General features: G+C 32.7%; 8 protein-coding genes and 1 pseudogene across 26 annotated transcripts; 4 read left to right on the forward strand and 5 right to left on the reverse strand.

Annotated features, from left to right (window-relative positions):
- Positions 1-21,558: 21,558 nt before the first annotated feature.
- Positions 21,559-24,168, reverse strand: LOC130983852 (pectinesterase-like). Its single transcript, XM_057907587.1, has 2 exons — positions 23,265-24,168; positions 21,559-22,381 (listed from the first exon to the last, which is right to left on the reverse strand). Exons 1-2 carry the CDS (start codon positions 24,166-24,168, stop codon positions 21,690-21,692), a joined length of 1,596 nt encoding a protein of 531 aa, XP_057763570.1. The 3' UTR covers positions 21,559-21,689.
- An 11,720-nt stretch (positions 24,169-35,888) lies between these two features.
- On the reverse strand, positions 35,889-39,703 carry LOC130941476 (BTB/POZ domain-containing protein At3g50780-like). Of its 2 annotated transcripts, XM_057870009.1 has the most exons (3): positions 39,578-39,703; positions 38,608-39,468; positions 35,889-36,919 (listed from the first exon to the last, which is right to left on the reverse strand). In XM_057870009.1, the coding sequence occupies exons 2-3, from the start codon at positions 39,235-39,237 to the stop codon at positions 35,960-35,962; spliced, it is 1,590 nt and encodes a 529-aa protein (XP_057725992.1). In that variant the 5' UTR covers positions 39,238-39,468; positions 39,578-39,703; the 3' UTR covers positions 35,889-35,959. The 2 variants fall into 2 exon arrangements, with proteins under 2 accessions (XP_057725992.1, XP_057725985.1); XM_057870002.1 differs by having other exon boundaries at positions 38,608-39,703.
- Positions 39,704-48,388: 8,685 nt separating this feature from the next.
- On the forward strand, positions 48,389-53,314 carry LOC130966330 (protein NUCLEAR FUSION DEFECTIVE 4-like). Its single transcript, XM_057891121.1, has 3 exons — positions 48,389-48,940; positions 50,939-51,870; positions 51,967-53,314. Exons 1-3 carry the CDS (start codon positions 48,599-48,601, stop codon positions 52,481-52,483), a joined length of 1,791 nt encoding a protein of 596 aa, XP_057747104.1. The 5' UTR covers positions 48,389-48,598; the 3' UTR covers positions 52,484-53,314.
- Positions 53,315-57,817: 4,503 nt separating this feature from the next.
- Positions 57,818-61,555, reverse strand: LOC130962145 (imidazoleglycerol-phosphate dehydratase, chloroplastic-like). Its single transcript, XM_057888251.1, has 10 exons — positions 61,321-61,555; positions 60,859-61,026; positions 60,487-60,769; positions 60,265-60,389; positions 59,920-60,024; positions 59,550-59,642; positions 59,032-59,106; positions 58,766-58,828; positions 58,351-58,460; positions 57,818-58,070 (listed from the first exon to the last, which is right to left on the reverse strand). The coding sequence occupies exons 3-10, from the start codon at positions 60,719-60,721 to the stop codon at positions 58,043-58,045; spliced, it is 834 nt and encodes a 277-aa protein (XP_057744234.1). The 5' UTR covers positions 60,722-60,769; positions 60,859-61,026; positions 61,321-61,555; the 3' UTR covers positions 57,818-58,042.
- Positions 61,556-61,903: 348 nt separating this feature from the next.
- Positions 61,904-67,968, forward strand: LOC130962152 (DNA-directed RNA polymerases II and IV subunit 5A-like). 7 transcript variants are annotated; one of them, XM_057888273.1, is made up of 7 exons: positions 61,905-62,168; positions 62,415-62,474; positions 62,875-62,941; positions 65,731-65,815; positions 65,960-66,356; positions 67,375-67,488; positions 67,597-67,968. In XM_057888273.1, the coding sequence occupies exons 5-7, from the start codon at positions 65,976-65,978 to the stop codon at positions 67,720-67,722; spliced, it is 621 nt and encodes a 206-aa protein (XP_057744256.1). In that variant the 5' UTR covers positions 61,905-62,168; positions 62,415-62,474; positions 62,875-62,941; positions 65,731-65,815; positions 65,960-65,975; the 3' UTR covers positions 67,723-67,968. The 7 variants fall into 7 exon arrangements, with proteins under 7 accessions (XP_057744291.1, XP_057744280.1, XP_057744256.1 ...); XM_057888303.1 differs by having other exon boundaries at positions 65,734-65,815; XM_057888264.1 differs by having other exon boundaries at positions 62,422-62,474.
- A 227-nt stretch (positions 67,969-68,195) lies between these two features.
- LOC130964934 (xanthine dehydrogenase 1-like) lies at positions 68,196-70,058 on the forward strand (annotated as a pseudogene).
- Positions 70,059-72,927: 2,869 nt separating this feature from the next.
- On the forward strand, positions 72,928-74,676 carry LOC130965751 (uncharacterized). Of its 4 annotated transcripts, none has more exons than XM_057890514.1 (3): positions 72,928-73,161; positions 73,251-73,574; positions 74,268-74,676. In XM_057890514.1, the coding sequence occupies exons 1-3, from the start codon at positions 73,065-73,067 to the stop codon at positions 74,348-74,350; spliced, it is 504 nt and encodes a 167-aa protein (XP_057746497.1). In that variant the 5' UTR covers positions 72,928-73,064; the 3' UTR covers positions 74,351-74,676. The 4 variants fall into 4 exon arrangements, with proteins under 4 accessions (XP_057746497.1, XP_057746510.1, XP_057746503.1 ...); XM_057890527.1 differs by having other exon boundaries at positions 72,956-73,161; positions 74,263-74,676; XM_057890520.1 differs by having other exon boundaries at positions 72,956-73,161; positions 73,251-73,564; positions 74,263-74,676.
- On the reverse strand, positions 74,644-84,115 carry LOC130965704 (histone-lysine N-methyltransferase SUVR5-like). Of its 9 annotated transcripts, none has more exons than XR_009081235.1 (12): positions 83,742-83,924; positions 82,482-82,965; positions 81,911-82,213; positions 81,684-81,794; positions 80,921-81,031; positions 77,067-79,835; positions 76,639-76,800; positions 76,364-76,480; positions 76,236-76,284; positions 75,960-76,097; positions 75,636-75,694; positions 74,644-75,153 (listed from the first exon to the last, which is right to left on the reverse strand). XR_009081235.1 is itself a non-coding variant. In XM_057890498.1 (12 exons), the coding sequence occupies exons 2-11, from the start codon at positions 82,893-82,895 to the stop codon at positions 75,670-75,672; spliced, it is 4,254 nt and encodes a 1,417-aa protein (XP_057746481.1). In that variant the 5' UTR covers positions 82,896-82,965; positions 83,742-83,924; the 3' UTR covers positions 74,644-75,153; positions 75,636-75,669. The 9 variants fall into 9 exon arrangements, 7 of the variants coding, with proteins under 7 accessions (XP_057746481.1, XP_057746477.1, XP_057746446.1 ...); XM_057890498.1 differs by having other exon boundaries at positions 76,181-76,284; XM_057890494.1 differs by lacking the exon at positions 83,742-83,924 and adding an exon at positions 84,086-84,115 and having other exon boundaries at positions 74,678-75,153; positions 75,636-75,723; positions 76,181-76,284.
- Positions 84,116-88,012: 3,897 nt separating this feature from the next.
- LOC130961032 (barwin-like) lies at positions 88,013-96,930 on the reverse strand. The gene is made up of 2 exons (XM_057886650.1): positions 96,462-96,930; positions 88,013-88,426 (listed from the first exon to the last, which is right to left on the reverse strand). The coding sequence occupies exons 1-2, from the start codon at positions 96,873-96,875 to the stop codon at positions 88,217-88,219; spliced, it is 624 nt and encodes a 207-aa protein (XP_057742633.1). The 5' UTR covers positions 96,876-96,930; the 3' UTR covers positions 88,013-88,216.
- Positions 96,931-121,286: the final 24,356 nt, after the last annotated feature.

A 121,286-nucleotide genomic window follows, 5' to 3' on the forward strand; every position in this document is an offset into this window, starting at 1 on the left:
TTGCAGTCCGAGTTTCGTATCTCAAATCAAACTCGGAGAGCTCTATCGCCCATTGAACCATTCTCCCTGCAACATCCGTCTTTTGAAGGATTTGCTTCATGGGCTGGTTCGTACGGACTCTTATTGTGTGAGCCTGGAAGTAAGGTCGTAGCCTTCGTGAGGCTATCACTAAGGAGTAAGCAAACTTCTCTAGTTTGTGGTACCTTAGCTCAGGACCTTGTAGAACCTTACTGGTGAAATAGATCGGGTGTTGCCCGACCTCGTCTTCTCTGATTAGGGCTGATGAGACAGCCCTGTTTGCGACGGATAGGTATAGGACGAGGTCTTTCCCCGGTATTGGTCGAGTTAATATGGGAGGTTGGCTTAAGAATTTTTTGAACTCTTGGAACGCCTCCTCATATTCCGGAGTCCATTCAAACCGGCATCCCTTCCTTAACAGGGAGAATAATGGAAGGGATTTTAGTGCCGATCCTGCCAAAAACCTGGAGAGGGCTGCAAGTCGGCCATTAAGCTGTTGAACCTCTCTCAAGCAAGTCGGACTTTTCATTTCTAGGATGGCTCTGCATTTGTCGGGATTGGCCTCAATCCCTCTTTGTGTTAGCATGAAGCCTAGAAATTTCCCTGCTTCTACTGCGAAGGCGCATTTTGCGGGATTTAGTCTCATCCCATGCAACCTTATAGTATTGAAGACTTGTGAGAGGTCGGTTAAGAGGTCGTTTTCTTGCTTGGTTTTTACTAACATGTCGTCGACGTATACCTCCATTAGGCTCCCAATATGGGGGGAAAACACTTTGTTCATCAGCCTTTGATACGTAGCTCCTGCATTCTTTAGTTCGAATGGCATAACCACGTAGCAATAGTTGGCTTTTGGTGTGATGAACGATGTTTTCTCCTGATCGGGTTCATGCATCGGGATTTGGTTATATCCCGAGTAGGCATCCATGAATGATAGGTATTGGTACCCCGAGCTGGAGTCCACCAGGGTATCAATACTTGGTGGAGGATAAGGGTCCTTAGGACATGCCTTATTCAAGTCGGTGTAGTCGACGCACATTCTCCATTTACCATTTTGTTTCTTGACTAGCACTACATTGGCTAGCCACGTTGGGTATTTGACCTCTCTAATAAAGCCGGCTTCCAGGAGCGCCTGTACTTGTTCTTCTACTATTGAGGCTCGTTCTGGGCCGAGCTTGCGTCTTCTTTGCTGTACAGGTCGGGACCCTGGGAAAACCGAGAGCTTGTGGGACATGAGCTCGGGATTAATCCCGGGCATGTCGGAAGCCTTCCATGCGAAGAGGTCGGAATTAGTTCTTAGGAGCTCTCCCAACCTTTGTTTTAGGGTTTCCCCTAGGTTGGCTCCTATGTAAGTGTTTTTTCCTTCCTCCTCACCGACTTGTATCTCCTCGGTTTTTCCTCCCGGTTGGGGTCGTAGTTCTTCTCTGGTTCTTGCTCCACCCAACTCTATGGTGTGGACTTCTTTGCCCTTTCCTCTCAGATTTAGGCTTTCGTTATAGCACTTCCTCGCCAATTTCTGATCTCCCCTCACCGTTGCTATTCCTCCTGGAGTTGGGAATTTCATGCAAAGGTGAGGAGTTGATACCACTGCTCCAAGGCGATTAAGGGTAGTTCTGCCGATTAAGGCATTGTAGGCTGACCCTTCATCGATGACTATAAAGTCTATGCTCAGAGTCCTTGATTTTTCCTCTTTTCCAAAGGTGGTGTGAAGGGGTAAAAATCCCAGTGGCTTTATTGGCGTATCCCCTAACCCGTATAGGGTGTCGGGGTAAGCTCTCAACTCTTTTTCGTCTAACCCTAGCTTGTCGAAGGCGGGCTTGAAAAGGATGTCCGCCGAGCTTCCTTGATCTACTAGGGTTCTGTGGAGATGGGCATTAGCTAGGATCATAGTTATTACCACGGGATCATCATGCCCGGGTACTATCCCTTGCCCATCTTCTTTTGTAAATGAGATAGTGGGGAAGTCGGGCGTCTCTTCCTCGACTTGGTAGACTCTTTTGAGATGTCTTTTGCGAGAAGATTTGGTGATCCCACCTCCCGCAAATCCTCCTGAGATCATGTGAATGTGTCTCTCAGGGGTCTGTGGTGGAGGATCTCTTCTGTCCATGTCATCTCGCTTTCTCTTTCCATGGGTGTCCGACCTCTCCATGAGATATCTGTCAAGCCGACCTTCTCTAGCCAGCTTTTCAATCACATTTTTAAGGTCGTAACAGTCGTTGGTGGAGTGACCATATATTTTATGGTACTCGCAATACTCGCTGCGACTTCCCCCTTTTTTATTTTTAATAGGTCTTGGGGGTGGCAGCCTTTCAGTGTTGCAAATCTCTCTGTATACGTCCACTATAGAAGTCTTTAGAGGAGTATAAGAGTGGTACTTCCTGGGCCTCTCGAGACCGAGCTCTTCCTTCTTCTTGACTTCCCTTTCTCTCTCCCTAGAGGAGGAAGTGGGTCCAGGTCGCGAACTCAGGTCTCTTAGCTTTGCATTCTCTTCCATGTTGATGTACTTCTCGGCCCTTTCTTGTACATCACTTAGAGAAACGGGGTGTCTCTTAGATATGGACTGTGAAAAGGGGCCTTCTCTAAGTCCGTTGACTAACCCCATTATTACTGCCTCTGTGGGCAGGTCTTGGATCTCTAAACATGCCTTGTTGAACCTTTCCATGTAGGCTCGTAAAGACTCTCCGACCTCCTGTTTTATTCCCAGGAGGCTCGGTGCATGTTTTACCTTATCTTTTTGGATTGAGAACCTCATCAAGAATTTCCTTGAGAGGTCTTCAAAACTAGTGATGGATCTTGGGGGGCTATCGAACCACTTCATCGCTGCTTTTGATAAAGTGGTCGAGAAAGCCTTGCATCTCGTAGCGTCGGAGGCGTCAGCTAGATACATCCGACTTTTGAAGTTGCTAAGATGATGCTTTGGATCCGTAGTTCCATCGTAGAGGTCCATATCAGGGCTTTTGAAGTTCCTTGGAACTTTTGCCCTCATTATGTCCTCGCTGAAAGGGTCTTCTCCGCCTGGGAGTTGGTCTTCTCCTTCATCGCAGGAGTTCTTGAGGGAGGATTCTAGCTGTAAGAGTTTTCTTTCTAACTCTTTTCGCCGTTCCATCTCTTCTTTAAGGTACCTTTCGGTTTCCTTTTGCCTCTCCCGCTCTTGTTCCAATTGCTCCAGGCGGCTATGGACCAATCCCATTAGTTCAGCTACGTGAGCTGGTCCGCCTTTTTCTGATTCACGCCCATCTGAGGAATTTACCTTCGGATTCTTTACTCCGGAGGTACCCTCTCTGTGTTGATCATTGTCTTGATGTTGGGCTGTGTCTTCATTGTCATTGCCCATGTCTAGATTCTCTTGCTCAAAATCCGTTTCGACATGGCCTTCTTTATGGGATCTTTCTGCCATCGAGGGATGATCTCGCGGGTCCCCGGCAACGGCGCCAATGTTACGGTAGGTAACCGGAGATTAGTCCAATGGATGGCGTTCGGCGGCCCAAGTGTACAATGGAGGAGGACCCCAGGTAGGTCCGCAACTCGGGAGGCTCCGTCCGACTTGTGCTCGCGCGTGAATGTGGGGTGGTACCTGCAAGGACACTCCGATGCCTAAGTTAGCAAGGGTGTAAGCAGGTCTTAGAGAGTATTGGACTTAGGAATACCTGAGGCGTGTCAGTGTACTTATAGTGGTGAACCAATAACCACCGTTGGAGTAGTGCCGTATCTTTAGGATAATAACCGTCCCATTATCTTAGGGAGGTTAAGATATGGCTTTATGAAGTGGTTAGAGAGATTTCAGGGGCGGTTACTCATTTGAATGAGTATTTATCTGCCAGCTAATCTCATAACCGACTTCTTCGTACTAAGTCGTGGTTGACACCGACTTCTTGAGTGGTGGTGGGTGCTTTGCTAGGCTTAATCTATTTGGATCAGGCCTTTCGATTGGACCTGGGCCCTTAACATTGGGCCAGGGTATGAACAGGACTAATATAAAGGGTTAAAAAGAGAATAAAATATATTTTATGAAGATGTGATAATCTTTTTTTTTTGGACAAATTTTTTGAGTAAATGTGAAAGATTTTATTATCATCCCTACTATAATTTGTTAGAAAATTTGTTACAAAATTATTTATCCAACAAATATGTTAAAAATTTGATTCAAAATTATAGAGGAATCAATTTGTCTAGTGTGAATAATTCTTAAAAACTTTTAGCGAATAAAAATTTATTTAAAAAAAACCAAAATTTTTTTTTATATAAAATTCACTGCAAATGAATTTGGATGATTACTCTAATTTTTATTTTACTCTTGCTCATTTCCTTTCGATCGGATTATTATAAAATATATTTTGAGAGATAACATATATGTATATATAATTTATAAAAAAAAAAAACAAAATTTCTTATATGAAATTCACTGGGGATGAATTTGGATGATTACTCTAATTTTACTTTATTCTTGCTTATTTTCTTTTGTTCGGATTATCATAAAATATATTTTGAAATAACAATATATATAATTCCTGCTTTTAAGGATGAATCTAAGAATTTTAATATGAAAAATGTTGAATTTTAGACAAATATTTTAATTATTCTTTTGTCATATTTTTTAATTTTATAAAAACAATTTAAACATATATATAATTTATAGTTATTGAGTTAGTTTTTCAAAAGGTTTATTAATATATATTAAACAAAATTATAAATTCTTTTTCACAATTTTATTTTTAGTATGACAGCTATATAAAAAAATATCAATAGTACATTATGAAATTATAAAATATCAATAATTTATATTGTGTTTAGTTAAAAAATTATCATATATTTTATTAATTAAAATGAATTCTTTTAAAAATATTTAAAAATTTTAAAATAAATTAAAAACTATTAGTTATGTAAAATACACCGTACTTTTATAGAATATCTTTATAAATTTTTTTTAGCAATATAAATTTAAAAAAAAATATTTTTTATAAAAAAAATATTTAAAGTATATAATGTGATTATCAAAATATAACTACGTAAGTTATTATTAATATTTTATAATAATATAAATATTAAATATGTTAAATATTAAAAAACAAATATTGTTTTTTAAAAATAGATATAGAAATTATTATATAAAGACTAATTTAAAAGGTACAAAAATTTAAGAGTATGATATTAAATTGATTAAATAAAAAATATTAATAAATTAAATAATTGAAACAAATTCATCGTATAATAAAAAATAATATATATAAAATTATTGAATTACATAATATTTTTTATTTTTTTAAATATATATCTTATCTATAGTTTCTTAAAATTTTGCAAAGATTAAGATTTCTCTCTAAATCCATCATGCTTGCTTCAAACATTAACGGGTGAGCACTAGGAAACAACATATGAATCCTTGTTAGTTACCCAAATAACACTACAAGCACAACATATACCATAGCCGCAATGAATACTAAGGTCCAGTTTGGGTAACTAACTTAATTAAACTTTTTTTGATAAAATAACTTAAACAATAAATGATTCTGTTAAAAATAACTTATAAATAAGTTATTTTGTATTTGAATTTTTAACTCTAAAAATATTTATTTTATAGAAATGTGATGAAAAGTAAAAGTATTATGAGAGAAGTCATTTTTTTAACTTTTCTATAAACTTTTAAATAGCTTCTTAGAAAATTACAATTTAGTTTTAAAAATTGTACTAGACATTAATACTATTATTTTTTATAACTCAAAAATTAAAAAAAAATTACTTCTAAAGTTTTTTAAACGGACCCTAAAAATTAAATTCACAAAACGACTCCAAAAACAAACTCACAAACGATCCAATAATTACTAAATCTGTGATATCGAAAAAAACCAAACACGAAGGGAAGTGAAACACGATGAGCAAATACGCCTCATCGCCCTCTACCATGCTTGGAGCATCAAAAAGACATCTACACTTTGAAAAGATAAATTACTACCTTAATCTCTCACCTCATCCCATAAGATATATATGGGTTATTTTAATTTAATTTAAATTATTTTTGATAAATAATTTATAAATTAAATACTAATACAACCACTTAATTATTGTATACAAAGACATGTCCTGATTTTAATATATCAAGAAATACTTGACTACTTACCTAAATATTGAGTCACACAAAACTAAATAGATAAAATCATTAGGTATAATGAGCTATTGAGCTAGTGATGATTCATGACCATCAATCTTAGTGGTATTTTAGAGGTAATAATATTACAGTAAAAGGTAAATGGTCCTTAATAACTAGCCATCACATATATTTACTAATAACTTAAATTTTATGAACACGATGACACATATTTGTTGTTTGGTTTGGTGAGATATAAATTTTTAAAAGATAAAAAAAGACACAAAAATACTAAATTTATATACTTTTAATTTGATGAGACACTGAAACACAATTTATAAGACACTAATTTTTTATACTTTTATTCTTATTAAATTTTTAAAAATTGTCCTCTTATCTCTTTAAATCTTTTTTTTTCTCTTTTTCTTTTAATTCTACAATCAAATTTATTCTTCTATTTTTTTCAAAAAAAAGTTATACATTTAATTTTTTTTATTTATTTGAATTTTGATTAATCTTTAATAAATGATGAGCTTTAATTTTTTATTTTTTTAAAAAAATTATATATTTAATATTTGAATGATAATTTAAGATAATATTAGAAGAAATATAAAATATTAGAAGAAATAAAAATTTAATAATAATGACATGCAGTATTTGAAATAATAAGTGTATAATAATAATAATAAAACTTGTGGTTAAATAAAGAATAATTCAATTTTTTTTTTTAAATATGTATATCGTGTCTTTTATTTTTACTAAACACAATACATAAATATAAATATTTTATGTTTTTTAATGTCTATATCTTTATGTTTATATCTTATCATATGCATCAACTTAGCGCAGCCTATCCTATCATATACGAGTTCCCTAATGCCTTACGATGTGGGCCCTAAACTCCTAATCCCCTTGCCTATGTGGGAGAGGGGTTGTACCGTCTTCGTACGTTAAAATCATCACGTTACTAATTCAGTGTGACGACATAAATATATAGGCACAGAGAATTAGATAGGTCCCCATCCTTAACAACAAGATTAATTAAAACCCCAACAATATATATACATATTCAGATATTCTAGTTGCAACTAATTAGTAAATCTATTATAATAAAACTCTAATCATAGAGGTTCATATATCACTTCATATACATACATATATTACCTTTCATGTAATATATTGTGTCAAACCAAGTGATGTTAAGTGCTTTTCCCTATCACGTTCAGTTAATTTACAGTTTAGCTTAATAATGCATGTATAACCTTTAACTTTTCTTGATGTAATGTCCACTCTGTAGCAATCAATAGCACAAGTGATTTTCCACCACGTGAAAATGGCGAGGGAGAAGTGGGGTTTCTGTAGTAGCAAATTGGTATGGGTAGCAAGTAGTGAGTAGTGACGAATCATGTAAAATTGAGGAGCACTATACACATTGCGAAGGGTTCATGCATTTATATGTAAGAGTGAAAGTGACTTGGTTAGGACTTATGAGCTAGTTTGTTGGAAGTCTCTCAAATTTATTTTTTTTTAGAGAAATTGGTCCCTTCTTCATTGTTTTCCATAAAATTTTTATTATGTGTTTTGTGTGAAAAAATTTCAAATAAATTTTATTATTGATAATTAAATTAAAAAAATATATGGTGAAAACTCAAGTGAAGTCGACTTTACGTGAAATTAATATCTGAGAGCCATTAAATGAAAATTTAGTCAAATCAGTCAAATTATCTAACGGCTCTCAGATATCAACTTCACGTGAAGTCGACTTCACCTAAGTTTTCACCAAAATATATTATTATAAAACAATTAATTTCTATTAGTCTCTGTTATTTACAAAGAGATTAATTTGTTTCTATGACCTCTAGAATAATCAAAAACAAAATTTGTTGGGATCAAAGTGTCCAATTTAAATTTTCTTAAAAAACAATTTAGGTGTTTACCGATTTTTGAATTCATTTGATCCTAATAGTTTCTTGATGTGAAACATATTAATTTTTAAGAGCACTTCTGACATCGGAATGTTGATTGGTGAGATTAATAACCTCACTATAGTGAAAGTAATCAAATATCTATCTTAGTTAGTTAAGCTAATGATGCACTTCTTACTCTAGAGCCTAAAAGAAAATAAGTACACAGCTTATTTCATATTCAAACTAACTTTAACTCTATTTCATAAGTAAAAGGTGCATGAATTATTTATACTAACTCTACTTGCTCTCGCATCATTCTCTCTAGGTTGAAAAAAATTCTTGCGTGAAAAAACTTGTGACGGCAGATGATCTTATTGATGAATCCATACCAAAAGATCTTATTGGTGATTCTACACCAAAGACCCGCACTCACAAATCAAATAAATTTTATAAAATTCATGACGGCAAACGACCTAATCCACACCAAAAAATTCCATTGGCAAATCAACGCAAAAAATATGCACCCACAAATCAAATAAAATTCTACTAAAACAAAATGAAGATCGTAAGGACTGACTTTGCTTTGATACATAACATATTTAAATTATTTTAAGTCCAGTAGCGGAACTTGAAACAAATTTTTGGGGGGCCATGATAGAAAATAATTGTCAAAAAACTTTTGATATGAACCCCATTTAAGATAAACTCGTCTAATTTCATCTCTCTGATTTGGATGATATTGTCAAATTTAAAGCCGTTTTCAAGGTTTCGTTCTAAAAAAATTAAGGTCAAACTCATCATATGTAACTTTTGAACTTTTGAAGGTTGTATCTCACTTTCTTCGTGATTCATTAAAGTAGAAGAACTATCTACAGGTGTTGATATTGTAAAAGTTATATGTTCTCCTTTTTAAATATTAGCCTTCTTAAAAAATGTATCAATTCTTTGATTTTTTATTATTATTTTATATAAAAATTAGAATATATATCCTATAAAATATGTAAAGAAGAAGTTAAAAGGACAAATATTAAAATTTATAATATTTATTGAATTTTTTTATCAATTTATACAAATACAATAATATTAATACTTATTGAATATTCTATTATTTTTTATCATATAAAAAATTAAATTAAATAAATAGTAAAATATAAAATAATATTAAATTAAATAAATAAAAATATCTAATTTTTTATATTTGAACTTAAAGATAGAGATAGTGCTGCTTATTGAATTTATTGGATACTTTAAGTCATAGTAAAGTATGTAAACCAATTGAACTATTTTTTATCTTTTAAAAAAAATATTACTAATTTTTTTATAAAAAATTTGGGAGAACCATAGTTCCCTTTGTCTGAACTAAGCTCCACCACTGATTTTAACCACCCTATATAAAAAAGTACATATTTATATTTTGCAGTGAGAAGACATACAAAGAATTTTTGTGAGATTTTATATGAAGAGCAAAACGATGTTATTTTGTTTAAATGCAACCCTACCACTATTAATAGAAGTTTTCTCATAGATTAATTTGATTCATGAAAAAATTAGCTTACAATTTAGTTTAAAAACTATATAGGGACTAACTTAAGGTGAATTTTCGCGAACTAACTTGAACATTTACCCTTGATTTTATTTGTTTAGTTATTTGTCTTGTCACTATATACATGCTCATAATGGACACGTGTCCTTTTTGTCCTCCACTATTTTGTTGGAGCAAATTAAATTGCAAGTCTAGATGGCGACTTAGAGGGCCCAACCAACTTGCCCTCAGATCTAGCATCACAACTAAGTGAACTAACTATTATACAATAATCAATTTGGGTTGGTCGAGTGTCAAGAGTTCGAACTCCATCTTGTGTATGCATCAATTCATTGGCCAACGGCAAACCTTTAAATAGAGCTCAGATCCGCGACGGATTAGTCCTTAACCTGTCGAGTTGGGAGATACCGTTTGGGTAAACAAAAAAAAACTATTATACAATTAATGTCTTGATGTTATCTCATGCAATATTTTGATCTAGCCATCTTGTAGCTTATGACGTTGCTCAGATAAAATCTATAACTTTTAATTCTAAACCTAATCATTTTTGTACTGTTACTTGAAAAACTTGAACTCATAATCATGTAATTCTGGTATCACCAACATGAAATTCTAAAAGTAACTGATAGTGTTTGAGCTAAGAACAGAATTTGAACTCATGAGAAAGAGTTCAAGTATTTGACAGAAAAGAAAAGATTCTGAAAAAGAAAGTATTAGAAAATTGTGTTGTATATTCATTGTTATCTATCACACAAGTATATAGAAGAGCTCTTTATATATACTCCTCAAGTAAACAAAAATAACAAAAAGTAGTTTCTAATAATAGATAACTACTCTAACTATTATAACTAACTCTGTTCACTCATATCTCTTCTCAAACTTGTGAAATAGAGATACTATATAGAACTTTGGTAAAAATGTCACCAATTTGATTTGAGGAAGGAATGTGAACAGCATATAATTTCTTCTTGTTTTCCATTTTTCAAAGACAATGAAGATCTATCTCCATATACTTGCATCTAGTTTGAAGGATAGAATTGGCAGCCAATAAACATGCACTTTAGTTGTCACAATAGATAGTAGGTGCAATCATTTGTTTCACTCGAAGTTCTTTGAGAAGTTGTTGAATTCAGACTGTGCCATACTTTGTTGAATTGGGAGACTCTAGAGTGCTTCCACAATTTCTGGTGTAGTGCTTTAGATTCTCAAAATATTCAGCACCATTGGATGTTAACTTTAAACTGAAGATCATAGGAGTAGGCATGGAGCTGGTATAGTATCCATTTTTGCCTTTTTTTTAGTAACTCTTTAGCATATTTTTGCTGAGACTAAGATTGAACCATATATAAGATAAGAAAATTCTAAACCAAGAAAATAACTAAGTTTGCCAAGATCTTTTAAAGAAAAAATTTGATTAAGGTCTAATATAAGCATATCAATTTCTTTGCTCTCACTGCCAGTGATAACTATATCATCTATAGAAGCCAAAAGAAAAGTAGTAGAATGATTAGTATGTTTAACAAATAGAGAGATATCAGATTTAGTTCTAGTGAAATCAAACTTAACAAGGGTTAGTCAATGTGTTGAACCAAGCTCTTAGAGCTTGTTTCAATCCATAGCTTTTTTTTTTTTTTTGAGTATATATTCATTTTGGTTCTCAAAGAATTTCGGACTAAACACTTTAGTCTCTAACTAAAATTAATTACTCGATTGGTCTCTAACAATTAATTCCGTTAGTCACTTAGGTCCTTGGCTTCGTCAACTCTAACGGAAGACAAAATGGTCCCTGACAACTCTAACAGGTGATAAAATGATCACTGACAACTCTAACAGGGACAAAATGATCCTTGACCCCTTTATTCGAAAACGACACTATTCTTCCCCAATTTTTATCATATCTCGCATAACCCTAACATTCATACTCTCCTTCTTCACCTTCACAGTCTTCTTTTCCATCTTTTCCTTCCTCTTCTTTAGCTCCAAGATTAAGCGATGGTGTAATTGCCACACGTGTCGCACCTATCTCAACATGTCATGGACCATACACTTCCTAAATCTCAATGACTGGTACATTCACTTTCTCTGCACTTCACCCACCAGAAGCATCCATTTCCACGTCGTCGATAACATCACCTCCAACCTCGACAACGTCCACGACATTCTCAAGACTAAGTTCCACAACTACCCCAAGGGCATGCCTTTCTCCACTTTTCGGCAAGCAATATAGATTGTTGGACATTAGGGCATCATGAGAAGATTATCCTTCGACATACATCATATGCAAATTCTCATTTGAAATAGACATTGATTGCTTCATTCCTTCTTTTCCGGAGTCCAAGTTGGCAGACAGCTTCGACCTTGCATCCAAGTTATCAGTACAATGAGCAATGTTGTCGTTGCCGCTCATATGGAAACTGAAACGATTACTGAACATTGGTTCGGAGAAGAAGCTGAAGGAAGTGATCAGAATGGTGGACAATGTAGTCATGGAGATGATAGGGCAGAGATGGAGGGAGATGGCAACGACGATGACGGGTTTTGACAAATCAGATTTGCTGTCTAGATTAATAGGATCCATTGAAGACGACAAGTAGTTAAGAGACATAGTCATTAGTTTTCTGAGTATGAATTGGTTGAGAACAAGTTGAGGATTTTTTTTTCTTGTGAACATTGAAGTTTTAGAGTGTGCATTGTGTAGCTTAAAGTTACAGTGTTAGACTGTTAGTGTTATGTGAGATATGATGAAAATTGGGAGAGAATAGTGTCATTTTCGAATAGAGGAGATCAGAGACTATTTTGTCCTCTATTAAAGTTGTTAGGGACTATTTTGTCCTCCGTTAGAGTAGACGGAGTAAAGGACCTAAGTGATTGATGGAGTTAATTGTTAGGAACCAATCGAGTAATTAATTTTAGTTGGGGAGTAAAGTGTCTAATTTAAAAATTTTTAAGGACTAAAATGGGTATATACTCTTTTTTTTTTTTTACAAACCTGTGATAAAGTACCAATTTGATAACCAGGAGGTGGAGACATAAATACCTCTTCTTCTAAGCTTTCATTTAAGAAGGCATTGTCAAAATCAAATTACCTCAAAAGGCTATCCAAGAGACAATACAATAGTTAATTCTTACAGTTGTAAGCCTCACAATTGGACTGTAAATTTGACTGTAGTCTATCCATTCAATCTGTAAGAAATCTTTGGGAACAAGCCTGACTTTGTATTTAACAATGCTGCCTAAAAGATCCCTTTTGATAGCAAAGATTCACTTAGAGCCTATAACAGTCTTATTGGATTTCAACTAATCCCATGTCTTACTCCTAGTGAAAGCTTGAATTTTAGCATCCATAGCCTTTTTCTAATGAGGACACTGAATGGTTTGTTTGACAGTTTTTGGTAAATTCTGTATTAGATCATAAGGTTCTGAGGCAGTCACCAAATGAGCTTGGGGTTTGCAATTTCTAGTTTTAGATGTAGTCATCATATTGTGAGTGTATGTCTATTGATGATATAAACTGCAGAAATAAAGGAATCTTCCCAAAATGAAAAAGTTAAACCTGCTGTTGCTAAAAGAGATAGACCAACCTCAGTTATATGTCTCTGTCTTCTCTCCACACTACCTAGTTGTTATGTGTGTAAGGGCATGATTTCCTATGCATTATACCATATTCAGTTAGTAATTTGTGTAAAGGAATGTGATATAAACTTCATTTCCTTGTCAGTTTGCACAACTTTTGAGTTTTAAACCAGTTTGTGTTTCTATGAATGCCTTGTAATTTTTCAAAGCTTCTAGAGATTGTGATTTATGTGTTAGAAGAAAAATGGTAATGAATTTTGTGTGAGAATCAACAAAGGAGATATAATGTCCATATCCATTTCTAGATAACATATGGGACGGTCCCTAAATATCAATATAAATAAGATCTAAGGGAGCATTATAAGTTGCTTTTTTTTCATTGTGCAATACATGAGCAAGAGAAGACTAAAATTGAATAGAAACACCACACTTTTTTAATATAGAGAGAATTGTTTGCATTGAACTATGACCTAATCGTTTATGCCAAAGATCAATGGTTACATCTTTATTGCTTTGAGCTACAAAAACTGTTTTATCTGTTAATGTTGCAAGCGTGAGGAGTGTATGAAGTTAATCTCACATCAAAGAAAGCAAGGAAAAGTGAAGAATTTATAAGATGAGAGACTCATTAATTGTCAATTATAAGACCAAAACTCAAAATAAATATGATCATCTAATGCCAATTAAAAGGTAAAAATTAATTTGCTATTTTTATCACAAAGAATAAAGGAACCTTGAGCAAGATTTTTTGTACTTTGGCCATTACCTACAAACAACTTATCAGAATCATGAGGAGAAGGAGTTGCACTCAGCAAGTTTAGAGAATCTGGTGTCACATGGTGACTTACACCAAAATCTAGATATCACACTGATTCTTGATAATTCCGTGGATTAGAAAAATAAGCACGTAGTTGATTAAATTGAGAAGGTGGTGGTTGATTAAACCATCAAGAATTTCAATCATCTTGTCGAACTGGATAACCAATTGAATGTAGTGAATTCAGCAATTATTGAATTTTGAGAAGGTAATATGCGATAGTACCTTTTTTTTTTTAACTAATTTTAGTTGAGCTTTCAAGCTCTGAGTTCTTGTAGCAAAGGATTCAACAAAGTAATCATTAAGAATATTTCAGATTCAGCTAAACTGATCGACATGATTTGATCTTTACTGGGAGAAAAATTAGGATCGAAAAGGAGGAAAAAAGGAAGAAATTGAATGAGATTTTGAAGAAAGAAGAATTAGGTTCTTGATATCATGATAGTATTTGAGCTAAGAATAGAATCTGAACTCATGAAAAAGAGTTCAAACATTTGACAGAGAAGAAAGAAAAGATTTTTTTTAGACGAATTTTTTAATTATTTTTTTATTTTATAAAAACAATTTAGAAGTTATTGAGTTAGTTTTTTAAAAGGTTTATATATATATATATATATATATATATATATATATATATATATTTAAAAAAATTATAAATTATTTTTTACAATTTTATTTTTAGCATGACAGTTATATAAAAGAAACATAATATCAATAGTACATTATGAAATTATAAAATATCAATAATTTATAGTGTATTTAGTTAAAAATATCATATATTTTATTAATTTAAATTAATTCTTTTAAAAATTTTGAAAAATTTAAAACCAAATTATAAATTATTAATTATGTGAAAGACACTATATTCTTATAGAATATCTTTACAAATTTTTTTTAATAACATAAATTTAAAAAAAATAAATATTTTTTATAAAAAAAGAATATCTAAAATAATATACGATATGATTATCAAAACATAATTAAGTAAGTCATTATTAATATTTTATATAATAATATAAATGTTAAATATGTTAATTTTAAAAAACAATTTTTAAAAACATAAATATAGAGATCATTATTATATAAAAACTAATTTAAAAGATACAAATACTTGAGGGTATATTATTAAATTTATGTTAAATAAAAAATATTAATAAATTAAATAATTAAGACATAAATTTATCACAAAATAAAAGTAATACATATAAAATTATTAAATTATATAATTTTTTATTTCTTTAAAGATATATTTTATATATAAGTATAATTCCTTTAAATTTTGTGGTATCGAAGCCACTACTCGTCTCTTTTTAAATCCGTCCCTGCATAGAAGAGCTCTTTATATATACTCCTCAAGCTAACAGAAATAACAGAGAGAGATGCATGGGTAATAGAGGTCATATAATGCGTGGTGCATATCATGATGGGTTCACAACTTATGTAATATATATATATATATATATATATATATATATATATATAGTAGGTTACAAGTTAAAAAAATACAGACCAAAAACTTATGAAGCATAGTGATGATTGCACGTTATCATCCGAATGCTACACAACGTAAGACAGATTTGGAGATACATCTGTTAGAATTCAAAATGGAGAAACGAAAACTGAGAAATTGTGATCTATATATTTACTGTATGTGTGTATATGATACAGGAATACAGTCACTGTATTTGAAATCAAACTGTTGGCCAAAAATATGCCGAAGTACCCTTGGACAAGCAGGAATTTCGATATCGAGTTGAAGGATGATTATGAATGAGTTGGGACCTTGATATCCATGCAAAGTAAAGGTGGTGCCAAACAATCTCCTAGGAAATTTTGTATTCTCCTCTGCTTCAAGGAGGTCGAAAGAACCAAGAGCTTTGTTGTTCACACATGGATAAATTATATTGCGACATATTGCAGAATTGTCCATGTCAATATGCCATGTGTGACATATATCATCATGACTCCTTTGACGTGGCTTGACATGTGGCACTAATTGATACATTAATATGCAATATCAGCAAATCTTTAATAAAGACATTAGAAAGAGTAACATGAAGTTGCCAAGTAAAAATTTAAAAATCTTTTTTATTTAATTCGAAATTTAGGGATTGTTTTGAACTAATTGAGAATTTAGAAACCTTAACTACAAGCTACGTACTGGATCGTATGTTCTAAAGGATGAGCTGAGTGTAAAAAAGTTCTTAATAAATTTTATATAATTTTATACCACATTACTATAATAAATGTCTTTTTATTAGATAAAGTATATTTAAATGTTTGGAGTTTCATAAACGGTATAACTCTTAATTTCAATTAATTTGTATAGAAGATTCGTACCTAAAACCACCTTAAAAAAAGTAGGAGTGTATGGCATGTTAATAAACAATTTCGAAATCACCTTCAAGTTTACAGTGCAACAGTTCACTCTTGTCCCAAAAAAAAAAAAAAACATTATATATAACACAGACTCGCTCAAAAAATCATATCATTTAATATAACTCTTAAAATCCATGTTAAATCGAAAAGGAATAAAACGGCACTCCTTAGTTGTTGAACACTAACGCTGTTTGAAAATGGATGAATGGTCCCTTATATATCCCTCCCTTCCTTCTCTTATTTTTTTTGGATGTTCCCCTTTTCCCATTGCTTTTGAGCACGTACTTACACAAGTTCAAATCGGTTTTAGGGTCGTGACTTGTGACCACAATCTCACTTCATTTCACTATACTTGTGCTTTATGTTTTTTGAGTTTTTCGAATTTTGACCAAATAATGTGTAATGTAGTACTAAATTCTAGTGCCAACTTTTGCCACTGCTCTACATGCCCTTTTTTTCCTGGGGTAATGCTAGGAAAACAAAAAAAAACGGCCAGAACTTACCTGTATTTATTAATTATTTCGATAATTAATAAATGCTAAATAAAACAAATTCTAACTATTTTTTATTGATTTTTTTTTTGTTACCAAACATTTTCGTTTTTCTCTATATCTAGGACCTACATATATACCCTTTCTTTTAATGTTGGTTACTTTGCATGTATTGTAATAATAAACAATCAAGTAGCTTTTGCTCTTTTTATTTTTTGGTACGTAGTGTAACACTCTTACCACTAAAATGTTACGTTTTTGGTAGCGTCATTTTAATAACGAGAATATTACTACGACTTCTATAAATATATTAATAAATAAGAGTCTTTATCTAAAAACTTTATCAACTTTTATTTGAAAAATCAAAAATACATTTTTCATTTTATACAAGCATACATACATATATATACACACAAATACATCTCAATCCACTTTACATTCACAAATAACTTATACAAATAACATATAATTATTACATACATATATAATTATAACTCCTATCCCTCTTTACAAATATAATAATAATAGTTAGGAAAACAATAACTACATAAACAAATTCAAAATCTACAAATAACAATATACGTTCGAGAGCTTAGTAATCTTCTTATAGACTTCCTCATCCATTTTTTGAAATATATAAGGCTATAAGGAGTGAGAACCTAACTATATGATTCTCCTTAGAAGAAGAGAATGTCGTAAAAGTAATAAAAATACATACACCTGATCAACTCATATCTCAAAAAAGTTTATTTTTGTCAAAACTTACCGTCTTTATTTCTTTATTTTCAAGAAAACCATTTTTACTAACTTATATACAATTGCATTTTTAGGTAATTCTTAGTCATTATATATTTTGAAAGAAATCAAATCACGACAAATCTTTAATCTTTTTTAGTATATATATGTTTTAGAAACCCAAACTAATTCTTTAAAATTTTTTCCTAGGAGCCAAAGGCATGCTTAAGGGATTTCTATCCTAACAAACTACCATCACTCATTTCTATCCATTCGACACATAAACTAGAGTCTCAAGACAATACCAAGTCCAATCTGCCTCAATCTCCATCACCTCCGTACATCAGCAAACACAATCAAATCAAACAATAAAATCACACAAAAACAAACACATATAAAACACGTATCATGTAGCACATAATCTGATAAATCACATAAACATCACACAACAAAATACACACCCAAATAAATCAAACAAATGCATATGATGCATTCCTGTCCTACTGGTCATGAGCTCACATGTCGGTTATACTGCCAGACCAGACATATCTGGTAGCTAACCCGAATATCGCGTCTTTCTGTCGCGCATCCCCAAGAGGTAATTATCTTATGCATGTATGATGTATATATAAAATAGTATCACAGAAGAGTGCTTGTCCACCATCTCTTGAAGACTAGCTAATTCAGAAATTGCGTGTCCGACCACATTTACGAACAAAAAGAATGTAGACGGGACAAAACTACCATCCCCACATCTACACCGTAACATTAAACAAGCAGGACAAAATCACCATGCTTGTGATACGTGGTTAGGAGGATATTTTTGTCATTTTAGAGTTAAGGGGCAGAATGGTAATCTCGTCGCGTTCAAAGATTTGAATACTAGAAGTAGAAGAATTGTACCATGCCGGTCTTGGACATCAAGAAGACCACTAGTCCGTCTCAAAAACAGTAGTGTGGAAATGACAACAACTCATAAGGCCTATTGGGTTGAGGCAGGACAACAAGAAGCCCAAGAAAGCTTTTCAAATGTAATAGGAAGCATAATTTATTATTAATTTCAAAATTTTAGGCATTTATTTTAATTTGTTTTGTTGTTAGAGTTTGTTGGAAGATTTGATTTATTTCTGATTTGCTTAGTAGTAATTTTAGGAATTTTAAATTTAAATCAAACTTGATCTAATCTAATAAGATCAAATCTGATTTAAATTAGTTATCATATCTTTAGGATGTTAAAATTTAAATCAAGTCTGATATAATCCAATAAGATCAAATCTGATTTAAATTAGTTATCTTATCTTTAGGAGATTTAAATTAAGTTATCTTATCTTATCTTTTAGTTAGTTTGTTAGGGGCCTATTTAAACACCTTTGGTGAGATAATTTGGACAACTTTTGATGAATACAATTTTTTTAGTGCTTTATGCACATTTTTTTAGTGTGATTAAGTGAGGTGAGTGATTTGTTTCACTTGTTACATGAAAAATATTGAAGGATCCAACAGGTGATCTACGTGGTGGTTGCTTTCAGTTTTCATCTCTCTGATCTAGGTTGTCAAAAACAGGTTCTTTGAAAGTCTAGTAGGGAGCCCCTTCCGATGACCTAAGTTGCTAAGAACATGTTTCTTAGAGGTCTAGTAGAAAATATTCCATTTATCTATTTTTTTATGTTTCCGTTGTGTCCTTTTGGGTATGCCCTTTACTGAAATAATTCTTATCTATTGTGATAAAATCCCTAAGCCCTAATCAATTCCTTATCAGCTTGCATCTACCAGGTGCTGGTGTAACATCAATAATGCGAGCGGGACTATGTCACTGTCCTCGTCGTAAGCAGGACAAACTACCATCCCCACAATATCAATCATAATCTCATATTCAATAACAATCCTTCATCAACAATCATAATCTCTTATATATCACTCGACTTAATCATCATTCTCATCATGAACTTTATATTAATCTCACTTCTCATCAATGATCTCGTAGCAAATATAAATCTCGACATATTTATCAATAATTCAATGTCAATTTCTACTTTTCATATAGAATTATCCCTTATATTCTCGTCGACTTTTCATCTATTTTGTCTTTTAAGTCCATGAAAAAAACTAAGCTGAAATTATGAATTTTTTATTTATAAAAAAATATTAAATAATTAATATATATATATATTAATTTTTTGCCTTATATTCAAATTAACACTAACTAATTTTTTAAATTTATCATTTAAAATTGTTCTTATTTATTTAATGATTTAATAAACTTTTATATCCAAATCATTTAACTAACCAAATTTAATCAAGTTGTTATAACTTAATTCAACTACACGCACCACTACCTTTAACAATCATTTGACTTAATGCACGACTATATATAACTGCTTTTTCTATGCGAATTTTGTATTTTTTTTAAATTTTCAGCATTTTCTGTATTTTATGCGTTATCTTCCTTCTTTGTGTTTTCTGTGTTCACTTCGTTTTCTGCATTCTTTTTATTCACGATCAATGCTCTTTGACTTGATTTGAAAATTTAGATCATTTTTTCTAAATTTAAACTATGAAATTAGGTTTAAACAGGTATTTTATATTTGAAGATAATGAATGATGTAAGTTCACACTGTTGAACAAGGACGAATTGGATTATTATTTTGAAACGAATCAAGTGGATGAAGTTTGGTTCGAATCTTCTTAATATATATAGTTTGTTTGTATTTAATGCTCTTGTAGTTGAATAATTTCGTTTTTGTTTGTGAAAATTGGTGTTCATGATTGAAGGTTTGAATTTGAATGTAATGTAATTTTTTTCATTGAATATATTTTTGTTTCTAATTTTGGTGCATTTGAAAAGACATTTTGGTTTAATCAAGAATAATTTTCGGTATTTTTTTAGTTTTTCTGTGATGTTGATGAACTGTTTGTGCCAAAAGGTTGGAATGATTTATAACACACTTGAAAAAGAAGCTGTTGCTGCTTTTTTTTTCTCCTCTTTTTTCCTCATTTTTCTCTTTCATTATTGTTATTATCATCATCGTTGTTTTATTTTTATATATATGTATAACAGTTCAAATTCAAAATGCACCAAAATTCTTTAATGATGACAACACAAACAAACTGGATTTAAAACAAGTTCACACTAAAAGTACACCTTATTTAAATCTATAATGTACCACAATTAATTAATGATGATGACATACATACAAACTCAGTTCAAAATAAGTTAAGACAAAAAATACACCTTATTTAAATCCAAAATGCACCGAAATTCAAATTTAAAATGCACTGAAATGACTTAATGATGAGGACATACAAACAAACTTAATTCAAAATAAATACAGACCAAAAGTTAACCTTATTTAAATCTAGAATGTACCAAAATTACTTAATGATAACTCAAACTCCTCATCTTCCTTCTTTTTTTTCTTCATCATTATTATCTTCTTCTTTTTTCTTGTTAATTTTTTTCGTATTTTACCTTCTCATTTACTCTATTAACAAGAATAAAAACAAGAAAAAATCAAATAAAGAAGAAAAAGAAACACAGTGATGCAAAATCACTAGAAAGAAGAGGAGGAAAAGTAAAAAATGCAGCAATAATAATAAAAGAACGACGATGAGAAGGAAATACGAGAAGAAGAAGAAGAAAAAGGAAGATGAACGCAAAGAAGAAGGATGAGAAGAAGAAAGAGAAGAAACGCAAAGAAAAAAAAGAAGAAGAAGGAGGAGAAAGAGGAAAGAAATGAAACTGTTTCACATTGTTAGAACTTGTATTCAAGGTCCACTAATAAAACTGATTTTTGGTAGGATTTGACCAATTTGATTGGATTGGATTATAAAAAAGATTTGGATAACTGTTATTGATTACCATAATTATCTTTCTCAATTGAATTTGGTTAATCTCTAATCAATCTGAATTATCAAAATAATCAGAATCAAATATTCATCATGGAGATATAAAATTTCTTTCGATAAGTATATAATTACAAATTTAGTGAAATTAAATTGAAGACTTTCAACCTACAACATATTAATCCTATACACATTTTCCCAATCACTCCCCTGTCCTCGAGGGAACACAAATTTGAACTAGCACTATAGACAGAGAGACACCCAACACACACCCACAACTAATGAAATTAAAGTATTGACAAGTTCAAAGGCCAGTTTCAAAGGGAACACCAGTTCCAGGAATCCAGGATCCACCATCCAAGAAATTAGCAACAGTAAATTTCAAAGCCTCAGAAGGGTTGGTAATAACATGAAAGCCAGGCCATTTAACCCTCCCTGCAGTGTTAGCACCAGCTCCAATATTCATATACTCTCCATAATACAATGTATTCAAGGCAAAGCTTCCCGCCCATGGCATCCACCCTGCCGCTTCAATCAAACCGTCCAGGCTACTCTTCACCACCACCGTTCTTGAGTACTTCTGCCACGGCCGGCCCAGGAAGCACTTCACAGATCCCTGAACTGGCTTCAGATCTGAAGCCGCCATGATGCGGCAGTTGTGGATGACAATGCCGGTGTTCTCGTTGGGGTCGGTTCTCCCTTGTGCTGTGACTGCGTTCTGTTGCTTAGTCATTGGTTTTCTCAAGAAGATGTTGCAGTTTTGGAAGAGGGCGACGGCGTCACCGAAGATGAAGTCAATGGTGCCGTAGATGTCACAGTCGCGGTAGAATTGGCGTTGGGAAAGGACGTATAAGGTGTCTTGGTAGCCTCTGAAGCTACAGCGGTAGAAGACGGAGTGATCGGAGCTGGAAAGAAGTGCCACCGCTTGGTGCTTCTGTGCCCCAGCACTGTTTTCAATTGTTAGGTCCCTGGCTATGAACCCATCACTCGACACCGCTGAATCAAAGTCAAGCCACAAAGTAACGTTACTTCAATGCATCAACTTACTCTAAATTACTCTGAACTGAAAATGCTAGTAATGTTTAATAAAATTTACAAAAAATTCTATTTGTACGTCAAAATTAATTATTAAAATTAGTTATGAATATATTTGTATATAAATATATATGTAATTTAATTTATTTTCAATGTGTATTTATATTTTAATCTGTATTTTATATTGATAGCTAACTTTAATGATTGATTTTAGTATACATATAGTATTACTCTAAACTTTACCTATAATAAAATTTAGTGAAAACTCACCTAAAATATTTTTTTTACAAATTTAATAATTAAAAATAATTAAATAATTTTATTTATTTAATTAAATTATTATCTAATAATTTTTAATTATTAATATATTTTTTTATATAAAATTATAAATTTAATAATAATTATATATATATTTAATCACCTAACATTATATCAATTACATTTTTATATGAACTATGTAATCATTCCAAAAAATAAATATAATTAGATAATTATTATAAAACTATCAATTATTTTTCGACTTGAATAATATATATATTTCTTACTTTATGTATAAAAGAAAGAAGTTAGTAAGCCTATTGTGATAAGTTATAGCGGCTTTCTCAAAGGAAATTAACATTATTTATTAAAAATAATAATAATTTAGTACAATAATTAATAATATATATAATAAGTATAGAAAACTAAATTTTTTATTATAAAATTATTTTTTAATTTTTATTCTTTTAAAAAAATTAAAATTTAAGATTTAAAAGTTAAAAATAATCAGAAAAATGGTGTGAACTACTGTATAAGAATGAATGAAATAATAAGAAGATGATATTGATATAAGGTATGTACTTACTAAAAGTAGCTGAACCAACAGTGGTGGAGCCATCTTCATAATTCTTGCTACCCGTAATAATGGTAACTCCAATACCATCCCCAAACATCATTAAATTCTTTATACCTCCTTTTATGTTCACACTCTCCCGGTAAACACCAGCTTTCACGTACACAACCACTCGACCATTCTTATTCACCCTACCGGCCGCCGCCACGCCCTCCGAAACACTCTTGTAATTCCCACTCCCGTCCTGTGCCACCACAATGTCTGCCTTCGGTGCCGCCGTTCCCGGCAAAGCCTGAAGAAGCCTCCTGTCGGAAGGAGATAGCCAGTCTGGGAAGCCATTAAAGGAAAGCAATTTTCGACCGCCGCGAACAACCGGGTGTTTTGGTAACGAAGTGAAGGACGTTAATGTATTGGTAATGGACAAAGAGTTGCTGAGCAAGTTGGATAAGTTGGTTGAAATGGATGGAAAGTAGTTTAGGTAGTGAGATGAAAGGTTAGAATCAAGAAAACCGTTTTGGCATGTTTGTTGATTGGCAATAGAAGCACTTTGCCATGTTAACCTGTCGTTTAGATTGTTTGAGCTCATTGAACGGTTGAGCTGATAGATTGTATTCTCATAGAGTTCCAAACAATCTTGCCATGCGGACTTGGCTCTCTTGTCTTTGAAATGGTTGGATTCCATGGTTGATGAGACAAGTTTGTGTGCTACTATTGCTTGGTCCATGGTGACCTTAAGGGCCATGTCATGGAAGGAATAATAAGAAGATGAAATTGAATAATTGGTAGTGCCAATGTAATGGTTACAAAGAGTGGGATATGGAGTTTGATTGCATGATAACTTATTATCAGTGCCATGCACAATAATGAAGAGAGAATAAAAGCCTAAAATAATGTATGCAATGACCAACTTGCCCATTATGACCAATAGGTTCTATTTGTATAATAATAAGGCAACCTAGATAGGTAGCAATGAGAGAATTATATTCTTAGCTTGTATATATATTTGGATTATTGTTGAATGCTGATGAATGAAAAGTGGCAGTGAAGATGTGCTATTTATAGGCCAAAAAGGTATGGATAATTCTTATTTGTGAGTGATACAATACAGTTGAGGTATTAATGTGGGTTTTAATTTGTACTTTCTAAAGTTGCTGACTAATAACCTATTTAAGGGCAATGTGGTTTATGTTCTATCTACGTGTCAATTAAAATATAAAAAAGTATAGTAGTTCATCTGCAAAATAATAAAAATTAAATAAAGCATGGTTTAATTTGGTTTTTCAAAACCTAATTGTCTGCTATAACTAAGGACCATTATTTGATAATTTATTCTATATTCATATGATACTTTTATTTATAACTAAAATGTGGCACTTATTTAAATTCAAAAATATTATTTTATATACTAAGAGTAGTCATTATGTATTTATATATAAATATATATAGTTTAATTTATTTATAATGTATATTTTATACTAATAATTAATTTTGGTATTAATTTTAGTATATATCTAACATAGCTAATTTAAATTATAGTGTCCACTGCACGTTTTATTTTTGAATATGAGAACAACTATTTTTAAATAGCATTTTTGTTTTACATATTAGAATGTATAGATTAAAATAGTAGCTAGACAAATATTTAGTTGAATTCATAATGGGAGGACTTCTTATTATTGATTATCCATAGTAATGTCATGCTAGGAGTTTAAACATTAATTATAAATATATAATTAATTAGTAGTTAGAAAAAGATAATTAATTATAATCTAACTTAATTTTGACAGGTGCAAACTAAGCTAATGCTAAACAAATTAAAAATAATTATATTTTAAATTTATTTGAAGCGTACGTGCAGTGCAAGCTAGGCCACCAGAAAATATGTTATTGTATGTCGAGAATTTTCTTGGACGTCATATTTCAAAACAAAGTTGACGTGATGCATGCATTTATTAAGAATGATAATAGCCCATCCACAAAGATTAGTTTTCTATTTTATAGTTGTTATTATCAGTTTTGGAGGATAGACAACAAACTTTAATGGGTATGCAAATCAGTTTTTTCGGGTTGGAGTCACTTTGGTTATTTATTTGCAGTTAGAATCTCTTATAATTGATAGCGTTCTTGAGTTGAATAATGATATGCCAAATTATATATAGCTCTTATCCGGCAAGATGAGATGAGTTCTAACCTCTTTGTTAGGGAAACGGAGAGACATTGCAACAAACAGATCCAGAAATGTTGAAAAATTAAAGGAGAGTCGTACTAGAAAAAAATATTATATAATTAAATAAGCATTATTAAAACATGTAAAAATATAAAGAATTCAAAGGCTCCAAAGACTAACTCCCACCATATTTACATGGGTATATTACTAATGTATATGCGTATGTGTATGTATGGATTTTCAAATCCTCTATTTTTTGGTAAAAATACACAATTCAAACCCAAGATCAATTGGTTAATATTATTATGATTCTGCATATTAGAAATCAAAATAAGTATTTGGGAATACTATTAACTCTTTAGAGGTCAAAGAAAATTATTTTTAACTATATTAAAAATAAAGTTAGTCAAAAACTTTAACAATAAAAATAAATACTACTTTCTCCTAGTAGTAGAGAGATTTTAATAAATATATAATTATAACAATTCTCATTTATATATTAAGTTTTTTTTTTATTGCGTGATATTTTACTGGAGGAGTTACATCATATTATTTTATAGTTTTAGTGAGGATAAAAAAATAAAAAACGCAAAATGTAATAGACAAGTTGACAAATTACATATAGACCCATAAATTAATGAAGATAAAATTTTAAAGACCTAAAAGCCTTCAACTTTGCAATACTTGCAAAATAAGCCTGAAAACTATTTACTAAACCAAATTTACTGTTTAATAAAGTTAACAGAAATAAATGCTATAGGTTCACAAGTTTTTTGAGAACAGAGACAGGGAATAACCCATTATGTGGTTGGAGGAGTGTTATGGAGGACAAAAAATTCCTGAAAAAAAATTGATCTAAAAAATTGATAGAAAAACGGTGAATATTTAGATAGACTCATGTGTCAAAGAATACAATGCAAATATGTCTATTCTCTACCCAAAACAGTGACAAAATTCTTTAATAGATCTCAAACTAATTTTGCTTAACAAAACTTAGGACCAGGTAAAAATAAAAATAGAATTTTTTTCAACCAGAAATCGCTGAAGCAATCCTCAATACTCCGATAAGTGAAGACGAAGATAAACTAACCTAGATGTGGACTAACAACAGTAAATATTCTATAACGTTAGAATACTAAGTAGCTTTCCTCTTCTACTACCCTCGAACAAAGTTCTTTCCTTAATCGATGCAAGCAGAAGGAGATTTGGAGAATATATGAAAAATAAAAGGCCAACCTTTGAAAGATGGTTCATGAAGGCTTAACAGTAAACAAAAAGGTGCACTTTAGAACTACTTCTTCTAACGAGATATTCATAATTACATTATTTACACTATAAACAAGACATTTTTTTGGAATTAGGATACCCGAATATTCTCATTGCAATATAAATAAATCCCTACAAAATTCTATTCAATGTTCAGAAGAACATCCTTTATCAAAACAACAATATAAAATTCAGAACAACTAAAAATCTGAACAACAAAATTATCCTTCCATGCCAACGCAAGTCTACCCGATTATTAAATCATTAAATATTAAAAATATATAATTTCACAAATATTTCAATTAATTTATAATTTTTAAAAATATAAAAAAATTATAATTTCTAATTTACAAACAGTAAAGTCTTTATAATTCTAAATATCTAATAAGTATAATCATCAACTAAGTTTTTTGAAACAAAATAATAAAACTAAGGATAAAGTACTAAATTGGTCTCCTATATTTGGGCGTAATCCTGTTTTAGTTCTTAAGGTTTAAAGTGTCATATTTGAATCCAAAAAAGTTTCAATTAGCTTCAATAATGTAATCCTACCGTGAGGTCAAAGTTAAATAATTAATAGAATATCTTACATAACAGTAATACAAGAACATTATAAAAAATCTGGAGAATAAATACAAGCTCCAAAAGCACAAAATCAACCATGGATGCATCAATACATTTATTTATCATTCTCTTTAGTTTTATAGAAAATATTTCATTTAAATTGTAAGAAAAATGATAAATAAATGTATTGATGTATTCACGGTTGATTTTGTGTTTTTTGAGCTTGTACTTATTCTCTAAATTATCAATCTTGTTCTTATACTGCTGTTATGTAGAATATTTTATTAATTATTTAACTTTGACCTCACGGTGGGATTACATTAAAGTTAAATGAATTTTTTTAATTCAAATGAAACACTTTAAACCTTAAGGACCAAAATAGGAAACGTAGGAGACCAGTTTAGTATTTTATCCTAACACTAATATTATCCAAAATAAAATAAATATTGTCAAAAATATATAATTAAACATTGGTCAAATCTTTAATCAATTAAATATAATCCAAATTATAACTTAAAGTAAAATGAACAAACATTCTAAATATAAACATAAAAATAACGTTCTAAATTCAATTATCATTTTAAAATTAAAAGTTTGCGGTACAAACTCGTTTCATTATGCCAAAATTCACCAAAATTTATGAATTAATTTCAAATTTTTAATCCAACCAATTTTTTTTTTGACAAATTAGACAAATTCACCCAACAAATTATGGCCATTTACCGTCTCTAATCACAAAAAGCTTTCATCTTTAAAAAGCCAGATCTGTATTTATTTCTGTGAGAAGTTAATTTCTAGCTTCATAATAATCTTATTTAGAGACAAAATAAAATGTTTATAGGTGCAAAATATGTTATCATGGACGATGTTCAAGTAATACGTTTACGTTAATTCGAATCATGGATATGGTTACCGACGAAAAATGCTTTAATTATTTGATAATGCCAAGCCGTATGGTTGTTAGTAAGTCGTATAAGACATCTGAGTCTCAAGCTGGTCCCAACAAGAATTGTTCCTTTAATTTTTCGACACACTCAAATATGTGATTTCCAGGTGTCAGTTCATTGGCCTCTCGTTTCCTTTGACTCGTCATATTATAGGCAAATTGTGTAAAGGGTATATTCACGTATATAGCATTGTTGACTTATAGCACTGTTGTAGGGAAAAATAGAAAAAGTAAAAGCTGAGCATAATCTTATATAAATTAATAAAAAAGAGAAATCAAATGAAGAAATTGGAGAAAATATATTTTTAAAGAGCGAGAATAAATAGATATAACATTTGGGGTGTATAAATAGAGTTTTTTGTGGGCTAAAAAATTTTAATATGAAAGTAAAATGAGTAATATATTTTAATATTATAATTTTTGGTGTTTTTTAAAATTATGTACTCTAATTTGTGTTTAAAAAATTAAAACAATTCAGAATACACAAATAAGACTATTCGATTTGTGATTAAAAAATTTAAAAAATTCAGAATACACAAATTGGATCCTCCAATTACTGTAATCGGACTGTTCGATTATTCTCCTTCTCATCGGACCGTCTGATTTATTTGACACAGTCATCACAGCCTGATAAAACACCTTATATTCTCATAACTATGTCATACATCATTACTTACTCCATATCAAAATATAAAAAAAAAGTGTTTTTGGTGCTACATTATTCCGTGGAGGATGGAGGGACCAAGGAGGGAGGTATTATATTTGTGTTTAATGTATATTAGTAATCCACAACTAATAATGTTAAAGGTAATGCTGTTTTTCCTAATCACATTCATTAGGACCATGACTACCCTAAGTATAAAGTACCCAATGCAACCACCATGGAAAAGGAACAATGAGAAGCTGACTACCACGCCCAAAGAAATAAATTAAATTAAAAGCTAAGTACCTAAGTACAAATTAAAGCAATCCTGCCCACAAGTTCTTCTTTTCCTACCAAATCATATTAATGCTGCTAATGCATGCGGCTTTTCAATCGATATCAACTTAAAGGGGACACTTTACTATATCGATTGGAGTGATATAAAAAAAATATAAATTTTTTTTATAATTATTTTTTATTATTTTATTGTTATTCAAAATATAAGTCCTACCTTAATTAATTTCTCATTCATCCTATTAAAAAAACATTTAAAAACTTACATCTATACCTTATAATTCACCCAATTTAAATTATCAAAGTATTTAAAAATTTAAAAATATTTATACACAAAAATCACTCACTTATATTTAATATTCATCTTTTTTTTAAGTAAATTTTTTTTGCTGACGATCAAAAATGACAAATTTATTGGTAATATAACCTTGCTATTCGACAAACTTGTATTGTTGTATATCAAAGTCGTCTTAGTGAAAGTATATTTGACTCAGCATAATTTTGCTAAAGTTGATGGATACTCCCAAATAGTTTGAATATAATTAAGATTCTAAAAAATTGAACCGAACACCGATCCATAAACTTAAAAATTTAAAAGTTAAATCGAAGTTTTATTGGAATTGAATTTAATATAATAAAATAAAAGATGTATAAAATATATATTTTTAAATTCTTTTGTATTCTATTATTTTATACTGTCTAATAACTAAATACATGTCAGTTTGACTGATTTTTCATACCTTTACCGTTTTACTGAGCATCGATCTTTTTTTTAAATCAATAACTGGTTCTCGATTGAATCAGTTGGTTGGGTTTGATTATCAGCCGAAAACGGATTTGTTGCATTACTTTCAAATTAAAATGAGGTGAATGCTATGATACTTTTGATATTGTGTCTAACTTATTAAAAAAAGTAAATTCATAATATTTAATAAATTTTAAATATTTTATTTTTTACTTTAAACATTTTATTTTTTATCTTTAAAAGCAAGTTAGGTAATTTAGGCACCATAGTAAAAGACACTATAGAACTCACCTTAAAATGAATAGATGTGTTTACCTGAAAAAAAAAATACTGGGTACAATTGAATTTAGCGTCGCAAAATAGAGGTGGATTTACTGGCAGTAAAGGCATCGAATTCGTCAGGTTAAATTATTATTGACGGATTACGTTTCTGACGGTAAATTCGCCGGTAATAATTGGAGGGAAACAAAAACAAAAGGCACACAAGTTAGTATTGAATTTACTGTCAGATAAATCTGCCATTAAATCCATTTAGTAAAAATGTTGTGTTTTGATGACCTGCAATGGTTACCGTTAAACTTTTTCAACAGTAAATCTTCATTTCGAATCCGTCTCTCTCTCTCTCTCTCTCTCTCTCTCTACCCTTTCTTCTCCCTCTCTCTCGCTAACCCTCTCCCTCCCCTCGTGCCGTCAGCCCTGCAGTCAGCCATTGTCAGCCCCGTCGTCTGCCTCCTCAATCCGTCTCTCTCTCTCTCTCTCTCTCTCTCCCTCTCTCCTTTCTTCTTCCACTCTCCCTCTCTACTGCTCCATCAGCCCCGCTGCGTGTCAGGCTAGCCGCCTTATCCTCTTTGGCAGCCCCTCTCCCTCTCGACACTATCCAATTCTGCCAACCGCCACCAATAGCGTCGGTCATCACCAACATTTTTCCGTCCACCTCTGTGTTTACATTCTCTGGTAAATAAATTTTATTTTTGTTTTTTTAAATTTAAGATTAGTTTAAGTTTTAGTTGTTAATTAGTATAATGATTTAGTTAGAAATAATTTTTCTATTTAGTAAATTTACGTGGTTAAGATATGATTAAATTAGGTTATTAGACTTTTGTGAGTTCTAATGCTATAATGATGTGATATTGTTATTATTGTGTTGTTGATTTTGAATTGGAATTGAATTTAGTAAATTGGTTATGCTCAAACTTAAAAACATATACTTCACATAGTTCAAGTTATTTAGTGCAATTAATTATATTATATTATTCGTTATAATGTATATTATATTTTATTATGTCAAGGTATTATTATTATTATTATTATTATTATTATTATTATTATTATTATTATTTCTTGCATGAGTCAATAATCAATAAATTTATTAGTAACCTCGATAATAAGTCATATTAATTTTCAATATGTTTTAAGAGTAAAAATGATAGTAAATTTAAAAAAAATCAAATATGAGATCATTTTAAATAATTTATGGATGACTTCTTATTTGCAGACAGATAAAATTATACATATAGTAATATATATTGTTAAATGTTTGTGAAGTCAGAATGTGCACTTACCTCTTTTGTTTTATTTGATTTTAATGAATAATATATTTCTTTAACTAAGTTTAACGTAGTGTATTTTGATTAAGTATTTTGAATGATGTTGTGAATATGTTTAGCACATTTTTAATTGGTATGCTCTTTGCAGACATGACGACAGGTAGAGGTGTTGTGAATCAGCCTAATATCGTGGTTGTGGTCGTGGTAGAGGGAGGGTTTTTGCCAGTACCCTTGAGAATTCTAGATCCTCTCTCTCTAATCCCGGTGACGTCACAGATTGCAAGTGTATCGGAACAGCCGTTCATCATAGTGTCTAATGCCAACTACATTCCTGCGTCTACGGCGACGCCACCGCCTCTATCCGCTAAGTAGACTACTGTCTTGGCGACGCTGTCTCCAGCGACGGACACCGCGGTGCTGGAATCCTTTCACGGCATCTAGCCATATGATACCCCTCCACCATCTCCCACGTACGGTTGACGATTTGGCCTGATGGCAGAACGACGTGAGTACTACTTTAAGTCTTTTATATGTTGAAAGTGTTTGATATATCCTAATTATTGATTCTTGATTATTAATTCTAGTTTTAGTGGATTTAGAGTTGTAGGTTTGAACTGCTGAAAATATTTGATATATCCTGATTATTGATTCTTGATTATTGATCCTAGTTTTGGTGGATTTAGGGTTGTAAGTTTGAATAGTTGAAAGTGTTTGATATATCTTGATTATTGATTCTAGTTTAGTGGATTTAGTGAATTTATGGATGTTTCTTCCTAATTATTGACCATTGTTTATTGATTGTTGACAATTGGTGCTGTTTAAGTTAATTGTTGATGGATAGAGTTTGTGGTGCATTTCAGTTATAGATAAAAACTCTGCCGAAATTTTTAAAAAATCTATATATATTATGATTATTTGCTTCTGAAGTTTTAATTTATAGTGTCATATTAGTTTGTTTGTGAATTTTTGATAGGTTTGCGCCATACAACAACGCATGTACTCAGGAGATGACCAACGTTATTAAACTGATGTACGATCATCCATAGCCGAGCTACAAGAAAATCCCCTCTGAGACCAGAGAACAATTGTTTCAGAAGTGGGCAGTAAAAACTTAATATAGTCAAACCTTATTAGCTATTTTATATCTTCTATTGTGTTTAATACGATATATTTTGATTAACTAATTTTAAAGTTTCTTTGTGCAGCTTCTCTTTATATGGGATAAGGAGCACAATGCCCTCATTAGGAAGATATATGACCATCGAATGAGTAGGCGGCTGCAACAGATGCTGGCGGATGTACGTGAGAGGCGTGACCGTCTCACTATCTGGCTTTGCCCGAAAATCAAGAAGGCTTTGTACGTTCAGTAGGAGACCGATGAAGGGTTCATATATCAACGTCTCACAAACAGAGTTAACAGGGCATCGGTCAGGTGGTCCAAGTATACCACCGGCTTAGTGACATTCATGAAGACTAAGGCCAGAGTGGTATGTAACTTCTCTAATTTTGTTATTAACTTAGTTAAATTCTTTGACATATCATTAGTAGACATCCTAACATATTGTTTCAATGCAACATGTGTAGTTGAAGTTGTTGGATTGCGACGCGACATTGGCGGAGACCTTCAAATATACCCACACTTTGAAGGAGAACAAAGAAAGATTTGTTGATCAGCGATTTGCAGATCATTGTGTGAGTAAACATTTGATCTTGTGATATAAAGTTTTCAAATAACTGTACAGTTGTCGTCCTAATCATAATAACATGTGTTCTATAGGAGTCCTACACGTAGAGACTGGAGGCCACAACTCAGCAATCTCAACAAAGCGAGGAGGACGCCAATGGCTCTACAGCTTCAGTCGTCGATCCCGATGGCACGAGACCGCCTCAACGTCATACAAGAACCACATATATGGACTGGGGTCATTCTTTACCAGCAGTTGCTGCACGTCCTGGTTGAGGCCATCATTTTTCTCTGCCACCAGTTGAGCCATTGATCTCAAGGAAGGCATTGATTTGAGGCTGCAGGTGCAGGAGCTCATTCAGAGCCTTCATGAATAGGCTCAGGAGCTGACCGAGACTCGGGATAGGTATCAGGATATCCTCACACGCGTGACGAACACGGATGACCTCAGGCTAGAGTTGAAGGAGCAACTGGAGAGGCTTCAACGGATAGAGCAATAGATGGCGATGTACCAGGCTCAGATGCGTGCCGATGGCAGCGGCGCTGCTGCTGGGACACTGACATCATCGCCTTCTCTGCCTCCTCAGCAGGACCACGGGAATGATGACGACGACGACTACTAGGATCTTTAGTGATTAGAAATTTTTTTTACTGTTTCATTGTATTTGATGTATTTGACTTTTAATTTATTTGAACATTTGATATTTAATATTACATAGTTAGTTTCTATTATTTATAATTTAACCACTAATTTGTGTAAAAATTATATTTAAATAAAATTTTAAAATTCAAAAGCAAAACTTTTAAAAAAAATTGTCACAATATTTAAAAAAATGACATTACCATCGGATTTACTGAGGGCATAATCTGACGGTAATAGGGCGGGAAACAAGATATTGTTGTACCGACGTTACCGTTGGAAAAATTCGCCGGTAATCAAATGATTTTTTGGACAAGTAATCCATCACAGAATCCGATGGTAATTACTGTCCGATGAAGAAATCCGACGGAATTAGTTTTCAGCTAGGTTTATACCGTTGAATTTTATTCATTTTTTATGGTAATTCCGATAGTACTCAGATAGTTATACAATATAAAAAGAATAACTATATTTATATAATATGTAATTTGAAAAATAATATATTTGAAGTTTTAATTATATATTGTATAACTAGGGGGTCGCAAGCGGGAAAGCCCGCCCCGTCCCGCCGAAAGCCCACTTTTGGTGGGTTGATCCGCCTCGCCCCGCCTAGTGAAGCGGTCCTAAGATCTCACCCCGCGCCGCCTAACTGCGGGCTGACGGGCTAAACTCGCCAAATCTCCTCTCTTTTTTTACTATTAACTATTAAATAATATAATATAACTTCTAAAGGCATAAAAAAATTATAATTTTTATATTCACAAACATTAAAGTCTTTGTAATTATAAATATCTAATAAACATAATTATAAACCAAGTTTTCATCCAAAACATAATTATAAATATTGTCTCCAAAGCGAAATAAACATAATCTAAAACACTTAATTTTCATCTTTATTCTCTTGTAAGTTGGGTTGGGAGATATTGAATTTTGGCAAAAAATTGGAAAATACCCCCTTGTCAAGAAAATACTAAGCCTGACGGGAAATGCCACCTCGCCCCGCCAAAGTCCGCGGTTTAAGCGTGCGGGTTAGGCGGATTTTTGCTATTTGGCGGTCCTAATTTTTCAACCCGACTTGCCTTTTTCGATGGGTTACGCGAGTCAGTCTGACGGGTTTAGGCTCGTTTGCCACCCCTATGTCATTTTGGAGGACTATACTTTATATTAACTTTTTTAACATCAATAGTCTCGGTAATAATTTTTTAAATACTAATGAGTCAAATGATGATTTTTAATGAATTTTTAGAAATCGTTTATTGTTTTGTCTTAAATTAATAAGTTTATAAAAATGTAGATTTTTTGAGATTTAAATTAAAACACAAAAGTTAGATTTCTATTCTTATTCATTTTGTTTTATTTATATTTTAATTAAATTCAAATAAAAATATTGTTTTATTGACATTTATATTTTAAAGTTAATATAGAATAAACAATTAACTTAAAAGTACTAAATCGAATTAAGCTTATTCGATTTACTACTAAAAAGTGTAAATCGAATCTATTGAATTTTTCCGGACATATTTATACCGAAAATTAAAATAAGACATTGGCATAATTTTGAGGCTAAAATGATCTATCGGTTTGTTTTATCCTAAAATCTATATATAAATATGAAAGGGCTACGCACATAAAGATGCTTAAAATATCTTTTTTTTAAGATGTTTTTTTAATAATTAATATTCAACTTATATAATCAATCAAATTATGTTATTTTTGTCAAAATTAGATAAAATAAATCGGTTTACTCGAAAAATCAATAAATCAAATCTTGAACCGATTTAAATTAATATTTTTTTATAAAAATAACTATAATATCCCTATTATAGAAAATGATTTAAAATATTTCTACTATATATTTTAAAACTCTAAATTCTAATCTTTCTTTTCTCTTTATGCCATCGTAGAATTAGAATTTAAGATTTTTAAAATTAATATATATAATAAGAATATTTTAGTTATTTTTATAATAAGAGTATTATAGTCATTTTTTATAAAAAAATATTAATTTAGATCGATTCAAAATTTAATTTATCAATTTTTTGGTCAATTTAGTTTATTTGGTCTAATTTTGACAAAAATAACACGGTTTGATCGATTATATAAATTAAATTTTAATATGAATGTAAATTATTAGCACAGAACATAAAATAATAATATTTATGTAGTATTGTTGTTCCTGAAATCCCATCTATATATACTAATTTGAAATAATCATTGCTGCTTTGACAACATTGAAGTATGAGTCATGGCATTGCTGCCTTGACATTGCACATATGGTCTAATGAAAGTTCTCCTCCACCACACCTCAAAAGCCCTGTGAAGATTGGGGCAGCTATCACCACTCTTCAAGAAACTTGCCAACCAAGAAAGCAAAATACTCTGCTGATCCTCCAGCGGCAACGTCAGAATGGTCCTCCCAATTCCTTCTTCCACAAGTTTCCCATCAAATCCCCTGCATCCATGGTGTAGCCAGTTGTAATCATTGATTAGAGGCTGAAGCCATGTCTGTAACAACAACTGTCGCGTCTCCTTCGACGGCAGCAACTGCCCTCTTCCGATGCCAACATACAACCTTCCGGAAATGCAGCTGACGTGATACCGGTATACAGTTGGCAGCTTTACATGTAAGATGGCCAATTCCCGCTGGTTCGCCCACTTGCCCACAAACTCACCGGCCGCTTGCTTCTCCATTAAGATCTCCACCAACCATGAGAGGTTATCAGATTCCAGAGCTATTTGCTTTACCACAGGATCTCTCATATCGCTCGGTTTCTTCGCAAAGCCTGGATCTGAAGCCTTCTTGAACAGACACAACAGAGAATCCATGCAACTTGTGCATGAATTATAAATCATGTCAGTTGAACCGCCTTGATTTGCAACGCTGTTACTCTCCCTAAGGAGCTTCAGAACTATGTACTTCATTTCTCGACGACCTCTTTCTTCGTTGCTCTTGAGAACAAGATCGATAATCTGCGAGACAGTGTCGTTTCCGACATTAGAAATGTTTGAAGAAACTCGTTTCAGCACAGGGTTGACTCCAATTCCTTCTCCTTGGAGTTGTCGTACAGTTGAAACCACCTTTTCTTCTTCTTCTTCTCCCACCCATGGGACTGCTTCCAAGTACTCCAAACATGATTCTATACATGAACCGAAGCTCAGGAATTCCGCAACCTGTGTGTTAGAATATAATTAGGATCAATTATGATCAATTAGTATTATTTAGTATATCTGAATATTTATTATAGGAGATTACGTCTTTATTATTATGATTTTCTTAGTATTTATAAATACCCTTTTATATTGTATCATTTCAGATAACTTGGATAGACAACTTAAATACACTCAATAATACACAAATTCTTTCTCCAAGTTAGTCTCTTGTTTCTAATATGATATCAGAACTATGATATCCTCCTTGAAGTGGAAATAGTTTCTTTTAGATTTCCTAAAAATGAATGGCGTCATAAAATATTCAATCAAGTTAAAAAGCAGCACAATGCATCTAGCCCTGTTAATCACTTATCCTTTACATTACATAGGGGCAGAATATAATTTAACTACATAGATATAAACAAGAACAAAAACTTGAACGAGGTAAACTGTTCTGCAGATTCGGCAGGATCACATTAGTATACTGCTGTAAATTCTATGATAAAAACAGAATCATTTGCTTTGAAGAACATTAATATCCAACTGCCACTTAGGCTGCATTTTATTATATATATAACACAACAAATAAAAAAATATATATACCTCATTGGTTAAATAATGTCTAAGAAATATAACTTGAAGGGAACAGATTTGATTTCCCACAACAATGTATTGCTTAATAATTCAAAACATTAGTAAAGAGTATAACTTGAAGACTCAATTCCGCACAAAAAACACAAAAAGAATTATAGCTTAACAATTTTATAGTTAGCATAACGACAGAAAATGACAAAGTAGTAGAACAGATTTTGAATTGTGATATTTTAGTAACGAAAGACATCAGCACAATTGCAGAAAGAGAGGCGTCGCATTGAGCATATACTGCACATGAGAGTCATTCTTCCTCTTTTTCTCAATTGGTTCATATTGTAGTTCCGGGTTTTTCCTAAACTTGACTAGTATGTCTTAAATTATTCTCGAGTCATGTCTCAAGTTTTTAGGTTTTCCTTTTTCTTTATTTATGTAAAAGAAAAATACTAGTATATCATGTGAGAATTCAAAAAAATAGTAAAAATCAGCATGTGATGCTGACACTAAGTGTTGTACTATAAAACTGCCGTGTAGAAAATGTATCTGATTCATATTATTTATCATCGCATTGTGACGGACCCAATTATCTCGTTTCAATTCTTTGAAAAATATAATATTGGGCCCATCACAATGCGGTGATAAATAACATGAAACAGGTATATTTTCTATACACACGACAATTTTATAGTGCAACATCTAGTATCAGCATTACATGCTTATTTTTACTATCAATACTATAGAATTTCTCATATAACATTACTGATTTCTATAAGTTAAAAATCGATTTTCTCATATATACACATTTTAACTTGTCTTATAAAATTAAAACGTTTTCTTTTGTAAATTGATTTAAACTAATATACTATATTGTAAATTAATTTTAAAGTAGTTTGTTATGTGTGGAAATAGTTTGGTGTGATTTCCAAACTTTTGGTGTAGTTTCAATCTAATTAAGATTTGAGATGCGTGGAAAAACCACACCTTGAACTTGAGCATACTACTGGCTTAAATCAACTATGTTACGTGTACACAAAAATCAGCTATTAATTTAAAATATATGTTAAAATACAGTATACATTAAAAATAAATTAAACCACACTTATATTTATACAACTTACCTTTAGTATTCGAAGAATGCGAGAAACGCTTTGCCTCATAAGCCTCTGCCTAATCTCCTTGCAGTACATGAGACCTACGATTTCAACATATATTTCAACATCCTCGCATTCATCGATTTGGAGCCACGACAAGTTGGTTTCATCAGAAAGTTTCTCACAAAAGAAAACACTCTTCTCTTTCAGAACATCCCTGTGCACACTCAACTTCACACAAAGCCCCTGCTTCCCCACCAACACCACCTTCATATCACACGTTCCTGGATCACCAAACTCAATAGCAACCTTCCTCGGCAAAGACTCGATTTTTGCCCGTGGCGACGCCACGGACGCATTAGCCGAAGGCTGCTCCGGACATTGCTTTTCATCAGAATTCACCAATCTTGATGGGGTTGGCGGTGCAGAAGAAGCTCTTCTTTCATTCATTGTCACCGGAACAGTCTTTTTCTTGACTGTGCTTCTTGCCGGCAGCGGCGAAGAGGGTGTCGGTTTATTCAAAGGATTTTGGTTTCTGAGGCCTTTCTGGAACACAGGTGATGGACAACACCAAAACCCTTCTGGGGTGACAGCTATTGGAACATTCTTAATCTTTGTTTGTCCTTGATCCATCCGGTTATGCTTAATTTCAGACATGTTGGTAAGTTGTAACAGAATTTTTCACATGAAGGTTGTTGATGAAGTGGAACAAGTCCTTTTTGCTTTCTTATGTAACAAAGCAAGCAAAATTTGCTCCTTCTTTTGGGACATGAGAAATTAAATTTGCATGGGACATGAGAAATGTTCAATGGCAGCACCGAATTTTTTTCTTTTATGAACCTCAAATGGGTAAAGGGTTTGATTCTCAAATGAGTAATCAATTACTTTCTTACTTTCATGCATGAAATGGAAAAAGCGAATTAGATTCAAAGAAAATTAGCACTAACTAACTACACTTTTTTTTTTTTCAAAAGTGTAAGCATTAAATGAAACTTACCGAGAAATAAATGGTTTCATGAAAAGCCTCTTCTTTAAAGCCAATGTCTTAGGTAAAGAATACTCAACCCAAAGAATGTTGAAACATGATTGAAATGGAGTTGCAGTTTTAACTATTAAGCTTCAAGGGAACCACTCAGAGAGAGAGAGGGGCATAATTAGTGCAGTGTAGTTGTAGTAATAGCAGTCTCTGTTTTAATCAATAAAGCAGAGAAAAACAAAGACACCACGAGACACGAGAAAGCAAAAGGGAATGAAGAATAGATGATGATGGTGATAATGATACCTCATTGAACGTGTTCTCCTTTGTTGTTTCTTTTTTATCGCTTTAGCAGTTGACAGTGGCATGCTTTTGAGTTTTGATGATTATGTTTGTATCTTTTGTGGGTCTAAGAATTCGCAATGCCATCATCTTTGGACCCCAGAATTACGCAACTTGTCTATGGTATGATTGTTTCCAGAAAGAAAAAGGAGAGGAAGAAAGATTGCAAATGTGAAATGTGCAATTAGTCAATTACTAATTGCCAAATGCAGTTCTCTCGTCTCTAAACACAACAAGACACTGTAAGGAAAAATGAGCATGCACGCCGCATTGTTTGTTGTTGTCTTTTGTTTATTTTATCTGAGAGCTATTAGATGATTTGACTTATTTGACTAAATTTTCATCTAACGACTTTTAGATATCAACTTCAGGTGAAGTCGACTTCACCTTTATTTTTTCTCTAAACAGATTGTTTTGACTTTTTTTTATGAATGAAAATAGTTTTTTTTGAAAAAAAAAATATAAAGTAATTTATTAAGATTTTTATAATGATAAATTTTTATTGGGTTACTCCTACGCTTTAAAATTTTCAGTTTATTCAAGTAAAAAAATAAAAACGTATTACTTCAAAGATTTAACCGAATGTTCTCGAGTACATACAAATTCAGTACAACTGTTCTTATATCGACTTCCTTATCTAAAATATCTGATAAAATATTTAAAATCCAGTCATATCTAATCTAAGGACATTAATTTTTTTAATGTAACAAATGTTGTATATAAAGTATAAGATTTTTTAAAATTGAAAAAGTGAACCATTATTTAAGAAAAAAATGTGTATATAAAATTAGTATATGAAAAGTTTGGCTTTTACGGGTACAACAAATTACTCCTGTTAAACACCTAATGCTGAGGCGGAAGACTGACTTGATCTTTTAAGGGGAATTGATAAAATGAAGACTTCAGCTAAGTATTAAATTCAAGCAGCAAATTTTGTTTTGAACAAAACAATTTCGTCTTGTTGAAAGGAAAAAGGGGGAAAAAATGGCATTAACGATACCTGTATGTGGACCTGAAAAAAGATGGGTAGCCCAATGACCAATGTTTTCAAATTACAATGCAATTATGCAACAGTGTTCTGACCCATGCATGTAACAATTCAACCACTTTACATTTAATTTTCTTTTTTTTTTGAGTAATTATTCAATTCAGTTTTTGAAAATTTTTACACCCTAACTTTTAATATTTTATGATTGTATTAAAAGTCCATGTGCTACCTACTCTTAATCATTTATTTTGGTACTATATTTATTTAATATTGATCCTTCGCAAATACAAACCGAATTTTTAATTATGAAAATAATAAAAAAAACTTTTATTTTAAACCACATAATCACATAATTATATCCACATAATATTAAATACATAAACTTATTCAAAATTTTAAAATAGAGGGTCTACCCCCTTAAAAACCAAAACAATAAACGACAAAAGGAAAAATAAAATCTAAGACTAAATCAAACACAGAAAATGAAAACATATATATACATAAAGCTCTGTAGTTCGATCACGAATTCGCGCCAAAATTTCTTGAACTTGTCACTGAAAAAGAAAAATATGTAGGGGTGTGAAAACATCGTTGTCGCAGGTTCTTAATAAGGAAGGAAATACCATCAAAGCAAAGAAATACTTACAAATAAAAAGAATTTCATTATAAAAACAGTTTATCTTCGAAATAACTTTCTGGAAAAATTTTGTGGGAAGATCTACTTTGAAAGATCATAAAGAAACTCTTTTAGTTTACAATTCCGTAAAGTAAAGTGTTTAAAAAAGGAAAGGACCAAAAATGTGCCTAAAGGCTTCCTACCCGACAAACTTACATTGCTCATTCCTATCCATCAAATACATAAATTAGAGAAATAAGGCAATACCTAGTACAATCTGCCTCAACCTCCCTCACCACAATAGGGACAACCCTCAACGTCACCATTGCCAGCATAAGAGATCTCTCAGTTTTCAAACATATACATAAGATACAAGAAATACACAAGTATAGAGAGCAGATACAACGATTAGATCAAGTAGCAGGTAAATACAATATAGCAAGTAAGCAAGGCAATTACCAATAAACACCCAAACAAAACATACAAATGATGTATGTCTGTCTTATGGCCAATGAGCTCATCTATCGGTTATACAACCAAACCTAACATGTTCGATAGCGAACCCTGGACAGGAACACCACAACACGGAGCAAGTGGGACCAAACCGCAACCCTTGCATCTTACCCGCGTAACCTGAAGCAAGAGAGACAACCTCAACCCTTGCATCTTACTCGGTGTCTCGAACCTTTATCCATAGCAAGTGGACAACATCACTGCATCTTACTCGGTGGTATTTCTCAATCAGATTCAATCTCATTTTCAAATCCATTCTCAATATCATTCCACTTCATTCAAAAATCATAATTAAAATTAATCCTTGTCATTCTTTATTTTCATAGCCAACCTCATTGTCCTCAATCAAATTCAATCATCATCATCATCTCATTCAACAATATCAACTCATTGTTAATTCAATCCTTCACTTCTCAATCTCTCTTGATATCAATCTAATATTCTCAAGATTCTCAATCATTACCTCATAATTTTTATAAATCACAACTTAACTACATCTTCCACGGTACTTTTTTTCCCTTCAACCCCATTGCTTAACTCTAATAACATTTTTTCTTTCACACTTCCTAAACCTGAATGCGTGGATTAATAAGTAATTTAACTTTTTAAAACTTTAACTAAATAAATAAATTCCTTTTTGTTGTTATTCAGAATTAAATAAGTTATATCATAAACCAATTTTAAAATTATTTCAATCTTTAAAACTTTTTCAATAAGGTTTCAAGCAATATTAAAACTGAAAATTCTAATTAAAAACCCCAAAAGTATCTATCATCGAATCCATTACTTTACTTTAAAATCTTAAAAAAGTACTCAAGCCATATTTCTTTGGATGAATTAATTAAACCAAACTCATTTTTAAAATCATAACCAAAACTTCTAAAATCCTTCGATTTTTACAAAAATTTTGACAGAACCTCCCCTAAAAATAAGAGTTTACCACTTCACGAATTTTCTCAATTCAACATTTCTAAATCAGTCATTCAAAATCAATCATTATCAATTTTAATCTAAAATTCAGCATCAACATGACCAAACATCATAATATCTATCTTTCAAACACAACATATTCAATCACAGTAGAAAATCATTTACATCACAAGTATTCATCTATTTGCATTAATCTACTAGACTTGTCAGGTATTCAAAATCCAAAATATTTTTATTTTGAAATAATTCCCTATTTCAATGTCAAAACTCGCAAAAATTACCAAACATGGCAGCTCCATTAGCAATTCTAGCACCTGTTTCTATGACAGCAACAACAGTGATTTTGGGCAACTCCGGTGGCGGCAGAGGGCTTCTGCAGCAACGTAGCAGAAGTGAAAACCTTGCTTCACTCCCAGCCCAGCTTGCATTTTGTTTATAAAGACCGCTTCAGCACTTTTCATGCACACGTGTCGTCCATACACTTTTCGTACCTGCCAATCACAACCTTCAATTTGACTCTGCCAATCATAATCTGTGTTTATTGGTGCGTTTTAAGGTGGTCAAATGCTGATCATGTCTGCATGCAGGAGACAAAAAACATGTTTCGAGACATGATTCTTTCTCCGTGCCAAAACGTAACCTGTATTTTGAGGAGATCTGACCATGGTAGCTCCATATTTGTGCATCACCCGCCATACACCAATATACTAAGATATCACCATTTATTAATCCATTCATAAATTAATTTCTAAATAAATGTGGATTCCAAATCATTTTTCATAAATAAAATTAAAGCTATAATGGTCATACCACGATGCATGAGCCATGGAGTGATCGAATGAATTGAAATGTCAGTCAAGGCAAGTGGGACGTTGCGAGATTTGTAGAAGAGTCATTACTTTCACAACCTTATCCCAAATTAATAGTAATATGTTTTAATGTGTTTTTTTTTTTGTCAAAAAAGTAAATAATTACCATTAATGAACACAACTTATATTCTTATTCTTTTGATTATTGATCTTAATTAGATTAAATCAAATTATTAATCGGTTCTTGGTAATAAAATAAAGTGGGAAACAATAAGATAGAATTAAAAAATAAACTTATAAAAATAACAGTGTATTTTCATTAATTTTATATAAAATAATATAAATATTTTAATGATTATAGTTTAATCTATATAAACATAACATTTATAAATCATATAAATAAACACTATAACTAAATCTAAACAATGTATTTTCATTCTTTAACATTTCATTTTTTTTTCAATTTTAACTTTTAGGATCTTCAATAATGTTTCACTAGAGTAGCATTTATGAATAAAAACAATAGATACGTCAGCACATATTCTTTTAGAATTTGGTCATTATTAGAGCTAAATAATTTTTATAATATGACTAAGTTATGAATTCCAAGTTTTCATGGAATTAGCAATTTTTTTATTCCACAAATGTTTTATAAATTAGTATCTATGATGTAATAATTTAAAATATAAGTAAAAATAGTTAATTTTGTACAACTATTAAAGTGTACAATATTCACTTAACTAAATAATATTAGTGATTATGGTGTTAGATTTTTAATGACATTGTTGGATTCATAGAAAAGATTTAGGGTTCAGGATTCAGTTTTTTTTTTTATATATATATAAATTTAGTATTTGTGACGTTGAGCACTCCATTGCATTTTTGGGTTTATAGAAGGAATTTAGAGTTTAGTTTATTTTTGAATTAGGGTAAATTATATTTTTTTGTCTTTAAAATTTATTAAAAATTTTAAAAATATTTTTAAATTTTATTTTATTTTAATTTTGTTTTAAAAATTTTTAATTTGTATCAAATATAACTTTGACGGTTGATTTTAAAAAAAATTAAGATGGATTTAATAACAATTTTACAAGAACAACCTTCAACACAAATAAATCAGATATAGATATTATGCATTATTGCTGGATTGGTCCTTAATTTTATGAAAATTTAATTGTCAGAGATATATTTGATATAAATTAAAAATTTCAAGAATAAAATTAAAATAAAATAAATTTTAAAGATATTTTTTACAATATATTTTACCCTTTAAATTATTAGCGTTCATAATATTTACTATCCTATGACATTTTGGATTTATTGGAGGGATTTAGGATTTATAATTTTATTTATATTTAAATTTATATAAATTAGAATTTAAAGTTTAAAATTTTTAATTTTAATACATCTATTCAAATATGATATTAGTATTTATGGTATAGGATTCTTCATGACATTTAACATATTGATAGAAAGGATTTAAGATTTTTTATTTGTATTTTTTAATTAATAGTGTTTATGGTGTTCAGTATTCGATGGTATTTTAGGTTTACATGAGAAATTTAGGGTTTAAGATTTTTTTAATTATTAATGTTTATAGTATTGAACATCCCATGTTATTTTTGAGTTATAATAAGAATTTAAGATTTAAAATTCAGAGTTTAAATTTTTTAATTTTAATACATTTGTTCAAATATATTAACTAATAAATATTAGTATTTACAATATTGTATTCTTCATGACATTGTTGGGTTAATAGTTAATATGAGGGATTTTTACTGACTAATAAAATCATAATTTTAAAATCATAATAAAATAAGGTATTTTCTATCCTAAAAATTTTTTAGACTAATATTTACACTGTTGTCTCACAGTCTTTACCAGCTTAACTGCCATGCGATTTCATTGCCACTGTCTATTGATCCTCTTCAATCCCAGTAGAAAACATAAGTAATTCATACAAGTAAAGCACAAGTAATTTTCAAGTATAGCAGGTAAATCAAGAAGTAATTAAGCAGGTTATACAATTAGGCATATTATGCAAGTAAACAAAGCAAGCAACCATATAGAAGATGCACATGATAAATGCCTACCCTATTGGCTGTAATATCATATTGTCGGTTCAACTGTCAACCCGACACATCTCTATGGAGATGTTGCCTTTCGGTCCGAATCAAATAGGTACCCCAGGGATATCGTGGCCGATACACGGTCCAAGGATATAGTGTCCACGCATATTCTTGTGATTCTGAAAGGATGCGAGGGAGATACTTAGCCATAGACGTCACATCTCAACGTAAGCGGGACTAACCACCGCTCTTATGCCGCCGCCACGACCTTGACAAGCGAGATTAACCACATTGATGTATGGAATTTGAGGTGTCGTAGAAGGGTTCTCAGAATTGGGTTTGAACGAATGGTCGAATTTGTGGTAGCAGTTCCACACAACATGCCCTAATCTTCCGCATAGTTGACACTGCACTCTTGAATTGTTGTTATTGAAGTCAAAACGTCCACCACCACGACCATTTCTGCCTTCACGACTGCGTCGATTGGCGGTGGCAGGGTTGTAATCAAAGTTCGATGGAGAATTTTGAACATAATGAGCAATTGGCATACCAATATCAGGTTTTTTGAAGCGCCCGAGCATCTCTTCATGCGAAAGGAGAAATGCTTCAGCCTCAACAACTCGGAAAGATCCCCTCTTTGCTGTGATGGAAGAGATGTATACGGCATAATCTTCAGAAAGACCATCAATGATAGCTTAAAGGTGATCATCCTCTGGTACTTCATATCCCACAGCAAACAAGAAATTCACAATTTTATGAATTTTGGCAAGGTACTCAGTTGTTGGACCAATTTTCTTACAGGATCGTAATTGACTCTTGAGGCTTTGTACACGCGCAGAGGAGGCAGCTTGGAAGTATTCATCTATTTAATTCCAAACATCGAAAAATTTGGATAGATGAATGATTTTATTCTTGAAGGAGCTTGTCATCGAAGTTACTAGCCAAGTTGTGATGATTCTATACTTCTATCACGCTGGCGCCAATTCTTGAACTTTTCTTATTCAGTGAGTGTTTTCTTGGTGGCATTTGATGTGAATTGTTCTGGAACTTTCGATGGATTAAGGTGGGTTTCAAATTCCAAACTTTTAATGGTAAGAAGTGCAAGATATCTCCAAATTGAAGAATTGTCTTCATTGAGTTTTTCAGCAATAGGTGAGAAAGTCTTCTTTATTCAATCTGATTTTTATTGTGGATCTAATAATAAAATGGTGGCTCTTGATACCATAAAAGATACAGCAAAAAGCTATGTAGCAAGTGCTAATTTTTTGACAAAAAAATTGAGAGTAGAAATAGAAAGTAATGGAGAAATATTTCTTATTACTTTTCACACTAGAATCAAATACACGCATCACATATATATATACATACTAACTCTATAATAGAATTGTTGACTAACTAAATTATGTTATCTCCTTAATATTTACCCTAACTTCAACTCACTCTTTTCACTCTTATCCCTTATAATATCATACATTTATTTTTTAGTACTATATTTTTCTTCTATAATTAATTTGATATATAGAAAGAATTGCAAAAAATTAATAATTAAAATAGTTACATATCATTTTTAAATGATTCTAAGAATATTTACATATTATATTTGTATACATATTTTTCTCTTCGTATATTACGATATATTTTTTTATATATTATTTTAGTGTTAGTAATAAATCATTTAATGTTGAGTGATTTATTATTTAATAAATTTAGAGAGACGTGTGTGACACAAATAATTCATCAAAATGCATTTTAAACAAAATATTTTTATTTAAAAAATACAATCTTCATGAGACATATTATCAATATGCAAAAGACATATTGTAAAGAAGGAAAATATTATTTATACATTAAAATCAACTACTAAAATCAATCATCAATATATTTGTGTATAAATATATGTGTGATTTAATTTATTTTCAATGTTTATTTATATTCTAACATATATTTTATACTGGTAACTGACTTTGATGGCTAATTTTAGTATACACATAACATAATTTAATAAAAAAATTTTTTTTATTCATAAAAATACAATCCACATGGATTCCAGATTTTTTTCAGAAATAAAATAAAAAAATTCATATTTCTCCGAACATTATTTTTGAACTTTAATTCTCTAAATAAGATTTTTTTTTTGTTTAGAGCAAGTTTGCACTTCGACGAACTCTATAAAAATGATAGAGTTCGCCTTATCCCCAACGAACTTTCTTCAACTTTTTTAAATCTCACGTTTTTAATCTATTTTAATCCATTATCATTATCTCAAAATAATATATAGATCTATAAACAGTATATAGAAGTACACAAAAATACACAAAAAATTAACATAATTTTTATAAAAAAAATTTTAATTATAAATTAAAAGAATAAATCATATTTAACAATAACAACTATTATTATCATTTTAAAAAATATATAAATACATCGAAATAATCTATATTTAACAAAGATTTTTTAATTATAAGTCGTATTTTATTTCTAAAAAAAAAATTCCATGAATTCCAAACTTCCCGTTAAATACTTATCTATGTGACACTGGTATACACTATACAGTATTATCAAAATAAAGAGTCGGTACATTACACCCGGTTATTAAGCTTGTTAAACTCCATTCTCTCCCACTTGGCATTTTGAAAACTCTATCACCACTTACTCACACCAATTTTGTCGCTACCTGTGTCTGCTCCTAATAATATCTCTTTTTAAGTCTCCTGCCGCAGCAGCCAGAAGCACAACAAGAGTGTTCATCTCATCAAACACACCTTTTTGCGAGTGATGATGATGGGTCAATTCAAGGAGAAGCTTGTGAGTTTATACAGAAGCAGATGGCTGGTGTTTGTGGCTGCAATGTGGTTACAATCATGGGCAGGGATTGGGTACTTGTTTGGGAGCATATCACCAGTCATCAAAGAGTCCTTAAGCTACAACCAGAAGCAACTTGCCATGGTTGGTGTGGCTAAGGACCTTGGTGATTCCGTTGGCTTTGTAACTGGAATCCTCTGTGAGATCTTGCCCCTTTGGGCTTCTCTACTAGTTGGTGCTCTTCTCAATCTTATTGGCTATGGTTGGGTTTGGTTGATTGTTACTGCTAGAGTTCCAACTCTTCCCTTATGGGCTGTGAGTCTTTTCTTTCCCTTTCGATCTCTTTTCTTCTTCTTCTTCACCCTTTGGATTTTGGATCATCAAGTAGTTAATTTCATTTCTACTAGTTTGACTTTTTCTGGTTTGGTTTGATTTCGTGATGTTACTGTCAATCATAATACCATGGTGTCTCTCTCTTGATTTTTGTTTTGATCAATCATCAAATTAGTCGGTCGTCAAATACTGATAAACTCTTCAAATTTGTTCTTTTCTTATATATATCTCCTTTTTTTTTTGGTACCTATCAGTATTTTTTGTTTTTTTGGCCTGAGATTATCTGAACCACTGGATTTGGTTTTGATTGAAACCATCTTGTTTTATTGAGTGATGTTTAATTTTTCAGTTTCTTGTTCCATTTGTCTTTTTTTTTTTCCTTGTTAAATTGGTACTAGTATGAGTCATCGTATCATTTCACTTATTAAAATTCAACTTTTTTTCATAAATGAAACTTTATGACATGGATGGTCTGGAGTAAAGTTCTATACTGTTTCTTCAATCTTAAAAGGAAGGACTTTAATCGTAAAGGTGATGATGGTTCTGGACTATTCTGGAATCAAAGTCTATGATTGCTCTTTACACCTCATAACCTATTGAATGAATATTCCATCTTTTTGCCTCATGAAAGGCCTGGGAATTTTCTTTCATTGTTTTATATATTCTTCTCTTTTTTTTTTTCCTTCTTCTCCTTTATGTAATACCAGACACTAGATATTACATTCTCTTTTTTCCTCATTGTTTTGGAAAAAATTTTGAATGATACGTTGGAAAATTAGGGGCAGGATTACGGAACTCTGCTTCCAACAATCCCAATTATTAGTATATAAAAAAAATTATAAAATATATAAAAGAACATCCATTTAGTATGAAAAAGAAACATTCTGATACTTAGTAGAAGAAACATCCTAGTACCATCCGCGTAGAGGTTTTGGATTCACCCAAAGTCATTTGGCTGATTTTTGCTAATACCCTCTTAGTTCCCTAGTATTGTTGCATTTTTTTTTATATTCGGATTTGTAGTAAGGTAGAAACTCACATGAAGTCTGTTAAAATTAATAGTTAAAAACAATTGAATGACATGTTTGATTAAATTAGAACGATTCTGAACTATTAATTTCGCATGTGAGTGGTCACCTTGTAGTCAATGCATGATTTTAAATTTGGGTGTAAAGCATTATTGTGCAAGCATGATTGGTTACAAGTTGCAACTTGCATTTAAAACATTGAAAGGGATGTATGATGTGAAAAATGTGGTGATTAAACTACTAACCCAATATTTTGCAACTCATGAGTCTTGGTGTTGCATCTGTGCTGAACGGACTCTATTTTATAATCATTTCTTTCCTTGTAGCTGTCAAGTATCTTGTGTCTCACATGTGAGCACGTGACACATGATGACAAACATAGGTCAATATTTATAACAACAGATCTACCTTTCAGATGTTTGTACTACGGCTTTAAGTTCCTGCTGTTCATTAGAGTACTCAAAATTAGAAAATAGAAACATATATGCATCAATCTTCATTAAGTCCTGACATAACTATTGCCCAAGATTTCTTTAGATCATTAATAAATAGAGATCAAACATGGGAACAAGCTTAAAAGTTACCTTGCATAAAATTTAAGTTGGGCAAGTGGCAGTAGCTGAAATTTGAATACTTATAATTTAGTTACTAAAAGTAGTGAATTGTATACCGAAAACGAGTCACTTAAACATCCCCATTCCAGCTTTCTGGTAACTTATGGTGAATATATACATTAGTATTGAATCCTGCTAGTAATGGGAACATTAAGTTTGGTGGTTTATTAGAAAACTTACAACGGAAAAACTGGCTCTTCATTTTGTGAGCATAGTAAAGGTAAGATTGATACTGTCAACCAGAGGCTTGGATTTTGTTTGTTCCAGTTCAATAAAGGTTTTTTTTTTCTTGTCGCACAAACTCATTTGTATGCTGATTAGTTGTTATTTCTATGCAGATTTGTGTTCTCATATTTATCGGAACAAATGGTGAAACCTACTTCAACACAGTTTCTCTAGTATCTTGTGTGCAAAACTTCCCCAAAAGCCGGGGTCCAGTGGTCGGAATTCTGAAGGGCTTTGCAGGGCTGAGTGGTGCAATCTTGACACAAATATATGCAGTGATCCATTCCCCTGATCATGCATCATTGGTATTTATGGTTGCTGTTGGTCCAGCATTGGTAGGAGTAGGTCTAATGTTCATTGTTAGACCTGTAGGAGGTCACAAACAAGTGCGTCCGACGGACGGCAAAAGCTTCACATTTGTCTATGGAGTGTGCCTCCTATTGGCTGCTTATTTGATGGGAGTCATGGTTGTCCAAGATCTAGTTTATGTGAGCAATCCTGTAATCATGACTTTCACAATCATCCTGTTCTTGATTCTCTTTGTTCCATTCATCATTCCTATCGCATTAGTTTTCGGTCCGGATCAAAAGTCTCCAGAGGAAGAGGCACTGCTTCCAGAACCAGAGAATAAAGATCTAGGAAAGTCACCACAGGAATCCGAGGAAGTGCTATTAAGTGAGCTGGAAGACGAGAAGCCTAAGGAAGTGGACTTGCTTCCTGCATCAGAGCGGCGAAAGCGTATCGCGCAATTGCAATCAAAGCTACTCCAAGCAGCTGCTGAAGGAGCAGTGAGAGTCAAGAGGAGGAGAGGACCACACAGAGGGGAGGATTTTACTTTGAGACAAGCTTTGATTAAGGCAGATTTTTGGCTTCTTTTCATTTCCATGATCATGGGCTCGGGATCCGGCTTGACTGTAATCGACAATCTTGGTCAGATGAGTCAGTCTCTTGGATATGACAATACACATATCTTTGTCTCACTCATCAGTATTTGGAACTTCCTCGGCCGTGTCGGAGGGGGCTACATATCTGAGCTTGTTGTAAGGTACAAACAAGTTTTACACTGATCAAACTATTTAGTATCCCTATCAAGAATTTTAATTTGTTGTTTGAATTCTGTTTTGTATATATGCTTGAACAGAGATCATGTCTATCCAAGACCAGCTGCACTGGCTGTATTTCAACTTATTATGACCGTCGGCCATCTTTTCATCGCGATGGGATGGCCGGGGTCAATGTATATCAGCACTCTACTGATTGGACTTGGTTATGGAGCTCATTGGGCGATTGTTCCGGCCACTGCCTCTGAATTGTTCGGATTGAGAAACTTTGGTGCATTGTACAATTTCATCACTCTAGCAAACCCTGCAGGAACACTTGTCTTCTCAAGTCTTATAGCAAGCAGAATCTATGATTATGAGGCAGAACAGCAAGCTCAAGGAGATCATCATTTTCCAAATTTAGGATCGGTCATGGCGCGTGCGCTTAATGATGGCAAGCCACTAACGTGTAATGGCTCCATATGCTTTTTCATAACTTCCATGATCATGTCTGGACTCTGCATCGTTGCAGCAATCTTATGCATGATTCTTGTGTTCCGAACAAGGATCGTTTATGCAAACCTATATGGAAAATCTTCTTCCCGCAACCTCCGATAAATCACAGTTTTCTTGTAATAAGCTCCACTTTTTTGTGTTGATTTCTTGCTTTCAGAAAAAAAAAAAAAAAAAAAAGAGTAAAGTATATTTGTTTTTTCTTTGAAGTTTGTTAAAAGTTTTTAAAATATTTTTAAGTTTTATTTTTTTTTAATTTTGTCTTAAAAGTTTTCGAATTGCATCAAATATATCCTGATAGCTAATTTTTTAAAAATTTAGGATTAATTCAACAACAATTTCACAAAAACAATCTTCAACACAAATAAATTAGACATAGTTGTCATGCATTATTATTGGATTAGTCTTAAATTTTTTGAAAATTTAGCTATCATGGATATATTTGATACAAATCGAAAATTTCAGAGACAAAATTAAAATAAAATAAAATTTATAGATATTTTTAAAATTTTTGACTACGCAAAGAAAAAAAATGGGAGTTCGGACTGCCTGTTTCAGTATATTTATTTACAGAAGGTGTCTGAGGGTGGATACCAAAGAAGAGAGAGTTTAACAACAGGAAAGCCATGTTTGGCCGAATACCATAGTTGTGACTTGTGAGTATTCTTTTTCTCATTATTTGAGTTGTATACTTATATGTTTTTTCTTTTGGTGGAAATTCAGGTGCAGTCGACTTCACGTGAAGTTGCTAACTGAGAGTCGTTAGATGAAAATTTAGTTAAATCAATCAAACTATTTAACGGCTCTCAACTATCAACTTCACGTGAAGTCAACTACACATGAGTTTCCACCTTTTCTTTTTGAAGCCGATGTTTGATTGGCTTAAATTTGTTACTTAGAAAACTAAATATTATGTGCAAGTGGTTTTGCTGAGGATGTGCGTGTGCTATAGCTGATGAAGCATTGTTGCAAAATATTTGCTCCTTTTTTTATTTTTTGAATTTATATTTTCTAAGGAGTGAATCATTGTTTATAATTTATACACATCCCTTATTAATTTATGGCCATAATAGCTTATATGACTAGGCAAAAGATCAACCCGAATCAGGGCACGTGATCTGTGTTAATAATGGATATGCATTAAGTCAACAATTTAATGTTTGTTTTATGAACACGTTTTTTTTGTTAACACAGAAAACGTAGTCTGATAATATAATTGTTTTTGTCTAGGATTAGGACCTGTTCCCAGTCTCAATTATTTTGCAATGATTCATCAATAAATGAATTTAATAATCAAATCCTATCTTTGCAGAGGTTGATATTTTGTTCAAAATGTGGGTTGTGTGAAAATCTTAAATTGCATTAACTAAGGAAGCGTATGTTATAAAGCCATAGTTAGAGGTTTTATTATTTTTTTCATATTTTTTAACAAAGAAAAAGATGACAGAAAGTTGAACAAACAACTCACTGCAACTAAGTCAACTCGTGAGCCTAAATTGTTTATATATTATTTATTATAATTATTTATATTAATACATATATTATGTATTTTATATTTTTAATTTATAATATTATAGATAATTTAGACCCATTCACATATATAATTTTCGTATATAATTATAATAAAAAACATAAATTATAATTGATAGATAAATAATATATATTAAGTTATAATTTTTATATATAGAGTTATAAATTATGTTCATGTTATGAGTTTGTTTGTAAATTTTTGGTAAGTCCAAGTTTAAACTTTACAAATAATAGACTTAATTATTAATAAGTTGAGTTGTGAGATAAATTTGAGTTTAAATCTTTTTTACTATACCTCATTTTTCAACTATATAACACAAATATAAAAGATGGAATCTATCTTTTCATCCCTTACTTTTTAAATAAATTAAACACAAATTTTTTAGATACCAATTTTTTTTAATTTAACTAGATTTAACTCAATTCGTCTCATTTTTAGTCTAAAGTACTCTAATTAGTTGTTAGAGACTTCATTATTAATGTGATTTCTTTTACCGATTTTTTTTGTATTTTATTTTAATTTTGTTATTATAACAGTGAGAGAAATTAAGTTCTGAGAGAATAAACTGACACACACATATATAGTGAAGTGGTTGATGAGTAAACTATTTTTTTGTTTTGCTTTTTATAATGGGTGCAGTCTACCATTTTATTCTAATGGACAAAGTATAGGAGAACAACACTTATTTTGAATAACATAAACAACATATTAAAAAAATGTTAAATTAATTTTAAAAATTAGATTTTTATTTAATTAAAATTATTTAAACCCTAATTCCATTTTCATTTCACTCATATGGAAGAAAGAAAGTCACACAAACCCTAATCTCTCTCCCAAGCTCTTTACACCGTGCCGTCCTCTCCAAAGATCGTAGTCGCTTCGTTTGTTGCACTTCCACCTTAATTTTCACATAAAATAAAAGAAACATCCAATACATCTGAAAATAAAAAACATCCATATAAAGAAAAAGAAACATACATCTAAATCAAAGAAACATCCAACTATAAAAATTAAAAAAAAAGAAATATCCAACAGAAGAGGAGGACGAAGTAGAGATGGGATGAGTCGGCGTTGCAGTGCAGCTATGCGACGGGCGGCCTTCTTCCTCGGCAGAAATGCGCATTACAGGGGAGTAATGGGGCGATGGGTGGTGTGGCTGTGCGCGGCGTCGTGGAGCAATGGACAGCATTCTCACTCGTAAGGAACGCGCGGCTGTTAGGAACAGACGCACATTACCACTGTGGGGAACAAGGGCAGAGGTAGAGATGCGACGGTGTGGTGTGGAGGAGAGGCAGCGGTGCGACGTGAAAGAGAGACGGAACAGTGTCTATATTCTGGGCCAGGTGGTGATGGCAGTTTACCGCAGCTTCTTGACCACGACGGTGAACGGCATTTTAGAGGAGGCAACGGGAGAGATTGCAATGAAAATAGACACTTTTTCTTTTTCGTGTGGGAGAGAGAAGAGTGTATCTCCCAATGATGTGAGAAGAGGAGTGTTTAACTTTGTTATGGGAGCTACAAATCAGAGGCACCGATTTGTTTTATTTTTTTTTCCAAATAATCACAAATCGGACGGTCTGATCTGTGATTTCAAAAATAAAAAAAATTTTAATGTTGAAATCGGACCGTCCGATTTTTATTTTAAAAAATAAAAAAATAAAAAATACAAAACGGACCATGCGATTTGTAGTTTTTTTTTTCAAATAAATTGGACCCTCCGATTTGTAGTTCACTTTTTTCTTCCAACAAATCGGACCGTCAGATTTGAATAAAACACCATATTAAAAAAAATACCTAATCTTCCAATAACAATATATTACACACATATTTAACCAATATAAAAAAAATTAGCCGAAAATAGATAATGAAAAAAAGTAAAAGTTAAAAGTGAAATTAAATTGGAATATTTTTTCATGGTTATTGAACTTGAAAATACAGTCCATTATTAATGTTGTTCGCACCCCCATTGTCTATCCAACAGAATTCAAAAATTAAATATCTTAGATACACCCTAATATATTACATATGCATAAATATACATATATCTAGGGTATTATGCACCCGAAGTAAAATAAAAAAAAAATCAAAATATCCAATTTATGTTAATCGGATTTGATTTGATTTTTTTTTTGTTTCATCTAACCAGATCAGATGGCTTATCCAAAACAATAAGGTCAAAAAGGTCATTACCTCATATGTTTCCAATTTTACAAAACGTACCCAAACCTTTTCTTAGTAACAAATTTTACCTTTTCACTTTTCGGTTTTCACCACTCAGGCACTCACCATTGTTTCATTAGCATGTTGCACCGTAAGGCTTGGTTTAATGACAACTATGTTTACCTTACTAGGAGGTGTACCGAGTTTAAATCTTAGTTAAGTCTAAAAAGTTGATATATGGAACTTATTGAAAAAGGGAATAGGTGTGTGTAAGAGGTACTTGACCAAAAAAAAAAAGCATGGTTATTAAGCCTGGTTCGATTCAGTCGGTCAAAAGAAAAACTCGGTCATTTAGTCGGACTGAGTCGCTTGTGAACCGTTTAAGCATCAGATCCGCCAAAAACCAGGTCGACCCGTTCGGTTTTCAGTAAACTGGTGACTCGGCCGGTTTGTATGACCCTAACTCTTCTGCCTCACCTCACCTTCACCCTCAGACTCTCAAGGAACGTCACTCTCACTCTCAAACTCTCTCTTCTCTCCTACTGCCACTAGCCCACTAGAGTCTCTCTCAGTCTCACTAGAGTCTCGTCTCAGTCACACTCGCCGGCGTCTCAACTTCTTGCTGCCTTCCCTGAGCTCCTCGTCGCCGGCGACAGAAGCAACTCGTGGGGTCGTCATTGCTTCGTCGCCTTCCGTGGGGTCGCTCGTCGTCTTCTGGTTTCGGGTTCTCGCCGTCGCCGTGGACTGTCGTGGGGTCGTGGCTTGCTTCGTCGCCTTCCGTCGCGCGTCGTTTTCTGGTCCGAGGCGTTGCCGAGTCGCCGTGGACCGTTGGTGAGTCCCTGCCTCATCGCTTCCCCTGATCTGTCTTTTCCAGATTTCAGTTCTCCCTGTATTTTGAGATGTTGAATTGCTAATCAATTAATTTGCCTTGTTGCTGAACTAAATGTTGCTGTAAATCATGAATGAAGTAGGATTTGTTGAATTTGTTGATATAAGTTGAATTTATTGCTGTAAGTTGAATTTATTGCTGAAAATATCAATGAGCTAATTTTTTGGTTGATGAAAATCATCATGAGTTGAATTGTTGCTGATTATCATCACCGAACATTGAATTTGTTACTGACTAAATAATCACTTAGCTAAATTTTTTGTTGCTGTAAATCATCTTTGGAGCTAAATTTTCGGTTGATGAAAATTATCATAGGTGAATTGTTGTTAAAATTATCAATGAGTTGAATTTGTTGCTGTAAGAATAAATTTTATTCTTAGTATTGATAGATTTGATTCTTACATAGGCAGTATTTGGTCAAGTTCCAAATTTGTCTAATAAAGATATAGATGTCAATTTTGGGATCAGTTCTTAGACTAGATTTACTTATTGTATTATGTTTTGCTCTTTTCATTTAAATTGAGAAAGTATTCTGTATTCGTGATTAGTTTATCTTTTATTTTTGCATCATTAGTTATGTTTAAGAATTGATACTTAATTGTTATTAATGTGTTTGTGAAGTGGTGCTTTTGAATTTTTAATTTTAACTTTTTAGCTTATTTTTGTAATTTTATATTTATATTTAATTGTGACCGGATCAACCGGTTCAATTAATAATCTACTGGTTGAACCAATGACTCGATAACCCAGTCGTATGACCAGATCGTTTACCGGTTCGGTTTGATAACTATGGCCTTGTGTATTTGGTGGATGTAGCTTAACATTTCTTAGATTTTTTTACAAAGGAGGATGGCAATTATCCTTGCAACAAGCATGTGTTCCATTACAAGAATAATTTTATTTCTATATCCAAGAGTAAATGCGTGCTACAATATGGGTTTACAGAGGCCAGTAACTTTTATGACAAGTACAGGCAAACAGTACTGGCTCTTATCATCTATGACATCTATTCTAAGCACCTTCATTGTGGATGAAAGTGTGAAGAACTATGGAAGTCCGCTTATATAGTAGTAGCTCAATCCAATTAACTTCGTGACAAAACTCCTTTTGAACTGCACACATAAAAAGGATGCACAATGAACATATTTAACAAGTAAATTTGATATATTCTCATTCAGATAAAAAAAAAATAAACTGTACGATTGATCGGAGAACTGAGAGCATATTTTTAATTCACTACGTTACCAATTTTCTTTGTCACTTTAGAGGAGCATGATCATTTTATGAAAGAATGAGGCAGAAAAAGTAACGATCTCTAAATTCCAGTAGAGTTATATAGCGGATAAATAAGATTTTCATTATAAAATAAAATCGAGTTCAAAGTTATCAGACCTTGGTATTGTTCCACGGCGACGTGGATCGTACTCTGTTGCTTGTCGAAGAGCCCTAGCAAAAGCTTTGAAGGTTGCCTCAATAATATGATGGGAGTTTTTCCCGGCAAGCTGTTCACAGAGGAATACATATGTATTCCGTTAACAGGTTGTTAGACTTGTAATAAAAGAACACTAACTAGAAAAAGAATAAAACCAGAGAAATCTTAAGTTTGAAAATGTATTCAACAAATGAAGACCATAGAAAGAGCCATGAGGCAAAAAGAACCTATATTTTCTAACCCATGTAGCTAAGGAAGAATTGAGAGGCCTAGTACATCTATAATAATTATACTTCTGTGACAATATGCAGAACTATACTTCCAAATGCAATTTCTATAGCTGATTAAAATGACAAAGAGCTGATGTCTCAATACCTGCCGAATGTGAAGTGTCATACCAGAAGTATTCACCAAGGACTGGAAGAAATGCTCCACCAACTACATACAGGATACTAAGTACTCATCAATGAAGAATAGATATAAAGGGAAAAGTATAGCCAACAGCAAATACAATAAGAGTGTCACATTAAAATAACATCTATGCTGGAAAATTTAGGGGCTCAGCAGTCTAAAACTTATTCAATAAAATTCTAAGGGCAAATTCTAGGCTCAATGATGAAATAATCAAATGAAAGTGAGACCTGAGTGTCATATGTCCCAACCCTCTGGGTAGGGATGTCCAAATTATAACCTAAATGTGGCCGGCCAGATAAATCCTGGACAAGGTTAGGAAGAAGGATGTAAGTATTAGAACGAACAAATTTATTTGAGACAATAAGCTTACAACAAATGGGAACATAATTCACACTTGAAAATTCTAATTACAATTCAGTAGCCTTGTATGCATTTATTGCTTGAGAACACATGAGCCTCAATACAAAAGCTAACTGAACTTCAATGGTCCAAATTATTTTTATACAATTCGGATTGTTAATTTGCAAATGTAATACCAAAGCTACTCCAATTATCATATGCCTAAGCAAAGAAAAAATCACACTTTCTCCCCTAACAATAAGAAACAACTAAGTGTTGTCCCACTATATGGGATTGATACATGGATTAACATCACCATGTTCTATAATGAATCCTATTCACATATTTAAATTTTAAACTTTGAATAATGCTTAATGATCATTTCTGCAAGTGGTATGCAAATTACCAGTGAAACGTGTATTAATGCTTCATCAAGTGGAGCAGAGAAGTCACCAAACCGATTAATACCCTTCCTATCACCAAGAGCCTGTAGCAAAGCCTGAAGATGGAGTAATAGACAACACTTAGATTAAACATAATAGTTAAATGCAAAAATCATTTAAAAAAAAAGTGCATAATTATAAATCTAACTATTATAAGGTAAGAAACTGAGAACTAACATATATACTGTTGCCATCAATGACTTCGATGACTTCGACGTCATTGTGCAAGGAAAAGATGAAGAAAAATATCATATAATGAAGCATGTTACAGTTTCTAGGAACAGACCAAAAAAAAAATGAAAACACAGTTCATATAGCTGGTGTTTGCAGTACCGTTCCAATAGCAAGAGCAACATCTTCGTTAGTGTGATGATCATCAATATGTGTGTCACCTGTAGCCTTGACATGTACATCGAACAGCCCATGTGAAGCAAGTTGCTGAAAATACACAAGTCATAGTCATGTTTAGTTTCTGTGACTCATCTTTAGCAGCCATGATTTTTATTTCCAAGTTAGAAGGAAGCAAACTTTTTATGGACAAAATCAACTATGAAATTTAGAACAAAACTTCATCAACAGTTCTTGAAGTTGTGAGCTACCAAGAAGTGTGCTTGACCAGTAATTGAAATTTCAAATTACATTCTACCAATGAAGCAAACATAAATTTAAACTACTAACATCAAGCATATGATCAAGGAAGGGAATTCCAGTACTACTATCAGCAACTCCACAACCATCCAGGTTTATTTTGACTGAGACATTAGTCTCCTTAGTGACCCTTTTCACCTCACCTATTCTAGCACCTGAAAATGATGAATTAAGACATTCAAATTCAATGAAAAGCCACTACTTGATGAGAGAAAAAGGAAAAAGGAAGAAAGCTTGAGGTTTTGTGTTGACCTGAGTCAACTGGCAAAGCTGATGTAGCTGGAGAGTTGTTGTCTCTCACCAAAGCAGCACAAGAGAGGTTTATGAGAGGATCCATTCGGGTGAAACTGCAGTGATTCAGTGAAAAGATTGAAGCTTTGGAATGTAGGGATGTTGGGTTCAGCGTCCTCTGAAAAAACCTAACCCTAGATTTGAGAAGCAGGGATGAAGGGCATTTTGGAAGACACGGAGGTGCAGACAGCTCCATTCAGATTTCAATAACGAATTTCCCAACACATTCAACTTTCAGCAACAACTTCAACTTTCAGCAACAAAATCAGAGTGCAGTGATGAATTACATCAACCAAATTGAATCAGAAAGAACGGGAATTTGTTGGAACTCACCAAATCGGGTTGCAAAGGAAGCTGACGAGGAGGAGGACCCTGACGGCGTTGCTCGAGGCAACAAGACGACAACAAAGACCAGCCCACCAGGACCTGCTGCCTCTGCTGCCGACGACGACGAGCGCAGGGAACAATAAAAAATCAACAAAATCACTTCGTATTCATAATCTGCAAATCCAATTCAACAATCAACAAAATCATTCATAATCAGCAAAATAATTCATAAACCAATTCAACACTCAACAAAATCACTGCATATTCATAGCGCAACTCATAAACCAATTCAACAATAAAATTAACAACAATAACATTTCAACCATTTTAACATTTCAAGTTCAACCTCTGCCATATTCTAATCAGATTCATAAATGAAACAACAATAAAATTAACAGAAATCACATCAATGAATCAACTATGAAAAATTAATATAGAATATTATAATAACTGAAAAAAAAAGCTTACATGTTTACTGTCGTTGCAGCGGCAGAATCGAGCAGTGCAGTGCAGTGCAGGCACCAACACCCGCGGAAGAAAGGCGAGGGAGGGACGGAGGCGCGGCACGGCGAGACGCGAGCACTCACCAGGAAGCACAGCTGCAGGAAGAGAGGCAAGACGCGAGGAATGGAGCACACCAGGCGTTGGGTGCAGTGATGGCGGACGAGCAGAATACGAGACAGAGGGAGCAAGACCTCTGGCGACGAGCACGCGAGGGCCAACGAGCGTGCGGTGGATCCGGCGAGAGCACACGATGCGGTGAATTCGGCGAGAGGCGCGGCGATGGCGGTGAACCGAGGTGAGAGTGAGAGAGCTGGGGAGGGGGCGACGCTGTCCCTCTGTGCGGGAGTGAGAGTGAAGAGTGAGAGTGAGAGAGCTGGGGGTGTGGTGGGTCCTAGGTTTTTTTCCTAAATTCTGAAGCGGTTCGGTTCCCAAAACCGGCCGGTTTGACGGGTTTTACTAGAACAGACTTGGTCAAACTGGTTTTTGGTTTAAAAGTAAAAACCCCTAAACGGCGTCGTTTTGTCTCTATAAACAAAAAAAGGCTAAACCTAATCGTAAACGAAGCTGAACCCTAAACACCCAGAAGAGGAATCAGCACCCACAGCAACTATCTCTTCTCTCTTCGCAGTTGCATAGCCACCAGCCCACCACCACCAATCGAGCAGCCCACCGCCATCACCACCGCATCCCGCAGCCACAGCAGCGACGGCTTTGACCACCGCAACCACCATCACGTCCTCTTTCATCGCCGAGCTCGCCTTCTCTTTTGTCGCCGAGCTCGCATCCTCGTTTGTCGCCGTTACTCGCCGCCGGTAAGTAATACTCTGTTATTCACTTATTCCTCCTCGCTGCCTTCTGCTTTTCTGTGCATGATTTTCTGATTTATTTGTTTCCTGGATTCAAGATTTTGATTTATTTGTTATCTGTTCATGGTTTATTTGTTTGCTGGATTCATGATTTTGATTTTTGATTTTCTGAGGTTATTTGTTCATGATTTATTTGTTTGCTGCTTCATGATTTTTGTTGCTGAATTATTTATTTGTTCATGGTTTTATGAGGTGATAGAGCAAATTGGAAGAGGAGCATTTGGTTCTGCTTTTCTGGTCTGAGAAGAAGAGGTGAGAACACACAAAAGCCACTGTTTATCTTTTTGTTTTTCTTCAAACAATGCAGTATGAACACTTAGAGAAGGATGAAGATCGTTTTCTCAGTGAAAAATTGGACAACCCCATGAACAAAAATTCAATCTTTTCTTCGAGTTCGGTTGTTTTATTCCTGTAGCTATGATGTGAACTGCCAAACCATGCAACATGAAGGGAAGGAGATTGATTTTTATTTATATAATGGACAACCCAACAAATAAAGTTTCATTTTTTTTAACTCCTTGTCTCTGTTTTTAGATTTTGGTGTTTTTAATTGTTAGAATTATGTGAGAAACTGTACCAATTCAGTAGCACTTAGGCTGTGAAGTCCAATTTGTTATTCATTTTTTTTCATGGTTTTTTTAATGGCTGGTAGATATGTGCTGAAAATGATTCACTTGGCAAAGCAAACTGAGAAGTTCAAACATACAGCATACCAAGAGGTTGGTCTAACAAATCTTTTCCACCTGATGCATACATGTAATTGTTTTTGTTATAATTTTATTTTAATATGAATTCTAAACTTAATTTGCCTAATTGATTGCATATACAATTCTTTTTCTCCAAATATACCTTTGTTTTCAATAGTATCATTCAATCTATTTTATTTATACTTTACGGCCACAATTTAAGTGTTGCTAGATGATATGTATACAAGTCATGCCAATTTAAATATTCTTTTGGGTTTCTTAGTATCACTATATTTCTCTTCTTTAATGATCTATGAAGTTGTTTAGTTATAAACTTTGATGTTTGAAGTTATTTGTGAACATCTAATATTAAGTTATGGATAATTTATTATGTGAAATTTTAAATTTTATTAAATTAGAAATTATTGAATTTATATATTTAAAATTATTTTTAGATTTTTTAATAATTTAATTTAATATTTAATTAAACCGGTTGAATTCCGGTTGAATTTCGGTCGAACCAGTAAACTATTGAACCAGTGACCTCACCGGTTTATTGACCGGTCCGGTTCTCGCAACCTTACTTTTGCCTTTGCTGATCTAATCCCAAATTTTAGTGCCATTTGAGAAATAAAAAGTAGAAGTCAACTAAAACCAAAATTAATCTCAAACCAAAAGTTTCAAATAACTTTGAAAACCCAGAGGCTGCAATAGACGCTCAGTTTCACTCAATTTACTGTCAACTTTGTACAAAGATTATCCTCCAACTTGAACCTTTAGAAGCCAAAACACAAATAAATGACCAAATATATAAATAAAGGACAATTATAGATTTGATGAAAGAAATTTATTAGAATGGATGAAGTTAGTTACCATGTTCCCACCTATCCTCCTAAATATAGAGGTTTGAAAGAGTTAACGATCTCTTGCAATCAACAAAATTAATTAAATAAATAAAGGACCTGAAAACAGAGCATGCACAATATCAGTTAAAACAAAGTCACCAAAATAATAGAATTTAAATAAATAGATAAACTTGATGAAACGATGAGAACTTTTTATATGTGATAATGGAATGTATTACAGAGCAATAAAAAGCATATGAAATTCAAGTATGTGAAGCAGTAATTAGCTCAGCCAAACCAATTAGAAATTGAATTGGGGTTTGTCAAAACACTATAGAGGTGATTCTAAATAGATACCTATTTGATTCACAATTTTCATTGGAAACATATCTTTATCAAACATGAATGACTTGAAACAAACAAATGAATAATAGGTATGATAGGAAATAAAAAAAGAATTCACGCAATATCAAACTGCTGTGACGTATTGTCTGGAAAATCCTGCAAGTGTTTGAAGAGATATTCTACACCTTGTTCCTCCTAAGGGAAGATAAGGAAAATGGTCAAGAACAAAAAAAAAGAGGCAGAGATATTAATAAAATGATACACATTATCTGCTTTCTCAAGCTCTTGCAATTTTTCCTGCATAGTTTAAGAAAACACAGGAAATGAATTTAAAAGAAAAATTGATAGCAATAAGCTTGGCAAGAAATTTTGACGGATAACAGACAATTCAGAATTTGCAAAGAAGTTTGCTTGCAACAAAATTAGATTCCACTTTATTAGTAAGCAAATCAAAATTATAAGAAAGAAAGAAAGAACCCGAAGGAATTTGATGTCATGATCGAGGCGCTTAGAGTTATGCAAGAATCCTATGCTTACCCGTGAATTATAGAACCATTACCGACAACACTTTAAGTTGCAACTCGTTTGAATATGTCTGAAACCCTAAACTGCAAAACAAAACAAAAAAATGAATACTTGAAAAAGTCAGCAAAAGAAAAGAACACAAAGTATTGAAACCTGAAGCCAAATAGTGTTATCCCACTTTGGAATAAATAACTAACAGTAGAAACAGTATGCATTTGGAGGAAGAAGAAGAACTATGCAAGGATCTTTTCCTGCTTTCAAGCGCATGACGTGTAGCAGATTCCAACACTTCTCCAATCTCTGTTTATTGCTGCGGTGGCACGTTCTTCCCCATCGTGCTTCCTCCATCTCTGGGTCGCCCTACTTCTCTGGACTTCCGATATCTCCTTTCCCATTTAGTCCGACTTTTAAAATAAACTTCAAATCTTCAGCTACAATCTCGACCCTACTGGTTGCTGGGATACCGTCCGCTGCTCTTTGCTGCAATGTGTCGTCACTACCGATGATGCTAAATTGGGGGGGAATACTGTTATGTGCCTCGTGTATTGAACTGGTTAACTTTTATATTTTAAATAGATTTTTTTTTTGCTAAAAATCATGAAAGTTGAATTTGTTACTGATTATTATCATTGAACCTTGAATTTGTTTGTCTTTTTGAAATAATCAGTTAACAAATTTTTGTTGTTGAAAATCATTAGAATTGAATTTGTTGTTGAAAGTTGTTGCTGAGATGAATTTTTCTGTTTGTTCTCAAGAACAAGCATCATCAAATGAATTTTTTTCTCTCTTGATTATTTAAATTGAGAAAGTATTTTGTATTAGTGACTAATTCATTATTAATTTTTGCATAATCAGTTATGTCTAAAAATTGATATTTGTTTTTCATTAATATGTTTATGAAGACATGTATTGTTAACTTTTAATTTTAATTTTATTTTTATAATTTATATTTTTATTTTATTATGACCGGGTTAATCGGATGAATCCGTGACCCACCAGTTGAACCACGATCGGGTCAATTACCAGTTCAATTCTGATAACTCTGTATATACCTGGTCTGGCCTGGCCTGTGTACACGCTTTTATAAATCCTTTCCTTCAAATGCAGAAGACAGGCAGCTGCTACTTTGTGTGAAGAAAATCTCTGCGAGTATCACCTTTCTTCCAACCCTTTCAACCATTTATTATTTATTGTGAGTTTTGTTCTCAGAATCCTAATTTTGAAGTGCGAATTTTTTCTTATCTCGTAAACGTGCATGTCTTCCGAATCAATCTGCTATTTGTTCACATTATAATATGCCCTATATTTTGTTGTTTGTTTGGTTTCTGGTGAATAGAGAAAGAAAAAGAAGGATGGTTCTGTCGGAAGAGGAAATCAACAGGCTCTATAGAATTAGGAAGACGGTGATGCAGATGCTGAGGGACAGGGATTACCTTGTTGGGGACTTCGAGATCAAGATGAGTAGAGAAGAATTTAGAAGAAAATATGGCGAGAACATGAAGAGGGAAGACCTTGTCATCAACAAATCCAAGAAGGATAATTCTTCTGACCAGATCTATGTCTTCTTCCCCGAAGAAGCTAAGGTTGGTGTCAAGACCTTGAAGACTTACACCAATCGAATGAACTCCGAGAATGTTTTCAGGGCTATCTTGGTTTGTCAACAGAATTTAACACCATTTGCCCGCACTTGTATCAGTGAAGTTTCTCCAAAATTTCACTTGGAGGTTTTCCAGGTCTGTCTTTTCCTATAAGTTTATAAAGTTTATAAGGTACCTCTTGAGTCATATATTCAATTTCTACAATAGCTCGAAACATCTATGGAGATTCAATTTCCATTGATTGTAAGTATTAGGAGAGTGTAGTAAGCTTAAAGAAATGGAATGAAATGAGTTAGGGTTTAGGATATTCATATGTGAAGAGATTGAGGGTGGAAGTGGGATTTGATTATAAGATAAATGTATAGTAACTTAGTTTCATCAAAGACCTAGTTTTCATCAATTGGACTATTATACCCTAGTATTCACTATTGACTATTGAGCCCAAGTTTAATAACGCATGATGGTTCAAGAATTGAAGCTATCTTCAACCAATTTTAGCAACAAAATAACCCACAATCCATAGAAACCCAATATTAATTAAAATAATTTCCAACATTCCATTCTCTTTTTCTTTATAAAATATGGTTCCATCACTAACCCCAAATTGAGAAAACAGAATTGAAAGTTTGATGGAGTAGGATGGAATCTTCTCTGATATTTTATTACTAACAATGCCTCTCTATTTCATTTTGTCGAACCAAACAATGAAAACCAATTAAATCCCTTGGACTCTATTCCACTTCTCCTGAAATCACTAATCCAAACTACATTTATAAAAATAAAATTTGTTAGTTTTGGTGTTGAATTTAGAACATACTAATTAATAAACAACAGGATTTTATAGGGAGTCAGAGACTATTGTCCTTGTGTTTAGTCTTGCAAGCTTAGAGATAATTAATACAATTCATAATGGTGGGAGCTGTTTATGCTTCACATTTACCCGTATTCTTTTACCTTTTTTTTGGTGATTGGAAATATTCACCAATAGATATATGTGCAAAGGAAATAGTGTATTAATATTTATTTCTTTGGGTTATCCTTTCAATGGTTAAAATTTTCTTTATTTTCATTTCCTTGTGTTATATTAGTTTTGCTGCTAGAAATATGGTTGTTTCTCTGTCAATTACAATTTGGAAGAAACCTATTGATGCAGGAAGCAGAATTGCTGATCAACATAAAAGAACATGTTCTTGTCCCTGAGCATCAAGTACTTACTGATGCAGAGAAGAAAACTTTGATTGAGAGATATACTGTGAAAGAAACTCAAGTATGTTTAATTTTGACTTATAAATTTAATTCTAGAATTGTACTACAAATCTTGCAACATACTAACATGTTACTTCAACCCTAATATTTATGATGGGGTTTTCCTCAGCTTCCTAGGATTCAAGTTACTGATCCTGTTGCAAGATATTACGGATTGAAGCGTGGACAAGTTGTTAAGATAATCCGGCCAAGTGAGACTGCAGGCAGATATGTTACCTACCGATTTGTTGTATAAGAATTTCCTTCAACGTCCTGACTATATTTATGGTACCATATGCCCTCTATCCATAGATATTTATGAGAGCTTGAGAAGCATGGACAAGGATAAAGAACCCTTTTTCTTTTGGCTGTACTCTGTTTGCTATTAGTTAGAAGTTATGGTTGAACCTTTGTAGTCAAACTAAGACACACTATACTGCGGTGGTTGGTTTCCAATGTTTCGCAAAACCCATCTTTAATTGCACGAATTATTTTGGTTGTGCGTTCTCGCTATCGGTGGGTTATTCTGAATATTGGAAAATATGGTGACTTGGATTCCGCATAAAATGACATCAGAATAGGGCTATTTTAATTAAAATATTTTCTTTCAATTCATTATGTATGTCATTTTAACGTGATCTTGTCATTATAACTTGGCGGTTAGGTTAAAAAATATTAGGATTTTCATGACTCAAACAATTATCCCTTATGTTATTGTGCATAATTTGATCGTTATACCTATAAATCATTAAAGTTACTTAGACTAGTTTAAGAATGGCTGACAGGTGTTTGTGCTTTTAGATCAGATTCAGTCCTTCGTATTAGAGATAAAAAAGAAAAGAAAAAGATGTTAATACTATTTTTTGTCATGTATTTTTTCTTTTTCTAATTTGATAAATTCTTAGGAAACATAATATTAATTTGTTTTGAGAGTAAACTATCATTTTTTCATAAAAATTTAAAATGTTGATAAATTTATCTACGAGAAACCAAAACTAATTTTATACCCCCAAAAAATATGTGTCAAAACCTCAAAGTGGTCTTAAGATTCATGAAGTGCTCCAATTTCGTCTTTGATTTTTTAATTGCACTATTTATCATGATTTTTCAATTGCATTATTTATATCCTCCAAATTGGTAAAAATACACTTATTCAGGACAGACGTGTAATTGATTTAGGACATATGCATATCTTATTAATTTTCAATCCCAAACTATTTTGGTTTATTCTCTAATGGGTGGGTTTGTGCATTCCTCATTTCCTCACTTGATGTTGGATTTTTACTGTCAATTTTACTGCATAAGTTTCTTTCCAGCTAATTAATTTTCAGCAAGCAGGATATATTTCACATTACGGCCAGCAACTTGAGCACTGCACACTACATCAGCTGTGGAATGAACTCAAGTTATCCTGTGACTTTGTGAAGGCACGTGAACAAGTTGACTTATTCAATAGTCATAACCGCTGGAAGAAGCGTGGCATTGCTATGGTTCCAACTAAGTTTGGCATATACTTTACAACAAAGCTTATGAACCAGGTAATTACCATCTACAATCATGGTACTAGAAAAGCTGCAAAGAAGAGGAGAGGGAAGGGGGGGGGGGGGGGGAATTGATCTCAACTAAAGTTGAACGAATTCGGGGGAGTAATAAAATTGATCGCATTTTGTGGTTCTCTATGATTTTCTTTAAAACCATTACTTTCCTTTATATTCCTATGTTATTTATGATAGCATTGCATTATCAAATTAGTGATGATGATTAAATTAATATGTTGTTAATTACTGTAGGCAGGTGCTCTGGTTCATGTCTATACAGATGGAACTGTTTTAGTCACCCATGAGGGTGTAGAAATGGGGCAAGGTTTGCATACAAAAGTTGCTCAGATTGCTGCATCAGCCTTCAACATCCCCCTAAGTTCTGTGTTCGTATCAGATACAAGTACTGACAAGGTAATAAGTTAACTCTATTAGAGGGTTTAACTAATTTCAGAGGATAGCAACTAAAGTCCTGGCAAATTTGTGTAGATTTTTTTGCAACCTTTCTGTTGATAAACATGTTGAATATAATATCCTGAGGTTCTTTTCTTGGTTTATTTGGACTATTCTTTCTTGTGTCTAGAAGTATTGTTTCTGATTCAACTCATGCTTGCTACAAAATCAGGTTCCTAATTCTTCTCCAACGGCAGAAGCTGCCGTTCTGATATGTATGGAGCAGCGGTTTTAGATGCATGTGAGCAAATAAAGGCACGCATGGAACCTGTTGCTTCACGGAACAACTTCAACTCATTTGCTGAGGTATAGATTTTGCTTCAGCATGATTCATTCAGAATAAAGGACTAAGCACATTGATTAACGGCATTTATGGAAATTTTATTTTCACATAAATGTTATGTCAATGCTGGCATGGCAAGTTTAACATTTCTAATAAACAAAATAAATAGTTCACAAGATCCTATTGAAACTGTTTAAAATTTCTAATAAACAAAGTAACATCTATATTTAAATCCTTCTTAATATGTATGCTGTATAGGTATTGTCAACAATTATTGTACGGTTACAAGGTGGCTTGTGCTTGAAAGATATCTTCTGAACATTTTCTTGCTCTTATTGTTTTCAGCTAGCTGTTGTGTGCTTTGCAGAGAGAATAGACCTTTTCTGCTCATGGTTTTTTTATTACACCTGATATTGGCTTTGATTGGAAGATGGGTAAAGGAAAACCTTTAAGGTATTTCACTTATGGGGCTGCATTTTCTGAGGTGGAAATTGACACCTGGGCTTTTTGGGCTTCCTTCCTATGTGGAGAAAAAGCCCAAATGTTAGTATCCAAACCCATGAATAGTTGAAGTGGCTGAGGTGAGTTAGGGTTGAGAGAGAGAGATCATTTTTGAAAGGAGAACACCAAACAGGCAAACACTAGAGAGAAAAGAAGAGAGAAAGTTATTTTCGCACATACACAAAGCTGTCTCTATAAATTGGTCGCTGCAAATTCGTTAACTGTTGGATCGAGTTCAAATTTGGACAGTGTGTTCTACACATCTGATTCTTTAATTTCTCCATTCAGATATTCGATTCAATGTCTGTAGCTGGAGATATTGGCCACGCACAGCAGCTCTGTTTTGTGGTATTTTCATCTTCTTGTTCTTGTTTTGTAAGCTTTGAAGTTTGGGTTGTTTGGCTTGTTGTATGCACGTTTTGTGCAGTAATTTGTGACTCTCTTGTACTCTATTTTTCATCATAGTGAAACTATATCCTAGTCTTGGTGACTCGTGGTTTTTACTTCTCTCATTGAGGAAGTTTTCCACGTTAAAAATCTTGGTGTATTAGCTTGTTTCTAATTTCTGGTTTATGTGATTTTTCCACTGCTATGGGATATTATTGTGCTGGTGTTAATACTTGTTGTGAGTGAATATTGTTGCTCCTCTAATTCCTGTACGTAGGATTATGTGTTTTATTCCTATCAGTTAATGTGTAAAATCAACATACCATTTATGCAAATTAGCTTAGGAACTAACGTGCTATTATAAATTTTGGAGGCCGAATTGAGTTAATTATAATTTTGAGACTAAATCCCCATAATGGTCCCCGAGATTGACGCCGTGCAACAAAATTGTCCCTGAGATTTCAATTGCACCAATTACGTCCCTGAAATTGGAAAAATTGCACCATAGTGGTCCCTGACCCGTTTTTCGTTAACGGCGCGCTGACGTGGCTTGATGACGTGGATTTTTGGTGACACGTGTCACCTCATGGTTTGGCCACGTGTAACGGTATGATGATGTGTCGGTCAACGACACGTGGCACGCCGACGTGGATGGGTATGCCACGTGTCACAATGCTATTTTACCACGTGTCAGATTATGCCACGTGTCGCAATGCTATTTGTCCACGTGTCATCCACGATGTCATCGTTACCTGTGCACCAAATTGGTCCCTTATTTTGCATCTAATGACTCATTTTAGTCCCTGAAATTGAATATCGTGCACCAAATTAGTCTCTTCATCAGTTTTTTCTCATTTTTTTATAAATTTAAAATTTTTAATATTTTTTATACACTAATTTTAATTATATTTTTTATTATACATATTTTATAATAAATTTTTTAATTAATAATGTTAACTTGTATCATTGGTGTACATGTTAACTAAAACCAAAACTTTATTATTGCCTCTTGTGTTTATTTGTATCTGTTTTAATATTGTTCAAGTCATAGTTATAATAAGTACTTATATTAATTAATAGTGTAATATATGAAAAAGCCACCTAACAAGTTATAGATAAAATAAATTATTATAATCGACAGTATAAATCTATCTTATTAATTTAGTGAGAAGTTAATTATATAGAAAATCGGACATTTTTAAAATGGATGGGAATAATAAATTTATATTAGTTAATAAGTGTCTTATCAAATATTTCTAAAATATTTATTAAAGTGTTAAATATTAAAAAAATTGTATTAAGGAATATTATTAGGCAACTACTCCCATGAAAATGCCAAAAACATCTTTTTCATGATGATCCTTGGTTAAAAAGTGTAACTTATTTATTTAGCAACACTTTAAATAAAGGTAACACTTTTACTTCAAATAAAATTAAGCCCTACAATCTATCATCCAATGGTCAAAATGATGTATCTTCACATGAAGATAATCATTAAATCTTCATTGGAGTAGATACCATATTATTATACTCTTAACTTACACTCTTTATTAAATCAATATCAATATGTCACATAATTCTTTTAATAAAATATTGTAGAAAAAAATTGTATAATTAAAACTAATATTTTAAAAATATTTTATAAAAACACTTGTATTTAAATAACTTGTGAAAAGATAAAATTAAAATTAGTGTATTCAAATATATAATGAGAATTTTAAATTTATAAAAAAAATGAGAAAAAATTGATGAAGGAACTAATTTGGTGCACGACATTCAATTTCAGGGACTAAAATGAGTCATTAGATGCAAAGTAAGGGACCAATTTAGTGCACATGTAACGATGACATAGTGGATGACACGTGGACAAATAGCATTGCGACACGTGGCATAATCCGACACGTGGCAAAATAGCATTGTGACACGTGACATACCCATTCACGTCGGCGTGCCACGTGTCGTTGACCGACACATCATCATACCGTTACACGTGGCCAAACCATGAGGTGACACGTGTCACCAAAAATCCACGTCATCAAGCCACGTTAGCGCGCTGTTAACGGAAAACGGGTCAGGGACCACTATGGTGCAATTTTTCCAATCTCAGGGACGTAATTGGTGCAATTGGAATCTCAGGGACAATTTTGTTGTACGGCGTCAATCTCGGGGAGGATTTAGTCATAATTTTGAGGATCAATTTTCAGAGATCAAATTGAGTATTAACTTTCTAATTTTTATCTTTAATTTCAGTGTCGCTTCTAAACACAACCTAAATGATAAATTTGATTAAAAAATAATTCAGCCACCAATTTTGGAGAACAATTAAAAGCCCTGCACACCGTTATTAGAAGTTGACTTCTTATAACGTTTTCTGTCCGAGCGGTTTCTTGACATTGATAATAAACTACAGGCAAGAGAATAGCAAAGGAGAAGAGAATGGCAACATCGACAACTACAAGTTTGTTCAGTTTGTGTTCCCTGCTAATGGCCATTCTTTTTGCATACTCTGCATCTGTTCAATTAAATGATCCTGGTAATTTAATACATCTCATTTTTATTTCATTTATACCTATTGTCAACAAGATCTAGTTTATAAACTCATTTTTTTTCTTCTGGCCATAGATTGGTATTTTTGGTTTCCTCTATATTCATGTGCTTGCATCGTTAATTTGACAAACGGCGTTGTCTCAACCAAACTGAGAAGGAAAATTGGCATAATTACTCTATGCTCTGGGATTTTGTTATATCTCAAAGTTGTTCTGGAAGATGTTGTATATGGAATAGCGGGGTTTTGGTCACTGGATCTAAGTGAGAGAGTTGTTAGGGAAAAAATTGGAAGCATATTAGTTGTCATGTCGATGATCTTGCAAATGGAAGCATTCAAAGTTCAGACTAATAATACCTTGAAAACAAGGGTGAAGGAATTCTCTAATATGGTAAAATATGGTGAGATTTTAGGAGTTTTTTTTTTAAATATTATTACGAATAAACTACTATTTTGGTCATTAAAAAATTAATTTTTGAAAAAGTTACGCTCAAAAGGAAGAAATAATATTTTGACTCCCAAAACATGATCACAGTTTGACAAAATACACCAAAATATAGGGAGACATACTCAAAGACGACTTTAGATACCTGATTTTTACTAATTTTTTTGCAAGCCTATTTACTATTTAGAACAGAGATATTTCTATCTTCTAAATTTGATAATTTGATAATTTTATCTGAATTTAATTTTGATGTAATAATAATGTAAAATCTTTTACATAGTTGTGCAATCGCATCCGTTTTTTTGGACGACTATTCACGCGATTAATAAAAATAGTAATTATTTTTAATGACGTGACGTTACGTTATTGAATGCACGTATAAAGTTGTTTTACACTTAATACATCAAAATTAAATTCATTTTATGCTAAATAAATTTTTTTGACGATTCTTTTCAAAAAAAAATTTTAAAAACAAAAAACAAAGGAATATAAGCCGTTTGTCACTCATGAAAAGAAAGATAAACTTTTATCAAGTTGAGATTTCTTTTGAGTCATTTTATAAAAACTTGAATCTTTCATAAAATCAAAATGGTAGTTTATTCTCATGATCAGTTATCATCAATTAATTAAGTGCAACCATGAAGTGCAGGGATGCTGATCTTAGTGGGCTTTAGCTACATGTTACCCCTGATCTTCTTTGTGGTCCTAAAAGGAGAAATGAACAAGTTCTAGTTAGGACACAAGCTTATGTCGTTCTTTTGTGTTTGTAAATTCTTGAAGAAAAAGAAGTGTTAAACAAGTCCTTGAGAAAATTTTACAGTAGACTTAGGTCCTTAAGAGAAAATGTGCCCAATAAATCCCCGAAGAATTGTAGCAGTTGATTTATAGGTCCTTAAAGAAAGAAACACCCTTTGTGTTCTGTGTATTTGGGCGCTTCTTTAGCCAAAACATAAAGATAAATTCAATGAACACTTCCATGCATGAAAGAAAGATTTATCAACAAAGGACACAATTTTCAAACAAGATTCTAAATTAGTTAAAGAGAGGCAATAAGTTAGGCATATTTACATTCATGAATACAATCCAAGGTAGTCAGCGATAATAAAAAAGGAAAAAAAATAAAAAAATAAAAAGAAGAAAGTTTTGGTGTAGCAACAACAATTGCCAATCAATACAACTTTTAACTAGAGGCATTTATTTCTTGTTGGTCATTTCAAAAAAATGGAGATTTTTAAAGAGAATCCACAATAGAGCAGAGTGCTTGAAGCTACCAAAACATAAATGACTTGACCTATCAACTGATGGAAGGAGAAACTGGAGACTGCAAAACTGCTGAATATTGTAATGTAAAGCTAATTATTTCTTCCCAGACAAGGCAATTTGGAAATATTTTTGGGGGGGTTGGCGGCAGTGCGGAGTTAAGAGTTCTAGTAAAGCCGTCCTCGGCACGTCAAAGAACCACAAAGGCAAGGACACCCTTCTCCAGGCACTAGCTCATAATTATAATTATATGTTAGTTCTTCACCCAAAGCAATCTGCAAGCAAGAGGCAAAGCGAAATCAAAATTTAGTGTAATGTCATACAATTAAGGTTGCCAGAAGAGTAATGTCCACCTTTCCCAATAGAACAAGCAATCATGCTACGTGTACACCAAAAATTAGCCGGTCATATAAAATACATATTAAAATATAAAATACACATTGAAAACGAGTTAAACAACACATGTATTTCTACATAAACATATGGTGCCTTTTTTATGTGTACATAATATTTTTGTAACACAAGCATGAATTAGAATCCCCAAGAATTTTCCAAGGGGTACGAAATTTGTCTGTTTTTCTTTTTTCTTTCACTTTCAATTTTTTAGTGATGGAAGCAATCTAATGGACAGCGCTGACCTTCAACCTTCTATGAAAATCATTTTTTGCAACATCTCAGTCTTCACCAATTGGAATACCAAATCAAGAAAAATGTTTGAATATCTCAAGGGCACAGCCAATTATAGAAGAGTACTCACATCTTGACTCGCATAAAGACCAATATGTGCGCGCTCACAATCCATGCTCTCTACAAGAACTTGGTAATTCACAAGATTGGGTGAGCAACTGCAGTAACAAAAAATTGTGAGAACAAACCAACACACATTTTACCAATCAAAATTGGACTGAAACAAAAAGTTTCTAGTAATAATATCTTTTGTTCATCCATCACATATCAAAATCACCATCTTTTGAGAGACAAGATGTATGGCCCAAAAGAAAGGAGACAAAATAAAATCATGTGCCGTGTTATTTTACATTAACAGAGAAACTATAGTATGCCTCCTGTACTAAATGCTCACCTGTTATTGATGAACCTGGATAAATTTCCATATCTAGTAGCATCAATAACATATCTGGCTTGTCCTTCAATCAATCTACTCATGTCATTGACACGAGCATCAACATTAAAGAAATAACTACAATGCTCTTTGCCGTATCTGGCAATCGAGATAGACCAAGTCAGCAAAATAGAAGAAACATCAACTGGTTTAAAAGAAACTACACATGAAGAAATTTAAACCTCTTGCGTCTGTTTTGTGCCTCACACTCATCTATAACCTCTCCAATATACTCACACACAAATGTGCCACGCAAGATAGCCTCACCAGCCCTTACTGCCCATCCCTGCAAACCAAATTGACGGAGTCAATGTAACAAGCCATTCGAATAATTTTAAATTTATCAAAAGAAGAGCAGTGACCACCTTTTTCTCTGTTTTAAAGACTTCCAATTTAACCTGTACTCCATTCTGCAGTATTCTATTTGGACATGATCTTTTGCATCTGCACATTTGATTACACTCATATACAAGGTAGCCTTCCTGCAGGTTTATACGGTTTCCCATCATGCATTCAGAAACAAGAAAAGATAATGCATTCAGCATTTTGCCATATACTCATATACTGGTGGTAAGCATCAAGCAATGCTTACTATTTAGTATCAAATAATCGCTGTTCACAACTTATGAAGCAAATGTACCTCTAATATGATTCGACCATTCTCATCGTATGGGAACCTGCCACGCATTGGTTTCCCTGAAATGTCTTTTGCATCATCATAGTCATTATTAAAAAGGTAGACGTGATCACAAGATTCAGGAAAGCAGGTGGGATATGAACAAGAGCATCCCAGTTGCAGACTCTGCAAATTAAAAACGCAGGGTGAAGAACACTGAAACCAATAAATCGGATAATGCTTAATAACATAACTATATAAACTATATAGACGCTTTGACAGGTAAGCTATTAAACATATACTTAATGTAACACTGTAACAGTGCCTTAGATAAACACAATTTCCAACAACTTATTTGTATACCAACAGATAAATAACATGAGATAAATATTGAAGAAGTTCACTCCCATTCAATTAGGATTTAATAGAAATAAAAATTAAGACATAACTACCTCAGAATCAAGACAAAGGGATCGATCAAGAATTGGCTTTGAAATATAGGTAAAACTCTCCCAAGGCTGATCTTGCTCGTTGGACCCATTTCGAAGTGAATTTAGAAGATTTTGGTCAACTACACAGATCATCGGAATTGATTCTTTCCCAAAGCTTATGTCATCGCATAAGACAACAGCCTTTTGCAGGGATCCTAACTTTAAATGGTTTGAATTGATGATGTAGTGAGACTCATCCACCTCGAACTCATCACTTTCAGGATCTGACAAAATTATAGAGTTTTTCCTTACAAACCTATTAGAAAGAGATGCTAAGGGAGAAAGTGACACTTGATCCTTTGATACCTTACAGCCTCTAGGACAAATAAACCCATCCTGGTGCCAGTTCACTACAATGTCATAGTCACTGCAAAGTTTTGCTGCCTTCAAATAGATCCTTTCACGCAAAATTCCATATTTCTCCTCTAGTGAGGCCTTAAGACTGTCTTTGCAGCAAGCAGAGCGAGCAATTGATAAAATATCAAGATTGTTAGGCCGAGGTTTAGTCATCCGACTCTCGGAAAATAAAATCTTTGCAACTGTGGAACATTGATGTTCTGCCAATCTACCAAAATTATCTGTCTCAGTTAAATGAGGTTGTATTGTTATTTCCTCCATGCCAAGCGACTTTGTCGCCTCAATGCGTCTCTTTAAATTAGCAGTTGCCTTACTTCTGATCATATATGATGCTGCCGCCAAACTCTTTCGAAATTTAGGACGGCTAAGTATTCCAGATTTCAATCTATACTCATGATAACGAACCCCCCTCTTTGGAGGGCGGCCACTTGCTGCACTGTGACCCATATGAGCAGCTTGATGATGGCGACCAAGGTCAGGTAGAAGATCAAATTTCAACCCACAAAACCTGCAAGTAAACCTCCGAAAACCACCTGGATTCTCAGACATATTCTCCAAGGGAGCTGAAATTCCATATTCAAGTTTTTCACTAGAGTGCTCGCCTGTAGAGAAAGGCTGTTGACTTGGAACTTTGGGTGACTTAAACTCAACAGGGTGAACAGTTAGAACATGCAGCCATAATTCTTCCATATTACCAAAATGAAAACCACAGGGAATACATTGGAGAAGCAAGCACTGCTCAACGAACTGCACATGATGTCTCTCCTGAACGTGGGTTTCCAGTAGTTTCTTGTTAGTAAAGGAATCCAAACAAATGGCACAAGTATAACCTCTAAACAACCACTGTGCTTCCTTTTTATGATTCTCCATCCAATGGTTACTAAGTGTTTGGTCATCAGGATATTCAGCATAGCATATCTTACACTTGATGGCATTTTCATTTCCAGAGCTGTCATTACTTGTGGTAAGGAAAAGAGATGAATCTTCTATGAGTGAGGATACATCCACATCATCCTTGAATCCCCAAATCGACTTGATGTTCTCCTTTTGACTATGAACCAACTTTGTGAAGAATTTTCCAACACTTGCATCTTTAGAGGCTTCGGTCAAAGCACACTGCAGCTGAACTTCCTTAGGAACAGAGTTTTTTTGCGACAAAATGCTTTTGAAGAGCCTGTAAAAAAGCTCACAAGCTTTATGCAAATGTACCTTTTGTTCCCATGAGTAGCAACTCCTCAAGAGCTCTGCAAACACTTCTTTTGATATTATCCTACTCTTTCCATGTCTTGCCCGTTTAAGCCAACTTGGAAGGTGCTTTTCACAGTACAAGAAATGCCATTTTGGAGCTTCGGAACAAGGATCTTTTTCATCAAAGGGAGGAAAGCCTACACAGTTAACTGCCTCCATTGCATTATGATTATTGTCAGAATGCGTGGGATTCTCATTTAACAAACCTCCACGAAAGGAATAACCACCAATGGTTGATATGGGGTCTACTTCCAATGGACCTTCGACATTTGCCAATACAATGTCTTTGCAAAACATGCCCTCTGAAGCAATATAATTTTCATGATTTCTTTTCCGTGTATTGTGTGTAAAATTTGCAGTCTCATCATGAGGTTGGTGTTTCTTGCAGAATGAAGATGCAGGAACAGCGTGATGCTTACATCTAGTACCAACAGCAGTTCTACCTTCACACATTGGTGTATCAACTGAAACATGTTTTTCAGCTTTTGCTAAGATGCCCAGAAAACGAGAATGCACGCAACAATATACATCATTATCAATTGCTGATCTCACACACTGTCTTCCCTTGGCTTCAATATAAACTATGCATTGCAGATTCTTAGTTACAGGCTCTACATATTTTTGAATAGCCATTTCATTTGTAGGAGTTGATCCCAGTCCATTGGTATGCAGGATCTCTGAACCTACAGCCTCAACTATGATCTCATTCCATTTATTTGCCAAATTACTTCGCGATTCGGTTGTTGCTATAGGTGCCTCCCTTGCACATTCCTTTTTAGAAGCCTCAGTTGCTATTGTACTCAATGTGTTCTGGTTATTAAAGACACCTGGGTCAGTCTCAAGTGTAACTGAAGGAATTGAACCCTTGGTTTCCATTAGTGAAGCATGTGTTTCTGCACGTCGAACTTCAAGTTTGGCCCGTTTTCTACCGATGTGAAGGCTCTGTTGATACAGATTGTCAGAGGTCAGATGCTTTGTGTTCTTGCTACCAGAAAAAGAATGAAATGGGGAAAACCATTTCATTACATCATGCTTCCATGTTTTCCACTCAAAACCCAGTGTTGACTGCAGAAGTGCATTCGATTGAGGGTTGATATCACTCCACAAAATAGAATCAAACAACTCCTGAATAAGAGAACAAGAAATAGATCAACCACCACATAAGCAAAACTTTTGGTAAATGTTCAATACAAAGTTACAAATTTGACTTATTTTCAGCCTGAGCACCAGATTATAAAAGCATGAGATTAGTAATGCCCTCCATCATCAAAATGTATTACTAGAAAAGTGATTGCATGAGCTATGTATTTGTTTCAATGGAAGAATGCCTTAGTCAATCAAAAGATAGTTTTTTCAACAAAATTAAACAAGTTGACCACACGTTTTCCCGCAGGGAATCATAGAAGATCATAATCACCTTAACAGAAAATTGGTAGCTGCTAAGTGCTAACTTCCATGGATCTCCCCTACAGAGAGATGTATACTCTATAAGAAATGCTTTTTATTATTTAATCTTATAATGAACTATAAATAAAAATAAATGACTTACTGACATCAAGTATTTATAATTATGTTTTTCTGTACAAAACAGCATGAGTGCACAAACAATATAATTTTTTTATCCAAAAAGGAATTGGTTTAAGAGATTACACCCAAATATATTTTGGAGCTCACTCACTACTCAATTTGTTTTCACCCTAATACAAGATTGCCTTACTCCACTGATCCATGAATCAAGCATTAGGCCTTAGGCCTTAGGCCTTCACCTAATCACTTGAGCTTTTAGGGATAGTCTTTGTTATGATATCAAAGCTTTTATGACTTATTGGATATATCTTTGTAGTTTTGTAGCTCCACTCTTCTAAACAAAACAGGAATTTAGTACATGGTAAAGTGGGCATGTAAATTGCCTCTGCTTGGCACAAAAGACTCCAACTTAAGCTGGTAGAAAAGAAATATAAAATCCATCTTGAGCCTTTTCCCTAAGCTTTTAGGCAAACTGGTCTAAATGTAATAGCTTGTACATAATTTAGAATATGATATATTAAATCATAGGAAAGTTGATCAATGGATGAATGATGTTCCAGAATAACAAAAACACTTCATTTTCAACCCAAAGGATAGTTCACGCAACCCTTATCCACACTCTTGGATTAAATGCACAGTCCTAGTTCTAGAAACACAAATTAAGCGACAAAATTATAAAGTACCTCCTTCAGCAACTCTACTGATTCAGCACTTATTGCATTTTGACATCGTCCAACCCAAGAGTGGAAAGAATGTTGCATCCACGCAGCACTTAAGTATTGTTGTAATATGCTCTGCAAAAGAAAAAGTTGCTGTAATTGAGAAAGTTATCAACAAAATTTAATGGACAACCAGATAATTGTACTTCTATAAGGAAATTGGAAATACTGGAAATTATGAAATGTTAAAACTTGAATATAGCTTCATTGAAATAACTACGGATTCCACAAAGCATGAACTCTACTTCACAGAAGGGTTGGTTGTTCATTTCAATCAAATCTTATGTTACTTACCTTTGAGGAATTGCAAAATACAGAAAATATATGTTTTTCCAACTAGGTGATGCGAAATTTGAAAAAGAAACAGAACTGAATTAAAAAGAGCTACCAAATCATCTCTTGCCCCCTCCCCCTTGAAAATCATGTATACAAATATGTTTCACAATGCTATCTTGAAATACATGACATACCATGCAAAGCAGAAAGTAATTGAAAATGTGCTTATAGGAAACTGGAGACTGCAAGTCACATTCCATAACTAGAACCAATATCTTACCCAGAGAAACAAACATTGGAACAATATAATTTATGGTAAGAGAAGATTTTGTAACCTAAAAAGGAAGAGGATTTAATAGAGGGGCCACCCATAAGCCTCATGGTGAACATTGTTTTGGAGATTCCTGCTAAGCTATATTCCAATAAAACATCATATGGAATTGAAATTTACATTTTGCAGCTTTGGAAGCATTCCGCCAAAATCAGAATAGAGAGAGCAATGAGAAGCCTCCATAGCAAATTCCTTCCAGAACATCGAATGACAAGCAGCTTCTATCAAAGCCTGTGTGCGTAGTAAAAGCCTCCAGTAAAATAAAATTGAAAAATTAAGGAAAAAAACCTGAGAATACAAGAATAAAAATGAAGAGGATATAGCACCATCACCACATTATCACATACATTGGGATGAAGCTGATCAACAACGTTCAGCATGTCAATAGTTAGCTTTTGCATTATAAATCTTCGAGCAACAGTCAAGTCTTTTACCATTTTCAATCCTGCTTTATGAGTTTTATGTGCAATAGGCTGGGGAAACTCATTGATTGATCGAACAAGCAGCGTATCAGCCCAGGAATAATTCTTTGTATGCGGGAAAAACATGACAAAATATTTCTTCCTGTCATGAGTTGGTTTTGCTCTCAAGGTTGATAATGGCCAATCAGCCCTCGCACATCGGATACCAGCTTGCCACTTTCCTCTCCACTTAAGAAGATACAGACATTAAAAAAATACAAAATTAGCACACCATGTAATTTTATTTTTCGTAGTTTCTTAACAGTAAATTCCCTCTAAGTTACTCAATAAAAAAAAATGACAACATTAAAAAAACTACATCACAATAAGTAGTCATTAGTTACTTCTCTCAATGCAATCAGATCACAAGCAATCATTAGGAAACCTATCAAAAGAAGAGTAAGCAAAATTTTGCAATGGCTACAAATTAAGCACTGCCACAGATTCATATGGTTACCTTCACCCACACTGCCACAGATTCATCTCCCTTGAGCCAAGTGGGTTCGGAAAATAAGAAATCTTCTTCCTTACCATTAATTGGCGATTCACTTGCATTTGTATCCATAACAGAGACAGAAATCTCAGAGGTTAAACAAGGTTCGTTTATCTCATCATCAATACTATCACAGAAACTGTCGGATTCCTTTCGGAATTCCACTTGACTGTCACTAGCTCCGCGGCATTGGCAATCTGAATTAGTAAGGAGTTCACACACAGACTGCTGTCCTATGGCTAGCCTTTCTCTCCGAGGACATTCTGTCTGGAGAAATGAACAATTCGGTAGACTAACTTCCAATTTAACTTGTTCACTATTTTCAGGGCAATTAGGTGGATCTTGAAACATAAAAGTTGGTCTTGCACCTTCCATCATACTTTCCTGTAATCAGCAGTAGGATAGAATGCACAGCGCTTGCTATGATTGATAACTTCCCATCTCACCCCTATTCAATCAATGGTAATATTAGGACAATGTTGATTTAGTATACTTAGTCATTAGTATAAGATACTGAACGTAAACCTATATGTGCATGTATTGAATTTTGAGGTCGTAAACTGAATGTCATGTGTATATTGAAATCTAAATTTCCTAAAAGAACAACTTCAATATACATATACAATGGTGTAAAACTTCCAAAAGCACCACCATATATGTATGTCCCTTAACAGAATAACAGATAACTGAAAATCATCTACATGCTATAAATCAGATGGCAAAAAGAAGTAACCAAGAATGAAATTATGAAATTCCATTTTAGGAATTCAATCCCAAAGATTAAAAATTGGTGGAATAAAAGAACACGACAAAATCAGAAAAATTAAATAACAATGAGTATATTCTGTTGGCTTCTTACTTAGTGCCTTCATGAATTGGTAGCATTGGAGCAAAATAAACCAATTCAAATAAGAATTCAACAAGGGAGCCAACCAACATCAGTTAACTTTTTAGTTTATTCTAAATCTAAATCCTAAACCCTAAATTTTCCAAAACAAAAATTAAAAAAATAATTTTACAATAAAAAAAGAAACAGTTAGTTAATATTAACTATTCAAAGTTGGTTCCTGTATTTTTTTTTCTGGAAATAAACCGTAGGCATATGAGTTCTAGTATTAATGATGGATCTCGTTATACAATCATATAACATATAGAGTGTGTTTGGAATTAGAATTGACTTGAATTCTTATCGAGAGTCATAGACACACAGAGAGGGGAAAAAACCATGAAACAGAATGTGAGCAACAGTGGTGTCGGCGGAAAACAACTGGCCGGCGGCGACGGTGGCGCGGCACGGCTTAGCTTGCAGGGAAGAAGTTATTAGATGTGTAAGGGTAATTTGGGCAAATCATGTTTTAATCCCTAAATTCTTAAAGCCCATACAAATCATAGTCTGATTTTCAATTCCGCAATTGAATTTTTATAATTTTATGCGAATATGTAATTTTTTTATTTATATTGATCCTAAATTAGGGAATTAAAATGCTAGATTTTCCAACATTATGCTAAATAATTATGAGACAAGAACTAAAACAAAAGAAACATATAATAAGAGTTTATTGTAAAACCTTGGAAACGGTTTGAACTTCAATGGACAACATTGTTACGGGCAATGGTCGAACCCCAAAAAATAACTTACACAAGGTAACATTGTATTTTCAATTTGTTTAGGTTGCATTTATCTTCTTCGTTTTTTTTTTTGATTTGTACTTTTCAATCAAAATAATAAATGATTCAACCTCAAATTAGTTAAATAAGAGTGATTTGGATTATTCTTCTGAAACGAATCAAGCGGACGAGGTTTTGATTATTCAATTTTAAATCGAATTGAATAGAATGCAATTGCTATTTGAATTGAATGGATACAGGTGTTCTAAATTGAATTGAATTGATAATCTCTAAATGGTAGACACAAGTATTTTGAATTTGATTTTATATAATGGATAATGTTCTGTTCATTTAATACTATACAATTGTTTCATCATAATAACGTGTTCGGTTCATTTTGCAGAAAGTTGTTTGAATTTGATTTTATATAATGGATAATATTCCATTCATTTAGTACTATACAATTATTTCACCATAATGACGTGTTCAGTTCATTATGTAGAAAGCTGTTTGAATTTGAATTTATATAATGGATAATATTCCATTCATTTTAGTTCTATACAATGGTTTCATCATAATAACATGTTCGGTTCATTCTGCAGACCATGTGTGTTGTGGATGAACAATTTGTCCCAAAGGTTGGGATGATTTTTAAGACACTAGAAGAAGGCGAAAAGTTCTACAAAAATTATTCCAAACTTGCCGATTTTTCTACCAAAATAAGGAACACAACCTGAAAGTGAGACGAGATTAAGAATCAACTAATCTTATGCAGCAAAGAGGGGAGGTGGAAATCTAAGATATCTCTTACTATAAAGACAAATCCCTCAACCGGCATAAACTGCCCAGCCAAGATCTACATACACATATTAAAGGACGTCGGTCTCTGGACAATTTCCAAAGTTGTTACTAAAGCACTCACACCCCTGCTGTCCAGATCGAGAAGAGATGCTCAAATAACACAGGGAGCTAAGCATGTTCGTGCGTCGCACCATCGAAACCAACGAAGAAGCTGGAATCAAACCAAGCAAAACTTATCAATCATTCGTAGTAGCAGCCGGTAGTTACCGGGAACTAAGTTTTATAGAAAAAGACGTGAGAAATTACATCACAAGGGAAGTACGGAATGTTTCTGAACAAGTCGATGCCAAAGAATTCGGAAAGTACCTACTAAGAATGAAAGAGAAGAACCAAATTTTCTTTTTCGAGCTCAACTTCGAAGGCGATCACTCCATCAAAAATGTATTCTGGACCGACGCAAGAAGTAGGGCTGCATGCGAGTACTTCAGAGATGTGGTTTTATTCGACACCACCTACAGCACAAACAGGTATTTGGTTCACCCAAATTAAGTCTTTACGTTCACCAAATCCACACATTTTAGTTCATCACTTTGTGAGAGTGTCCATTTATGCAGGTACAATCTAGTTTTTGGTTCTTTTTGTGGGCGTGAATTATCACAGTCAGTCGACATTTCTCAGATGCACCTTAATAAAAAACGAGGACATCCAATCATTCAAATGGCTATTCGAGTTTTGGCTCCGTTGCATGGGAGGGAAGGCACCAAAATGCATTCTCACCGACCAAGGCGCATCGATGTAAAGGGCCATCGAGATGTGCATGCCAACAACAATTGACCGGTGGTGCATATGACACATCATGAAGAAGATCCCAAACAAACTAAACGGCTACAAGCGACAAGAAGAAATCGAACAAGAGATTAGCCACGTGGTTTGAAACTCGTTCACAAAAGACGCATTCAACAGAAATTGGAACGATTTTCTCACAAAGTACGGCCTCGGAAGCAACAAGTGACTCTTAGGTAACTGTTACTTTTTAGTTAAAACGTGCACAGATTTCGGTCTATCCCAACTCATGTTTTCAATTCATTATGCAGAGCTATACGAAGAACGCCATATATGGATTCCAGGTTACTTGGATCACCACTTTTGAGATGGAATGAAAAGCACACAAAGGAGCGAGAGCATGCACGCGTTTTTTAACAAGTTCATTACACGCAACAGCTCCTTGAGTCAATTCGTGAAGCAATACGACAATTGCCTAACAAGTAGAAAGCAAAGAGAGAGAAAATTTGACGCTGCAGATTTTTACACCGTGATACCGTGCTCAACAAAATTAGCAATAGAGGCCCAATTTCAGCATATCTATACCCACAAAAAGTTTAGAAAAGTTCAAGGATAATTCAGAGGAAATGTGAACTGCATCACAAGATCAGTGAATTCCACCTTAGGTTTCACAGTATATGAAGTCGTAGAACAGATTTCTATCTCCACATTCAACAAGTTTTTCGTCACCTACGACGCAATATCACGAGAGGTAAAGTGCCAGTGCCAGCTGTTCGAGTCAAGGGGCATACTGTGCCGCCATTTCCTGAGCGTCTTAAGCTTCAAGCAAGTAGATAACGTGGCACCGAAATACATACTAGAGCGTTGGAGCAAGAACATAAATAGGAGGCACACACACATCAAGAGCAGCCAAGACGAGTCTCTACTGGATCCAAGAAGCAAGAGATTTGACGGTTTGGTGTTTCGGTCGCACAACATCTGCGAATTTGCGTCAAAGTCCGAGGAGCTAACCGAAATTCTGCACCGGGCCTTTGACAATGTCATCGCCAAGATGCAAGAATATCAAAAGAGAAGCAAAGGAAAAAGTTCGTTATCCCACGAAGCGGCGACGTTGAGTGACGTTAATGACCTTGAAAGCCCGCCATGTGTCAAATCAAGAGGCCGGTCCAAGAACAGATTGGGATCAAACCTGAAAAAAAGGATCTCAAACGCCACGAAGAAAAAGAAAAATCTAGCTCCAAGAGAAGTAAAATTGATTTGTTTTCGATTGGAAAAAAATTCATTTGTACATTTTGCTAATATACGATTTATTTTCTCTTTTGCAGGTGAACCTTTTAAACGGCGGATCAACGATTCAGTCAAGCTCCAACCTTTACAATGCAACGAATAGAAATTATCCCAGAGAGAATTATAAGAGTTTCAGTTTTTATTAACATAAATTTTCATTCATGTATGGACAAATTTCGGTTCACTGAAGTTATAGGAGGGTTAATTTTTTATTGGTGTTAGTCTTTACTGATATTAGCTTTCTGAAATTCTTTATTGAATAGTTACTTTTTTTTATTGAATAGTCAATTTATTCTATTATGTCAAAGAGTTCAGGTGTTTCTGAAATTAAATACTGATAGTAATATTTTTTTCAAATTATCTCTCTACTATATTGGTATATGAACTTTTTTCGATTTACCCAGTGTACTAATTTCAGTTCATTTGTGTTTTTAGAGCTCTTAATGTTTGATAAATACCCTAATTTCATTCACTGTAAACGTGGAATAAAACAGCAGCCAGACAGTTTCAACAGAAAATAAAAAAAAAAGAAAAAAATTAAAAAAATTAATTATTTTTTATTGTTTAATTAAATAAAAACGCCAAAAAAAGTGAATAGTATAAAAAAATTAATGAGACTCATTGAAATTTTTTTCTTTAAACATTAGATAGAAAATAGAAAGAAAATATATTTAGTATTAATATTCTAATATTATTTTTTTAATACAATTTAAAATCTATAAAAATAAAATTATTTTTCATAATTATATATTATTTACTTTTTTTTCATTTTCTTTTCCTTCAAACATATATAAAAAAAATAAAAATTTATTCAACTTCTTTTCTTTCTCTTTCTTTTTTTTTTATTTTTCGCTTTTTTATTTTCTTCCTTCTCATCAAACATAGTCTATGTGTCTCTCACATTCATATAAAATATGATTCATCACTAGATACATCGCTTTAGCCTCTTAGAGTTTCTAATTTCCTTTTGGCGTTTCTTCCATGTTTCTATATTAGCTGAAATGCAAATAGGAGTATTAACAATATAACATAACCGGTACTATTAATAAAACCAAAAGTGATTATTGGAGGAAGGAGGTAATTAAACTAATAAACTCTAGATAAATTGGATAACAAAATCCATAAGTAGTTGAGCACGTGCCGTCGTGTAACTCACGGCAAAGACCAAGCCATGGCACTTATTTCTCATAAAAGCACAAAATACAAATTAGATTAATTAATTAAGCAGATAAGGGTAGAGAGATTTTAGGGTCGAAAAGGGAATCCCCACAATCGACAAAGGAGTAAGTGACATCGAGATGGCCCTGCTGGTATCCTCTGCCATCGGTGTCAATTCTGTTGAACACTCCAACATCCAAATCCAACCCTCCATTGCTGCATTGATCCACAATCCTCACTATTTCGGATGCTTTTGTTGCTGAATTAGTCACCTGCATAAATATTTTAAACCACACTTTTCTTTTAGACAATGAAATGTAATCTTGAAACATGTATCAGCAACAGCAATAATAATAATAAAAAAATGTTAGGTAGGTGAATAACATTTTTTCTTTATATTTATTTTTTATTAGAGTTAATATATTTTTCTCTCTGTGTTTTTATTAAAAATGTTAGTTCCTTAACGTTTCCTATAATAATAATAATAATAATAACAGTTTTGCTCGAAAATTAACTATTCTTTCAACCGACAATAAATTACAAAACAGTAGATAGTCAAAGGTTAAAAGAGTGTGAAACACAATACTAAATTTACTCAAGAATTGATTAAAGAAGTGTGAAGTGTTAATAATAAAATTAGTTATAATTGTTGTGATAAAAGTGGATGACCATGGACCACGCAAGGCTTAGGTGGATTTCATTCTCAAGACTAAATGAATCCATTTACAAGACAAATGGAAATAAATGAAAGTTGAAAGTGGTATCATTCTTCATGTATAAATAGCAAGCATCCTCGTATGCTTTTATACACAGCAATAAAAATCCTCTTTCTCTCTTTATACTTTCTCCTCCCTCTTAATACACTTCTAATATATCAAAGTAGTAAATATATAAGTTTCTATTATATTGTGATAAGTAATAAGAAATCTATTCCCTCTTTATGTTACAATCAAATACTCTTCTCTTTATATTTCTACTACAATTTTTCCTCTTCTTTTATTTTATAAGTATTTTATATTCTATTTTCTATTACTCTTTACATATAATATTAATAGCAATATTAACTATCTTTATTATATTGAGATAGTATCAAATGCAATTCTCTCTCACTTTATTTTTAATACTTTTTCTTATCTTTGTATATATATACACAATACAACATATAATATTATTATATATATATAAAAATTATTGAGCTAATTATATTAATAATAGAGTCTTCTATTTATACATCTTTATTTTATATATCCTTTATTTTACAACACGTTATCAGCACGAGACTCTGATCAAATTTTTAGGAAGACTCAGGTAATATTTTCATTATGTCGAAGCTCTCTCATCTTGAATTCAATGCTCTTGATATATCTGGAAACAATTATTTATCATGGATATTAGATGCTGAAATCCATCTTGATTCAATGGATCTTGGAGATACCATTAAGGCTGAAAATAATGCATCCCAGAAGGATAAAGCCAAAGCCATGATTTTTCTTCGTCGTCATCTTGACGAGGGATTGAAAAATGAATATCTTACATTAAAAGATCCTGCAGATCTTTTGAAAGACCTTGAAGAAAGGTATAATCATCAGAAAACGGTAATACTTCCTCAGGCCCGATATGAATGGACGCATTTGCGTTTACAAGATTTTAAATCTATAAATGAATATAATTCTGCAATGTTTCGAATCACCTCACGAATGAAATTGTGTGGGGAAAAGATAACTGATCATGATATGTTGGAGAAAACTTTCTCAACCTTCCATGCCTCGAATGTGCTCCTGCAGCAGCAGTATCGAGAGAAAGGGTTTAAAAAATATTCTGAGTTAATTTCTTGCCTTCTTGTTGCCGAACGCAACAATGAGTTGTTATTAAAAAATCATGAAGCGCGCCCAGCTGGCGCCGCCCCATTTCCTGAAGTAAATGCGGCAAATCATTACCCCAGAAGAGGTAAATGGCAAGCTTTTAATAACAAGAAAAATTATGGAAGGAAAAAGAATTATGTTCAAAAGAGAGGATCTCACCAGAAGTGGGACAAAGAAAAGAATATCGGGCAGAATAAATCAACCGAGGAGAAGTGTTTCCGTTGTGGTGGAAAGGGCCATTGGTCACGTACCTGTCGTACCCCAAGGCACCTAGTCGATCTTTACCAGGCATCTTTGAAAAAGAACGACAAAGGAAAGGAAACAAATTTTGTTTCAAACGATGCTGAAAACTCCACCACTCATTATGATGTATCTGATTTCTTTGAGGACCCTGAAGGAAATATTGGCCATTTGATCAATGATGGAATAGTTTAATATGTGGGATTGTGAAGTATCTATGTAAATAAATAATGTAAAGAACTTATTGTAAAGTTTTATTTTCTATGTATTTAAGTTTCAAATGTGATGTACATAAATAATGAAATATTAATATGAATTCTGAAATTATTAAATGTGTCAAATTTTAAAATAAAATTTTAATATATGACATTATCTTATGTACAGTATTTATTAGAAAATAATTCTGATCAAGTATTCAATTTAACTGTGCACACTACTCATTTTATTATTATTTGTTTTTGAAGAGAATGGCAAGGATATGTAATGAAGATGTATGCCTTGCGGATAGTGCAAGTTCGCACACTATCCTCAAAAGTGATATATATTTTACCCATCTTGTGCCAAAAGAGGAATATGTTAACACTATTATTGGCTCAGGCAATGTGATAGAAGGCTCCGGAAGAGCTATAATTTTGTTTCCTGGAGGAACAAAATTTATAATAAATAATGCACTATTATCTACCAAGTCCCTGAGAAACTTGTTGAGTTTCAAAGATATTCGCCGAAATGGATATCATGTTGAGACAATGAATGAGGGAAATCATGAGTATTTATGTATCACAACTCATGATTCAAATAAGAAAGTTATATTAGAAAAATTACCCTCACTTTCATCTGGGTTGTATTATACCAAGATTAGTGCAATTGAATCACATGCCACTGTAAACCAGAAGTTTACTAGCCCAAATGAATTCATAACTTGGCACGACCGATTGGGTCATCCGGGAACAACCATGATGAGGAGAATTATTGAAAACTCTCATGGACATTCACTAAAGAACCAGAAGATTCTTAAAACTAGTGAATTTTGTTGTGCTGCATGTTCTCAGGGAAAGTTAATTTTAAAGCCATCACCAGTAAAGAATGGATTTGAGTCCCCTGAATTCCTAGAAAGGATTCAAGGTGATATATGTGGACCTATTCATCCACCGTGTGGATCTTTTAGATATTTTATGGTCCTGATAGATGCATCTTCGAGATGGTCACATGTGTGCTTATTATCTTCTCGCAACCTGGCGTTTGCGAGATTATTGGCTCAAATTATTCGATTAAAAGCACAATTTCCAGAAAATCCAATTAAAGCAATTCGTCTTGATAATGCTGGTGAATTTACTTCCCAAGCTTTTGATGCTTATTGTATGGCTAATGGAATAAGTGTTGAACATCCAGTAGCTTATGTTCACACACAAAATGGGTTAGCAGAATCACTTATTAAACGCCTCCAATTAATTGCTAGACCCCTACTTATGAGAACAAATCTCCCAACCACGGTTTGGGGGCATGCTGTTTTACATGCCGCAGCACTTATTCGTTTAAGGCCAACGAGTTATCATCAGTTCTCTCCTATGCAATTAGCTTTTGGCCAGCAGCCAAATGTTTCCCATTTAAGAATATTTGGGTGTGCGATATATGTTCCCATTGCACCACCTAATCGCACCAAAATGGGACCCCAAAGAAAATTGGGAATATATGTTGGATATGATTCTCCCTCTATAGTGAGGTATCTTGAGATACAAACTGGTGATGTGTTTAAAGCCCGGTTTGCGGATTGTCATTTTGATGAATCAAAATTTCCAACATTAGGGGGAGAGAATAAGCTTCCTGAAAAGGAGCTTAATTGGAATGCATCATCTTTGATGCATTTAGATCCTCGATCAGGGCAATGTGAACTAGAAGTTCAAAAGATTATACATTTGCAAAGAGTAGCAAATGAATTGCCTGATGCATTTTCCGATACAAAGAGGATTACCAAATCTTATATACCAGCGGAAAATGCCCCCATTCGAATTGATGTCCCAGTAGGACAAGTAGCCACTGAAGCAAATTCACGCCAGAAGCGTGGCAGGCCTGTCGGTTCCAAAGACAAAAATCATCGAAAGAGAAAAGAGGTAAATAATATTCCTGTTGAAAAAGACATAGTAAAGACACCTGCAGTTGTCCAAAATTCTGATATAACGCCAGAAGACGTTCAGGTACCTGAAAATTGTGAAAATGACGAGATCTCGATAAATTATGTCTTTACAGGAGAGAAATGGGACCGAAATAAGACAATTGTCAATGAAATATTTGCATATAATGTGGCATTAGATATCATGCATGAAAGTAAGGATTTTGAGCCAAGATCAGTTGAAGAATGTCGACAAAGAAATGATTGGCCAAAATGGGAAGCAGCCATGAAGGCTGAATTAGACTCACTTGCAAAACGTGAAGTCTTTGGACCTGTAGTCCGTACACCTGAAGATGTAAAACCTGTTGGATATAAGTGGGTATTTGTGAGAAAACGAAATGAGAAAAATGAAGTTGTGCGCTACAAAGCCCGACTTGTGGCACAAGGTTTTTCACAAAGGCCCGGTATAGATTATGAAGAAACGTATTCCCCTGTAGTGGATGCGATAACTTTGCGTTATTTGGTCAGCTTATCTGCATATCATAAACTGCATATGCATTTAATGGATGTGGTAACAACCTATTTATACGGCTCATTAGATCGGGATATCTATATGAAAGTCCCTGAAGGATTAAAGATATCTAAACCATCCAATGAATATTCGCAAGGGTTATACTCAGTCAAATTGCAAAGATCTTTATATGGTCTAAAGCAATCTGGACGAATGTGGTATAATCGTCTTACTGAGTATCTGGCCAAAAACGGATTCAAAAATGATGATATCTGCCCATGTGTTTTCATAAAGAAATCTGCATCTGGATTCGTTATAATTGCTGTGTACGTTGATGATTTAAATATCATTGGGACTCCTGAAGAGATTCCAACAATTATAAAAACTCTAAAAGAAGAGTTTGAGATGAAAGATCTTGGAAAGACTAAATTTTGTCTCGGCCTGCAGATCGAGCATATAAAAGACGGGATCTTTATTCATCAAACAACATACACAGGAAAGATCTTGAAAAGATTTTATATGGATAAGTCACATCCATTAAGTACACCAATGATCGTAAGATCTTTGGATGTGAAAAAGGATCAATTCCGTCCTAAAGAAGAAAATGAAGATATCCTTGGTCCTGAAGTACCATATCTTAGTGCCATTGGAGCACTAATGTATCTTGCTAATAATACGCGACCTGACATATCATTCGCGGTGAATTTACTAGCAAGGTATAGTTCCTCTCCAACCAGAAGACATTGGAGTGGAATCAAACAAATTTTTCGATATCTTCATGGAACGGTTGATATGGGATTGCTTTATCCCTATGGATTCAAGTCACAACTAGTTGGCTATGCAGATGCTGGATACTTGTCTGATCCACATAAAGGGAGATCTCAAACAGGATACCTGTTCACATATGGTGGTACAGCTATATCTTGGAGGTCCACGAAACAGACGATTGCTGCAACATCCTCTAATCATGCTGAAATACTGGCGATTCATGAAGCTAGTCGCGAGTGTTTTTGGCTGAGGAGTCTGATTCAATATATTCTATTATCATGTGGACTGATTGATCATAAGATAGCTCCAACTGTCTTGTTTGAAGATAATACAGCATGCATTGCTCAACTTAAGGGAGGATACATCAAAGGTGATAGAACAAAGCATATTTCTCCCAAATTCTTCTTCACTCATGACCTTCAAAATCAAGGGACAATTGATGTCCAACAGATCCGTTCAAGTGACAATCTGGCAGATTTATTTACAAAGTCACTCCCAAAATCCTCCTTTGAAAGATTGGTACATGAGATTGGAATGCGCCGATTTCGAGACATTAAATGATGTCGGCAAGAGGGGGAGACTGTACTCTTTTTCCCTTGGTCAGGTTTTTTTTCCATTGGGTTTTTCTTGACAAGGTTTTTAATGAGGCAGTCCCTATCACTAAAGGATATTGTACTCTTTTTCCTTCACTAAGGTTTTTTTCCCACTGGGTTTTTCTTTAGTAAGGTTTTAACGAGGCAATAATCCTAAATGGTCATCCAATGGGGAGTGTTGTGATAAAAGTGGATGACCATGGACCACGCAAGGCTTAGGTGGATTTCATTCTCAAGACTAAATGAATCCATTTACAAGACAAATGGAAATAAATGAAAGTTGAAAGTGGTATCATTCTTCATGTATAAATAGCAAGCATCCTCGTATGCTTTTATACACAGCAATAAAAATCCTCTTTCTCTCTTTATACTTTCTCCTCCCTCTTAATACACTTCTAATATATCAAAGTAGTAAATATATAAGTTTCTATTATATTGTGATAAGTAATAAGAAATCTATTCCCTCTTTATGTTACAATCAAATACTCTTCTCTTTATATTTCTACTACAATTTTTCCTCTTCTTTTATTTTATAAGTATTTTATATTCTATTTTCTATTACTCTTTACATATAATATTAATAGCAATATTAACTATCTTTATTATATTGAGATAGTATCAAATGCAATTCTCTCTCACTTTATTTTTAATACTTTTTCTTATCTTTGTATATATATACACAATACAATATATAATATTATTATATATATATAAAAATTATTGAGCTAATTATATTAATAATAGAGTCTTCTATTTATACATCTTTATTTTATATATCCTTTATTTTACAACAATAATCTTGGTTTTCTTTCTCTTATAGGATTAGGTATATATGTGCATAGCCTTCCTAGTGTATCTCTGCTATATAAGGCAGAGCCTTCTTTGTGTATAACACACATTTGAATCACACATTAAAAAAAATATATCAGTTTAGTTTCTCTTTTCTCTACGCTTACAACCCTTCAATTGTTCTTCATCTTTCATAAAGAGAAATAGAGGATTAATAGTGAAATTAGTCCTAAGAAATAAGATATATTTTAAATTTGTTTTTAAAATATTTTTTTAATTAAAGTGATCTTTTAAAAATTATGAATTAATCATATCTGTCCTTCAATTATTTAATTCATAATTTTCGTCAATAATTGATTATGTAAAATGTTAATTAATAGCATATATGACACATAACATGTTCAATTAGATATTGACTATATTTACAAAAATCTATCAATTTAGTTACTAGGTTATATTAGGATTTGCAATTAGGGAAAATGACTAAATTATTAAATTTTCATAAATATATTTGGTCAATATCCAATTAGACATATAAGGTATTATATATGTTATCAATCAGTTAACGTTTTACAACATCAATTTTTGAAGAAAATTGTTAATGGGGTGACTGGAAGACAAATATGATTAATTCACAATCTTTGAAGGACTAATTTAATTGAAAAAATCTTTTAGAGATAAATTTAAAAAATGTCTTATCTTTCAAAAACTAATTTGACTACTAACCCAAAAAATAAAAAAAAATTAAAAGAAAAGAAAAATATCAACTAATTATTAGCCGAAAAAAAAGTGAGTTTCTAATTTTTTTCACACTCAATAGAAACTAAAATGAGACTAATATGTGTATAAAAAAATATCTTACCTATTATATATTTTTTATATAAATATATATAATTTAACTAATTTTTAATGTGTATTTTATATTTTAATATATATATATATATATATATATATATATATATTTAACATTAGTGATTAATTTTAATATATAACTAGCATAATTGTATATATAATTGTAAAAAAGTGATAGAAAACCATTAAAATTTATTATTTTTATTCATTAATATTAAAAAATATGAGATAAATTTAAATATATTATTAAATTACTAACTTAGTTAAAAAAATTAGACTAAAAAAATTGAAGTAATAACTAAATGATAACCAAAAATAATAAATTCTGAAGCATTTCTATAAGAAAAATTTTAAGGGACTAATAGATTTTATGATTTGTAGTTAATCATTAGTCATTATTAATATGTTTAATGGTGTAAGATTATATTTAATAGTGTAAAATTACTCATTTTTTTTTTGCTAATTAAGTGCTGATCAGATTTTAATAAAAGTGTTGGTTCTAAATTTTCTCCTTCTATAATTATAATTTGTAGCATATTGGTTAATTGGGTAATTCAATTAAATTTCACATAAGAGCGTACTTACCAAGATGCACCTTCCGCAGGCAGCAGGAAATCCGGGGCTATTTGGGCCGCAAAAAGCTGTCCAGCCATACTTGCTCCGCCACGAGAGAGGCTTATTGGCATCGTAGGTGGAGCAGTATGCACTGACGGCCATCAAGTCCCATCCGTTTTGCTCCGGCAAATAGTAATGATAGGTGGCGCGGACAGCTGTTCCGGGAGTGGGGGTGGGAGGTGTAGGACCGCCCCAACAATTGCTCTGGCAACCGGCATCCGGTGAGCAATAGTCGTAAGTGGTGCCACACCACCCATACTTACTACAGCAGAGGCTGTTTGCACAATACGCGCCGCCCACTTGGTACCCACATTGCTCACCCGTTGCCATGGTTACCATTAGGCACAGTGATACTACAATAATGCACGTTCCAACTCTACCCATGTTTCTTCTCCAAATTAACTAACTAAATTACTTGATTGATGTGTTTAATTTGGTTTGGGGTTATTTATATTCATGGCAAAGGGTTGGTCTCTTTTAATTAATTCTTTGCTTCAACATTTTATTAATATTAGTCGCTAGTCGTTATTAGCTAGATAGTATGACAATATGGCCTACATGAGGCTGCTAGATCAAATGATGACAACACATTGATTTGTTTGTTTCCTCTACTATACATATATCTATTATATGTTGCACATGTAAAAAGTGAGATTTTATGAACACTACTACTTAGCCGGGAGTGGATCCTCTCCAGTGAATAAAAAACTGGATGGTGTGTAGTGTTTAATCTAACCATTTACCACACTCTCTCTCTTATTTATTTCTAGTCCCACTATTAAAATCAAAGGTGAGAGATTGCACTGTATTTTGTCAAATGTTAAAAAAACTGGAGAAGATCTATTTCCCTACTTAGCCTAATTTACGAAAAATAATAATACAAGTTGACATAAAATAATAACATAATCAATTTATCAAAAGTTTTAGCTGATATTATTGTTGGTCATATCATAGGTGAATTTTTATGATAACAAGGTAGTATAGGAGTTTTGATTTTTAAGTAACAGAGAAATTTTTACATTCCATCTTTCTTAAAACTTTAGCTAAAGTAGACACGGTTAATCAAATTCATAGTTATAAGAATAAAGTCACTTTTCTTGTAGACGCAAGTTTAATTTATTAAAAATGTTATTTATACATTAAAATAAATCACTAAAATTAGTTTTTGGTTTACAAATATTTTGATTACAACCACAGCAATGCTCGAAACTTACGAGATAAAACGAACCATTGGATATGTCTAGAAAATCTTTTCATTGGAAAATCAAAACATCCAACGGCGGCTAAAAGTAAAGATTTTATTATGATTAATAATGCTAGGAAGTCAAGATATTTCAGACAAATGTCTCTGAGTGAATTCGAAATCTTTACGTAAATGGTATTTATATAGTTATGTTAGATATTATGATATTTTTTTTTATAAATTAGATGATTCTGAATCTTTTTTTTTATTTATTATGTTTTAAACATTTAGAGAGATAATGAAGATAAAAAAACAGAAACTAAATAAATCAATTTTTATAATTTACGTTGTAATAATACTAAACATATCTCCTCTTAATTTAAATGTGATAAAATATTTAATAATTAATATTTTAAATTATAAATAAATAAAATTAATTACTATATTTATAATTAATTAAATTATTTTATTTTTGGTTGATTTAGAATTAGTTACTATACTTTTTCTATTATTATTATGATTAGTAGGCGGCTACATCAAAGGCTGGTCTTGGATAATTATTATTAATGTCAAGTTGTCAACAAGTGCGACAATGGTCACGTTACGTAGTTCTTTATTAATTGTAAACTTATTAGGATTTTTTATTTAAATAAATTAAGAAAACGTTTTATTTATTAAAATAAATAATTATAAAAATAATTATAAAAATACGTAATATATCTTATCTCATTTATTATTGTATACTTAATGATTAAATTTTTTGTCTAAATTAAAAAGTTTAATATTTAATAATTTTGATAATTTAAAAAATAAAGATCAAAAGAATGGGATATAAGTTTTCAGCACCGTTAAAAATTAAATAATGAGTAATTTATAATTTATTATATTTATTAATAATTTTATTTAATAAAAATTATTTTTTTAAAAGTAATTAAATTAAATTTGATGATACTTTAAATTTAGAATTTATTAGAATTTTTAAATAATTTTTACTAAAATAAATTAAAAAATTATTATTATCATCATCATCATCATCATTATTATTATTATTATTATTATTATTATTATTATTATTATTATTATTATTATTTGGCCGAAGCCATTAAATGGAACTAAGGGGAAAAAAAGTTAATCGTGAATTTTTATATAATAATAATAATAATAATAATAATAATAATAATAATATGAGGACACATAATCTAATTATGCATGCATATTATTATCATTAAGGAAACAAAAAAAAAAAACAAGCAAAGCCAAACGTGGCTTATGCATGCATACATAAATCTATAGAACTATGACAACTAATGAAAGCTTATCACCACAAATTTTTATCCATTACCATCATTACTAATCATGTTCACTTTGCATCACTCTCATTTTCTTTCGTTCACCACCGAACCATTAAGAAAAATATTTATCACCACAAATTTTTATCGCGCATTTGTATTTGATTGTAGTTGTTTATCTTATTTATTTGTGATTGCGCTATTGTCTTAATGATTTGTTTGTATATTTAATTGTATATTTTATTTGTGTTAGGAACTTAATAATGTAATGGGAGCTAATGTTTATAGATTGAGTTTAGGTATATTATTTGTGATGCTGACTTATTTAGATATTGCAATAATTAAAAAATATTGTTAAGAGATAAGGAATTATTAATGTGATGGATATTTTGTTTAAGCAATATAATTTAAAGAAAGGGTTTTACACGGCTTTAGGTAAGACTTAAGAAGAATTTCAAGGGTTTAATAAAAAAAATTGTTTCAGGTTATGAGTTAACTATTTGTATATTATTCTATATGTTTTTACGGCATTTGCTATCTTTACTGAAAAAATGCGAGGACGACGTTTTCACCCCCTACAGATCTTCTATTTCAGCGACAGGCTCGGAAATCCTTGACGTGGAGCCGTGACTGAACTACAGAGCTTTATGTACATATGTATACGTATCTTTTGTATTTGGTTTAGCCTTGGATTTTTTTCTCGCTATTTATTGTCTTTGATTTTTAGAAGGGTAGGACTTGTATTTGAGAATCTTGGTATATGTCTAAGTATATAACGCTAAGTGATTATGTAGATATATGCATCATTTTGGCTAAGTGGTTAAAAGTAAAGACTTTCTATTTTCTTAATTAAAGTTTTGGTTCGTATCGAAAACTCAATATTAAATAAATATAGTATATAAATAAAAGAATAAAGGTAAGTAACACTTAAATTTTTAATGTGATACCCAGGTGTGATTGTTTGGGAGGCATATAAGATGCCCCTTAAAAGAAGCCTCCAACCACAATGGACTTTTCTTTTTCTTTTTATTTTTTTGGTCATACACACTCACTCTCACACACCTAAAAGTTATATCACTATCCAACATATTGGCCATTGGTGCAATGGCTCTGCCACTCACTGGACTTTTCTGTTTTCTTTTTTTTTTTTACACGGACTTTTCTTTAAATCTGCATCAAATTCCCAGCTCTTCATGGCTGAAAGAAATCTAATAAGAAGACCAACAAAAAAGGTAAGATCTGCTCAAGGTAAACAACAATATCAACTCCATTAAGGCCCAGTTTTACGATGGCCCAATTTGACAAAAAACTCAGCAATAAAAAAATCCACTCATTAACGAACAAATTAGTTAGCACCCAGTGGGATTTGAGGAGACAAAGTTCTACAGATCGACACATCACGACAGACCGCTGCCTCAACAAAACTGTTAGGTATAGCCCAAAGAAATTAAACACGAACAATCCACACTTGTAGATGTTTTTATAGATCAACACCATAGAATCTTCCTTTAGAAAATAGTATAATTTGAAGTTGTGAACATAAGTTGAACAGAACCCTTGAATATGTGTGTGAATATAAAGTCTATGTCAGATTATAATGCCAAAAATTAAGAACTCTCTAATTATCTGACCAAAAAAAATTATGAACATAGGTTGAATTTCATGCTGAGTTATGATAAAAGCATTAGACACTGATAAAAAAGCTAATTTAATGTTACTTAATGAATAATTATTTTTTATTAAACTCCGCCTATGTTATACTTGCGGTACATAGCCGGTCCTAGGGAGTGGATCTTTTCCAGTGGAAAAAAAACTGGATGGTATCCAGTGGAAGATCTCACCATTCAATACATTCTCTCTTTCATTTATTGCTGGTCCCACTTGTAAAATTAAAGGTGGGAGATTACACTTTATTATCTCCAGTGACAAAAAAAATGGAGAGGATCTATTTCCGCCGGTCCCAAGCCCGGATAAAGGAGGAGGGTTATGTTAGGTCTTCGACAACCAAAATAAAAATATAGCCGAACCCCCATGACATAATAAAGAAGTAGTAATAGTTTTGAACTTTTCGGTGCCCTGGAATCAAGGATTATTGTGAAAGGTAAAGTATAGTAAGAAAAAATTCCTTATTGCAGCGGCGATTAATTTATGGGGAAAATGCGTGAATGCATGATGTGAATTGCAAGAAGTCAAGAACTACAGTTATATGGCTAAGTAACGAACTTGAGAATATTTGTAGAAAAGATGCATGTAGCATGATGAAAACTGAAAAAGCAAAGTAATAAAGTGAAAAAAGAAAAGGAAAAAGCGTTTGAGGAGAGAACAAGGTAAAGCCAGTGGAAGTGTGGAACCACCACGTTGTCAAACCCTTGTTTTCATTTTTTATGCAAATATTTAAATCATTACTTAATGAATTTTAAATCAGATATTTTTATATGCCTATTAATTAATCATTGGAGAGCAATGCTAAAACATGCAAACTAAATACTAAATTTAGGGCAAATACTATGGCTTGTATAATAAGGACTAAGTAAGATTTTCTCATATAAATTATGTTATCTCACACTTTATCTATTAATAAAAAATTAATTTAATTTAAATAAAATACAAATCTTATTTATAATGAATAAAATATTAATTATTCTGGCCCAATCCAACTTGGTAGAATCTGGTTCGGACAAACTGCTGATTCAACAACTCACTATATCCGAATAAAGGGATAACCCGCGTGTCACCTCCCTACTTGTGTGAAACCAACCAGTGGGAAGAGAAAAACTTTTTGAAAAGTGGATCTGCTCATGTGGGATCCGTCCTAATACATGTATATATAGGGAGGGCCCTATCCCTCTCCAGAAGTACGTCACCTAACCCTCACCTTTTTTGCCGTTTTATACAGATTTTGATTTGAACATCAGAGTCCCTTTTGCAGGTGGCTCTCCCCTCACTACTTCGTCAATTTGAAAGATCTTCGAGCGCCCTTTCTCTTCCTTCAATATCAGTTCGGGAGGTCCAATCTCACACGAACAACCTGGATCCAGTTCCCCTGTCACCCCGTATATCTAACACATTCGACTTGTTTAGAAACACGTCCAAACATTAATAAACCCAATATTTCACATTTAATATTTGCATGAAAGATTTTTGTTTTAATTTTGTTAGGTTTGAACCGTCTTCAACTACTAGCTAGGCTTTAGGAGCCTTGAAGGAGGTAAATGTGCATATGCACCTATAATTAGTTTATGGATGATGGACCATATTTAGAGAGAGAAGTAGTGGGGACATAGAGAGAGATGGCATTTGCTTGTTATATATGATTGGCATTGACTAGCTTGTCCAAACCTCTTTGGAAACTTCACCTTTTCAGTCCCACACTTGGGATTCTTTTCTTTTCATCTAAATCTAATACTCCTTCCCAAACCCCTAAACCAAAACCAATATCACTTACATTATGCTTACCCACTATTTCCTCCCTTTCACAATATATTTTCTTTTCTATTTTTAAGAAAAGTTAATCTATCTTAAACTAATTATTGCAATTTTAAAAGTTTAGTGTATGTGTATGAACTATAATTCTACAAACATAGCTTTTATATTCTTTTTACTCTTGTAATTATTACTCTATGTTTTTCTTTTAGAATTTAAAAGGCAATTGATTATAAATGTAAAACAAGACTTTAGAAACATCATAAAAAAATATTTGACTAAAAATTATTTTAAAAAATTATATTTTGGACATATTGATACATTATTAAAAGCTTTATAATTTTCATAATTATACTCTTAACATATGTTTATAAGACATATTTTAGTTGAATCTTAAACTTAATAACATAGTAGAGAAAAAAAGATATGATAATCATTTTATTACCTATGTTTTATATATTCTTTAAAAAAATTCTGAAACGCCTAATCATTTCATTAATATTTGCCCATTACAATTATTGTTTTCATTTTTAATGTGTGAACTAAATTTAATGGGAAAATTATATATTGATTTTTATTTAAAATCTAATATTATTTTTAACGTTTGAAACATCTTATATATTTTTTTCAAACATTTTATTTCATCATATTTTTATCTTTTCTTCTTAACAATAAGTTTTCTCTCTATTACTTTATTTTTTTTTATTTTTGGGTTATTTTCCCTATAAAATCACAAAAATCACTACCGTAACTACTATCGGTGCTAGTTTTCTGCGTAGAAGAAGATGATAATAGAGGAAAAATATATGTATGAAAGGAAATAAGTTTAATTTTGAACAAAAAAAATTAAAATAGGATGAAATAAAATATTTTAGACAAAAATATATATAATATTTCAAACGTTAGAAATAGATAAATTAAAATTTAATCCAAACATTAAAAACTAAAATAATAATTTTTCTATATTCAATATATATTCCAAAAAATTATAATAACCAGTTACTTTTTTAATTTTTTGTATAAATTATTTATCTAAAAACTATGCATTTGAATGATTATATCTATATGTCCCTCGTACAATTATCTCTTTTGAATAAATGTGACTATGCACAGACCTATTTTCTTTTCTTTTGTTTGCCTTATACTTTAAAATTAATTTTTTTTTACTTAACAAATATCAAATTATAATTTTTTTATAATAAAATTTTTAATATCATATTATAAAATTAGATCACTTATTCAAAACAACTAAAACTGATGATAATAAGTATATACATAATTATTTCTAACTATATAAATAAAATAATTAATTATTACTATTATTCTAAAACATATATTAATTAAATATGTTCGAATAACATGTAATAATTTCTTAAATCTTGTACTATACAGATGCACCCTCTACCCTCTCCAACACGTTTAATATATGTGTTTGTGGATTTAGGTTTTGCCAACAAACTTATCAGATTGGAGACCCCATTTCCTAATAATAGCAACAACATCCAGTTTCTGATTCACATTTTGGAAACAATAGCTTTGATTTTTGGTCATTCCATGCTCTTAGGTAGCGTTTGTTTTCAGGGGCAGGACACGGAGACATGGACAACACTTGTTTAAAAAATGTTTGGAAGCAGAGACATGGACAGTGGACATATTGTCTCCGGGACGGTTTTTTATAATTTTGTGTCCACTCTTTCACGAAGGACAATGATGGACACGGAATTTAAAAGAGTGGACACGGACAATTTTATAAATTTTGTTTTCCTTTTTTTCCATTATTACCCCTTCTTATTTTTTCTATTGCGTTGTTCAGAGATACTTTAAATGCAAAAACTAATTGTTTTTTCATGTAAAAATGGATTTTTTTAAAATTAATTTTTTATTTAAAATTAATTTGGCTTATTAACTTAAACAAAATTTTTTATTAATCAAACTCAAATTTATTTTTTTTGTTAATCTTAACCATATGTATTCCTACATATTAATAATAAATTTTAAAATAAAATAATTATATTTATAAATTTTATTTTAATATAAATACTAATATATTTTTTTATTAAAATTTTTTATCTCTTCAAATATTTTTTTCAAGTTCCGTCTGTACTCCTACGTACTCTCATTTTTTATTAAATTAATTTATATTGATGTAGAAAATTTGGAATCACAGGGCTATTTTAGTCATTTCATATAATATTTTAGTCTTGTCCATGTGTATCCAAACGTAATACTAGACATTACATTAGTGTCTTGTCCATGGTATCCAAACACAATACACAAAAGGTAATTTTTAGTGTCTCCGTCCTATTATCTCCGTTTCAGTGTCATGTCCTGTCCTGTCTCTAAAAACAAACGTAGCCTTAATGATTTGTTCAACAGATATGTATTTTATTAGTTTGAAATTTAAAGGTGCCATTCTGATTGTTGTGATCACAAAGTGCCATCAACTACACGGATGCCAAGTTTTAATTTATATCAACATGCATGCTGCTAAATAACGACAAAGCCTCATAATAATTATACTAATGGATTCAAAAAATATGATTTTAGATAAATTAAGTTAATTAATGTTAAAACAATAATTTTGTTAATTCCACTCTTTTTTATAATTACTCTCTTCCTATAATGCATAGACACGGGACACGCCAATACGCGAATTTTAAAATCTTATAAGACATAGGGACACGCATACATATAAAATATAAAGTATTTTTTAGATAAATCGTAATGATATTTTGATATTTTATTGATATTAAAATATAAATTAATTTTTTAAATTATTTTTAATATCTTATTTTAATTATATATCAAGTATTTAAATATTTTTTGTTTTAATAAATAATAATATATATTATATCTAAATTTATTTTAAAAATATATGTTAAGAATAAGACTAGACGGACTGACACGTGATGGTATTTAGGTGTATCCAAATATGTCCGGAGAAGAATTTTTTACTTTTTATTAAGACACACTTTGATACAATAAACACGCATGTCGAAAATAAGCATAAGTTAATTCTTTCAATAAATTTATATATTAAAAAGTTAAAAATTTATATATTCTTGTGTGTGAAAATAGCAGGCAAGGAAGCTTAAGCTTCTGAAATTTGAAGTGGGCAATATTCTGATATAATATATGGTAATTATGTTAACGGTAATTGAAAATTGCCACAAATTCGTTTCTCAATGTTTTAAAGGACGGCAATCACTTAAATGTTAGTAATCTATTTTGCAGTATTTTAGAACAGTCGCAAATTGCTTAAAAAAACTGTTGCTAAATTATGTGTTTACTGTAGTGATGATATATGATGTATTATATGGTTAGAAATATAATTATTTATGTATTTTTTTGTTAGTTTAAATTTTTGAAAAAAAAAGTAATATTATGACATTATATCAGAACTTTTATGATTGAATAATGATTTAGAATTCGATTTATGTTAGACCGAAAAAAAAAAATTTGCCTAAGACAAATTAAAAAGATAAAGAAAGTCTATGTAAAAGTTTAAGTAAACCTAAAAGAACTTTTTTTTGAGAGAGAATATTAGAGATATAACTACTTATATGCCTCCTTCTATTAGCTTAATTTTTTGGAAGAAATTATATATATATAATTTAAATAAATCCAAAAAAAAAATCCTTACTTACTTGAAAGGACGTGTTATTAGAAATATGTCATGCATTCTCTCATCAATTTAAATTTTGAGAGAAGTAACATCATGACATAAATTCTTTGTTATTAATTTTATACACGTAACTAATGATGACAATAGAGTAGATAACGATTGATTTTTGCATTATTCACTTTGATTCAGTAAGGATATGTCAGATATTTGCATATACAAACTGTATTATCGTTTTTATATGCAACAGTAAAATTATTAAAAAATATTATTATTTAAACAACTCACCTAATTAACTATCATCACAAAAATAACTCCATTCTAAATATTATTTTTATCAATAAAGTTAGGCATCTAAGAGTATTTTAAATCTAGTTTTTAACTAAGTCATCGTGCTCTTTTGCTTTTTTGTATGCATGCACTATCGTTTCTCCTTTTCCTCCTCTTCCTCTTTCATTATCATCTTCTATGCATTTTCATTGTTTTTTCTGCGTGCTTCTTTTTTCAACGTTATCCTCATTGCTACGATTGTCGTTGCTATCGTCGTCATTGCTATTGCCATTTTCTTCTTTCTTATTTGCCTTTTTGTTTAATTAATTTTTTTTCTTATTTTTCCTCCTCATCCTACTTTATTATCATCATCATCGTCATTATTGTCTTTATCTCTTCTTCTTCATCTTCTTATTTAGCTTCTTCTCTTCTTTCTTTTTTTTCCTTATCCTCTTTCATTATTACCATCATTGTTATCTTCATCTTCCTTCTATATATATTCAGCAACACAAAAAATTTGATATATAGTATATATATTTTGGTGCACAACACAAAAAAATTAGTGCATAATTGTATTAATATATTTTTGTATTATATGCAAAAATTTTTATACCATATTCATAAATTTATATGTTATATACAAAATATTTTGTATTGTGTGTAAACATTTATGTTTTTGTAACAAAATTTTTATACTTTTTAACAAAATTTCTGTGTTTAAAAAGCATAAAGACAAAGAACCACAAGATGAATACATTGTATTTTTTTTACTCGACTTATATTAATTTAATTAAACTTAATTATAAAAAATACTGGTATATATAGTATTACCCCATATTTTTACTGGGTCACGTGGACTGAAAGTCAAACCAAATCGGAATATTAATCATCATACGCCCTTTGTGATTTTACATAGATCATGTTATCATTGCATAAGTGAATATAGTTGTTTGGATGAGTATTTAAATAGCCTTTTTGTATGTAAAAATAGTTTACACATATATAATAGATATTCTTGTCTTGCTATTAGATCATAGTATATATAAACTCATCATGCATTGTCTCATTGTATATTTAAAGATAATAGTACAAAATAACAAAAAGGACAATAATGTTTATTATGACGGTTCCACATGTTAGTGTCACTGTGTTATGTCATGGTGTAGAAGGCGCTTGTTCGTGTCTCAAGTTGATATATGTAAGTAAGCCAATTTCGATTTTGCTTTAAACGATGATGTTTCAACATTATTTTGGCACTACATATGAAAACAAACAAATACAAGTTAATATAATATGGCTAGCAAGTATAACAACAAAAACAAAATATCAAAAGTTACAAATTTCAAGTACTCTTCAGACTGCATGCCAGTGTTATGGAAGCCCTCCAACCTTCTTTTGAATTTTCAATAAATATAAAATTAAAGTAACTTCTAATTTGTCGTATTTTATTGATCATTTCATAAAAAAATGTTTAACCATATCAATAACGGAAGCATTCAGAATTTTTAAGTAAAATATTAATTAGTTGATCATATGTATATAATAAGTATCTCCATGTAAAACTAATCATTTTTGTGTTTAGTTTTTCTATATATATATATATATATTAAAGAGAATCTGAGAGTAACAATTTCATAGAACTTTTGGAACTTTAGATCCTTATTATAGGGTAGCATGTTTTGTAAATCTCAATAAAAAAGGTATTAGTAATTGGTATTGGATATTTTCGAATATTAATTAATTACATGGATCTAGGAAGCATGTCTGTCAGATTAATCGATATTCCCAATTGGCCTCAAACCGATATAATATAAACATATTTCATTTGCTATATTGGCTTTTCCTGCCATTGAATTTTTTTTTAAAGTAAAATTTTCATCCATAGAAATACCAAACAGTATTTACATATCACAAATGGCATAAGATTTATTTTTAATAAAGAAAATAAATATCCATTTTGATAAACTATTATTTCTAAGGGTAGAAGTTTTTTTTTATTGGAAAAAACTCAAATTGATTGTTAAGAAATTTTATATTGAATATTTTAATTTTTAGTTAATTTTTTTATAAGTCGTTAAAAATTATTTTTGCATTGTTGGACAAATTACTTGTTTTATTATTTTAAAAAAGAATCAATTTGTCTTGTAATTATATTTTATAGAAAATTAATTTTATAATAAAATCTATTAAGAATTTATTTATCTAACATACATATATATATTAAAAATTTAATTAAAAGCAATAGAAAAACTAATATATCCAATAAGAATAATTTTGAAGTCTTTTTAGTGAATAAGAATTTGTTAAAAACCATAATGTCAGATATGAAATTTTTGGAGACTAATTTAAGAATAAATAATTATATTAAATCATTTTACACTCAATATTATTTAATTATCTTGTTTGATTTTTATTATAAAATATTTTTGTAGAAATCGGTCTAACTAATTAGACCGATTTAGGATTATAATTTAATAAGTTGTTTTAAGTTAAACTGATTTATCATATGAAGACATCACTGTGTAAATCATTCTTGGTAAGCTATAATATTAAATCGATTTAAGTTAGATTGATTTTATAAGAACATTTTTGTAACAAAGTCGAAACAAGTTGGATAATATTAAATATAGAATAATTGAATATGATGATTTACTCCTAATTTAGATATTTACTTTTTTAATTTATAGTGAGATGAGGTTTCAATTTTGGAGTGAAGCTTAAGATAGTGTACGTAAACACTCTTGATTTTAAGGAAATTTTTAAAATGCATATTACATTACACAAATAAATTTTATTATAAAACAATTAAATTAAAAATTATCATTATAAATTAAATTAATTTCTTTACGAACATATCAATCTATTTCATACTTTTAAAATAATAAAAATTATTAAAAACTAATTAATGTATTTAATATAATTTTTTTAAACCAATTTAAATATTTATTCATTAAAATATCAAATATGTCCAAAGAAGAACCCTGCACTTTTTGTTTCGTTGTTGCTTGATCCATGAGAGAACAACAAAACTTAACAAGGCAATTTTCAAATTTGTCACTTTCTATTTGTTTCCTTTTTTTCCAAGAAAAAGGAAAAAAAAAGAATTTCAGTTTCATGAATTCACAAACAGGGTAATAGATGTACCCGACCCGGTACCAATTTGCATAATTGCATGTTTTATTATTTATAGTTCTTGTGCCTAGCTAATTGAATACAACGGGTCATGATGAGTTGACAAAAATTTAAAAGGAGCAAATATAATTTATGTCCTTAAGGTTTATTAGAAGTTTCATATTCATCTATAACTTTTTTTTATAATTTTAAATTTTGATTTTAATACGCTATAAAAATTAAGATAAAATATATTTTTTATCTCTAACATTTTTAAAAATTATCAAAATTATTTTTAATATTTTATTTGTTTCAATTTTATTTTTAATATTTAAATTAAATTTTAATTTTATTCTTACCGTTAGTTTTTTAAACAGGCAACTATTAGTGAAATTATTTTTTCTAATTTTGTCCTTATTTCTAACCTCTTCTAATCCCAATTCTAATCTCACTTTCAACCCCACCCACCAGCCTAAATCAACCCACACCACTACCACCCAATGACAACAACTCCAATTGACGAGAACAAAATATAATAAAATAATATATTTATATATAAAATATATATTTTAAAAAATTTGTGTTTTATTATTTTAAATGGATTATTAACCACAAAAAATAGATCAGTTGGACTGATTAATAATTTTTTTTATCAATTTTTTCTATTTTTCGATCAATTCATTGCCAATCATTTATTTTCTTTGAATCGAACTAATCCAATGATTGGTTTCTGATTAATTTAGTTGAATTGACTAGAGTGGTCTGATTTTTAAAGAAATAATTATTAAATCAGTATTCAAAAGATTTAAATATTGACAAATTAATATCTAAAAGATATTATTGACAAAAAAAATTTAATAATTTAAAAATATGACAAAAATAATCAGATATTAACTATTTTTATTTCTGTTAACAAAAAATACTGAGATGACAAATAGAGTAGATTACATAGCAAATTTTTTCCAACAATCTATTTACTTGGCTTTTTTAATTAATTTAAAAAGTAACAAAGTGAAAAAATAATAAATTTCTAATTTAATTTGGTAAAAAAATCACAGTTCAATTGAAAAAAACCCAAATTCTTATATCCAGGAGGGTTTGACATCGATGGAAGTCCCTGATGACATCGTTATGCTCACCAAGAAGAACAACAATAAAAGAGAGAGAAGGCCGAAATAGAGGAGAGAGAAAGGGAACGAGAATAATGGAGGGTGAGGGAACTAACGGTGACGCAGAGGACGGAGAAAAAGGAGGTGACTGTTAATGTTGCAAGTGTGAAAAGTGTTGAAATTAGTCCCACATCAAAGAAATCAAGGAATAGTGAGGAGTTTATAAGATAAGAGACCCATTAACTTACTACCTTAAGGTTTTGAGTTGGATGTGGTGTCTTCTCATCTTATATTCTCTTACTTGATTCCTCCCTGAAATCTATCTGGTGGTCGAGAGCTTCACACAGTTGGCCCAATAAGTAGTATCAGAGCTGATAGAGTGGTCGAGAGCTCTTACTGCGACTACCATTCTTCTTGGAACTCCATTGCGCTACCACCACCATACCATATATTAAGGGGAGAAGAAGAAGTTAAGAGATGCAAATTTTGCAGCAAGAACAAGCCTCTCTAAATGTTACGATTAATTATTTGAGAATTTTTTATTTAGAGATTTTAGTTTTTTTTTTCACATATTAAAATTTAAATAATAAATAAAAATGTCACATAATTATATAATTTTTAGAGTTTGCTACTTCGTCTCTAAAGTTTGTCACCTTAGTATTTTTTATTAACAAAAACGGAAATAGTTAATGTTTGATCATTTTTGTCAAATTTTTAAATTATTAAAAAAATTTTTTGTTAATAACAGTTTTTAGATGCTATTTTATTAGTATTTGAATCTTTTGAATACTAATTTGATAATCACCTTGATTTTTTAAACTATGAAAGTAATTCACTTTTAAACACATTGCTTAAATAATATTTAAGCGCACGAATTTAATTATATTACTATATACAACTGTATTCATTCATATCCATCCACAACCAACAGTCTCTTACCTCCATGACACAACACACTAGACGATAACACTCTACACACAATCCAGACAAAAATAGAGAACATGTGGGTTAAGATTGAGTGAGAGTGATTTAGTGTTTTATAATTAATTTGCTATTTGTAATAGAGGAGTTTTATTGTTTATGATAGAGCGGCTAATGTGACCAATTTATGTCAAAGTTTACATAAAAAAAAAATATGCATATTTAAATAGCATATAAATAAGGAGGTATTTTATGGTGATTATGTTTTTGTGTATATGATTTTTTTTAAATATTTGTATTTTTATCAAATTTTCTAAATATTCGTCCTATTTAATGTTTAATGTTTTAAAATCGTCTCAATTTTGTTAAATCGTTTTAATTTTATCTTATTGTCAATTTTGTTAACAAATTATTAATGACAGGACATCATTGAGATGATTTTAAAATGTTAGGTACTTAAATTAGATGATTTAAACATTAAGAACAACTTTAAGACTTACTCCAAACATTGGAAACAAAAATGATACTTCACTCATAAATGAAATTAATATTATACCTATAAAAGATGAGATTCTTTTGACATAAGTTTTCAAGTTCTAAATTTTTGTTGACTCTTCTAGAAAATCATCCAAAATTTTCAAATTATCCCTACACTTTAACTTCTATCTTCTTCAATTCTATCTCCTCGTCCTCTACAAGCCACCGGATACCACTACCCACATATCCTCTCTCCCCCCCTATGGTCATATTTATTTCCATTCTACGGCTTCGAGCTCGACGCTCGTCATATCTGACCCTGCCACTACCACGCTATTCTTTTTCTACCTCTTTCCACCTCCACCTTCAATGTCACCTTTTAGCTTTTTTTCTGACACTCTTTATACTTTTATCTTCATGATTTTATATTCTTGTTTGAAAGTTTTGATATATTTAACACTTTTCATTTCTTTATATTTATCTCTTTCTTTTTCATGATATCGTTGTGTGCGTTTTTCTTTTCTTTTATTGTCTATTACGGTTTTTTTTATTGATGTTGAATGTTTATGTAACTTATAGAAGAACATCAATTGATTTTTTTTTTCAAATTTTAAAATTGATTCATTTGTTTATAATTGGTTTATGTTGTTAATGACGAAAAATTGTAAAAATTGAAATGTTGAATTTCAAATATGATTTGAAATTGATAGAGTTACTATGGGTGGAGATGAATGTAAAGAGATGCAGGGTAGTGATGAATAGTAGTTGTGTGATAAAGATTAGGATGGTGGTAGGGGTGGCAAAGTGGGCCGGTCTGTCTCAATCCGCTCCGCTCCGCTTAGGATTGCTTTATAAACGGGGCGGGTCGATCCGCCCTGTCAACTAAGATGGGTTCAAGATGTTAGCCCACTCTGCTTCATGGCGGATTGGCGGGTTGGCGGGTTAGTCCGCTTGACTTTTTTTTTAAAAAAAATAAAATTTATTAAAATTAACAAAAAATAATAATTAAAAAATCAAATACAAATAAAAAATAGTCAAATTATAATATTTTTTTCACTATCTTTTTTTTTTTAATTTTTAACTTCAATAAAATTGTTTAAAATAATATTTGTCAATAGAATTATCTTTATTTTAAAAAATAAGTCACATAATTTGAGCAAATATACGAAATTGTAAAATAAAATAAATAAAATTAATAACTAAAAGAAGAATAAAAACAAAAACAAAAAAAATGTTTAAAAATTCTATAATTATTAATTTTATAATAATAATAACTCTTTTATTTAATAAAAGAAAAAAGAAAAATAAAAATCACCGATCTGACGGACCGGCCCGCCCCGCCCCGCCAAAACTCGTCTATTTGGCGTTGCAGGTTTGGCGAATTTTTTTTAATTTAGCGGGCTCTAAATCCTAACCCGACCCACCATTTTTTAGCGGGTTTAGCAAGTCAGCTCAACAGGTTCAACCTGTTTTGCCACCCCTAGTGGTCATAATGGATGGAGTATAGGTAGAATTTGAAGATGATGAAAAAGATAAATGTTAGTTTTAAAATTTTAAATGATTTTTTAAATAAATCAACAAAATTTAGAATTTAAATAATTTTATTAAAAAAATTATTTTTATAAATATAATCTTAGTTTTATTCTTTTATGAATAATATTATCAATATTCTAAACATTTTTAAGTAAAAATGGTAGTTTTCTTAATTTTTTTTGGTAATTAGTTTTCAAAATTTTACTTCCACTTCCACTTCCACTTCCAGTACTTTTCTTTTTCTTTTTCCTTTTTCTGTGTGTCAGCAAGTGTGCAGCGAAAAACAATGAAACTTTCTTATATATAACGACAAAAAGGGATAGAACTGCCCACATTACCGCACTCCCATCCTTTTCTTTTTGCTGTATTGTTTTGGGCAAAGGTCAAGCCCTTGTATATTACAAATATAAAATGTTATAATAAAATAATAAATATTATTTTAAGTATTAACATATTAACATCAATATCAATCATCAATATATATTATATAAGCGTGGGATCTACTTACACAGTTGAACACCTTTACATGTATTAATTGGTCATCTTGCCAAATTTTAGAAAAAGACATCAAAATTAATAAATATAAAATTTATCTATTATATATTACTAATTTTATAACTAAAATATATTACATATCACTCTTTTATTATAATTAAAATCAAATATTTTTTTTAAATTAATTTTTTTTCTTTTTTTATTTCTCTCATTCTTTTACCAATCTATCTTTTATATATATCATTATCAATAACTAATTATAAATTTGACAATCAAAATATACAATATAATATTTTCTATTTACAATTAAAATTAAATATAATTATATTATATTACTAAGTTAGCAACCAAAATATATCACTAATACTTTTTCATTAAAATTTAGATAAAATATTTTTTTAAATTAATAAACTCCTTCCATTCTCTTATCTACCTCTCTCTTTTATTTCTTTCTATCCTTTCCACTCTATATAAAACCTCATTTATATTTTATATTACTGTTCATACCCTGGCCCAATGATAAGGGCCCAGGTCCTATTAAAAAGCCTAATCCAATAGATTAAGCCTTACTAAACGCCGGCCTTCACATACGAAGTCGGTGTTCATCCCGACCCGCGATGAAGAAGTCGGTTATGAGATTAGCTGGCAGATAAACACTCATTCAAATGAGTAACCGCCCCGAAAATCTCTCTAACCACTTCATAAAGCCATATCTTAACCTCCCTAAGATAATGGGACGGTTATTATCCTAAAGATACGGCACTACTCCAACGGTGGTTATTGGCTCACCACTATAAGTACACTGACACGCCTCAGGTATTCCTAAGTCCAATACTCTATAAGACCTGCTTACACCCTTGCTAACTTAGGCATCGGAGTGTCTTTGCAGGTACCACCCCCCATTCACACGCGAGCACAAGTCGGACGGAGCCTCCCGAGTTGCGAACCTACCTGGAGTCCTCCTCTATTATACACTTGGGCCGCCGAACGCCATCCATTGGACTAATCTCCGGTTACCTACCGTAACATTGGCGCCGTTGCCGGGGACCCGCGAGATCATCCCTCGATGGCAGAAAGATCCCATGAAGAAGGCCATGTCGAAACGGATTCTGAGTAAGAGAATCTAGACATGGGCAATGACAATGAAGACACAGCCCAACATCAAGACAATGATCAACACAGAGAGGGTACCTCCGGAGTAAAGAATCCGAAGGTAAATTCCTCAGATGGGCGTGAATCAGAAAAAGGCGGACCAGCTCACGTAGCTGAACTAATGGGATTGGTTCATAGCCGCCTGGAGCAATTGGAACAAGAGCGGGAGAGGCAAAAGGAAACCGAAAGGTACCTTAAAGAAGAGATGGAACGGCGAAAAGAGTTAGAAAGAAAACTCTTGCAGCTAGAATCCTCTCTCAAGAACTCCCGCGATGAAGGAGAAGATCAACTCCCAGGCGGAGAAGATCCTTTCAGCGAGGACATAATGAGGGCAAAAGTTCCAACGAACTTCAAAAGCCCTGATATGGACCTCTATGATGGAACTACGGATCCAAAGCATCATCTTAGTAACTTCAAAAGTCGGATGTATCTAGCTGACGCCTCCGACGCTACGAGATGCAAGGCTTTCCCGACCACTTTGTCGAAAGCAGCGATGAAGTGGTTCGATAGCCTTCCCCCAAGATCCATCACCAGTTTTGAAGACCTCTCAAGGAAATTCTTGATGAGGTTCTCAATCCAAAAAGATAAGGTAAAACATGCACCGAGCCTCCTGGGAATAAAACAGGAGGTCGGAGAGTCTTTACGAGCCTATATGAAAAGGTTCAACAAGGCATGTTTAGAGATCCAAGACCTGCCCACAGAGGCAGTAATAATGGGGTTAGTCAACGGACTTAGAGAAGGCCCCTTCTCACAGTCCATATCTAAAAGACACCCCGTTTCTCTAAGTGATGTACAAGAAAGGGCCGAGAAGTACATCAACATGGAAGAGAATGCAAAGCTAAGAGACCTGAGTTCACAACCTGGACCCACTTCCTCCTCTAGGGAGAGAGAAAGGGAGGTCAAGAAAAAGGAAGAGCTCGGTCTCGAGAGGCCCAGGAAGTACCACTCTTATACCCCTCTAAAGACCTCTATAGTGGACGTATACAGAGAGATATGCAACACTGAAAGGCTGCCACCCCCAAGACCTATTAAAAATAAAAAAGGGGGAAGTCGCAGCGAGTATTGTGAGTACCATAAAATATATGGTCACTCCACCAACGACTGTTACGACCTCAAAAATGTGATAGAAAAGCTGGCTAGAGAAGGCCGGCTTGACAGATATCTCATGGAGAGGTCGGACACCCATGGAAAGAGAAAGCGGGATGATATGGACAGGAGAGATCCGCCACCACAGACCCCAGAGAGACATATCCATATGATCTCGGGAGGATTTGCGGGAGGCGGGATCACCAAATCTTCTCGCAAAAGACATCTCAAAAGAGTCTACCAAGTCGAGGAAGAGACACCCGACTTCCCCACCATCTCATTCACGAAAGAAGATGGGCAAGGGATAATCCCCGGGCATGATGACCCCGTGGTGATAACTATGATCCTAGCCAACGCCCATCTCCACAGAACCCTAGTAGACCAAGGAAGCTCGGCGGACATCCTTTTCAAGTCGGCCTTCGACAAGCTAGGGTTAGATGAAAAAGAGTTGAGAGCTTACCCCGACACCCTATACGGGTTAGGAGATACGCCAATAAAGCCACTGGGATTTTTACCCCTTCACACCACCTTTGGAAAAGGGGAAAAATCAAGGACTCTGAGCATAGACTTTATAGTCATCGAGGAAGGGTCAGCCTACAATGCCTTAATCGGCAGAACTACCCTTAATTGCCTTGGAGCAGTGGTATCAACTCCTCACCTCTGCATGAAATTCCCAACTCCCGGAGGAATAGCAACGGTGAGGGGAGATCAGAAATTGGCAAGGAAATGCTATAACGAAAGCCTAAACCTGAGAGGAAAGGGCAAAGAAGTCCACACCATAGAGTTGGGTGGAGCAAGAACCAGAGAAGAACTACGGCCCCAACCGGGAGGAAAAACCGAGGAAATACAAGTCGGTGAAGAGGAAGGAAAAAACACTTACATAGGAGCCAACCTAGGGGAAGCCCTAAAACAAAGGTTGGGAGAACTCCTAAGAACTAATTCCGACCTCTTCGCATGGAAGGCTTCCGACATGCCCGGGATTGATCCCGAGCTCATGTCCCACAAGCTCTCGGTTTTCCCAGGGTCCCGACCTGTACAGCAAAGAAGACGCAAGCTCGGCCCAGAACGAGCCTCAATAGTAGAAGAACAAGTACAGGCGCTCCTGGAAGCCGGCTTTATTAGGGAGGTCAAGTACCCAACATGGCTAGCCAATGTAGTGCTAGTCAAAAAACAAAATGGTAAATGGAAAATGTGCGTCGACTATACCGACCTGAATAAGGCATGTCCTAAGGACCCTTATCCTCTACCGAGTATTGATACCCTGGTGGACTCCAGCTCGGGGTACCAATACCTGTCATTCATGGATGCCTACTCGGGATATAACCAAATCCCGATGCATGAACCCGATCAGGAGAAAACATCGTTCATCACACCAAAAGCCAACTATTGCTACGTGGTCATGCCATTCGGACTAAAGAATGCAGGAGCCACGTATCAAAGGCTGATGAACAAAGTGTTTTCCCCCCATATAGGGAACCTAATGGAGGTATACGTCGACGACATGTTAGTAAAAACCAAGCAAGAAAACGACCTCTTAACCGACCTCTCACGAGTCTTCAATACTATAAGGTCGCATGGGATGAGACTAAATCCCGCAAAATGCGCCTTCGCAGTAGAAGCAGGGAAATTTCTAGGCTTCATGCTAACACAAAGAGGGATTGAGGCCAATCCCGACAAATGCAGAGCCATCCTAGAAATGAAAAGTCCGACTTGTTTGATAGAGGTTCAACAGCTTAATGGCCGACTTGCAGCCCTCTCCAGGTTTTTGGCAGGATCGGCACTAAAATCCCTTCCATTATTCTCCTTATTAAGGAAGGGATGCCAGTTTGAATGGACTCCGGAATGCGAGGAGGCGTTCCAAGAGTTCAAAAAATTCTTAAGCCAGCCTCCTATCTTAACCCGACCGATACCGGAAAAAGACCTTGTCCTATACCTATCCGTGGCAAACAGGGCTGTCTCATCAGCCCTGGTCAGAGAAGATGAGGTCGGTCAACACCCGGTCTACTTTACCAGTAAGGTTCTACAAGGCCCTGAGCTAAGGTACCACAAACTAGAGAAGTTTGCTTACTCCTTAGTGATAGCCTCACGAAGGCTACGACCTTACTTTCAGGCTCATACAGTAAGAGTCCGTACAAACCAACCCATGAAGCAAATCCTCCAAAAGACGGATGTGGCAGGGAGAATGGTTCAATGGGCGATAGAGCTTTCCGAGTTCGATCTGAGATATGAAACTCGGACAGCAATCAAAGCCCAATGCCTCGCCGACTTCATTGCGGAATATGCAGGAGAACAAGAGGAAAAACCGGCTACATGGGAACTCTATGTAGACGGATCCTCTAACAAAACAGGGAGCGGCGCAGGTATAATATTGGTAGATGGAAAAGGAACCCAGATAGAGGTCTCCTTAAAATTTGAATTTCCGGCTTCAAACAATCAGGCAGAATATGAAGCCTTGATTGCCGGATTAAAGTTAGCAGAAGAAGTTGGCGCTACAAAGGTGATGATCTACAGCGACTCACAAGTGGTGACTTCCCAAATAAGTGGAGAATATCAGGCGAAGGATCCCAATATGAAGAAATACTTGGAAAAAACCTTGGAGCACCTTGGGCACTTTGCGAAAACCGAGGTTAAGCACATAACTCGGGATCTGAATAGCAGAGCTGACGCCCTATCCAAATTAGCAAGTACCAAACCCGGAGGGAACAATAGAAGCCTGATCCAAGAAACCCTCCAAGAGCCCTCGGTTTCAAAAACAGAGGATCAACAAGAGGTACTTGGGGTAGTCGGCCTAAACCTCGGATGGATGAACCCCTTAGTCGAATACCTGAAATTCGACATCCTCCCCAAAGAGGAGAAAGAGGCTAAAAAGATCCGAAGGGAAGCACAACATTATACTTTGGTGAGAAATGTCCTTTACAGAAGAGGGATATCAACGCCATTGCTGAAGTGCGTACCGACCTCAAGAACCACCGAGGTGTTGGAGGAAGTACATAGTGGGATCTGCGGAAACCATCTCGGAGCAAGGTCGCTGGCCAGGAAAGTAATCCGAGCAGGATTCTATTGGCCGACCTTGCAGAAAGAAGCAACAGACTTTGTGAAAAAATGCCAGCCATGCCAGATGCATGCAAATTTCCACGTGGCTCCCCCAGAAGAGCTCATCAGTATAACTTTCCCCTGGCCTTTCGCAAAATGGGGAATGGATTTGTTAGGTCCTTTTCCCCAAGCACCAGGGCAAGTCAAATACTTGATCGTGGGAATAGATTACTTCACAAAATGGATAGAAGCAGAACCACTAGCCACTATCACTGCTCAAAGAAGTCGCAGGTTCCTCTACAAAAACATTATCACAAGGTATGGAATACCTTATTCCATCACCACAGACAATGGAACCCAATTCACCGATTCCACCTTTAGAAATCTGGTAGCCAGTATGAAAATCAAGCATCAATTTACCTCGGTGGAACACCCACAAGCCAATGGGCAAGCCGAGGCAGCTAACAAAGTCATACTGGCAGGATTGAAGAAGAGATTACAGGAAGCAAAGGGAGCTTGGGCTGAAGAGCTCCCTCAAGTATTGTGGGCTTATAGGACGACCCCCCAATCCGCCACAGGGGAAACACCCTTCCGACTAGTTTATGGCGTAGAAGCCATGATTCCTATAGAAATCAGTGAGCAAAGCCCAAGGGTAATTCTCCACGATGAGGTCGGAAATGTACAAGGGCACAAAGAGGAGCTCGACTTGCTCCCCGAAGTCCGAGAGAATGCCCAGATAAGAGAAGCGGCACTAAAGCAAAGGATGGCTACCAGATACAACAAGAAAGTCATTCGAAGAACATTTGCCTTAGATGACTTGGTCCTAATCAGAAACGACATTGGAGTCAACAAATCAGGAGATGGAAAGCTCGCCGCAAATTGGAAAGGGCCATACAAAATCAAGGAAGTGTTAGGGAAAGGTTATTATAAAGTAACCGACCTGGACGGCAATGAGCTACCAAGGTCGTGGCATGCTTGTAATATGAAAAGGTACTACAGTTAGAAGCGAACTCTACTCCCTGATGTACTCTTTTCCCAGCTTCATGATTTTTTCCCAAAAAGGGTTTTTTCTGAAGAGGGGTTTTTAACAAGGCATCATAGTAGAGGCTAAGGGGAACATGCTGTCAAAGACCCTTAGTAGCAAAAAGGTACCTTCCCAATTAATAAAGATCTTTTTTCATTACTATGTCTCTATTAAATATCCTCCTTTATTTTTTAAGTCTTTCTACGAAACGCGCCGACTTAAGCTCGACAAAACGTGAAAATCCCATGAACCGACCTAACATGGTCGTCAGGATGAAACGACGAGGTACAGGTCGGTGTAAAGAGGTTATATGAGTTGATCGTATTAAACTCGGGAACAATCCGACTCATAAGTCGAAAACAAGAACCCGAGTAGAAAAACTCGGAAATATTCCGAGTAAATGAAAAACGCATCGCAAAAATAACCTAAGTCATAAAAACTCACTAAGGCAAAAGTTGAAAAGGATAACAAAAGAGATATCAAAACCTGGAAAAAGTTCAAAGGTTGCATACAAACCTTCGAACGAAAAGGGCTTGAGAAAACAATACAAGCTAACAAAGGGTTTTTTCAGAAAAGATCAAACATATCCAAAACAGAAAAGCATGTGCACGCACAAGGTAACTTAAACCCTTATCCAAAAAGGGGGCATTTATTTTTAAAACCCTTATCCAAAAAAGGGTACGGATTAGAATATTTTGTTTACGGCCTTAAAAGGCCAGAGAGAGAAATTGTTCACAAGCACCAACAGATAAATAAAGTTTAAAAAAGGGGGACCCACAGGCCGGGCCCCCATATAGCCATAAAAATAAAGAAGTCATTTTTTGATCGGAGTAGAGGAATCACCACCACCAGGAGGAGCACCACCAGGACCGGGAGGAGGAGCCAAAGAGGAAGTCGGGGTAAGGATTGAAGAACTCGGAGCATCTTGGGGACGAGGAGGAGACTCAATAATCCTCTGTCCCCGAGTCTTTAGGTCTGACTCGGAAACGACCTCGGGAACAGGAGGATCAACAATGGCGCCATCAATAACTACTTTGTCAGGATGTAGTGGAGAAAGGTCCAAGTCG

This window comes from Arachis stenosperma, chromosome 1 (assembly GCF_014773155.1).
Source record: "Arachis stenosperma cultivar V10309 chromosome 1, arast.V10309.gnm1.PFL2, whole genome shotgun sequence".
NCBI classification, from domain to species: Eukaryota; Viridiplantae; Streptophyta; class Magnoliopsida; order Fabales; family Fabaceae; genus Arachis; species Arachis stenosperma.

Excerpts from the sequence above, each read along its gene's own strand:
- LOC130961032 (XM_057886650.1), bottom strand. The coding sequence starts at position 96,875 with ATGGGTAGAGTTGGAACGTGCATTATTGTAGTATCACTGTGCCTAATG. Across the intron at positions 88,427-96,461 it reads CCTGCGGAAGGTGCATCTTG|GTGACTAATTCAGCAACAAA; the intron begins GTAAGTACGCTC and ends ATATTTATGCAG.
- LOC130962152 (XM_057888308.1), top strand. The coding sequence starts at position 65,976 with ATGGTTCTGTCGGAAGAGGAAATCAACAGGCTCTATAGAATTAGGAAG. Across the intron at positions 66,357-67,374 it reads TTCACTTGGAGGTTTTCCAG|GAAGCAGAATTGCTGATCAA; the intron begins GTCTGTCTTTTC and ends CTATTGATGCAG. Across the intron at positions 67,489-67,596 it reads ATACTGTGAAAGAAACTCAA|CTTCCTAGGATTCAAGTTAC; the intron begins GTATGTTTAATT and ends GGTTTTCCTCAG.
- LOC130962145 (XM_057888251.1), bottom strand. The coding sequence starts at position 60,721 with ATGGAGCTGTCTGCACCTCCGTGTCTTCCAAAATGCCCTTCATCCCTG. Across the intron at positions 58,829-59,031 it reads TTGGGACATATGACACTCAG|TTGGTGGAGCATTTCTTCCA; the intron begins GTCTCACTTTCA and ends TCCTGTATGTAG. Across the intron at positions 58,071-58,350 it reads CGCCGTGGAACAATACCAAG|TTCAAAAGGAGTTTTGTCAC; the intron begins GTCTGATAACTT and ends TTATGTGTGCAG.
- LOC130965704 (XM_057890494.1), bottom strand. The coding sequence starts at position 82,895 with ATGATGGAAGGTGCAAGACCAACTTTTATGTTTCAAGATCCACCTAAT. Across the intron at positions 81,032-81,683 it reads TGCTTCCAAAGCTGCAAAAT|AGCATATTACAACAATACTT; the intron begins GTAAATTTCAAT and ends TTTCTTTTGCAG. Across the intron at positions 76,098-76,180 it reads GCACAAAACAGACGCAAGAG|ATACGGCAAAGAGCATTGTA; the intron begins GTTTAAATTTCT and ends CTCGATTGCCAG.
- LOC130941476 (XM_057870009.1), bottom strand. The coding sequence starts at position 39,237 with ATGTCTGAAATTAAGCATAACCGGATGGATCAAGGACAAACAAAGATT. Across the intron at positions 36,920-38,607 it reads GCATTCTTCGAATACTAAAG|GTTGCGGAATTCCTGAGCTT; the intron begins GTAAGTTGTATA and ends TCTAACACACAG.
- LOC130966330 (XM_057891121.1), top strand. The coding sequence starts at position 48,599 with ATGATGATGGGTCAATTCAAGGAGAAGCTTGTGAGTTTATACAGAAGC. Across the intron at positions 48,941-50,938 it reads CAACTCTTCCCTTATGGGCT|ATTTGTGTTCTCATATTTAT; the intron begins GTGAGTCTTTTC and ends ATTTCTATGCAG. Across the intron at positions 51,871-51,966 it reads ATATCTGAGCTTGTTGTAAG|AGATCATGTCTATCCAAGAC; the intron begins GTACAAACAAGT and ends ATGCTTGAACAG.
- LOC130983852 (XM_057907587.1), bottom strand. The coding sequence starts at position 24,168 with ATGGGCAAGTTGGTCATTGCATACATTATTTTAGGCTTTTATTCTCTC. Across the intron at positions 22,382-23,264 it reads TGTTGGTTCAGCTACTTTTA|CGGTGTCGAGTGATGGGTTC; the intron begins GTAAGTACATAC and ends ACTTTGATTCAG.
- LOC130965751 (XM_057890514.1), top strand. The coding sequence starts at position 73,065 with ATGGCAACATCGACAACTACAAGTTTGTTCAGTTTGTGTTCCCTGCTA. Across the intron at positions 73,162-73,250 it reads TGTTCAATTAAATGATCCTG|ATTGGTATTTTTGGTTTCCT; the intron begins GTAATTTAATAC and ends TTCTGGCCATAG. Across the intron at positions 73,575-74,267 it reads CTCTAATATGGTAAAATATG|GGATGCTGATCTTAGTGGGC; the intron begins GTGAGATTTTAG and ends CATGAAGTGCAG.